At 42.2% G+C, this 121,896-nt stretch overlaps 1 protein-coding gene across 1 annotated transcript; it reads right to left on the reverse strand.

Annotated features, from left to right (window-relative positions):
* Positions 1-53,031: 53,031 nt before the first annotated feature.
* Positions 53,032-120,989, reverse strand: HORMAD2 (HORMA domain containing 2). The gene is given in 12 exon segments (XM_060310997.1): positions 53,032-53,054; positions 53,057-53,135; positions 100,844-101,103; positions 101,283-101,431; positions 102,344-102,352; positions 104,617-104,684; positions 110,491-110,517; positions 111,438-111,458; positions 114,301-114,337; positions 114,869-114,932; positions 116,855-116,996; positions 120,939-120,989. Coding segments are annotated over 12 exon segments (930 nt in total).
* Between the last annotated feature and the right edge of the window lie 907 nt (positions 120,990-121,896).

The following is a 121,896-nucleotide window of genomic DNA, read 5'->3' on the forward strand; positions in this document are numbered from 1 at the left end:
TGTCAGCAGGCTTTCTCCTGGCCCTGCTCACCAAGGCCCCACCTCTCCGACCCCAGCAGGCCAGCTGGAACCCTCCCAGTTCCCCAGAAGGACGGTTCTTTGAAGAGTGTGTCACAGGCAAAGACCAGATGCGGGCAGCCCATGGGCAGAAGTCTTGGCATCCTCCTCTGCCTGCTCTGCTCCCCCACCTTGGAGAGGGGCATAGCCTGCATCGCCCGCTACAGTGGGTTGAATGGTGGCCCCAAGAAGATATATCCGTGTCCTAATCCCTGGAACCTGTGTGATGGTGTCCATATTTGGAAAAAAAGAATCTTTGCAGATGTCATTAAGGATCTTGAGGTGAGATCATCTTGGACTTTTCAAGTGAGCCCTAAATGCAAGGACAAGTGTCCTTATAAGAGGCCCGCAGAGGAGAGAAGAGGAGATGGTCACATGAAGGCAGAGGCAGAAATTGCAAGGATGCAGCCACACGCCAAGGAATGCCTGGGGCCACTAGAAGAGGAAGGGAGAATCCTCCCCTGGAGCCTTCCGAGGGAGTTCGGGCTTGCCAACCCCTTGATTTAGGACTTCCAGCCTCCAGATCTGTGAGAGAATAAATTGCTGTTTTAAGCCACCCAGTTTGTGGGAATGTGTTACAGCTGCCCTAGGACACTAACACATCTGTCTATCCCCTTGAAGGAGCCCTGCATTTTCATTTTGCAATCACATTGCTGGCCCTGCCCAACTTCACCTTCTCGGCTGGCCTCCCCAGTGCCTCCTGACCTCTGGCCATGTGGCTTGGTGGTCTGTTAAATGTCTCATCTTTTCACCGTTCCACAAGTTTGCTCTGGCTCTTGCCTTTTGTCTAGAATGCCCTTCCTCCTTGGTTACATGGGAAATTCTTTGTGGTCCTTCCAGGCCCAGCTCAAATGTCACCTCTTCCATGAAGTCTTCCTTGACTCCTTCAGTTTGACTGTCCTAAGTCCATTTTAGCTCCAATTGTATTTTTGCACAGGGCTCTAGAATTTGCCAAGCTTTTCCTTTATATGATCATGTTTCACAAGGATAATGATACCTGCTGTTTTTTGTGCACCTACGATGCACAGAGCATGTACTAGGTAATAGAAATAATAGCTTCCATGTACTGAAGGCCTATGCCAGGCACTTCACCAGGTTACACTATGTAAAGTGAGTGGAGTACAGACCGCCCGTGTCCACAGCCCTGGGAGCTAAGAAGTACAGAATCTTGGCCCTACCTTGGAGAGGCCCAAATGGAATCTGCATTTCAGTGTGATTCTCAGGGGATTCTGTTCATTCGAGTCTGAGAAGGGCTGACCTACAGCACCCAGCACAGGGACAGGGCTCTGACACCCTGGGTTTGAATCCTGGCTCAGTCCTTTGCAGCTGGGGGAGCTCAGGCAAGTTTCTTCCACTCTCTGGGCCTCATTTTCCCATTTCCCATATCTTCCCTCATTTTCCCATTTTCCCTCCCCTGTCATGTGACTCTCCTACAGCCTTTGAGAGAAGTAGATGCCATAATGCCCGGCACATAGGGTAGGTGGCTTAGGTAGCATCTGAATATCCAAGTCCTAGCTGCCTCCGCCTACCCTGCCCACAAGGGCCATCTGTTCTTGATTCATTTTGAGAACTTTTGAAAGCCCCCCGCCATGATGACCCTGCTAAGGGAAACCTCAGACCTCCTAGAGGCAGCAGAGGAGGTATTGGGATGCAAGGGGGCCTTTTCATCTTCCCCACTCCCACCCCTGGCCTGGGCTGGGGACCCCAATACCCCCGACTCAGTCCAGCCTGCCACATCCTCTAGTTACCGCCCCTCACCCCAGGGACCCCCGGGGAGGTCCTGCTACCCAGCAGCAGTGAACCCCCAAGGGAAGCGCTGGAGGAGGGGTAGCCGGGCGTGAGGTCAGCCCCAGCATCAGCCCCTCTCACTTTCCCTGGAGGAGGCCGCTGTGCGGGTTCCAGCCCTGGGGGAGGTCTGTCCCCGCTCCAGGGCCAGACCACAGGCAGCCACGCTGGGCTGCTGCCAGTCTGGGGGGAGGTGTTCTCAGCCCCCAAGCTCCTCTCCGTCTGGCCCTCAGGACCCCTCCCCGACCCCAGATCCAAGCAACCACCAAGGGCTCTTCCAAGCAGGTGAGGTCATTCTCTCCACCAGACCAGCCTGATGCAAAGAAGTCAGCCACCCGCGTGGCAGGATTCCCACACCCCAAGTCCCTGGTCCAAATCTTCTCCCCCAGCAGCAGCCCTGGGCCCCCCATTCCCTCCACTTCATTCCCTCCAAGGGGTCCTCAGGCGTTGGCCCCAAACACCTGTTGGGGAAACAGACCCCCTGACCACCCTCCAGAGTCTGCGTGGGTCCATGAAGACAGGCCCAGAGTGGGTGGGCCTTTGAACAAGCTCGGGGCGCAGACAGGTGCCAGAACCCCTGGCTCCAGGCATCATTCTCTGCCTCCAGAACTCAGGCCGCACTGACTAAGTTTATTCTGTGCTCACAGCTTTTATCACAGCTTGGCCAAGACAAAGTCTTTCTTCCGCTTTTTAGGGTTTCCCAATCATACCGCTCGGGATGCCCAGAATGTTTTTGCCAAAGGCCTGGGGAGGTTCGTGGGCCTCTGGAGGGTGGGTGAGTACAGGATCCCCCAGGAGACCTTTGAGGAGGTTCAAATCTCAGTCAAAAGAGGTAGATCTCAACGCGGGTGATTTTGTCCCAACTCACACCTCCCCCGGCCCCGGGACATCTGACAACATCTGGAGACATTGCTGGCTGCCACATAGAACTAGTGGATGTGCTCCTTACTGGCATCCAGTGGGTAGAGGCCAGGGGTGCTGCTAAACATCCTGGAAACCACAGGACAGCCCCCCTTGCAAAGAATCATCGGCCCAAATGTCTATGGTGTGGAGGCTAAGCCCAGGTCAAAACGAATCCATCAGTCAACCCATCTTCTCTCAGCATCTAATCTGCTCCCAGAAGATGCAGCCCCCCGAAACTGACTGGATCCGCAGCTTCAGGCCTTGTGTGTGAGCACATGCATATACACACACGTGCACACACACAGGAAGTAATCCGAGAGGTCAACAACAATGCAAGTTCACACACAGACGTGGTGGGCAGCTGTTGGAAAGCTCAGAGGATGGGGAGACAGGAAGCCTACATCCTGGTTCTGGGCAGGCATCCCCATTACTGTGCCCTGGACCTCTCACTTTACCTCTCTGAGCCTCAGTTTTTGCATCATAGAGATTTGTTTAGGAGAGCACAGGCTTGCAGCCAGACTGCCCTGGGATTGGACCCTGGCTCTGGCCCTCACCAGCTATGGGAACCTGGGCTCCTTACTTCCCTCTCTGAGTCCCCATTTCCTTGTATGTAAAATGGGGACCCCATGTCCTACCTCACAGGGCTGCTGGGAAGATGAAAGGAGATAGTACACAGAAGGTGCCTAGCTCAGTGCCACCACCTGGCAGGCGTTGTATGATGGCGCTCTTCCCTGACACTTCCGAGGTTCACACCAACACAGAGTCTCCACCAGGGTTGGCACACAACGACCCACCAGCTTAGGGTTGCAGATGAATCCAGGACGCTACCATTCAAATTTAACTGGATGTCTGGTGTTTTTAGGTGCTAAATCTGGTCCGCTGTCTGCTTTTGTAAATAAAGCTTTATTGCCACACAGCCTTGCCTGTTCATTGACACATTGTCTCGGTCTGCTTTTTGTGCTACAATAGAGTCAGTATCCAACAGAGACCTTATGGTCTGCAAAGCCTAAAATAGTTAGTATCTGACCCTTTACAGAAAAAGTTTGCTGAGCCCCGGGCTAAGTTGGGAAATGATTGCCTCAGGGCTGTGGGGGTGTGTGTCTGGAGCCCACGGAGGAACTGCCCCCCTTTCTGGGCAGTGGGTGGAAAAGGTATGTGCAGAGGATGGTGGGCCCTTCTGATTACCTTGCTGGCTGCAGCCTGCAAGACATCAGAAAGAGCCTTGGCCTCAGGGGACAGGGGCCTGGGTTCTAGACCTGGCCCTCCGCTGACTTTTCATTGACTTTGGCAAAGTCCTTTCCCCTCTCTTGCCCCAGTTCTTACTTCCTTCATTTGTTCAACAGATGTTCATTAAACGCATGCAATGTGGCAGATGCCGCCGTACACGTGTCCCTGCTCTCACGCGGCTTCAGTTCAAGGTGAGAGAAAATGAACAAGCCTACACATCCCCAAGCCGGTGTCAGCAGGTGAGGAAATTATGAGGATGCTGTGGCAGAGCTGGGTTGCAGGAGGTGATGTTTGAGTGGAGACTGTGATAGAGGCGGAGCCTCGATTGCCCCGCCTGCTACCTCCTCAGGGCTGCCCGGGCTGCATAGGGCAGGAACGGGTCAACTCTGGCCAAGAGGCAACATTTTTTTTAAACCCCTTTGTGTAAGACCCCTAAGAGAGGGGCCTTTCATCTCACCTTCTGATTTGGAGAGGAGAGGCCACCGGCCAGTAAGGCTGCCGCCTGGTGGGATGGCGGGGGTTGGGAGGGGGTTGGGTAGTGAAGGAAGGCCCGAATTCTGACCATGGCCAGCAGCTACCTCCCTTCCTGTTTTCCTGCGCCCATTCCCAGGAGTGTCCTGTCCCAAGCCCACAGCTGGCCAAACTGGCCTGATCCCAGTGGCCAGGCCAGGGGCCCAGGAGGGCTGTGCTGCAGGGGCTTCCTGCAGGGCACAGCTCAGACCCCCGGGCCAACCAGCAGCCCTGGGCAAAGTGGGCCAGAGGCTCCTCCCAGCCTTGGCTTGTCCTCCTCCAAGGGCCTGGCCCGGATGTCCTGGGAGGTAAGGAACCCGGCCCAGCCCTGTCTGGATGGGAGCGGTGGTTGACGGGGACTGTGACAGCCGTCAAACCTGGCATATAGGCCCACCCGCGCTCCCTGTGCCCCTAGAACCCCCTGCAACATTGTTTTATTCCCTCTTCCACAGAGGAGCCTCTCAGTTCTGAATTCTTTCCTCTGGACTGTTTTTTTCTGCAGGATTAATCTAATGAACAAATTACCAATGATTATGGCTTGATGCTGTGCCAGGGGTGCTGGTGGCCCAATGGAGACACCACTAGGTCACACATTTACATTTTAATTGGGGTCTTTGGAGCCCTAAGGCAAATGAGTGACTAATGGTGGAATTTTAGACACATGGCAAGTCAGTGGGGGGATAAGACCCTTGGATTATAGTGTATATTAAAAAAGTAGTTCCTTACAGGTGAGCAGGGCTATAAAATTTACTAATGTAAAACTCATCTCATAGGCATTCATTTATTTAATTTCCTAATAACCCGATTGGAGAGGCAGGTCTCATTTGAGGCTTTCATTCACATATTATTCAGTGCCTGGCTCTGTGTCGGCTACTAGAGCCAGGGGTGTGGGTACGTGAAAACACAAGAACCCTTTTACAAGGAGGCCATGTGGTCACTGTAATACAGAAGACAACTGACTCAAAGGAGGCAGTGAGGAGGAAATGGAGGCTCAGAGATGTGTTGCGCATCCCTGCAGGGGATCAGCATGGCCCACTGGGGATGGGGGGGATCCACTGCTCTCCACCCTCAGGGGAAGCTCACTGGTGTTCAGAGAATGAAAGGACTTTGCATTAAAAAAGTTTGGGAAACCCTGGGTTAAACAAAATCAAAAAGATGTCTTCGTTGTGGGACTTCTCAGAGCCTTTAGGACAGTCAGGTGGGAGGGGCGAGTGCAGCATGTCCATAGATCTTTCATAACTGTATTCCGTGGACACGGTCTGGGAAATGCTGATCTGCCCACTTCCTTTAACGTCCTGTTAGGCATCTTTCCCAGAGGCCACCGCCTGCCTGCCCCACACGAATTCTGTCTGCAGACCTTTTGTCTTCCACTTCCCTAGACTTCTGGCACGACCTGGGCTTCCTGAACAAAAAGGGAGACGGAGGGGAGTCAACAAGGCACAGGTCTTTCTGCCCCAAATCTCAGCTTCATCTCACACCTGCTAAGCCAGGGACCGGAGCTAGACTCCAGGGCAGGGCACATGGCACTCTTGTGAGGGGTCCTTGCAGAGATGCCCCCAGCCACACTAGGCATGGCCCCGGGGGTCCTAGTCAAGGCTGGGGCCCGAGTAATCTTTCTAAAACATAAATCGGCCGATGCAGCTTCTGCTTAAAACCCTCAGTGGCTCCCTAGTACCCTCAGGAGCAAGTCCAAAGCCTCACCTTGTGCTCTGCCCACCCCTGAGCCTCATTCCCCATCACTTCCTGCTTTACGCTCCAGCAAAACCAAACTACTTGTGGTCCCCAGGACACGCCATGCTTATTCCTGCTTCCCTGCCTCTGTACATCCAGTCTCCATGTCTACAGCATCCTTCGCATTCTTCTTCCTTTGTATCATTTCATTCCTCCTGAGAAGCCTCCTAATTAGGCCTCTTCTCCTGTGAGAATTCTCCCCGCACCCCCAAGCTGGTGTCTCCCCCATATTCTAAGAAGTGATCTTATATGTGTCTATCTTCCCAGCTAGACCACCCCCTGTTCTATCCCTCTGAGTCCTCAGAGCTGTACAGAGGACCGTTCCACGGCCGGCACTCACAAATGTGTACCAACTCCTAGGTATCAGGAGACACATGGGGTCTCCGGTGGGGAGTGCAGGACCACAGACTGGCTGTGTGGCTTTGGGCAAGTTCCTGGACCTCTCTGTGCCTCTGTCCTCTTCTGTAGGTTGTGGTCACTCTGAGTTGATAGGCGTATAACATAGAACAATGTCTGGCCTGTGCTAAGAAATATGCCTGTTATGCTATGCTTACAATGGTGGCATCAATACCAAGGTCCCTGTGCTACCTCTGTCACTGACTGGCTGGCCGTGGGCAAGAGCCTTTTCCTGGCTGAGACTCAGTGTCCCCAACCTCAAAACAAGGCCATAGGATGGTTGATCCCTGTAGTAGGTTGAATGGTGGTCCCCCCAAAAGGTACATCCACATCCCAGCACATGTCACTGTGACCTCATCTGGAAAAGAGTTCTTGCAGATGTAATAAGTCAGGGATCTCTAAATGAGATTATTCTGGATTATCCAGGTAGGTCCTAAATCCAATGACAAGTGTCCTTATAAGAGAAAGGCAGAGAGGGAATTCCCTGGTGACCTAGGGGTTAGGATTCTGGGCTTTCACTGCTGTGGCCTGGGTTCAGTCCCTGGTCGGGGAACTGAGCTCCTGCAAGCAGCACGACATGGCCGAAGGAAAAAAAAAAAGAGGGAGCGAGAAAGGCAAAGGGAGATTTGAGACACACAGGGAGGAAGGCCATGTGAAGACAGAGACAGAGATTGGAGTGATGCAGCCATAAGCTAAGGAAAGCCTAGAGCCATCTTCTAGAAGCCACCTGGAAGAGCAAGAAAGGATTCTCCCCCTGAGCCTTCAGAGGGAGCATGGCGCTGCCCACACCTTGATTTCAGACTTCTGGGCTCCAGAACTGTGGGAGAATAAATGTCTACAGTTTTAGGTCACCCAGTTTGTGGTCATTTGTTATGGGCAGCCACAGGAAATGAACACAATTCCTAAGAGGTTCACCTAGCTCCTGTGAGAACTGACCCAGAGATTCTCATTATTATCAGATATGTTCTCCATGGGTAGCCCCAGGGTCCCTGAAGCCTGAGAAGGAGAAACCCTATTCCTTCTCTGAGAGATTGATCCTGGGACACCTACCCTTCCTCCCTCATCATCCCTTAATAACCCATCAATACCTGTGATGGTTCGAGCTGGAAGAGTCTTTTGAGATCCTTCCTCATGCCTCTGCACCTTAGCATAGGCTATTCCCTCGGGTGGAAATGCTATTCCCTGCTGCTTCCATCTGCCACTTGACTACTCAGTCTCCCAGTGGGCTCAGACATCCCCTCTCAATGAAAACTTCTTCAAACACTCACCCACCAGCTTCCTGGCAGAGTAAACCCTTAGCCCCTTGTCCTGATGTAGCAGGGGCCATGTCTTTATTCATTTCTCTATCATCAGCATCTAACTCAATCCCCAAGCCCTGAGCAATCACTCAAGCCACTTGTTCTAACGCAAAGGCAGGCTCCCATCAAACACCCGCAGCATCCAGGTTAGGAGACCAAGCCTGGGTTTGCTCAGGGCCACTCAGAGGATGGCCTGGGAGGCTCTTGACAGTGGAGCTGAGAACTCTGGCTTCAGCCACTGCCAAGTGACTCTACCTCTCTGAGCCTCGGTTTCTTAATCAGTTAAGAAAAAAGGAAAAAGAATGTACAGCAAACCTCAAAGGGATGAGAAAGTGCTTGTGCAGCATTTCAGAGTTACAGCTGTTGTCTTGGGGCTGTGGCCACTGCCGTCAGGCTGGGACCAGACCTGTGTGTCTCTGTCATCCAAACACAGCGGGGCCTGCCCGGGTGTGCTTATGTCCTCGGCCTGTAACCCTTTCTGGGGTAATGAGTTCCATACGTTTATCTTTGCTGGGTACTGTGAATTCCTGTTTATCCAGAGACCCACAGAAATAAACACAATACTCAAATGACCAGAATTTTCCATCTCAGCATGTTCAAGGATAACCCCAGTCACAGCTATCCCCTGGGCCTTGCGAGACCCTGAGTGTGCATCACACACACGTCCCCCCAACCCCCGTCCCTGGCATGTTTGGTTGCATTTCAACATTTGTGGGGCCAGTTATAGAACTGCAGACCACAGGAGCTAGAAGGGCCTCAAAGAAACCCCTGTGGGTTTCAAACTGGGCCCCGAGGAGCCCTGGTGGGCGGGGAGGTGACCCAGGGCTATCTGGGGGAGTGGGGAACGAGGCATGCTGAGAAGGCAGAGCTCAGGGTTTTACATTTTGGGCTATCACATGAGATTTTCCTTTAAGGAGGGGGGTTTCTTTTGCTAAAAACAAAATAAAAACACCCGTAAAATGTCAGAAACCACCAACATGGTTCAAATCTTCCTCATTTGACAAAGGAAACCTCTGGAGCCCTGAGCACCTTAGCAAGGATGGCCGATTGTGCACTGGTTGCTGGGTCCTGAGGTCCCGCCTGAGCCCATAAAGGGCAGTGGGCTTCCCACCATCCTGTGCCTAGATTCCTACCAAGTCAGAACACCCTCTGCCCTGCCCATCTCCCTGGCGGAAGTTGACTGGGCTTCCCTCATGTATCCCAGACTGACCTCCTTCCAGCTTTGAGGAAGAGGACCTGCTCAGGGACCAGGGGTTTGGGGTGCGGCTGGGCAGCAGGTGGTTTCCCGAGGAGGGGTTCAGGGGTCCTGCGAGTAGCGCAGGGTGGTCACAGGCAGCCTCACTGACCAGGGTTGGCTTAGTGATGTGCTGAGCTGAATTCTCAGAGCTCGCTCCCTCGGGGTGTGTATGTATGTGTGTGTGTGCGTGCGCACGCGTGCGTGTGTGTGGAGTCCCTACCATGTGGGGTCCCAGAGGTGAGCAAGACCCAGTGACCCTCCAGGAGCCTGCGGCCCAGCGGGAAGACAGACATAGAGGAACTCAGATGCTGTGCTATTTAGGGGGGCGCTGGGAGCTGGAATATAATAAAAAAGGGGGCCGTGAATGAGATGGGGGGGTGGGGTAGGGAGGGACTCCAGGGAGAGTGACATTGAATCTGGGAGGAATTGGAGTAAGTCAGGCAGAGGAGCAGGAAGAATGTGTAAGAAGACAGAATGACGGAGACAGATGATGACATTAGGTGAGATGATGCATGTATGACGCTTAACAATCATGCAGGCCTCAAGGGCTCGAAAAATGACAGTGATTCTTGTAATTCCTTGTCTAGAATGATGGAATCATGGGCTCTCAGGGGATCTAAAAGGTCATCTAAGCCAGTGCTTCTCAACAAGGAAGGGGGGAAATGGGTGTGATTTTGCCCCAGGGGACACTTGGCAATGTCTGGAGACATTTTTGATTGTCACAAAGATTGGGTGGGGAAGCCTGTGCTGCATTAGAGATAAAGGCCAGAGATGTTGCTGAAAATCATACAGGTGCTAAGGGTAGGCCTCAACTCAGAGTGTCAACCACACCAAGGTTGAGAAGCTCGGCTCTAGGCTCACTTCCCTCTCTCTGTGAGCCACCTCCACCAACTGACTGTCAGGTCTGCACTTGAGCACACCCCAGGGACAGGGAGCTCATTACTGCCAGGCAGCCTGTTCCGTCCATAAGTTCAGCATATTCACAATGTTCCTTTTCACCATGATTTGAAATCCCTTCTGCACGTTCCTGTAACCTGCAAGCATTTGTCCTAGTTCTGACCCTGGAACTAGCCTAAATTGAGCATCTGCTTCAGATGCCTTCTAATGTTTGTGACACTTCAAATGTTTGTGAACCTTCAAATGTTTGTGAATCTTCCAATGTCTGCGAATCTCCAAATGTTTATGAACCTTCAAATGTTTGTGAATTTTCAAATATCTGTGAATCTTCAAATTCTTGTGAATCTTCCCTGTTCCAGGCCCCTCCATGTGATCAGGAAGCTTGACCTGGGACGTGGGGTGGTCCGCTGCCTGTATGAAAAGCACAAGGATCTCAGCACCCCTACTTGGGAGCCAGCAGGGCTGGGGCCGAGGAGCCTTGTGTCCCTGGGTTCTCCTGATGCCACTTGACGCTCTTGGTCATGCAGCTTCTCGGAGCCTCAGTTTTGTCTCCTGTCAAATGGGTAGGAAGACAGCCTGGCTTTTCTGCTTGGTGCCATGATGCTCAAAGGAGGTAACAGATAGGAAGATGTGTTAGAAAGGTGAAGACACTGCACAGAACAGTATAAGAGGTTAAGCTTATGGGCCAGGGTTTGTTTTTGTTTTTGTTTTTTTTAAATATTTATTTATTTATTTATTTGGCTGCGTCAGGTCTTAGTTGCGGCACGAGGGATCTTCATTGCTGCGTGCGAGATCTTCGTTGTGGCATGCGGGATCTAGTTCCCTGACCGGGGATTGAACTTGGGTCCCCTCCATTGGGAGCGTGGAGTCTTAACCACTGGACCACCAGGGAAGTCCCTGGGCCAGGTATTTTCATGTATGTGACTGTCTTCCTATTCGCTGATAGCAGAGGCAGAGCAGCAGTGGTGATCCCATTTTACATAGGAGCAAACTGAGGGGGCAGAGACCACAGTTAAGACATGGCAGGAACCGAAGTGTCCATCAACGGATGAACGGATAAAGAAAATGTAGTGTACCCATACAATGGAATACTATCAATACTTAGCCATAAAAAAACCCTGAAAATTTGCCATTTGCAACATGGATGGACTTGGAGGGCATTATGCTAAGTGAAATAAGTCAGACAGAGAAAGATAAATACTGTATGATATCACTTATATGAGGAATCTAAAAAATAAAACAAACTAGTGAATATAACAAAATAAAACTGACTCACAGATATAGAGAACGAACTTGTGGTTACCAGTGGGGACAGAAAAGAGGGGAGCGGCAAGACAGGGGTAGGTAATGAAGAGGTACGAACTATTATGTATAAAATAAGCTACAAGGGTATATTGTACAATACAGGGAATATAACCAATAGTTTATACTAACTATAAGTGCAGTATAACCTTTAAAAATTATGAATCACTGTGTTATACACCTGAAACTTGTATAATATTGTACATCAGCTATATCTCAATTAAAAAAAAACATGGCAGGGCCAAACGCTGAACCCAGATCCTCTGGCTCAAATTCAGGACCACAAATGCCAGAGCCACGGCGGCCAAGGGAGGGAGAGGAACGCATTGGGGTAAGAAGACAGGAGGCTGCCTGGCACCACCCGTGGGAAACACCGCCGTCACGCACGCTTCTGTTGCCCCTTTGAAGCTTCCTGTAGCTGGGTTCACCTGAACACAGGGAGCGGGCCCACACCCAGGACACCTGCCCCTCTTTCATACCCCCCTCCTCTTCCGCTTCCTCTCCAGGCCTGTTTCCTTCCTCACTTCAAAGCTCACAGGTCCTCTCCTTAGAAGCCACTTTCTTTTCTTTCTTGGAATCTGCCCAGGAAGAGACGCCTGCGTTTCTGTTTCGATTTCTCCTCAGGCCCACGTGTTTCCTGGGGAGGTTGGGGCGGGGGTGGGGGGATGTGGCCCATGGGCAGCCACCCATCAGGCTGGGAAGCGTGCCTGCGGGGTCCCGGGCCCTCTGCTTCCAGGCCCTGACACCCAACCACCCCATCTACTTCTGCCTCTCTATCTGTCATCAGTTTGCCCTCTTCAATCTCTGGCTCAGAGACTCACAACTTCAGAGATGGGAGGGTTTTTGTTGGAATCCAGGCTCAGAGAGGGGCAGGGGCTTGCTTGCAGGAACACAGCGAGCAGGGGCAGATGGGAGTCCCCTGCCTTTCCCACTGTGCCAGGCAGGAATCCTCTCTCAGCCTCTCCCCCACTGCCACCCTCAGGACATTTTCTGGGTATGCTTCTGCCTCCTCCACCTGTGACATCTTTTTCTACTCCTCACTTTGTTGTCCACCTCATTCTTTAAGACACAGCCAGTGTCACCTACTCTAGGAAGCCTCCCTGGATTGCCTCCCCCTTTGCCCCAGCTCCCTGGGCTGAGAGATGGTCCTTCTCTCTTCCCATAGCACTATAACTACATGGCCTCAGGTGGAAAACTTGTTACTTTCACACTAGGACTCATGCTCATCCTCACACTGGCCTGTGATTTCTGGTGTCATGAATGGAATTTTGGCTTCTCTGCCCTCCCTCACTTGTGAGCGCCTTAAAGGCTGCACCTTAAATCTTTTCTTTCTTCTTTTTTTTTTAAAAAAAATATTTATTTATTTATTTATTTATTATTTATTTTTGGCTGCACCGGGTCTCAGTTGCGGCATGTGGGATCTTTGTTGCAGCATGTGGGATCTTTAGTTGCAGCATGCGGGCTCTTTAGTTGCAACATGCCAACTCTTATTTGTGGCATGCATGCGGGCTCTAGTTCCTTGACCAGGGATCGAACCTGGGCCCCCTGCATTGGGAGTGTGAAGTCTTAGCCACTGGACCACCAGGGAAGTCTCAAATCTTTTCTTTCTTAAACAGCTTTACTGAGATCAAATTCACACACCATACAATTCACCCATTAAATGGTTTTTAGTGTATTCACAGACAATGGGCAGTCATCAAGATAGTCCATTTTAGAACATTCTAATCACCTCAAAAAGAAAGCCTGTTACTTTTGGCTATTATCACCCACCCCCCATGTTCCCCCTCATCCCCACCCCCAACCCTGAGCAAACACTAACCTCTTTTCTATCTCTGTGGATTTCCCTATTCTAAATATTTCATATGAATTCAATCATACAATATGTGGACTTTTGTGACTAGATTCTTTCACTCAGCATAATGTTTTCAAGGTTCATCCATGTTGTAACATGTATCAGTACTTCATTCCTTTGTATGGCTGAATAATATTCCATTGTATGGACGGAACACATTGTGTTTATCCCTTTGGATTGTTTCCACATTTTGGCTGTTATGAATAGTGCTGCTATGAATATTCCTATACATGTGTTTGTGGGGACATATGTTTTTATTTCTCTTGGGTAGATACCCAGGAGTGGCATTGCTGGGTCCTATGGTAGCTCTATGTTGAATTGTTTGAGGAACCACCAGATTGTTTTCCAAAGTGGCTGCACCATTTTCCATTCCCACCAGCAGAGTATGATGATAGATTTCGCCACATCTTGGCTGTCACTTGTTATTATCTGACTTTTTAATTCTAGCCAACCTAGTAGTTGTGAAGTGGTGAGTCTTACACATCTTTTATGTGCTGGGCAGCAAGGCCTGGCAGGGGGGCCCTGGAGGCAGATCCAGGGCTGGAAGCCCAGCTCTTCACTTCTGCTGGGGGACTTCACCTGGCTGAGCCTCATCCTTTTCGTCTGTGGAATGGAATAATAGTAGGTGGTCTAGAGATCATGAGTGGAAAGCACTTGGCATAAGTGCTGGCATACAAAACGTGCTTGATCAGCGTGAACTACAGTAACAGCTACAGTGATCACTCCAAAGCCTGGCAGTTTCTGGCACACGGTGGGCCCCAGTGGATGTGGGTGGAGTGACCAGCGGCACGTGCGCCCCGGGGAGGTGCCAGCTGAGGACCTGGGCTGGACGCAAGGGAGCCAGGGAAACGCTCCCAGCCTCCCATCCAGGGGCCCCTTGCCTGAGCCCCGCCCCATACAGGCTGCTCTTGTCTGGCACAGGGAGCAGGGGAGCAGGGAGCCGTCTTCTTTCTCAGGCGTTTTGAGACTCAGCACATGTTAACCTCCTCCTGATGGTTTGAATTAGAAAGCAGCTGATGCCTTCTGGAAACCCAGGGAAAAACATTATTGTTGGAGGCCAGTCTCCTCGTTGGCAGAGCTGACTGCCCTGGCCTGGCATTTCAGAGCACAAAAGCCTTCGCTGGCAAAATTGGAGCCTTCCCTTGGGGGCTCCCCTCCCCTCTTTCTCCCCTCTTTCTTCCCTCCCCTCTTTCTCACCCAGCCCCAGCCGGGAGGGGAGTTGGGACAAGAATCCCGGGCTGCATGGGCCCATCCACTCCAGGAGCATGTTGGTGGACTGAGGTCTGACTCAACTCCCTGCCTGGCAAAGGCCCAGGGTCTGGTGCAGTGCAAAGGTGGTGCCCTCGAGGGAGCAGGGAGGGGAGGCTGCAGGGGAGGGAGCAGGGCCAGGAGGGGGTTGGCAACAGGCTGGCCGGACACGGAGCCACGAGCCATGAAAAGGAGAAATGGTGTTGCTGATTTCACTGGACAGATGAGGAAGCTGAAGCTCAGAGAGGTGATGTCCCCTGGCAGGGTCGCAGTGGTGGCCTGAGGCCTGGACCCCAGGTGGCCTCCCAGGCCCCACCTTTCTCTTTCATGCTGAGAATGGCAGTAGAAGTGCTTTGTGAACCAAAAGTACACATAGGAGGGGTTTTAAGTATCCTCCTTACAGCAGTTTTCCTCGTCCGGATATGACCTGTCCGCAGGGTCCCTGGGGAGGTGGTCAGAAGCCCCTGGAGGGGCTTCCCTTCGAGCCGGCCACCAGCTCTGCAGCAGCTTCTGCTTGGCCACCGATGGTTAGAGCCACATGACCAGGGCTGCCTTATCTCTTCCAGGGCGGTAGGCCCAGCTCCAGGAAGCTGGGCTTCAGATGGGCAGTGGTGATTGTCAAGACCTGCAGCACCCCGATAAAGCCTCCGCAGCATGGGACCGGACAGACCCAAGGTCCCATCGCTCCCCTTCCTTCACTGGCCTCGACTGCCCTGGCTCCTAACACTCCTCCCCCTTCCCCACGAGGACAGACCAGTCCCCCCTCCCACAGTCCTTTGTGGCTCCCTGGGCTCGAGACCAAGCCAACCCTGGGTCAGGAACACGGCCACATCTTGGCCAGAGTGTGGGTGCCTCCATTTACTCACCCTAAAATGAGGCTTCTCTTGTCTCCGCCCCACAGGGTGTTGGGAAGATCAAATGAGGTAATGCGTGATATGCATGAGAATAGAGGCTGGCACGAGAGAAAGTGCCAGTCACGTTCTTTATCCATCTCCCCAGACCTGTGCCTTAGCAGTGCTGTCCCCTTGCCTGCAATTCCTCTGGTCTTTCCAGACCCTGCCCCTCCTTGAAGGGCGAGTCTGAATCTCACCTTCTCCCCAAAGCCACTGGACCATTAGGGAAGTCCCAAATCTTCTCTTTCTTAAACAGCTTTAAGAAACGTCTGTCCCCAGGCCCCGTAACCTCCCTGTGCTTCACCCTCACATCAGTTGGCATCGGCCTCTTTGAGGAATAAGCAGAGGCTGGAAGGAGGTACCCTGATGGGCTAACCAGGGCTATCTGGGGTGGTGAGCTGCAAACGATTTGGACATTCCCCCCCCCCGCCGTCCCCGCGTTGTGTGTGTTCGCGTCCCCTCTTTTCTACATTATGCATAATTTACATGTATAATTAGAAAAGAATTCCAAACAAATGCTATTGTCAGAAACATCTGCTCCACTTGGTTGACCACTTCACTGAATGACGCAACTTGTGTCTGTCATGGCTGTGTTGACCGTGATCGTCCAGGCAGTGGTCTTTAGACCTGGTCCCCCATGCACACCCGCTCACTGTCCCTTCCGGTGTGACCCTAACTCTCCAGCCTCAGCTCTGTCGGCTCCAGCCCCGAGGACACCCACCACTAGCCGTCTGAGGTGTCCGCACAGTCCGAACCTGCTCTCCCTTCCCGAGGTCCAAGTACATCTCAGAATCCATCTCCTTTGGGCTTCCCCTGCCACGCCCACCCAGAGCCCATCTAGCACTCCACTGGCTTCCCCAGGCCGCTAGTTAACTCTCTCCCCATTAGGAGTTATTGTCCTTAGGAGCAGGGGACACATACCTCCCCGCCCCCCCGCGCCTGGCACGGTGCCCGGCACACAGCAGAGCAGGTGCTCAGGGAGAAGAGCACTGATGATGGTGATGGTGATGATGGCCGCCACCACTTCCGGAACACTGACCTTGAGCCTTTACCTGCTCAGCTCTTTACCCGGATCCTGTCACCTAACCCTGCCCTCCCTGCAACCCAGGGACTCCGGTGCTATTAAGTGCATCTTACAGAGGAGAAAAGGCCACCGAGAGAGAAAGGCCTGGACCTCAGACCATGTCCCAGAGGCGCAGCCCCTCTTCCTGACTTGATTTCCTCTGCTGTGCGGGGGGTGCCTGACACCTGCTCGCCTTTCCTCCCTCCAGGTGGTCATGAGGGTCAAAGAAGACAGTGAGCATGATGGCCAGTGCAAACAGCTGTACGAACCCCTGGGTAGTGGAGTAAATGCATATGGGAGGACCCATCCAGCCCCGCCAGCTGGGGAGGAAAGGGAACTTTTCACGTTCCCTTTCCCACTTCTCTCTAAGGATAATAGAGAAAGTGAGCCGATTACAGGGGCCCTCTTTGCTATGGGAGGACTCAGGCACGGGCCCCTGCACCCCCCATCCCCCCATCCCTTTCCTTCCCCTTCACCAGCTCCAGCCACATTGGTTTCCGTCCTAGTCAGAGCCAAGCCGCTGCCCAGGCTGTGCTCTTTGCTTGCAAAGCTCTCCCACTCCACTCACCCAATCCTGACCCACCCTTCCAATTTCATCAGAGATGTCAGCCCCACAGGGCAGCCTTCCCCAGGCCCTGGCCCTGCCCTGTGCCCATGAGAGGCTGGCAGTGCCCATACCCTTTCAGTGGTACCCATCTTTGCTCTAATGAGACAATTAACTGTGTAATAAGGACATTGACCTCTCCCACCAGGTCATAGGCTCTGCTAGGGTGGGGAGGGCCTCCGTCCTATTTGGGTCAGGTCCTTGGGACAGACATTCAGATGAGCACACGAGTGTGGCTCGGCAAAGGCTCACTGACAGAATGAATGAAGGCGGAATTCAGCCCCATCTCGCACCAAAGCTCAGCCTGGCTGTGCCGTGGGTCCAACTGAGGATGCTCATCGGTCCTCAGATGTCAGCAGTGTGTGGCTTATGGGCTGGAGCCAGACGGAGTCTGAATCCCAGCTCTGCCGCTTCTGAGCTGTGTGATGTTGAGGAAGTTGCTCAACCTCTCTAGGCCTAATTGTAGCACTGAGATAATATTAGTGCCTCATTGGTGCTATCGATATGGGTTACACGAGTTAAAGATTACAGTGAGTATGACTGCAATTATTATTATTATTACTGCTGGTAATGACTCAAAGGAGTCTTGCTCCCAATTAATATCTTTGTTCTGTAGCAGCAGGGGCCCAGGTCTCAACAAAAAATTTGGAAAGGCCTGGGAAGGGAGCCAGAAGCCCCGGGGGCTCTACCTCAGTGGCCCAGCCCGGCCATGTGACCATCTCGCCCACTGGCCAGATGACTAACACCGGCAGCAATCATATTTCCTAATTTGCTACCTCACAAGGGTGTGGGAGACAATCAAACAGAGACATGAATGAGAACTATTCTCTCTGCAAATATTTGTTGGACACCTACTGTGTTCCAGGGCCTGAGGAGGACCAAACAGTCAATGAGACCACAGGAGCCCTCCCCCTGGGAAGCCAGAAATGAAGGGATTACTAGGAAGTGAGCAAGTAGCCTATCGTTCTGCTCGTGGCCGATCTCTATCTGCAGTACAATCTAACGGTTCAACAGGAAAGGACCTCCCGCTCTGCCTCTTTCTAGCGATGTGATCTGGGCACGTCCCTCAACTCTCAAAGCCTCTGAGTCTTCCTTTATGAAATGGGCTTGGAGGTACGCATGAACTATCCCCCGCCTCACCACACTGGTGGAAGGATGAAGTGAGCTCGTGCGTGTTAGGGCTTCAGCACCACGCTGGACATGGCTAAGCTCTCGCTGGACGGTCGTGATTGTCAATGCCATGACCTCTGCCATGACCTTGCCACCTGGCCCTGAGCTGGCACCTGGGGTTAGTGAGTGAGATGCGCATGTCCTTCAAAGAGAGAGAGAGACCAGGAGCGTGGCTGGCACCCGGGTACTGTGTTCCTTTCCCATCACAGGCTGACTTTTGTTACACACACATACATGATTGTACAGGAACATAAGTAGGTTTGGAATATTCCAGAGAGTGGGGTGAGGACATTTACCAATTACCTTTTATATATTGTTCGAATAACAGATTTTTTGTTTGTTTTTTGTGATAAAATATACAAAATATAAACTTTACTGTTTTAATTTTTTTTTTTTTTTGCCATGCTGCACGGCATGCGGGATCTTAGTTCTCCGACCAGGGATCGAACCTGTGCCCCCTGCCGTGGAAGCACGGAATCTTAACCACTGGACCGCCAGGGAAGTCCCTGTTTTAATCATTTTTAAGAGTACAGTTCAGCGGTATTAGTACATCTGTATTGTTTTGCAACCATCACCACCATCCCTCTCCAGAAGTTTCTACCTCCCCTAACTTAAACTCTGCACCTTTAAGTACAAATTCCCCGCGCCTCCTCCCCGAGCCCCTGGCAACCTCTCTACTCTACTTTCTGTCCTGATGATTTTGACTATCTGGGAACCTCACATAAGTGGACTCAGACAGGATTTGTCCTTTCGTGGCTGGTTTATTCATTCAGCATAGTGCCCTCAAGGTTCACCCATGTTGTAGCCTTGGTCAGAATTTTATTCCTTTTTATGGGTGAATAATATTCAATAGATTACTTTTGCAATTGGAAAAAATAAAGATTGACCCAAGACAGCAACAGAAAGAATGACCGTGTGAATGACCGACGAAGGAATGGTAGATGACTGCTGGGGCCTTGGATGGGGCAGCAGGCTGGTAACGTGGCACAGGAGCCCCGTGAATCAGCCCTGGGTGTCCTCTATCCTAAGAGGAGGGAGTCGGGCCTCCTGCCAGGGCTCTGGCCCCACTGTCCCATGGCTAAGAGGACAATGAAGACACTCAGCCTGCCAGCCAACGGCTGTGACTCACAGGCTGTGAGGCCAGGCAGGCCTCCGACGCCCAGGGCCATTCAACCTGGGCAGTGAGCAGCTCAGAGTTCCCGGTCCCCTTCTGATACCGGCCCTGCTCCCGGTCTCTGGGGACAACGCAACTGGCCTGGTGAGTAAGGAGACTCTGGACAATCCCTCCTTTCATAAACCTCCACTGCTGACTAATGCCTCCCAGTCACGCTGGGCCCTTCCACCCCAGAACCAGTCCGTGTCCTGGAGCTGGCTCTGTGGAGTTTGGAGGGAGGCTCCCCCATCCCCACTGGTGCTGCCCTCATGCCCTGTCCTGCCAGCTTCTGGGCCCCACTAGTCAGCCCTTTCTCTCCCAGGCCATTTCCCTTTCCTCCTGTCAACCCCCAGCCCTCCCAAGCCCTCGCCCCTGGGCCTCAGGTTGGTCCTGCCATGATCAAACCTTTGTATACCCTCCTCCTGCCCGCCTCTGGCCTCTCCTGTTAGAACGGTTGGGGTCACCAGGAGATGACTCCAATGGGGGGATTCTAGGCACTCAGGCAGACCAGTGGGGACTATTTCTGAGCACGAGTGCAACGGTGTCTTGAGATGCCTCCAGCTCCTTCGGGGCCCACGGAGAGGCGTTGTGGAAAGAGATGGCCTTTGGAGTCAGACTCGAGTTCAAATCCTGACTCTGCCCCTCACTAGCTGGGTGACCATGGGCAGGTAACTTAACCTCTCTGAGCCTGGATTTCTACATCTGTTAAAAAGAAAGGGGAATTCCCTGCCGGTCCAGTGGTTAGGACTCTGTGCTTTCACTGCCGAGGGCCCAGTTTCGACCCCTGGTTGGAGAACTAAGATTCCACAAGCCACACGGCGCAGCTAAAAAAAAAAAAAAAAAAAAAAAAAGACTGGGCATGGGAATAACAATTCGTCCCCTCCAGAATGGATGTAAAGCCCCTTCCAGAGGGATTCTGGACTTGGCTTGGGTGGAGGTGACTGGCCGGATAGAGGACTCAGGAAATGGGGTTGGGATGCTTTGGGGAGCACCTGCCATCCCAGGGGAGGCCTCGGCCAAGGAGCACGCAGCCGGTAAGGGCCGAGCGGAGTCCCTCTGATGCCTTGGCCCTCAAGGTGGATTGATTCCCAGCTGAGAAATGGCCTCTTGTTCTCCAGGTTGGCGGGAGGGTGAATTCTTTTATGATACCATGATACCATGTGAGGGCAGGGAGCTGCACCCCTGGAGGGGAGCCTGGCATGGGTAGTCCCGGGCATCAGATGACAAGCAAACCTATCCTTGCTCAGTTGTGGAAGGGAATCTCCTTCCTTTTTCGGCAGGAGGTGGGAGGGGAATGAGAAAGGGCCATGGCCGGCTTCTCTTACTAATGAGGCCTAACTGAGGCAAGCGTGGGAATGACTTGGCGGGATCCGAGAGGCAGCTTGGAGAACTGGGAAAAGCTCTCGCCTGGGAGGTGAGAACTATGGTCCCAGCTGCCCGCCCCACCTCCAGGACGAGTGGCCATGCATGAGTCACAGTCTCTCAAGTGACATGGCTCTTATCTTCGAAATAAGGAGGTGAGATGTGAGGTCTTTCAGGCCCTTTCCAAGCTCTGAGAGTCTCTAACTTTGCAGCCATCTCTTTAAAGATGAGAAGCAGAGAGGCTGAGCTAAAACAGATGTGGCGGATAAAGCCAAGATAATCAGCGGAGCGGTTTCTCTCTCTCCAGTGCCCTGCGTCAGCAAGGCCTGGGGTGACTTCTGGCATTTGTTCATCTCGATAGGTAATCAAGGCAGCATCTGTGGGCCCGAACTTCCGGATGAGAGGCTGATCAAACAGTTTTTACCCTCAACCCTTCCTCTTTCCTAACCGGCGTGTGTGTGATGTGGACTTTCTGAGTCCAATGAGGCTCCAGGCTGGCTCCCGGCGTGGAGTGTTTCCTAAATATGGTTTCTTTGCTCAGAGCCCCTGGTCCTCCTGGCCTTCCACAGTCAGCTGGAGTCTGGGGATGCCCATTCCCTAAAGAAGTATTTTTTATGTGTCTCCCCAGTGCCGGGCATCAAAATCAAAGGTTCCAGGGCACGTGTGTTAGAGGGGATCCCCAGGAGTCTCTGGTGTGTGAGATAACCATGCTTCCTGCCCCCGAAGGGCTCACCAGCCAGGCAGAGAGAGGAGGTGACCCAGTATCCACTGGGCAAAGTGGCAGGAGGGTGAGAAGGGCTCTGGGTGGCTGACATGAGCTAAGGCCTCAGAGGCAGGTGACAAATTTAGGCAGCATGCAGCTCTGAGGGTTGGATTTCATTTTAAAGTAACCCCCGCCCATTTCCATCCTGCACCTGGTTTGCTTCCTTCCTCACCTGATCCCATTCTGTAATTACACGCTCACTCGTTTATTATCCGAACTCTCCTCTAGAAGGAAAGCTCGAGAAGGAAAGTCTGTTGCTGCCTTATCCACCATCTAGACGCAGTGCCCGACAGAGCCCCGCGCAGAGAACGTGCTGGAAAGCCCGTTTCGCCTGCATAAATGCCTGTGAACAGGTAAGCGACAAAATCCAAGTCGTGTTTCAGGGTGGCGGAGTTGCAGAGCCGAGTCAGAGTTGGGCAAAGAGGTTGAACATTCCGTCTTCCTGAGAACCCGGGACATTTTTTACTTTTCGCTTCCTAATCAGTGGTTTCTTGCCCTTCGCTGGAGCCCGGGGCGCTGAGCATCCGGGTTGGAACGCGGACTGCGTGGGAGGGGCGCGAAACTGTGGCGGCAGCCCCGCGAAAAGAATCGGGTTTTGTCCTCATCTTCGCGTGCACCTGTCGTCCCAAAGCCTCGACAAACACTTTGTCATTCACCTTACAAGCCTCTCTGTGGATTCAGCCTGGGGGGTGGGGGCAGGTCAGGGTGGGGACAGGCCGGAGCCCAAGGAGCCGCATTCCGCGCATTCCTGCCTCCTGACTGCTCCTGGTACCACGGCTGTGAGCCCGGGGTGTCCAAAAGTTCCAGCTGACTCATCCGTGAGTGAGCAAGGCCAACACGAGGGGACGGGTGGAATCTCCTGGGGTCTGCCTCTGACGAGGCCCCCAATTCAGATGGGAAAGTGGGGCGGGGGGGGGGGACGGGCGATGGCTGGGATTTAGGCCGTTTCTGCTTGAGTGATGCTTAGGTGTCCCTCGAGGTGCCAGGAGGTGGTGACAGGTGCAGCTCGGTGTCGTGGATGGGAGCCTGGGCCGGGACCTCCGCTACTGGATTTGAGTTCTGGCTCCATCCTTATCACCTTTGGAACCTTATCAAACCTCTCTGGGTCTCAGTGTCCTGGAGTGGAAACGGGGGCAGTATTGGTTCCGACTCCACAGCGCGGTAGTGAGGATGAAGCAAGCACGTGGGTAAGATGCTGAGCACAGTCCCAGCACAGAGGAATTAACAGTGGTGACTTGTGCTAGGACGTCCGTCCGCCTTTTGAGGCAATGACATGAGACATGCTTCCAGGCCACCAGGCAAGTGTCTAATGGGTCCTTGCTTGGTCCTCCAGGACAAAGGCTGCAAAACAGGTGGGGGGGAATGTTCCTGCCCCGCCGTGGGATTGTGGGTAGGGCCACCTCTCTCTGACTCTCGCCTGACCCGACGGAGCCTCTGGGGAGCTGTGAGTGCTCTCACGGATGAGCCCACACTGACTGGGCAGAGGCTTTTCTGGTACTCACGTCGGCCTCCAGATGGCTTATAACCAGATCCCTGCCAAATTCCTCTTACCTCCCCCCAGGACTTATCTGACGCCAGAGCATTTCTCAAAAGGGGGAAACACAGGCATATCGTCACCACCTCATCACCGCATTATTACAGCCCTGGCTCGCCCTGCCTTCCAGCTGTCTTCCCCAGGGAAGTCTCTGAAAGTTTTTCTCCAGCTCAGTCCGGGGGCTGCCGGGGAGAATGAAGTCCGGGAAGGAGGATGGGACACAGGACGAGACCTTGAGCCAGTCCCTGGCCTTTTCCACTTTCCCCATCGTCTGTGAAACGAGGAGGCTGGCTGAGGTCATCCATTTCCGGCAGTTCAGTTCCAGGGGGTTCTGGCTCCCAAGGGCGGGGGAGAGCCGGCTAGATGAACACTTGTTCCTCTTTGGCAGGAGAGCACAAGGCTTAGGTGACAGATGGCTCTGGGTTCAAATCCTCACCCTGTCCCCTTGCCAGCTCTGTGATCTCACACCCTCTCTGAGCAGTTGTCCTGTCTGTAAAATGGGCATGTTAATAGCCACCTCCAGAGCCTCCTTAAGGATTGAGATGATGTGTGTGTAGAACTCGGCATGGTGCCTGGCACCCACAATATTATAATTTTTCCCTAGAAATGTGGGCTTGGTCATTGTCACTGAACTGCTCACCTTAGACAGTAAGAAACCACAGCCAGGTGGTGGTGGTGGTTGGTGGGAAGAGACTTCAGACCATGTTTCTGTGTTTCAGCCACCACACCAGGCCGGCTTCAGAAAGAAGCTGCAGTAACTCAGAGGAAAAGTCCCACAGTGTCTGCTCCGGCTCCCTGGGCAGCTCTCAGTACGCGTGCCAAGAGATGGCTTGGCGCCGCGCTCTGCTCCTCATGCCCGTTAGCGTATTTCCAGATGTTTCAGGCAGCAGCCGTGGAGTTCTTTCAGGTTCTGATCCTTTGGATCTCCTTTTCTGCAGCTTCTCGTTCCTCTGCTTTTCTCCAACTGGGCAGACCTCACAAAGGGAGGGCCGGGACAGCCAGATAGATACCTCATAAAATGCCCCTAATTTTACCAGCAACAACATGAACCGCTTTTAGTACTACGGTTTAATTAGTCCCATCCTGCAGGTACCTGTGGCCTGGGGAGTTCTGGTGACTCAGGTCAGCCAAATGGAATGAGCTCTCTCCTGAACACGTACTCCGCATGGCCTCTTCACCCAACCCCATGAAGTAGGTGATATTAGCCCCCTTTTCTGGATGAGAAGCTAAGACTCAGAGAGGCTGTGTAACTTGCCCAAGGCCACTCAGCTACTGAGAGGACCCTACTGGCCCAACTCCAAAGCCCTAGCTCTTTCCATGACAGACAAATGTCTTCATGGTCTGTGCATGGCCCACGCCCTGGGCCTTTGCTACCAGCCGTCTGTCTACCAATTGGGTCCCAGGCCATGAGCTTCAAAGCGAAACCTGGCCCAGTAAGCAAGTCAAGGAGAAGTCAACTCGCAGGGAAGCAGCAGCAAAAAAAGGGGTGTGTGAGTGTGAGTGTGCCGCCAGGTGTGAGGGCATGTGTTTATGTAAGGATGCATGTGTGTTTATGTCCAGGGATGTGCATGTGCGTGTGAACCTTTGTGTGCTGCATGTGAGGACATGTTGCGGTATGAAAATGTGTACCCACATGTGTGTTTGTGTGTGAAGATGCACTTATGTGTGAGGGTGTGTGTGCGCATACAAGTGGGCGTACATGCGTGAGGATTGAGGGTCTGTGTTTGTGCATGAATGTGTGTGCACAGAGGATGTTTGTGGATGCATGCATGTGTGAAAATATATTGCGTGCATGTGTGAGGACGTGTGCCTTGTGTGAAGATGTGCGTGCACACAAGTTTCTATACGAGGGTGCACAATTGTGTCCTCATGTGAGGGTGGGTGTGTGCACAAACGTGGGAGGGCATGTGTCTGTATGTGTGAAGATATGTGTGAGGATGTGTGTGGAAGGGTGGAACAGTGAACGCATACACGTATGAGGATGTGTGCTCCTGAGTGCGTCTGCGCACACACGTGAGGACGTGTACGCATGCGTCAGAAAGCTGGGCCAGGATGGAGTTGGGGGCGGGAACGATGTGATGGCGACCAGCTGGTTTTTTTGTTTTGCGAGACCTCTTTGGTGTTGAGTACCAGGAGTTTCCCAGCACCGAGGACAGATCTTTTTTTTTTAAATGTATTTATCTCCTCAAGTGGTAAAACGGCAGCAAGCAAAGCTGGGGTTTCTCTTCCTAGAGGGCTGGGCTTGTCCGCCCTGGGCATCACAGACGAAGGTTTACCTTGGCCGCCTGCAGACTCTGCGGGCCCAGCATGTTTAGGCTCGTTAAGGAGGAGCAGCCGCTGAGAGCGCCGGCCTCTCCCTTCCACCCCCGGGGCCTGGTTCTGCTAAAAACACTTGATTTAGAGCTTCTCCCTTTGCTTTCCCTGGCTGGGTGTCGCGGCAGGAGGGGAAGCACCTAGGGCCTGGGCTGCTTTGTCCGCTGAGATTGGGGAGAGGGATTCCGTTTCCCCACTGAGGTGACTCCAGCCCGAGCAGCCCCGGTGGGTCTGGCCTATGAGTGTCTGCTCCTTAGGGTGGGTGGGGTCAGGCTGAGATGGGAAGCGGGAGAGCGGAGCCTCGGGCTTGTGAGATAAAAGTCCCCTTCTGCATAGAGCGTGTGACGGTGTGAGGGAGCTTGCGTCTCTGCGTGTGTCCCGCCGGGAAAGCCCCTCTGTGTTCATTTAAACCCTTTAAAATTTTTTTCTTAAATCATTCCGCCCTCACGCTCCCGCCCCACACCTCCAATTTCCTCTACATTTAGCCTCTTGGGAATCATAAAGACTAGAGTGCCTTGGCTCTGAGGAGACACAGTGGTCCACACCCTCTCAACAGAGAACCTCCTCCATACATCCTAAGCATGCGCCCACCCAGCCTGCCTGCACCCTTTCCGGGCCACTAGATGGGAAGCTTCCTGAGGGCAAGGCCTGTATCTCTCTCTGGAGCCTGTCACTGCTCCATCGTCTGGCCAGGTGCCTGCTGCCTGGCACATACTGGGCCTTGGTACGTATTTATCAGATGCGTGAGGAATGAGGTAACTCATTGCTGCTGCAGGTAGACAGCCCTCGGTAGATGGCCTTCGTCCAAAGATCATTTGGATCTTTGAGTCAAATTATATTGAGCCAAAATGTGTTTCTCTTTGTGACTTCCCTGGTGGTCCAGTGGTTAAGACTTTGCATTCCAGTGCAGGGGGTGCAGGTTCGATTCCTGGTTGGGGAGCTAAGATCCCACATGCCTTGCGGCCAAAAAATATAAAACAGAAGCAATATTGTAACAAATTCAATAAAGACTTTAAAAATGGTCCACATCAAAAAAAATCTTAAAAAGAAAAATGCTTCCCTTTGAAGGCAAATAATACACTTTTTTAAAAAAAAATTGGGGTAGAGTTGATTTACAATGTTGTGTTAGTTTCGGGTGTACAGCAAGGTGAATCAGTTATACATATGCATATATCCACTCTTTTTTAGATTCTTTCCCCATATAGGCCATGAGAGAGTATTGAGTAGAGTTCCATGTGCTATACTGCAGGTTCTTATTAGTTACCTATTTTATATATAGTAGTGTGTATATGTCAATGCCAGTCTTCCAATTTATCCCCCCCTTACCCCTTGGTAACCATAAGTTTGTTTTCTACATCTGCAACTCTACTTCTGTTTTGTAGTTAAGTTCACTTGTACCCTGTTTTAAAATTCCACATACAAGTGATATCATATGATATTTGTCTTTCTCTGTCTTACTTCACTCAGTATGACAATCTCTAGGTCCATCCATGTTGCTGCAAATGGCATATCATTCTTTTTTATGGCTGAGTAATATTCCATTGTGTATATATGTACCACATCTTCTTTATCCATTCCTCTGTTGATGGAAACAGATTCCTCTGTTTAGGTGTCTTCCATGTCCTGGCTATTGTACATAATGCTGCAATGAACATTGGGGTGCATGTATCTTTTCAAATTATGGTTTCCTGAATATATACTCCTCTCAATGCCTCCTGGATCTAAGCTGAATGTAGTTCCCGTAACCGATACTCATATCACACAGATATGAGCAATTTTTTCAGTGGACATCTTGAAATATGGCTCATGAGCTGGACCCCAAATTCTAGACGTAGCCTGGTCAGAGACCAGCACACTGGATGTTGTAGGAGTGTGTCTCCCCTCCCGCCAAAGATATGTTAAAGTCCTAACCCCTGGCACCTGTGAACGTGACCTTGTTTGGAAATAGTGTCTTTACAGATGTAATCAAGTCAAGATGAGAATGTATTGGAGTAGGCTGGGCCCGAAATCCAGTGACTGACATCCTTACGAAGAGAGACATTTGGAGATACACAGACACACTCATAGGGAGGAAGGCCTTGTGAAGACATAAGAGGCTGTTCCTTTCCTGGGCAGAGCTTGGAAGGGGGAGGGGCAGGGAGAGTAAAATATATGCATATCTGCTGATCGCTGCTGCATTTCCTTGGCTAGTTCTGTCATTCACTGTGTTCTCAGAGTGGGGGCTTTGTAATTACCAGGACATCTTTTTCTTAATCCAGTCATTTGAATTTCCAGGCCCAAATTAGGTTGGGGAAGCACCCAGAATTTGTAGACTTTAATAGTCTCAGTTTCATCAGAAGTTTGCTGAGCCTCTATCGGCCCTGTGCCAGGCCCTGGGCGGTTCACTACGGGTGGTTATATGTGCCTTGCACAGGATGGCTTTGCACTGGCTCCTGAGGGATCTGGGATGCAGACTAGCCAAGGAAGGGTGCAGCCAGGCAGTCAAGTGCCACTGAACACAGCTTGGTGTTTCCCACCTCACCATGTAAGAATGACCAGATGTGCTACAAACACAGTCATTTTTATTGAGTGTGAAGGAGTAATTTAGGATGTTAAATTATGTTTGAGGGCATTTTGGGGAGAACTTTTTTTGCCATCATCATGGTCACAGGGGGTGCCAGATTCCAGATGCGGAAGCTTGTGGTAAAGCCAGAGTGAGGACCACAGAGAGAAGTGCCAGTGCCTGAGTAAGAGGGAAGTTGTGCAAGGAGTGTGGCTGACTGTGGGCCAGTGCAGGGAGGCTGCGTGGGGGCTGGCCTAGGTCAGTGGATGGTGACCCTGGAAGCACATTATAATGACCTGGGGAGCTTAAAAAAAAATCTGCCCCCAGATCCCAGCCCCACCTGATTAAATCAGGATCTCTGTGGGGAGACATTTAGGCACCTGTGTGTTGTGGCTAAAGATCTGCAAGTGATGTCAGTGTAAAGCAGGCATGGGACAGAACTTGGCCATCAGTGAGGTTGCTCCTTCTTGCTTAATTGCACTTGACTTGGTACAATGAAAACACACACGCACACAGTGGTACATATATATAGACACATACACACACGTAAAAATCCTGGTCAACACTGTAATTTTAAACAAACAAAATCTAGCATATATGTTGTCAGGTATCATTGTGACTCTTGGGGACACGCTGATTCAGCTGTGTGCAGAAGACAATTGCAATGGTATTGTAACCTTAGGCTAATCTCTAGGGCTTATGCACAGTGCTTGACTTTTTTCTTTTTCTTCCTTCCTTCCTTCCTTCCTTCCTTTCTCCCTCCCTCCCTCCCATTACTGATTTTTTTTTGGATGTATAGGAAAAAAAGATTCTGGAGATACAGAACCAAATAAACTAGGGCTTTGGGTCGGCGTCCCTGTCATTTACCATGTCATCATCTTGATCTGGTTTCCTTTGACTAAAAGTAGTTATCTGTGAACCCTTTCTTTGAGGGCCTCTCTTGGCCAGTCTCTTGGCTGGGGACATCAGCAAAAGGTTGAGAGGGTTCTTCTTATGCCTTTTCAAGAGTCTGCCTACAGATTATGTCATGAAATGGAGGACCCTGAAAGGCTTTTTCTAGAAGTTTCTTTCTCAGGGATTTGCTCCAGTGGAGGGTAGGTCATGGTTCTCAATGAGGCATCTTCTTTTCGATGCCAGAGTCCTAGCCCCATGTTCCCAATGTGAGCTGGTCACTTGAGAGAAAAAGCATGATAAGGTTTGGTGATGGGGCTTCCCTCTCTGTGTGTATAAGAAACAAACAAAAGAAACTGAAAAGAGAAAAATCCAACCCCTTTCAGAAGATCCAACCCTTCCCTGACCCTGGGTGGCCCTTAGCCCATCACCCAGTCACCTCCAGGGAAAACCCTAAGACTCTTGTCCTAAGAAAACCCTACTCTGAGAAGGAACTTGGGTGCAGCTGCTTGCATGGAAGGAGCTAGACTAGGGATGACAAGGCAGGCCTCTGTGAAAATCTTCCAAGGAGCTATGGAGAAAAAAACAGAAAGATTCCTCATTTGCATCAAGAGTAAACTTCCTGTCCTGTTAAACAATGAGGCATTCAAAAATCTGCCTGAGTAAAAGTCCCCTGATGCAATGAGAGGGTGAGCAATTTCATGTCAGACTGTTGTTATGGGATTTATACATGTCCTAGCCGGGCTTGAGGTGAACCTCAGAGCCAAAAACAATAGCCCTAAACCCCACATGCACAGAAAGCTCATTCCAGTGGAGTTTCCTTAAGAGAGAGCACAGCAGACTTTTCACAAACAAAATGACTTCAAAGGCAGGCTTGCATCACCTGCCCCCCCCCCCCACACTTCCCTTTAGGCCAGACCTGGCCCTTCTGTTTCTTGGTTTACTTTATGAGGTTCTCACACACACGCATTGCAAAGCAATTATCTGAGCTCGCAGGCCAACAGGAAAGTAATTGTAATTGAGTACTTCCTTTGTCAATTGCAGACCTGGCCACTGCAGTGGGAATGGGAGAGAAGGCAGCTCAGCACCCAGTGACCTGGCAACTCCTTCCCCCGAGGCACTCAGAGTGAATTCCCCAGGGAGCGGCATGCCAGGGGGATGGGGGAATGGGGGGAATTTTGTTACATCACTTGACTGCGCTTGCTTTCACTCCCCAAATCCTGAGTCATGACTAAAGCCGGATTGCCTTGGGTCTCTGGCTGAAACCAGGGGTTACAGATTTGGAAACCTGACTCCCTCAGCTGACTCTTGTTCAGTTCATCAGAGGAAATGTGTATTATTTTACTTGCCCCTCTTCAAGCTGAAGTGCCTTCTAATTGAGGGGATTACGTGAGGAAAGTGGCTCTGTAGTGGCTTAGTAAGCCGATGCCAGGCTAGTGAACGAGATTTGACGTTGGGTGAGTTTACAAAAAGGGCAGTCTCTCTGTTTGTTTAAATGGAGATTAAGTGAAAGGAAAAGTTTTTCTTTCCCATCCCAAGACAAATGTGAAACACATGTTTTCCCTTTTGACTTTGTAGTACAAGGCTCAAACAGTGCTCCCCAGCACCCCCTCAGCTGTGAGTTTTCAAGCATTGCAGACTGTTTCCTCTCTTTGGTGGCCAAAGCCAATATGAGCCTTTATATTTCCAGACAGTGGAGCTAATGGTGATGACCCAGTTGATTCCAGGTAATTGTGTGTGGGGTGTTCCTGGGCAATTTACCGGTAGGCAGGATGGTAAGATGTAGTACAGGTGATCCCGGGAACTGGGTTCAAGTCATAGCTCTGCCTTTGTCCAGGTGACCTCACTAAACCTCAGTTTCCTCACCTGCAAAATGAAATTGGTTGAACTTGAAATGTCTCAGGTAATTTCCAACTCTGGAAAGACTGTTGGTTTAGGTTGGTTTTTCCTGTATGTGGGAGACATTCCTAGTTGAGGGCACCCTTAGCGTGGGCTCGGGGCAGCGTGGGAGACCTCAGTCGAGGAGCCTGCCCTGCCACTGTGCACGTGACTCACCGTGACCTTGAACAACTCACTGGCCCTCTTTGTGAGTCCTTCTCCTTATCTGAGAGAGGAGGTTTGATGGTCTTGCCCCTGACAGAGCAGTTCAGATATGAGACAAGACTGAATGAGACAAGGGTGTAGTTTGAGTTCCTTGGACTAAATGGATCATTCATCTCAGAAGATAAGTTTTTAAAAAAAAATGCTAGTCCCCAAATATTTTTTGGATTATCTCAAGAATAAAGCAGTGAAAATCTGTATTCTTTACTCTTGGCTTTCCTTAAATGGCTACTGGTTCAGGGAGTGCATGCATCAGATGACCAATAAGGGCTGTGAAAATCAGGATTTCTTCCTCCTGTGTTGGCCAAAGCCATGTTCCTTGTTTTTATCATGTTGCTAATCCGCTCAGAAACCTGTTTCTACTCTGCTCAGAAACCTTCGAGGTTCCCTTTGCTTCCAGGATTCAGTCCAAACCGACATTCAGTTCCCATTATGACCTGGCTTCAGCTTGCATTATCTACCACCTCTTCTACCTAAAATCCTGGAATTCACTAGAATCTCTGCAATGATGCCAAGATCACCCCTGTAAATGTCTCCTCACAAGTGGGCAGCCAGTCTCTGCTTGGACACAGTGGCGGGGAGAAGCCTCTGATCCTGAAAACAATCTGGCCTTTTTCAAATCATTTCTAATCATTAGAAACTTCTCTCCTATGTTGAATCAGAATTTGCCTCGTGGTAAATCCCAACCACCCATCGCTCCTATAGGAGCTACTCCAATTCAGCTTCATTCCTCTTTCTCAATGTTTGAAGACAGCTGTCATGCCACCCCTGAGAAATCTCTTTTCCAGACTTAACAACTGTGGTGTCCTTAACAGATTTTCATTGACTTGGTTTTTGGATTCCTAAATGTTGTTGTCCTTACCTTCCCCTGGGCATGCTTCAAATGGTCAGTGTCTCTTAAAAAAAAAAAAAAAAAGTGACCCTTTGAAGGAAACACAATGTTCTAAATGCGATCTGGTTGGTGGAGCTAGTATCTCCTTTGTTTCTGTAATAGTCAGGTTAGGTGAGAGATACAACAGTAGTTCAGTGGCTTAAAGAATATACAATGTTTTTTCTCTCTCAAGTACCTGCCTGAGGTGATTGATGCAGGTTAGCAAGTGGCCCTGATCTCTGCAGTCATTCAGGGACCCAGGCCCCTTGAGCTGGGGCTCCACTATTCCATGGGGTGTTCTGGTCCAAGCTGGGTGGCTACCAAGTCCCAGATGCAACCAGGAGGAAGAAAGAACAGAGAGTGAGGAGGGGATGTGTCCACCTCTTAAGGGCCCAGCTCCCGACACAGACCACTTGTTAGCCTCTCACTGGTGAGACCTCGGCCCCGTGGCCGTACTCAACTGCGAAGGAGGCTGGGAAACATGATACAGCGTGTCAGCATGCATCACCACGGAGGAAAGCGGGAATGGATCTTGGTGGCCATGAATATAGACAAGGCTCACTGGTCTTTCAATTCTGGGAACACACCAAGCTCCTTCTGTGATCAGGGCCAGTGCACTCCCTGTCCTGCCTGGAATGTTCCATCTCCCTGTCTCCTCTTCCCCTTCATATGGCCTTGGCTTCAATGCTACTTCCCCAGAGAGGCCTGCCCTGACCACCCAGGAAAAGTAAGCACATCCCTCACCACATTCTTTCTCACCTTCATTTGTGTGCTGCTGGGCCCCTGTCACAAGTTTCAGCGATTTTTTTTTTTTTTTTGGTGTTTACTTCTTTCCCCTAGTAAACTACAGCCTGCATGAGGGCAGGGACTCCATCCGTCTTGTCCTCCTGTGTTCACTGCCCATCACAGTAGTGACACATATTGGGGGGCTAAATAAGGATTTGTTGAATCAGAGAATACATAGAGACTAGATGCTTCTTAAATACAGTCTTTTCTTCCAAGTGCGTTGCACTGTTAGGTCACTAGCGGTGAACCAAAAGCCCTATGTCTCTTCTTGCATCAACTGTTGCTGAGACATATTTCTCCATCTGCTTCTTAAGAAGTTGATTTTTTGACGATGGAGGCAGCATTTTACCCTTAATATCTATTGTATTTCTGCTGCTTGTTTTTGACATCATTCTAGTCCCCAAAGACCTTTTTCTGATATATCAACGAATACATTTATTTTCCCCTTCCAGTATTATATTATCTGAAATTCTGATAGATGCAGCCTGTGTGTTTCCTTATGCTGTTGGCAAACATTGATGGAGATGGAAAAAAGGGCCAAACATGGAGCCCCTGTCAGTACCAGAGTCTGTCCTCCATCCTACCATCAATCCATCACCAGCTGCCTTTGGGAATGAATGTTTTCTCATACAAACCATGCTCTTGACTAGCATCTCATTGAGCCCAACTATGTCAGGTGCCTGTTGAAATGCGACACACATTAGAACTCAGGGCCTTCTGTTCCTTTCCTGCACAGGACCATAGAAACTTCCAGCCAATGGCAAGGATCCCTTTGACAACACCCTCTAGTTTACCAGTCTAGTAATCTTATAAGAAACAGGAAATGACTAGTTCTTAGTGAATCCATGCTTAGTGATTCCTAACAATTACTGTTCTCTCATAAGTGTTTACAAACCTTTAATTCTTAATTTCTTCTGAAACGTTTCCAGGATCTAACCTTTCCAGAAACCCTGCCACATCAGTCCATTTTCTGTCCCCAAGTGTACCTCTATCCTCATACCTCTGTAGGAAAGGTTTTTCCTGCCTGACTCTGAGTATCCAGACCTCTACCTCCCCTCAAGAGCTAGCTGGAAGGGAGCCCCCTCCATGGCGCTGTCCCTCCACATTCTAGGCCTCTCTATGCTATGGGTCCTTGCGGAATTCGTTAACCACATCCCTCCTCAGGTCTTGCTGCTGCCACCTGGGCAGACTTTCAGACCTTCCTCTCATGATGCTCAGCCTGGCCTTGTACCAAACCCTCTCCCAATGAGGTGTGTGGATTGAGTTGACCACTGAAACCAGCATCCACTTATGCTCAGAGACTAGCCCATTATTGGAACTTCAGCCTGAGCTGTGATCTAGGGCCGGCTGGTCTTCCAGTGTGTTTGGAAATTTTTTTTTTAGGTTGGTTTTTTTTTTGGTAAAAGAAAAATTTGGTAAAGTATTGATATACTGTAAAGTCCCAAGGAAGCTATAGACTTACTGGATCGTTGACTAAGGGACACCAATCTGGTTGATGTAACATTCTGGGAAATCAAGATAGGTAGTGACAGATGATCAAACTACAACATTTACAACATCTTGAATGTTGCAGCAGCAAAGGAGACAAATCAAAATTCAGAGCAACGTGCAAAATATTTCAGAAGTGTTTAATCACCTTTCAGAAACATATTTAGATTTATGAAAGATTTCCAGTAGGGTTTCTTTCACTACCTTTGTAGATTTATTTTTTTAATTTTTAAAAATTAATTAATTATTTAAAATTAATTAATTTTTGGCTCTGCTGGGTCTTCGTTGGTGCGCATGGGCTTTTCTCTAGTTGCGGTGAGCGGGGGGCTACTCTTCTTGAAGTGCACAGGCTTCTCATTGTGGTGGCTTCTCTTGTTGCGGAGCACAGGCTCTAGATGAGCGGGCTTCAGTAGTTGTGGCACGCGGGCTCAGTAGTTGTGGCTTGCGGGCCCTAGAGCACAGGCTCAGTAGTTGTGGCACATGGGCTTAGCTGCTCCACGGCATGTGGGATCTTCCCGGACCAGGGCTTGTACCCATGTCCCCTGCATTGGCAGGCAGATTCTTAACCACTGTGCCACCAGGGAAGCCCTACCTTTGTAGATTTAAAACAACTTAATTTCCGTATAACTTTGGAAGAAAAAGTCAGTGTTATAAAGTGAAATCCACCTGTTTAACTTCCCCCCGAGCAGCATCAGAATGTGGCTGAGGTGCTGATGCCACATCACACAATATTTGGGGGGAAAAGTTAGCTCTTTTAGATCATTGAGTCCAATTCCTCCCAACTGCAATTGAAAATCTTGTACCCTGCAAGGGAGGGTACTCAGAAGGGAATGATTCTGCCACTCCACTCACAAAAGGAGCCCCCGCTCCCGCCTTCCTAGTCCCCTGGGGGCCTGCCACTTCCTTCAGACCAAAGAGAAACTTTCTTCTCTATCGAAATGCCTGCTGATGACTCTCATTGTAAAAACTCTCTCTGCTGCTTGCTTTCCAAGCCTTAATAAATCTCAGATTAGTGTGAGAACCACCCAGGCACTGACTGTCCACATTTCCCAATGAACTGTCTGGACGTGGCTTCTTCTTCATGAGTAACTTCCCCAAATGTTTGGGAAATTGCCTGACACCGTGAACTTACGACCACCATGTGAACTCAGGGCAGGGAGAGAAAACTCACCCCAGTGTCAGTCCTGACCTCTCCCCTGTTTCTTTTTCCCCTCCTTCCTTGCTCTCCCTTCTTGCTCAAGGCAATTCAGGCCCCTTTTCTCCACTAAGAATGGAATTTGGGTTCCCAGCTGTCGCCAAGGACTTACGTACAACTCTTGGATTTTCAGCTTTGCCCTTTCCTATAACTTCTGAGCAATTGGTTGTTCAGCTTAGGCTGAAGTTCCAGTGAAGGGCTAGTCTCTGGGCATAAGTGGATGCAGGCTTTCAGTGGTCAACTCAATCTGCACACCTTGTTGGGAGAGGGTTTTGCACAAGGTTAGGCTGAGCATCACGAGAGGAAGGTCCGAAAGTCTGCCCAGGCGGCAGGAAGCCTATTTTCCAGTGATCTCTACCCCGTGCTTCACGACCTTCATCCATATTCCTAGGAAGCTGCGATGCTACAGGGGTTCTTGCAAAAGACCACAGAGTTTCCCATCTTAATGCTTTCCCTGGCCTTCACTTCATGTGTGCTCAGGACCACTGTCACCGTTTCCAGAGTTACTTTCCAGCATCCACTTTTCCCTCCCTCGTTTCCCCTGGGGTGAGCCTCCATGACCCGAGGGCCTCTGTCACCCCCTCAGCAGGTGTTAGTTAGACTGAGGCATGAGCAGGTGCTGATGCAGAACTTCACAGCAACATCAAAAGGCAGCACCTTGGGAGTGACTGTGAGAGAGGACCATTCTGGGGGTGGCTGAAGGCACACGATTAAAGCAGTTGGTTGACCTTAACGTCCAGAGCCCCCATCCAGAAGCCAGCTGATTTGTACATGTGTCTTCCCATCCACAAAATGGTAAGTGAAATCTGCTGGAGGACAGAGAAAATTTTGATTCCTTTTTTTTAAATTGTGGTAAAATATACATAACAAACTTTTACTCTCTTGACCATTTTTAAGTGTACAGTTCTGTGGCAGTAAGCACATTCACAATTGTTGTGCGACCATCATCAGCATCCACCTCCAGAACTTTTTCATCTTCTCCAGCTAAAACTGTACCCATTAAACTATGAGTCCCGGGCTTCCCTGGTGGCGCAGTGGTTGAGAGTCTGCCTGCCGATGCAGGGGACGCGGGTTCGTGCCCCGGTCCGGGAAGATCCCACATGCCGCGGAGCGGCTGGGCCCGTGAGCCATGGCCGCTGAGCCTGTGCGTCCGGAGCCTGTGCTCCGCAACGGGAGAGGCCACAACAGTGAGAGGCCCGCGTACCGCAAAAAAACAAAAAAAAATCCCAAAAAACAAAAAAACTATGACTCCCATTCCTCTCTCCCAAAGCCCCTGAAAATTAGCATTTACTTTCTGACTCTGTGATTTTGACTGCTCTAAGTACCTCATATAAGTGGAATCATACAGTAAATGTCCTTTTCTGACTGGCTTAGTTCACTTAGCATAGTGTCCTCAAGGTTCATCCCTGTTGTAGTGTGTGTCAAAATTTCCTTCCTTTTTAAGGCTGAATAATATTCCATTGTATGTGTATGCCACATTTTGTTTATCCATTCATTGTTGTCTGATTCTGGTCTTTCTTAAAATAGTGAAGTTTGTATTTTAACAATTGAAGAGTTGGAGAGTCGGTGGAGTATGGTGGGAAAAGCATTGAACTGGACATCAGGAAACCTGGGTCTCAGTTCTGGCTCAGCAGCTAGTGGCCTAGGAATGATGGCTCCTGCTGAAGTGGGTTGGAGCAGCCCCCCAGTCAGAACTGGCTGGGCTCCCTGGGAGGATTGCAGACTCCTTGGATCTGGTCTCTGGGAGTGGAGTCTGAGAATCTGTATTTCTGAAAAGCTCCCCAGGTGTTTTTCTGTATTCAAGTTTGACAACCACTGCTCTAGGCCTCATTCGTCCATCTGGGCTAGACCACAGATTTTTCGAACAGGGCTGCACCCTTGCTCAGAAGAAAGCCAGGGTTTCATAGAGGGACAGTGGAGGCTCCCAGGTGGATGGGTGCAAGGCGCACAGCTAAGAGGAAATTCAGGGCAGGTTCCCACCTCTACTTGCTTAATCTCTTTTGCTTCTAAGTGTCTACAGAATTCTTAAAAGCAAATTTAAAACCAATAGGATCAATATTAAAAAACCACTTCTACTGAAGTTAAATGAATTAACTAAATGTGTTTTTGAAATTACTGTTGTTTTAAACATGATTGTTTTATAAACTTAATTGGTTTTGAATTCTCTTTGGGTTTTTTTTTTAATTAATTTATTTTATTATTTATTTTTGGCTGCATTGGGTCTTCGTTGCTGCGTGTGGGCTTTCTCTAGTTGCGGTGAGCCGGGACTACTCTTTGTTGCGGTGCGCGGGCTTCTCATTGCGGTGGCTTCTCTTGTTGTGGAGCACGGGCTCTAGGTGCATGGGCTTTAGTAGTTGTGGTACATGGGCTCAGTAGTTGTGGCTCATGGGCTCTAGAGCGCAGGCTCAGTAGTTGTGGTGCATGGACTTAGTTGCTCTGCGGCATGTGGGATCTTCCCGGACCAGGGTTAGAACCCATGTCCCCTGCACTGGCAGGAGGACTCTTAACCACTGTGCCACCAGGGAAGCCTCTTGTTTGGGATTTAACATAAGGTTGTTTTAATTTAATTTTAAGCTCTGGCAAAATGTTTCCATAGAGCTTTGAATGTCCCTCCTGCCATGCTGCTGACAGGCCATTTCTATAAATGGGTGTTTAGTACATATATTTAGTGTCACACGTGCACTGTAGAATGCATATCTTGGTCCGTATGTCATAATTCTGCCTAGTCTCAATATTTCTGATTCTTGATTTTAAAACATGATTGTAGACCTTTAGGCAAAGCCAGTGTCTGACACCTGTTCTCTCATCTTGGCTCCATCTGGGCCTCATTTGCTCTCAGACAAGTCCCTTAACCTCTTCGTAGGGGACCCCTTTCTGTGGGCATTTTCCTCCCCTCCTAGCCCCTCTCCTCACTGCCACAGGGTCGGGAGAATGGGCCTCTGTGTGGTGTGATTCCCACCCCTCCCAGTCGTTGTGGTCCACACTCCCCCCTCCCTGACTCAGCTGGGCCATCAGACCCTCTCCCGGGAGGACCAGTGCCTGGATCCAAGGGGCAGCCTCTCAGCCTCCCTATGTAGCTGGGCCTGTGACTGTTGACCTTGGACCATGGGCAGCCATCTTTGGCCAATGGACTGGGTATCAGAAAGAGCCATTATGAAGAGAGAGAAGAATGGGTTGTATGTGTAGAAAGAAGCAGAAACAAGACCCCAGTAACCTTGGGTTTCTAAAGGTTTTGCAGTTTCTAAATCTAATCCCTTTGCAACGTCTGACTATAAGCCTTGGGTTCCACCCCTGCATGGGTATAGCAAACTCTCCAATTTTTTTTTTTTTTTTTTTTTTTTGCTTAAACTAACTCAGGATGGGTTTTGCCACTTGCAATTGTAGAGTCATAACTAACATATCCTGTAAAATATGAGTCCAATCCATAGGAGTATTATAAGAATAGATTGAGATATTTGTATGAATATGCCATAGAAGGATTATTATAATTACTTTTTTGGCTGCGTTGGGTCTTCGTTGCTGTGTGCGGGCTTTCTCAAGTTGCGGTGAGCGGGGGCTACTCTTCATTGCTATGCGCGGGCTTTCTCTAGTTGCAGAGCGAGCAGGGGCTACTCTTCGTTGCGGTGTGCGGGCTTCTCATTGCGGTGGCTTCTCTTGTTGCAGAGCACGGGCTCTAGGCTCGTGGGTTCAGTAGTTGTGGCTCACAGGCTCTAGATTGCAGGCTCAGTAGTTGTGGCACACGGACTTAGTTGCTCCGCGGCATGTGGGATCTTCCCAGACCAGGGCTCGAACCTGTGTCCCCTGCATTGACAGGCGGATTCTTAACCACTGCGCCACCAGGGAAGCCCCGCCATAGAAGTATTAACACTAATTTATCTTGTAATAATATTATCATATGAGCCCCCCCTTTTTCATTTAGATTAAAAAATACTATATTCACTGGCTAGACTTAATATTCCAAAGTTACTCTTTTATTTGGGATAAGGCATTGAAGGCTGAGTGGATTTTGAGATGCAAAGAAAAGGGTGGGCATTTTGAAATGCAAATATTTTCAAGTAAGAGTAACATACTTAAAATAATTGACCGCCTTATGTATTTCAGGAAAGGTGCCAGGGTGAATATTCACCCCTCTCTTGCTTGCCCAGCCCCAGAGAGTTAGGAGCAAGCAAGGGGTGGGCGGCCAGGCAGTTACAGTGTGTTCTAGGTGCCAGGATGAGAAGAAGGAGAGGACAGGGCCACAGGGGAAGGCATCTGACCCAACTCAGGAAGATTTCCTAGAGGAAATGATGCTTAAACTAAAGAATGAATAGAAATGAGAAAGGCCACTGGGAGAGAGGGTTGTAGGCAAACAGCCTGCTCACCGCCCTGGAGGAAGAGGAGAGCATGGCACATGCCCGCCGGGCACTGAGCACCGGGATGCTGGTGAGGGGGACAAAGGCTGAGCACGCAGGGCACATGGGCTGCGCGGAGGAGTCTGGACTTGACTCTGAGGCCCTGTGGAGCCACTGGAGGTTTTAGGTAGGATAAATCTGTTCATACTGGGCTTCCCTGGTGGCGCAGTGGTTGAGAATCCGCCTGCCGATGCAGGGGACACGGGTTCGTGCCCCGGTCCGGGAGGATCCCACGTGCCGCGGAGTGGCTGGGCCCGTGAGCCATGGCCGCTGAGCCTGCGCGTCCGGAGCCTGTGCTCCGCAACGGGAGAGGCCACAACAGTGAGAGGCCCGCGTACCGCAAACAAACAAACAAACAAACAAACAAAACTCTGTTCATACTCATTCTTGGGAAGGATTCTTTTAGCCAGGGTGGAGGGTGTGTGGTGGGGTCATGTCTGGAGGCAGAGAGACTGGTCAAAGGGCTGCTACTGTAAACTGGGTGAGAGAGGACAGTGCCCTGAGATTTGCTTTAGGAGAGAAAGAAGGGTTGAGGGGAAGAGAAGGAATTCAGTTGATTACATGACATTCTGAATGATTTCACTTGATCCTCACTTGTAAACAACTGTTACGTGCATTTTACAGGTGACATTCGTGGGTGGGTGCTGAGTTACTTGCCCAAACACACACAGCCAGCAAGTGGTCCCCGGGCGGTTTGGGGTGTTAGACTGTTATACCATTGCCAGCGTGTAGTCTCTTAGCACAAATTGCCCCCCTGGTAGGGCTTGGAGAGATGAGATGCAGAGTAAGTGGGTTTAATTGTGGGAGAAAAGGTCTAGGTTCAAGGCCCAAGTGGTTACGCAGGCGGGCAGGCCTGCTGTGGTATTGCCTCAGGGAGTCCTGGGAGAATGGGAGGTGGCCGAGGTCATAGGAGAGAAGCCTTCAGGATGGGGTAGAGGGTCACCAAGACCAGACGTTCACCGTTTAACAGAGTCATTTAACTGATCAGTGTGCCTTAGAGAAAGACAGCCTTTGACTGCAGTGAAGGCCCTATACTGAGCTGAACAAGGTGTGGACCAAGGAGACGGAGGGTGGGGGAGAGCAAGGCCACCATGCACGCCTTGCAACCCTCAGACCCAGGTTCTACGTGAATGTTGTGATCTGGGCAGCCAACACAACCTCTCCGGGCTGTGGGCAGTGGTCGTTACCCACCTCACGAGACAGATATGAAACTTCAAACAAATGATATACGTTAGAGGCACTCTGTAAATCCTACGTAAAGGTGCGTTCTGTGTTGTCCTGCATTGTGGTTATTGTCTGCTCAGGTCCTCTCCAGAGACAGGCTGTTAGTCTGGTCCTCACCACTCACTTCTCCCCAGATCAACCCCTCCCTTGAAGGAGGCTCTATGGGATCTGGGAGAAGTGGTGACCCTCCATCCCTAGTAGGTTGTTGGTTAGAAGAGCTGATTAGTTTAGTCCCAATGCCTTGTCATTCCCCCGGGGTTAGAAGACTCAGACAGAAAGAAGTTTTCAAAACACTTGCAACGGAAAGAAAAACAGATTTGACCTTAGTTTTAGGGTCAAAGAAAAATTTCTTTTGATCCATCTGGCTGCCTGGTATTGAATCTTAAATTTCAGACAGCTCCTGCCTCAACAGCTCCAAGGGGACCTAGGACCAGTGACTATGGGTAAGAGGTAATTTAAAGGGAAGACGGGGCGGGGTGGGGGGTGGATTTAGGGGCTCAAGTTAGTGAGTTCCAGTTTCCAGAAAAAGCCAAGTTTGACTTAGCAGTTGAGATACTCACCTGATTTTCTGGTAGCACAACTCAAGTTAGAACAGTGGGCAGGAAGCTTGGAAGAGTAACTTTGTTGTATGCGAACTCCAGAAGGTACTTATTGTGGAAATTTATGTGCATATGAAAGTAATTCCCAGAGAGGGCCCTCTGAAAAGCTTGGCCCTCGGCCCTGCTCTCCACTGCCTCACCTGCAAATGGGTAAAACAGCTCAAGGAAAGAGTGAGAATTGATGCAACTGTGTTTCTAATGACTGGATGACTGCTTTTTTCAGAAACGGGGGGGGGGGGGGGGGGGGGTGTCATTCTTTGACTTCCCCTTTTGTATATGGTTTTCTGTTTCTGCTGCTTTAATTAGTGCTAGAAATTCAATTAACAAGGAGGAAAAAAAAGAGAAACAGTCTTTTCAAGCCAATTTCCTTGTGCTCCTGAGAGGTTTTGAGGTTAGGTCGGCAGGCACATAGCTGTGCTGTTTACCTCCCTGGCTGTTGACGGGATGGCATGTGACTTGGCCCAAAGCTGTCACCGGTCATAGCTATGACCACTACTGTCTTGGCTTCAGAGACTGTTCTTCAGTGTCTTGGCGTATAACACCAGTTTTTAATAACAGTTTTGTTTACCAGGTAAATGGTTCTTTCGAACATTTATTATTATTTTTGCAACACCTGTCAAAGAGAAAGCAGCCCTGCCAGGGTGTGATTAGTGGCCACTGTGCTGTTTCAGGGACTTCAGGTTTCCTGTTGACTAGCCTACATTTTTCTTTGCACCCAGACTCACTCCCCCTGCCCCGCCCCTAAGGAAACTGAACAATATGAAGTGGACATAACATGAAATGCTTTGAAGGGAAAAGTCACGCTATGTTTCTAGACACAACACATTTTTTCAGGTCACTTAAAAGAAACCATTCTGCGCCCATTTTCAGGGAAGCTCTTTGAGTTTAGGGAAATAAGGCCTCTACTAAATCAGCAGCCCCCTACTCTACCCCACCAATAATAAATAAGTGCTTCCAAACTTGGCTGGGCTGGTATTTACAAAGTAGACTAAGACAATTGTTTGTGCAATCAAAGTAATATCTTTCTATGGGAGAATGTTCCTAAGGTATAGCTAATTGAAAGAGAGAGGGGGGTAGATAAGAAGTTCCACTAAATTAAATGCTTTTGTACACACACACACAAATACACATACACAAAGAAAATACACAAAAATGGGTGGTGGGACTATGGGTAATTTTTTTTCTTCTTTATGTTTTTCTTATTTTTCTAAACTTTTTACCATAAGCAGGTATTTATACTCATTGTACAGCATGGTTATTGAAAGCACAGACTTTGGAGCTAGGCTGCCTGGTTCGAGTCCTGGCCCTACCACTTCCTGTGGTGACATTAAGCAAATGACTTGATTGATTTCTCTGTGCTTCATTTTCCTGATCTGTAAAATGGGGATAAGGATTGTACCTATTTCATAGGGTTGTTATAAGAATTAAAGAGTTTATGTGTGTAAAGTGTTTAGAAAATGTCTAGCACATGGTAAGCACTTTTGTTAAATGAAGAAAACAATAATTTTTAATTAACTCAAATCGTGGTTAATTTTCTCTGGAATGCTCTTGGCCATACTTCTATGGCATTCATATTTTATGATACGTGTTGCTGAAGAGAGGATACATACATCCCTATGCCCATGTTTTGTGCTCAACTAATGCAGTTAGGGTGGACGCATGGCATTTGTTGGGTGGCTAAAATTCTTAATTTGCCAGGTCATGACAAAGAGCAGGGATTTCTCAAGGGTATTCTGTGACCTCCCTCCACCCCCCACCCCCAGTTTGGTCATAGCTGAATTACATACAGCAAGCCTAATTCTCTTCTAAACCACAAGTTATACTATCACAGTTTGGTTGGTGACGTTCACAGAACTGGAAGGATCCTTGACCTTTGGTAAATTATACCCCCTTGCCCAGGTTGAAATGCCCTGGATAAACCTGTGTGCAGTGATGCGTGCTTCACTTCCTCACGTAGGCCCGAGAGGAGGAGGAGAAGAGGGAAATGAGAGCCGGCTTTGTGGTAGATAGTCAAAGAATTGTGAAATTGTTAATGAGTGATAGAAGGTGAAGGATCTAATGATGAGGCCGGATGAGCTCAGAAGGATCTTTTCCCAACACTGTGAGAGTATCTACACAAAAGCAGGTCCGTGAACATATACTTGATATTGTCTTGCAGACCAAAGTACTGAGTGGTGGAGCTCATTTTTCATTCCATAATTTAAAAAAAAATGTATTTGTGAGGTGTAGCCCAATAACTGACAGAAAGAAAGAAATGGAAAAAAAAAAAGCATAAAAGAGGGGATGCCTCCTGCTCGAGGGAGGGAGGACAGGATGGCACTGAAAACCATATAAAACCACACTGATGCTGTTTCCTTTCAGCCAAGGGAAAAATATTCTAGAAAAAGGAAACTCCAAATCTCTTGTTTACCCAGCTGTTTGTACAAAGTGAATTATTCATGATTAAATGTGAATAATAAACCTATGCAAATATTTGTTGTATTCTCAATTTTGAGGAGGTTGGGGGAGCAGCAGGAAATAAAATCACTTTAAAGAGATTTAGTTAACTATTTTCTTTAGAAATATATCAAGAATATAGATTTTGATTGTTATTTATATACAGCCTTCTCCAAAAAAAAAAAAATGTGTTTTTCTTTAGGAGATCATGTCCTGTTGGAAATGACAGTCTAAAACTTTTCTCTTAGTTATTATGACTTTTGTATAATTTCCTTAGAAACTAATTGTGAAAGTTCTTTTTTCTTTCTTCTGACTTTAGAGGCTTAAAAAGCTTACAGCAGAAGTTCTCTAATGGGAAACCTTAACTGACAAGTTTCCAAGTACCTGCTGCTTACTGTAAATTCTTACCTATAAATTTCAGTTATAAGTTTTTGTTAAAGGGAATAATACAATAATACTGATACCTGGCAGTTTTAAGCCGTTTGTCTTTTGGTTGCAGAATTGGTTTAACAGTTTCCATCAGAACTGTTAGAGTTTTAGCTAGAAGTAGGTTAGATTTTATGTCACTTGCCCATTCTAAGAAACACTTAAAATCCAAACAATAGCAGGAGAGTGAAAGGTGTTTAATCATCTCGCAACCTCTGTAACTTTTCAAAGTCAGTTTACATAGTGTATCACCACCATAATCTCCTAAAGGGTTTATAGCATGTAAATGACTGTTCTATGTATACCGTAATTGTAAATGAGTTTCGTTAATAATAATAATTTTAAAAAACCTTTCCCCTGGGCCCCAACCTTAAGGCTGAGTTCATTCCAAGTGAAGCCCATGTTATAGTTGACGGTAGACTAGGTTCAGATAGGTCTCACTTTTGCTCAACAGTAACCTTAATGTCTGGAGGAGGGGCCAGAGGACTGGTATGCTCTCCCCTGGCTCCTGGGGATCAGGCCTTCTCTAGAACCAGTGGCGAATGGGCTGGGCCCCCAAGGGAGCTCTCCTTTCCTCCTCCAAACTACCCCAGAGCCCAGGCAGAGGGATTCCAGGCACAAGGCCAGATTTAGCGTGGGCTGTCACCACCCCTTGCATCTACCTCCTGGCTGTTAAAAACCCTAGGTGGGTCACCATCTGCATTTTGCAGCTAATGAAACAGAAGAAGAGAGGAGATAAATGACTTGTCCAGAAATAAAGGGAGAACCAAGATTAAGATTAAAACCCAGATTCTGCCAAATTGCTAGCCAGTTCTCCACATTACGCTACCCTCCTCAGTCTACCTGGAAACCAACAAATTGGTGGTTTATCAGTAACTAGCACAATCCCTAGCACTACAGTTAATCTTCTGCCATTATTTTTTTCTTCTGCTATTGTCATTTCTGGAGATTTGGATAGTGTACAAGCAGGCCATACAGAGGAATAAGAGACCAGAAAGTCATCTCATCTACTCCCAGGGCTTTAGGCAACACTGCACTGAAACCAATCTAGACTTCCAGAAAGGATAATTCTACCACCTTCTCTTGAATTTGAGTGCCACATAATCCATCCTAACTCCATTACCTTTTATTCTATGTTGACTGGAGAGAACTATTTTCTTATTAAAAAAACATTAAAATTGCATTTTAATGTTAATTGGTAGTATTAATAAGTGGCAAACATAGGTCTCATAAAAGAGGTGGTAATAAAGAACTTGAAATTTTTGGAAAAATATGATCTGCATTTAATACAACCCCATCAGTGAGTGAAAATTGGTTTCATTGTTAACATTTTCACTATCTTGTTTCTCCTAGGGTCTGTAGTTACCTGAGCAAACTTGCCTCTCACTTTATAGGAACTTGTCTCAGGATTTAGATCGGTGGTTTCTTTCTCAGGCTGTTACAGCTGGGGAGCCATTTCATTATGCTGGGAAGTTTTCTGAACCTTCAATGTAATTAATTCCTTTAATAGGCTCCTCTTTAGGGAAGGCCCATTAGTAGACATCACCGTGAATTAACATCTTAGTCCAGGAGGAAAGCTCTTTGGAGGCAACAGCAAAACAGATAAATCTTTGTTGAGAGATGTGACCAGGGGACTTAACCACGTTCCTTGTGGTTTCAGAATGACATGCATATTCTTGGACCCATAGATAGGCAGAGATAGTTGTCTTCTCAGTAATACCCTAACCACACCAGTTCTTTACCATAAAGAGATAGTTCTGAATGTTGTAATTTCTTAGGAGAAAGCGGTGTGGCGGGTGTGCACATCGAAGGCCAGGCCATGAAACTCTGCCTGCTGACTGACTAATGCCCATGAAGAAAGGCTACCAGCCATTTAAAGCACACTTGAAGACTGCTGGACAAATCCATTCTATATTAACCTGCGAAGGATTCTTACCCCGCTCCCTTGCTCTGGTTAAATAGTAATGAAGTCTTTCTGTTGAAGTTTGAGTATTTTCTTGGTTAGTTTCACATTGCTTTGGGTTCAAAATTCTGGCTCTACTAGCTTTGTGACCTTGGGCAAGTGATTTCACTTCTCTGTATCTTAGATGTCTCATCAGAAATCGAGATAACAGCAGGACCTGCCTCCTTTGGTGTGGAAGGGATTAAATGGATGAGCACGAGTGGGTGCTTAGTAGAACGCCCAGCCCAGAGGAAGTGCCACTGATGTTGACTAATACTATGATTAGCTCTGCTGAGTGGAGGTCCCACCACACCACGTAGGCCTGAAACACAGAAGCTGAAAAACTCTGACAAAGCAGAGGAGTGGGTATGTGGGCCCAGGGGGGGGCACAGCTACAAAGGAACATGAAGGAACTTCTGGGGGTGACAGAAACGCTCTATATCTTGATTGTGGTGGCAGTTACCCTGGTGTAAAACTTAAAAAAAAACCCACTCAAACAATTCTTTCCCTGATTACCCTCTTTAATATACTAGCCCAGGCTCTGATCACTTTACATGTGGGTTGATGCAAGAGTTGCCTGGTTGATTTTCTGTCTCTGAGCTTTTTCTTCTCTAATTCCTCCTTAGTGCGCCCATGCTCACCCCCACTTCTGTGACCACATCAGTAAACGTACCTGGAACAGTGTATGTGGCTGTTTGTTTAAAAAGGAGGGAAAGAAACCAACGTGCGTATGCTAGTATGTTTACTTATTTATGCCTAAAATAACTCTAGAAAGACATATGAGAGAGTGGTTACCTTAGTCACCTATGGGGAGGAAAACTGGGGACAGGGTGGGAGGGATGTGTTTCACTCTATAGCCTTTAGTTCCTTTTGAATTTTAAGTCATGTGAATGAAATTACCGAATCAAAAATAAATAAATAAAATGTAGGAAATAATAAGAACCCTGCCAAGTTCATCTATTCATTCAACAAGTATTTACTGGGCATCCACCACTTGCCAGGCATGTGTCAGGGTTAAGGTGTCCACGGCCGTGATTGAGTTTCATCAGCAGGATCCTTCATAAACTGTGCGTCACAGGCTCTGCCTGCTTGTTTAGCTTTAAAGCTTGCCTACAGGAGATAGACAGTGCACTGGTTAATTACAGTGGCCATGGCTGGCATATGATTTAGGAAAAAACAAGGTCAGGGTCAATTATGGTAGAAGGGACTTCCTTCCACATACTGAAAAGACGTAAAAAGCTGCAGAGTAGCAAGGGTATCAGATAATACCTCGTAACTAACGTGTATTGAGCATTAACTCTCTTTGTGCCAGGCATTCTTCAAAGTGCTTTACCTATATTAACTCACTTAGTTCTCACGATAACTCTGTGATAGAGACACTATTATGGACCGCATTTTGCAGATGGGGAAACTGAAGTACAGAGAGAGCAAAAAACTTGCCCAGGGTCACACAGCTAGTAAGTAGGATGACCAGGGTTTGAACCCAGGCAACGTCTAACTCCAGAACCCTCAGCTTTAACAACTTCACTCTATTGCCTTTTGGGAAAAGGATTTATAAAATGTTGCTTTGCTCCCAAAATCTCTCTGTTGAAATTCTACCTTTAATAAGTGTCATAGAATTTTACACCTAGAAGAGACCTCAATATTCATTTGATTCAATTCTTATCCATAGAGCAACATCCTGGACAACTCGGCTTGAACACCTCTAGTGATGGGGAACTCATTACAGTCAGAAGCAGTCACGGATAAAAAAGTCAAAGAATAGTGGTTACTTGTATGGGGAAGAGAGGAGTAGCCCTTTGCTAGAGGTACAAAGGCAATTTCTGGAATGCTGGCAATGATCTTTTTTTTTCGGTTGCGCTGCTCCGCTTGTGGGATCTTAGTTCCCCGACCAGGGATTGAACCCGAGCCACAGCTGAAAGCGCCAAGTCCTAACCACTGGACCTCCAGGGAATTCAATGATCTATTTCTTGAATGAGAGGTAGATACTTAGGTGTTTGCTCTGTGATAAATCATCAAACTGTAAAAATAAAAATAGGACTTCCCTGGTGGCACAGTGGTTGAGAATCTGCCTGCTGATGCAGGGGACACGGGTTCGAGCCCGGGTCTGGGAGGATCCCACATGCCGCAGAGCAACTAGGCCCGTGAGCCACAACTACTGATCCTGCACGTCTGGAGCCTGTGCTCCGCAACAAGAGAGGGCGCGATAGTGAGAGGCCTGCGCACCGCCATGAGGAGTGGCCCCTGCTTGCCACAACTGGAGAAGGCCCTCGCACAGAAGCGAAGACCCAACACAGCAAAAATAAATAAATTAATTAATAAACTCCTACCCCCAACATCTTCTTTAAAAAAACTAAATAAATAAAAATAGAGATTAAAAAGAATTTTAAAAATTTTCCAAAAAAATCAAAATTCCATATAAAACTCATTCACTCATTCAAAACAAAAAAGAAGCAGTCATGGGCAGCTCTAATTGCTAACGAAAACATTAAAATCCGTGTGCCAGGCACCTTGCATGGGGGAGAAAGTCTTCAATATGTTGAGCCCAAACCTTCCTCCCTGCCACTTCTTCCTCCTGGGTCTGTGTGTTCTGTCTTTGGAACAACACAGATTGTATCTGTGGTTCCTGCATTTCCAGACAGCCTCACATATATTTGAAGACAGCTATGAAGTTCTCCTTAGACTTTCTTCTTCCCTGTTTATTCAATCTCTTCTCATATCTCATTCCCTATGTGAGATTCAGTTTTCTTATAAACAAGCTTTTGTTTTAAAGTGCACATGTGGGAGGGCAGCACATTAAGCTTAATCTGATGCTTCCCTTCCATCAAACTGTCTTGAGGGAAAGGAGTGGGGAGGGTGCTGAGAACAGAAGCGGTTGGGAGCATGGTTCAGGTGCCAGCCCAGGCTTGGAGAGGGTGTCCATGCAGGATCTCGGGGTAGGCAAAAAGCAGCACAGGAACTCTGAGCTCCTGAGACTAAGGAAGGGGACGTGCCAAGAGCTAAAAAATAGCAAAAGTGATGAACACCTGTTGAGCACCGACTATATGCACGCTGGGCACTTAGCTTGAATTGCCTGGCTTAATCCTCACAACTGTGTCACTAGGTAGGTACCGCTATTATCCACATGTTATAGATTGAGTAATCCGAGGGCTAGAGCAGGGAAATAACCTGTCTAGAAAACAGCAACCAGGTTCTGCAGCCAGCACCCTAGCCTTTTCCTCAACTACTTTGCTCACAGAAAGATGAAAACCTAAATTTGCCTCCTTACCCTAGAGCCGATTAGTAATTATCCAGATGGAATCCAGATGCCCCAGACTCCTCCAGCCTTCAGGAGTCCTGCGGTACACAAGTAACAAACCCCACTCTTATACCAGATCCCTAAGTATTTGAATCCCCAAGGAATGGTCTGTGCTCCACCAGTCTGTCTTAGATGTTTTTGGCTCTCTGAATCTGCCTGCCTCACCACTCCTGCCACGGGGAGACCCCTGTACTGCTGAACCTCATGGCACAGTTGAGACCAGACGAGACTGTTTAGTGAGACTTGTTCCCAGGGTCCCCTACTGAGCAAATCTCACGGCAACTTCCAGCCAGGTTGCAGTGATCAGTTTACCCTCCACCTTCCCCACTGTGAGCCCACCACCTCCAGAGTCAGTCTCAACAACTTCGACACTCCCAGAAGGTAGACCCTATTTGCAGAGATGTAGTCACCCAAGGGGAAGTGATGTGAGCTGATTAGCACCTCATGTCTCTCCATTTCTGGATAGGATCTTGGCTTTACCATTGCAAAACCAAAGAGCCCATTAATTAAGGCCCTCCTCCTCTACAGAAACTTGCAAACTGCATAGCAAGTCTCAGCCAGGGCCTCATTACACAAACACACAATCACATTGAAAATATTACCTTTTAAAATATATATATATAAACTAATAATTTCTAAAGAGAATACATTTGGGACAAAGGCATTTCTTCGCTTGTTCGGAATCTAGACTCATACCGTGGGAGGACCTTGCTTTAACTCTTAAAAGCACAGTGTGTTAACTCTCATTTTATCACCTGGGTCTTCCTTCTGACCGGTGAAGGAATTCTGACTGAGAATTATTTTTACTATAAGAATCTGTGGAAATCTCTCAAGATCCAGTACTGTTGGGTTTGAAACCATGAATTGACAATTTTAAGACACACTGAAAACTGTCTCTAATGGTTAGTGTTATTTTAAAAAACATATACACAACTTTGAACTTGTGTGAATGTAACTGACACTGATGAACATGTCCAGTGTCTTCCTGGTAGAGGTGAGCTGGAGAATGAAAGAACCCAGATACCATAGGGACCTACAAGAAGGGAAATGAAGGTGTGGTTTTGGTGCCTGGCTTCAAAGGCTAGTGGCAATCATGAACATAATCTGTCTCTTTCCAGCTAGACCAATTTTCTGTAAAGACAGAAAAACCCCAGACAGCCAAACTTCCCCTGCAAAAATGTTAATTTAACAATGTCCCAGTTTCCAAGCTATCTGCAGCTGATTTTTATAAGCACACTGATAACCCAGGCACCAGCAGGGTGAGGGAATGGCTAGTGTGCCAAAGCTTAGGCTCCCCAGCTCGGGGTCTAAGTCCTCCTTCTTTTCCCTGAAGTTCCAGCTCCTTGATGAACTTATGTTTACTCATTCCATTATTATTAAGGACAGAAATGAATAGACTAGAAAAGAGGTTCTTTTTTTTTTTTCCCCATCCCAATAAATCATCCAGTAAATAGCACTGAACAGCCTCCAATCTTGATAGCTGGTTGCACATATGAACTCTGCTGTGTAAAATCAGCTAGTTCACGTTTTCTTGGTTCTCAGATCCTCTTGATAGCGGATCTCTTCCTTTGTGTGCCCAGCCCAGGGCACAGGCCCAGCAACTTCTCTCTGCTGCCTCACACAAACTGCATCAGACATACACATTCCACCTATTAGCATCCATTGTGGGAGGGGGGGGTGTTAATAGTGACGGTAAACTCACTAAAAAAGTATCTAGACAGATTCAGATTCTAGACTTAAAGGACCTGCCACCTTAGGCTAAGTTTATGAAAATTATAAATATCGATTAAGAGCTAAATTCCTCTTTTAAACAAAATGGTTCTTTCTGAGATCCAGATTGACTAATTACCCCCCATAACTAATTTGCTCTGAGAGTCAAAGCCTCCTAGAGTATATATGAAGCTTCTTTGTGTTCAAACGCTTGGGGGGTGGGTAGGATCACTGCCTCACAAGGCAGGCTGTTTCAAATTTTTGACAACCTGTGGAGTTACAAAGTTCCTCCTTATACTGAGTCCAAATGACCTCCTATAGCTTTCACCAATTTGGTCTTGGATCTACGCTCTGGAGAGACACAAAATAAACCTAATCCTTCTACTAGACAGCTAATCTCTTTATATGATTCTCTTAAAAGAAATTGTGGTGACTCAGGCTACAATTCTATCAAGGATATAATAAACCCAGTACCTTCCCCCTCCTCCTCCTTTTAGTGGCAGAGTGAGCTTATGTGAGTATACTTAACATGCTGGGAGAAGGGAAAATGCTCCTCTCTGGCAGGCCCCAGTGCTACAGGCCAATTCAAGATTCCAGTTTGGAGGCTGCCTATGGGCCATCAGAAATGGATGAGAGTCTCACAAAAGGTAGTGCTGGACAGGCAGGATCCCTCAGATTTTTCTCTGTTACAACCCACAGCCTTCTGCTGGCTAAAGTGCATGTCTAGCCCCAGGGATTCTCCTTTTAGCCTGGATCAGGGGTCCTGGGTTCTCAATCTTTTGTGTGCATTAGAACCCAGGGAGTTTTCCATAGGGCCCACCCCTTGAGATTTTGATTAGTAGAAATGAGGCAGGCCTAGTAATCTGTATTTTAACAAGCACTCCAGGTACTGATGTCCTTTCTACACTGATCTGAATGAAGAAAAAAAAGATGAGCCAAAAAATACCTCGTATTTTGGCTTTATTTAACCAGAAAGCACACACACTTATAACATTTAACTTATTGGTCCTATCCATTTAAACAAAATTATTAAATTTCATGTTATATAAATAATAAAAATAATACTTCATCATTTATTATTCATCTGATACTAATCATTAAGTCTATCAAAATTCTTCCAGAATAAGGAGAGGACTAGTAGCATCATCTGCAGGTTACAGACTGATAAACTGAAGTTTTGGGGGAAGCATTTAACATCGGCCTTCAGAAGGGAGCCAGGCTCCTGCACTGCAGCTAGTCCTGTCTCGGGCTGGCCAACAGAACAGGGTGGAGGACCAGCTTTGAGGAACTCTACAGGGAGAGTACGTTTTGGTCCAGCACTTAGCTGATCAACCTCGTGATTGAAGTTAACACAAAAATCACACCTGGATAAACACCACCACACACATGCTATGCAATTTTGTGGGAGTTTTAATAAAGCTAAAGAGGGATTCTAGCACACAGGTTACAACAAGTTAAAATGCTTCACAGTAGTCTAAGTACCTGGGAAGTTTAATTATGCAAAGAAAACCCTCTTTCCTTTGAGAACAACAGCTTATTTCTTTTCAAAATAGCTGCTGTGGTTCTTCTACAAATATAAAGGGTGTCTCATCTCTAACTCAGCCTTGAAGTAATGCTGTCCCAAAGCAGCCCTGGTGACCTTGTTTCCTTGTGGCAAAGTGAACCCATGTCCTACCCAGTAATTTAGCACTTAGTAAACTGACTCAAAAAGTTGAGCAGCAAATTTAGTAAAAGGTTTTGGTGATAGGAACTTACTTTCCTACTAAGACACTTCATGCATATTTGTTGCAAAATAAACTTATTTTAGAATAAAAGTAGCAAAGGCATCTAACTTTCATTTTCTGTCAGGGATGAAGACTTCACTGGTTGGCTGACCTTCCTCTTCTTCCTGGAGCTCTCAGAACTTTGCTGACTGTACACAAAATTCATTCTTTGAATCTGTGAGAATCATCAGAGATAGGCACAGTTCAGCAGAGATTTTGACATCTTCACAAGGCATATACAAGACAGGTAGACCAAGTATTAATCCCTCTTGCTGCATAACCAATCTAAACCTGCTTTCCTGTGGGCTGGTTTAGCCCTGCACAGAGGCCCTGCTGCCAGTATCAGAGTCTGGAATTCAAAGTTTCAGGAGCTGAGGCCCCTGGATGCAGCCAGTTTCAGGGACAATTTCTTGGCTCTCTTTAGTGAATTCAGCACATCCAGCTCTTGAGAGAAGAGTTGTCAAGGTGTGGGGCCAACAAGGGGCAATTAAGGGTCAGGAGAGATCTAGGGCACTGGCTGGTTTAGAGGCAAATAGAATTGAAGTCCCTTTTCAGTTAGCAGAAACATACAGCCTTATTATTTTTTTAATCGTAGGTTCAGATTAATGAATTAGGAAGCACCATGGCCCTTCTTCCTGCTTGATGAGACTTATATGTTATTGATTTAAGACAAGTTGATTAGTGAATCGTCATAGACATATATTTCTCCATTGGACTCAACTTTGGTAAAGATTTTAGAATTTATATTTGCTTAACTGAGTGAACAACCAGATGTCGGACAATCCCTAATGCCTGGAATTCCAAGAAACACATGGAGGGCATTTTTATATTTTCCAGCCACTAGATGGGAGGAAAGGTTTTTCCATGTTCTCTGTTCTTTCTTTGGAGGAAAATGGAATAAGATATATATTTTTAAGCAAGACTTAGAATATCTAGTAGAGGTTCCAACATTATTCTTTTTTTATTTTGTTATAGATACAGGTTATTATTATTGACATGTTTTTACTACAAAATAGTGGAAATGTCATTAAAGCATTTAAGTACCATGTAGAACCAAAGATTGGGTCTACAAATGGCTAATTTAATCACTAACTTTTCGTTTTAGAAAGTAGTTGAATTTCTGATCTCAGAAACCACAAATTCCCTTTGGCTTAAACCAAGACATTGACTATATAGAGCAGTAAAACTCTGAGAATATAAGTAGAGCTGCTTTTCAAGTAACTGGTTTGCTTAGATATGCAAAGTTTGAAATGGTCTGCTCTAAAGGAAAGGAAATAGCAACATAAAAACCCAAAGCACAAAAACCAACTTCTGCATCTAGGAGATGAATTTTTTACAGTGTAGCTGTAAGAAAAAGTACTTGGTAAAATTCAGCTTTTTAAAAAATGTTGCTTGGGCATGCTTTCTATTCAAATGAAATTATCCTCACTTCTATCAAGTCTGGATACACTGGGAAGAAAACAAGATGGGTGTACAAGTTGGTCTGATGGTTTAATAGTGTTTTTCTCTTTTTCTTCTTTGCTCAAAAGTAAACCAGAGTTTTATTACAAGTTTTAGAGCTGTAATTTTATTACAGTGAGTTCATCAGAACATCTTTAATAATGTATACAATCTCAGGGCAACCAGTGAGGTCTGGGAAGTCTCACTGGTTTATAGAAAACTAGTGGGTTCGAAAGCAAGTGCGTGATCAGTCAGGGGATACTTCCTAACATAGATCAATAGTCCATATTCTGAACTATATAAACCAACAAATTTATCCATAGAAAGCAACATGTTTTTGAGAAACATTTTTCAGGTGTGTTCTAACTGGCTGAGTTGGCACCTTTGATGCCAAAGCCACCCAGGCAAGCATTCCCCTGGAGGTGTCCAAGTTAAAAACCTGGGAGTTGAGGGAGACCTTCAAGATGGCGGAGGAGTAAGATGTGGAGATCACCTTCCTCCCCACAAATACATCAGAAATACATCTACATGTGGAACAACTCCTACAGAACACCTACTGAACGCTGGCAGAAGACCTCAGACTTCCCAAAAGGCAAGAAACTCTCCACGTACCTGGCCATGTGGCTGACAGGGTCTTGGTACTCTGGCTGGGTGTCAGGCCTGTGCCTCTGAGGTAGGAGAGCCGAGTTCAGGACATTGGTCCACCAGAGACCTTCCAGCTCCATGTAATATCAAATGGCGAAAGCTCTCCCAGAGATCTCCATCTCAACGTTAAGACCCAGCTCCACTCAACAGCCAGCAAGCTACAGGGCTGGACACCCTATGCCAAACAACTAGCAAGACAGGAACACAACTCCACCCATTAGCAGAGAGGCTCCCTAAAATCATAATAAGGTCACAGACACCCCAAAACACACCACCGGACGCAGTCCTGCCCACCAGAAAGACAAGATCCAGCCTCATCCACCAGAACACAGGCACTAGTCCCCTCCACCAGGAAGCCTACACAACCCACTGAACCAACCTTAGCCACTGGGGGCAGACACCAAAAACAACAGGAACTACAAACCTGCAGCCTGCGAAAAGGAGACCCCAAACACAGTAAGTTAAGCAAAATGATAAGACAGAGAAACACACAGCAGATGAAGGAGCAAGGTAAAACTGCAGAAATACAAAGGATCATGAGAGATTACTACAAGCAACTATATGCCAATAAAATGGACAACCTGTAAGAAATGGACAAATTCTTAGAAAACCACAACCTTCTAAGACTGAACCAGGAAGAAACAAAATATAAACAGACCAATCACAAGCACTGAAATTGAGACTGTGATTAAAAATCTTCCAACAAACAAAAGCCCAGGACTAGATGGCTTCACAGGCGAATTCTGTCAAACATTTAGAGAAGAGCTAACACCTATCCTTCTTAAACTCTTCCAAAATATAGCAGAGGGAGGAACACTCCCAAACTCATTCTATGAGGCCACCATCACCCTGATACGAAAACCAGACAAAGATGTCACAAAGGAAGAAAACTACAGGCCAATATCACTGATGAACATAGATGCAAAAATCCTCAACAAAACACTAGCAAACAGAATCCAACAGCACATTAAAAGGATCATACACCATGATCAAGTGGGATTTATCCCAGGAATCCAAGGATTCTTCAATATATGCAAATCAATCAATGTGATAAACCATATTAACAAATTGAAGGAGAAAAACCATATCATCATCCCAATAGATGCAGAAAAAGCTGTTGACAAAATTCAACACCCATTTATGATAAAAAACCCTCCAGAAAGTAGGCGTAGAGGGAAGTTACCTCAACATAATAAAGGGCATATGTGAGAAACCCACAGCCAACATCATTCTCAATGGTGAAAAACTGAAGCCATTTCCTCTAAGATCAGGAACAAGACAAGGTTGTCCACTCTTACCACAATTACTCAACATAGTTTTGGAAGTTTTAGCCACAGCAATCAGAGAAGAAGAAGAAATAAAAGGAATCCAAATCGGAAAAGAAGCAGTAAAACTGTCACTGTTTGCAGATGACGTGATACTATACATAGAGAATGCTAAAGATGCTACCAGAAAACTACTAGAGCTAATCAATGAATTTGGTAAAGTAGCAGGATACAAAATGAATGCACAGAAATCTCTTGCATTTCTATACACTAATGATGAAAAATCTGAAAGAGGAATTAAGGAAACACTCCCATTTACCATTGCAACAAAAAGAATAAAATACCTAGGAATAAACCTACCTAAGGAGACAAAAGACCTGTATGCAGAAAACTATAAGACACCGATGAAAGAAATTAAAGATGATACAAACAGATGGAGAGATATACCATGTTCTTGGATTGGAAAAATCAACATTGTGAAAATGACTATACTACCCAAAGCAATCTACAGATTCAATGCAATCCCTATCAAACTACCACTGGCATTTTTCACAGAACTAGAACAAAAAATTTCACAATTTGTATGGAAACACAAAAGACCCCGAATAGCCAAAGCAATCTTGAGAAAGAAAAACAGAGCTGGAGGAATCAGACTCCCTGACTTCAGACTATGCTACAAAGCTACAGTAATCAAGACAATATGGTACTGGCACAAAAACATAAATATAGATCAATGGAACAGGATAGAAAGCCCAGAGATAACCCCACGCACATATGGTCACCTTGTCTTTGATAAAGGAGGCAAGAATATACAATGGAGAAAAGACAGCCTCTTCAATAAGTGGTGCTGGGAAAACTGGACAGCTACATGTAAGAGAATGAAATTAGAACACTCCCTAACACCATACACAAAAATAAACTCAAAATGGATTAAAGACCTAAATGTAAGGCCAGACACTATCAAACTCTTAGAGGAAAACATAGGCAGAACACTCTATGACATAAATCACAGCAAGATCCTTTTTGACCCACCTCCTAGAGAAATGGAAATAAAAACAAAATAAACAAATGGGACCTAATGAAACTTCAAAGCTTCCTCACAGCAAAGGAAACTATAAACAACATGAAAAGACAACCCTTAGAATGGGAGAAACTATTTGCAAACGAAGCAATGACAAAGGATTAATCTTCAAAATATACAAGCAGCTCATGCAGCTCAGTATCAAAAAAACAAACAACCCAATCCAAAAATGGGCAGAAGATCTAAACAGACATTTCTCCAAAGAAGATATACAGATTGCCAACAAACACATGAAAGGATGCTCAACATCACTAATCATTAGCGAAATGCAAATGATGTATCACCTCACACTGGTCAGAATAGCTGTCATCAAAAAATCTACAAACAATAAATGCTGGAAAGGGTGTGGAGAAAAGGGAACCCTCTTGCACTGTTGGTGGGAATGTAAATTGATACAGCCATTATGGAGAACAGTATGCAGGTTCCTCAAAAAACTAAAAAATAGAACTACCATATGACCCAGCAGTCCTACTACTGGGCATATACCCTGAGAAAACCATAATTCAAAAAGAGTCATGTACCACAATATTCATTGCAGCTCTATTTCCAATAACCAGGACATGGAAGCAACCTAAGTGTCCATAGACAGATGAATGGATAAAGAAGATGTGGCACATATATACAATGGAATATTACTCAGCCATAAAAAGAAACGAAATTGAGTTATTTGTAGTGAGGTGGATGGACCTAGAGACTGTCATACAGAGCGAAGTAAGCCAGAAAGAGAAAAATAAATACCATATGCTAACACATATATATGGAATCTAAAAAAAAAAAAATGGGGCTTCCCTGGTGGCACAGTGGTTGAGAGTCCGCCTGCCGATGCAGGGGACACGGGTTCGTGCCCCGGTCCGGGAGGATCCCACATGACGTGGAGCGGCTGGGCCCGTGAGCCATGGCCGCTGAGCCTGCGCATCCGGAGGCTGTGCTCCGCAACGGGAGAGGCCACAGCAGTGTGAGGCCCGCGTACAGGGGAAAAAAAAAAAAAAAAAAAAAAAAATCCCTGCCCTGTAGATTTTACAATCTGGCCATGTTACTTTTTCGCTTAATGATTTCCAATGGCATCTCACTACTTTTAGGACAAAGTCCAAAGTTCCTGCCTTGGCTTTTCATACACCATCAGTGGTTCTTTACACTTCTAGGGAAGGAGAGGGGTCACAGATTGGCTATAAAACCCTGATGAAAGCTCTGCAGTCATTCCTTAGAAAATTGCTCCCACTCCCACTCCCACACTCATCCACTGTGATGGGCCGTTTGAGGGGCTCCTACCCCCTGAATACCTCCCAATTAGAGCCACCCCCCCTCAGGGCCTGGCTGTGCCCAGCAGTACCAGCCTCATCTCCTCTACTCTGCCTCTCGCTCTCTGCCCTCTCAGTTTTCTCATACCTTGCTTCGTCTTGATTCTGGACCTTTGCACATGATATTCCTTCTGTTGAAAAAGCTCTTTCCCCTACACCAGCCCTCTTTTTGCCTAATAAATTCCTACTCATTCTTCAGATCTCAGCTGAAAAATTATTTCCTTAAAGAAACTTTCCTTCCCCTATTCCAATTAAGTTAGGTACCCCAGTCATATGCTGTTAATAGAGTTCCAAGACATCAGGGACATGCCTGTATTGGTCACAACTTACATTAGAAGGGGCTTAATACATTTTTTTTAATGGATGAATGAATGAATGAATGAATCTGTCTTCAAAGAGCACTCTGCCTGCTGTATAGAAAGGTATTGGAGGCATCAAATGGATGCAGGGTGATGAGTCATGCTACTGTAGTAGCCAGATAATAACTTGGATACCAGTGCAGATGGAGAGAAGTCAACAGTGAAATATTTAGAAGGTAGAGTCAGAAGGAAGATCAACTGGATACAGTGGTAAAGCTGAGGTAGGTGGGTCAATAATGTCTCTTGGTTTCTGGTTTAGCTAACTTAATGGATGGAGGGACTGTTGTCTCAGGCAGAGAACAATGAGAGTTTTGAACCTGCTGTGTTTGGAGTACCTGAGAAACCCCAAGTAAACGTATTGAATCGGCAGCTATATGTGGAAATCTGGAGCTCAGGACAAAAGTCTGGGTTGGACACGTAAATTTAAGAGTCATCAGCATATGGAGGCTAATTAATGCCATGGGTGTGGAAGAGATTGCTTATTGAGAGATCAGAGCGTGAGAAAGGAAAGGGGCCAGGACATAGCCGTAAGGAACTCCAATAGTTAGAGATCAGGTGGAAGATGAGCCAACCAAGAAGGTTGAGAAAGAGAGAGAGAAAAGAAGTCTAGCAGACTGTCCTACAAAGAAAGCCAAGAGAAGAGAGTTTTAAGAAGGAGTAGAGAAAATAAAAGAGGTGAGGGTGGTGGTCAGTAGTGTCAGGTATTGCTGAGAGGTCAAGATAAGGAGTGAAATATGTCTACTTGATTTAGCCACATGGAGGTTACTAGGGGCATTGGATTGTTCAGGGCAGAAGTCACCTTGAAGTCATTGAAGAATGCATAAAAAATTAAAGAAATTGAGACAGCAAGTATGCAAAGTTTTATCAAAATCAAGAGGGAGTGACCAGCTCAGCCTGGGGAATTTAGAGAAGCCTCCTTAGCAGAAGAGGGATGTTGAGCTGGGTCTTGAAGAACGAGTAGGAGTTCACCGTACTGGAGATGGGGGTGGATAGGAGAGATCCTTCTAGGTGGAAGGTTCATTCAGCATGTTTAAAGACACTAAGGCATAAAAAGACACAGAAGGTATATGGGACAGTGAGAAATGTCCCTTCATTAGATTGGCTCTTAGGGTGAGGTGTTATATATCCGACACACTCCTGTTAAAAATATAAATTCCCCTGGAATTATTACTCAATATGATGTTAGTGTAAATTAACTTATCAAATGTCTCTAAGTGGCAGCCTGCTGAAAGCAGGGCCTCACAGGCTTTGGGAAGAAGATAGATAAGTATCAATATAGAAAAAGCAGTTCAGGGCAGTGTGCTTTGCTTTAGGAGGTAGATCTGTGTGGCGGACCAAGGGGTGGGCAGCCCCAGACACCCAGGAAATATTGTGAGTACTTCTGTGCCTGGGGTGAGAGTGCAGTGAATTTTGCTTACTTCAAAATTGTCAGGTCAGGTATGGCAAAATGTTTTTCTTTAGAAAGAAGTTCCTAGATCAAGGAAATTTATGGTTCAGAGAGGGTCTGTGCCCCTGTAAGTTATAGCAGTGATGTTAGTTTTGAATCCTTTCCCTTAACATTTATCTTTTTTGTACAATGAAAGGTAGATCAACAGCAATTATAAAATAAATGCTATTAGCATAAATGGAGCTCGTGTTAACATTGAGATGAATGAGCAGTAAGAAACCAAATACCTAAAGAGAATGCTTACCTCCAATTCCAGTAGAGCTGTGAACTCTCTGATATGTTGGGAAGTGTCTCATGTTTTACTGAGATTTATGAAGAGTTTGCCCATTAACTTACTTTCTTGATTTTCTGTAGTTTATGCCCAGGGTTCTGGACCATGTTTATCTCTATTTGGGAGGTAAATATGTATTCTCCTTAGCGTCGTAATTACATATTTCCATTAATCTCTAAAAGTTATTATATCGGTTCTGCCTTCCTCTGTATTTTCTAAGGCATCATATGGCTTTAAAGTTCTATAATTAATTCAGTTATTCAACAAATGTTTTTGAGCATCTTCTCTGTGTCCTTCATTGTGCTGAGCACTAAAGACACAAAGCTGATCAAGACATACTTCAAGTCCTTAAAGAGATTATGGTGGGGAAACAAACTGGCTACAGATGAAATGATAGAGTCACGTATAGGGTACAGTAAAGGTTCCAAAAAGATCTTATCAGCTCTTCCTGGGGAGGCCTGGCAAGGCTTCAAAGGGGATGTGAAACTTGAACTAAGTACTGCAAGATGAGCAGACATTCACCAGGCAAATGGCATTAGGGACTGATCTTGCAGAGAGAACATTCTAGACAAAAGCACAGGGACGGAGATATAAAGCAGAATACTCCTGGAGAATTGGGAATTGTTCAGTGGGACTAACAGGAAGGGCATAGGGTGGTGGGCTGGGTTCAGACAATGTCATTCTCCGAAGTTTGGACTTTGTACTATAGTGGAGTGCCGCTGAAGGGTTCTAAGAGCAGATTTGTTTTAGAAAAGTCCCTATGGCAGCATTGTGAGGGGTGAGCTGGGGAGGAGTGTGACAAGAAGCAATGAGGCTACTTCAAGCAAGAACAAGAGCAGCAGTGAGGTTAGACAGGAGAGGGCTAAAGCGGCAGAGGTCCGAAGAGAGAGAGAATGAAGGCCTGAACCTGAACCCTAACATATCTTTGCCATCCATTGTAATGGGCACAGAGGTGGCAAAAGAAAGAAAGGAGTAAAAAATGACAAGAATTACCCAGGTAATGCCATTGACAAAGATGGGAAACAGAGGAAGCTAAGGGGGTAGGTGGTAGAAACAAGGTGGGGAGGATGGATGGAGAAATAACTGACTCTGTTTTCAAGATTCTGAATTGGAGGTGAGATATCCAAATGAAGATGTCCACCAAGGCACTGACTATGTGACCTGGAGCTCAGGATGCAAGACACTGCCTCAGGAGCACGCGTAGAAAGTGTATTCACTTTGGAGAAAAGACGGACTATTACTTGAGGTCTGCAGGAGGGTGGTAAAAGTGGATATAGATACAGGTACATCTTTAAATAGGGGGGCAGGAAGTTGAATGATCTATACCTGATGGCCTTAATTATTTCTATGAAGTAGAGTTTAGGTCATCTGTTTAGAAAGGGAGTGAATTGTCATGGGTGGCACTTAAGACACTTACGTGATAAAAGTATGGACAATGGGAAAGGAGCCAATAATGCACTTTCAAAACTAATAGTTATTGCTTAGAATCCAGATAACTTTAAGATATATCACCTTCAAATTAAAATATTTAAGTTTGACATATTAAAATTTTTGCTCTTCTTTTTACAAACATTTGAAGGCTTACAACAGACTGTGCTAAGAACATCACAAATGTTATGTCATTTATTCCTTGCAATAACTATGTGGACAGGGAGGGGGTTTTTATTCCTCTTCTACAGATTTAGAAACTGAAGCTCAGAGAAGTGAAATGACTTGTCCAGTTCACACATTTAGTAAGTAGAAGTCTTGAACACAGGTCTCCTGACTTCAAATTTAGTGCTCCTTATAATTTGCTTTCAACCCAAAGGGGTAAACAAAGGTAGGAAATTGCAGGAGAGGCTGTCAGGACTCTATGTAGGGTTCTTGGGCTTCTATCTGCGGTTGACCATTATTGGGCATAGCCTACTGCGACCTCAAACTAAAGCCAAAACTGAGTTCATTCATTTTCTTTTGTAACCAATTTTTCCTCATGACTTTTCAATTTCTGTTAATCACCATTTCCCAGTAATCAAAGGTGGAAAACACAGTCACCCTAGATTCCTCTCTCATTTCCTAATGCCTACACAGAGTTCTTGTAATGAGTAAATGAAATAGCACAGATAGAGCACCTGGTACATCTCATATGTGCGAGTCATTTAGTGACTGGTGGCTGTTATCATCTCTACTACCACAGGTATCCCTACTCCAGCCAAACTGGATCCTTGTGGTTTGAAAGGCTGAAAAATGGGCCACCAAAAGATTGTGCATGTCGTAGTCCCTGGAGCCTGTGAATGTTACCTTATTTGGCATAAAAGGCACGGGGTTGGGGGGGCAGTCTTTGCAGATGTGATTAAGGATCTTGAGATGAAGAGATTTTCCTGGATTTTCCAGGCAGACCCTACATATAAGCACATATATTTTTATAAGAGGGAAGCAGAGGGAGATTCAAACACTGACAGAAAAGAAGACAGTGTGACTGCTGAGGCAGAAACTGGAGTGATGTGGCCACAAGCCAAGGAACGCCAGCAGCCACCAGATGCTGGAAAAAGCAAAGAACTGACTCTCCCCTAGAGCTTTAGAGGGGGTGTGGCTTGATTTCAGCCCAGTGACACTGATTTTGGACTTCTGGCCTCTAGTGAGAGAAAACATTCCTGATGTTTTAAGCCAGTAAATTTGTGGTAATTTGTTACAGCAGCCCTAGGAAACTAATACAGTTATTCCCCAAACACACCTCATTCTTTTCCCTCTTCTCTATTTCCTCCACATTTTAGAATACAGAAATCTTCTATTACTTGCTCTCTTAAATTTTGAATAATTCCTTCAAGATCAATCTCTAAAAGTATTTCATCCACAGAGCCTTTCCTGTTTCTTTAATCTAATATGAGCTTTCTTTCTTGAGCGAGTACCCACAGCCCATTTTTTGTAATTAAGTTTTCCTGACAGCATTAATATTTGTAAACAATTTGCCCTTTACCTTGGACAGGGTTTTCTGTTCTTTAGGAATTCATTTGTATTAACATTATGATCTTTAGACTCTCTGCAATGCTTTACGTGTGTCTCACATCAGTAATTCTTTTGCTACCTGCCTCTACTACCTACAAAAGTATTCAATTACATGGTTATTCACATAGCCTAAAGCTGCACTGTCTATTATGGTAGCCATTAGCCATACATGACCATTTAAATTTAAATTAATCAAAATTAAATAAAATTTAGAATTCAGTTTAGTCAGTTGCTTTAGTCACATTTCAAGTGTTCAAAAGTCACATGTGGGTGCTCAGTTCAAGTGCTGAATAAATAACCACATATCAGACATCACAGATATAGAACATTGTCATCGTCACAGAAGTTCTACTGGACAGAACTGCTTTACAGAGGCAATCTATATAATGCAAGCAAACAAGTTTCCTAGGGACCATGGTGATAATAGGAATACAGAAATTAGAAATAAATTTTCCTCAAAATGCAAAGACTTGTTATTGTAAAAATGTCACAATTTTCCCAAGATAATTTTATCAAACCAATGCAATCCCCATCAATATCCCAATAATATGTCTTTTGGAACTTATTAAGATGATTCTAGTAGTTGTCTAGAAGTGAAAATACACAGGAAAATCTCTCAAATACTGAAATAGAGGAACTATGAGGGGAAAAAGAGTTGCCCATCCAGACAGCAAAACATAAATGTAGAGTAATTAAAACACAATAGCAGTAATATAGGAATAGACATATGGATCAATACAGTAAAATAGAATAGCAAGTATAAAAACCTATATATCTATGGGTTTTTAATTTATGATAAAAGTGGCATTCAAATTATCAGGGGAAGGGTAGATGATTCAAGTGGTACCAACACAATGGGAAAACTTTCTCACACCAGGAAAAAAAAAATTCTAGCTAGCTTAGGGAGCCAAAAGTAAAAAGCAAAACTACTTCATTAGGAGAAAATGTAGAAAAACTTATCAGAAGAAAATATGGAAAACTTTGTTTACAGCTTTAGCACTGTAAAAACCTTTTTAAGCAAGTATGAAATGATGAAACCATGGAAAGTTACCCTGTGTTCCTAAATTGGAAGACATAATATTGTTAAGATGTCAATACTACCCAAAGCAATCTACAGATTCAATACAATCCCTGTCAAAATCCTAATGACGTTTTATTTTTGCAGAAATAGAAAAATCCATTCTAAAATTCATATGAAATCTCATGGGACCCTGAATTGCCAAAACAACCTTGGAAGAGAAGAACAAAGTTGAAAGCCTCACACTTCCACATTTCAAAATTTACAACAAAGCTACAGTGATCAAAACATGGTAGTGGCATAAAGACAGACGTGTAGACCAAGGAATAGCATAGAGAGCCCAGAAATAAACCCTCACTTATATGGTCAAATGAGTTTTTTCTTTTTAAAGTTTCTCATAGAGTTTTTTTAAAAATAAATTTATTTTATTTATTTATTTTTGGCTGTGTTGGGTCTTCGTTGCTGCACGTGGGCTTTCTCTAGTTGCGGCGAGTGGGGGCTACTCTTTGTTGCAGTGCGTGGGCTTCTCATTGCGGTGTCTTCTCTTGTTGTGGAGCATGGGCTCTAGGCACGCGGGCTTCAGTAGTTGTGGTGCGTGGGCTCAGTAGTTGTGGCTCACGGGCTGTAGAGCACAGGTTCAGTAGTTGTGGCGCATGGGCTTAATTGCTCCGTGGCATGTGGGATCTTCCCAGACCAGGGCTCGAACCTGTCTCCCCTGCATTGGCATGTGGATTCTTAACCACTGCACCACCAGGGAAGCCCAGCTCAAATGATTTTTTTTTTAAATTTATTTTATTGAAGAATAGTTGATTTACAATGTTATGTTTATTTTCTCCCGTTGCGGAGCACAGGCTCCGGACGCGCAGGCTCAGCGGCCGCGGCTCACGGGCACAGCAGCTCCACAGCATGTGGGATCTTCCCAGACCGGGGCACGAACCCATGCCCCCTGCATCAGCAGGCGGACTCTCAACCACTGCGCCACCAGGGAAGCCCTCAAATGATTTTTGACAAGGATGTCAAGAGGATTCAGTGTGGAAACTAAAGTCTTTTCAAAAAATGGTATTGGGAAACCTGGATATCCACATGCAAAAGAATGAAGATGGACCCTTATACCACCTCAAAATGGATCAAAGACTAAAACATAAGAGCTAAAAACTATAAAACTTGTAGAAGAAAATATAGGGGGGAGCCTCATGACATTGGATTGGGCAAGACTTTCTTGAATATAACACCAAAAACACAAGCAACAAAAGAAAAAATAGATAAATTTGACTTCATCAAAATTAAAAACTTTTGTGCATCAAAGGACACTACAAATGAGATGGAATAGACAATCCATAGAATAAGAGAAAATATTTGCAAATTATATATCTTATAAGAGATTAATATCCATAATATATAAAGTACTACAATTCACCAGCAACAAAACAAACAACCTGATTAAAAAGTGGGCAAAAGACCTCAAGAGGCATTTCTCCAAAGAAGATACAGAAGTGGCCAACAACCAAATGAAAAGATTCTCAACATCACTAATCATTAGGGAAATGCAAGTCAAAACCACAGTGAAATATCACTTCACACCCATTAGGATGGCTATTAGTTAAAACAAACAAACAAACAAACAAAAACTAGAAAATAACAAGTAATGGAGATGACGTAGAGAAACTGGAAACCTTGTGCATTGCTGGTGGGAATGTAAAATGGTGCAGCTGCTATGGAAAACAGTATGGCAGTTCCTCATAAAATTAAAAATAGAATTACCATATGATCCAACAATTTCACTTCTAGGTATATACCCGAAAGAACTGAAAGCATAAATTTGAACAGATACTTCTACACTCATGTTAATAGCAGCATAATTCACAATAGCCAAAAAGTGGAAGCAACCTAAATGTCCATAGATAGATGATTGGGTAAACAAAATGTGGTATATACATACAATGGAATATTATCTAGTCTTAAAAAGGAGGGAAATTCTGACACATGCTACAACATGGATGAACCTTGAAGACATTATGCTAAGTGGAATAAGCCAGTCACAAAAGAACAACTAGTGTATGATTCCACTTATATGAAGCACCTAGAGTAGTCAAATTCACAAAGACAGAAAGTAGAATGGTGGTTGCCAGGGGCTGAGGAGAGAGATGGGGAATTACTGTTTAATTAGTATGGAATTTCAGTTTGGGAAGATGAAAAATGTTCTGGAGATGGTTACACAACAGTGTGAATGCCACTGAACTGTACACTTAAAACACAGTTAAAATGATAAATTTTCTGTTATATATATTTTACCTCAGTTAAAAATAAAAAGTGGCACGTGATTTAAAAAAAGATGAAACTGTAAGGAAAACGTTCTTTGAACAGGACAATCTGGAGGATATACAAAAATTTCAAATGCACATCTATTCTAGTCATCTATTCTAGAGAAAAGTCCCCATATGACACAGTCATGTTCAAGGACACTCCCTGAAACAATGTTCCTAAGGAAAAGTGAAAACAAATGTTCCAGTAATAGCAGGAAATTGAAACAAACTAGAGCACTTTACTACTAAGGAATACTATGCAGTACTTAAAAAGAATGGGGTTAATCTAAATATACCAGTAAGGAAAAATCTCTAAGACATACGTTAAGTGAAAAAAGCAAGTTTCAGGAAAAGATATTATCCCATTTATGCTTTTAAACTACCCACAAATAGGGACTTCCCTGGTGAGGGAATGGTTAAGAATCCGCCTGCCAATGCAGGGGACACAGGTTAAAGCCCTGGTCCGGGAAGATCCCACATGCCGCGGAGCAGCTAAGCCCATGCGCCACAACTACTGAGCCTGCGCTCTAGAGCCTGCGAGCCACAACTACTGAACTCACGTGCCACAACTACTGAAGCCTGTGTGCCTAGAGCCCGAGTTCCGCAGCAAGAGAAGCCTCTGCAATGAGAAGCCCACGCACTGCAAAGAAGAGTAGCCCCCGCTCACTGCAACTAGAGAAAGCCCGCTCACAGCAATGAAGACCCAACGCAGCCAAAAATAAATAAACTTTTAAAAATCCACAAATATATGCATATATGTGTGTATATATATATGCATGTATATATGTATGTATGTATACTATATATACGTACATACCTATACATGTATATAGCGCTGTCCAATAGAAATAGAATGCACAATTATAAAATTTAGAATTTTTTAGTAGGTACATTTTAAAAAGTAAAGGAAACGGATGAAATTAAATTTTAATAATTATTTAATCCAATATATCAAAAATATTATCTCAATATGTAATCAATATGAAAACTGAGATATTTTACATTTTTTATACTATGTCGTTACAATCCAGTATGTAGTTTACACTTGCAGCACATCTCAACTCAAATTAGCCACATTTCAAGTAGTTAATAGCCACATATAGCTAGTGGCTACCATATTGGTCAGCACATCTTGTGTGTGTGTGTGTATGTATGTGTGTTTTAAATACAAAATCAGTGGTATAGAATACCCTTATTGGTAGTGTTTGAATTATCTGTGAGAATGTATTCATGTAAAACTTATATAATTAAATTTATATTAAAAATATAAAGTTCCATATTAGTTTGCTTATTGTTAAAATTATATCTTTTATGAACTGATGTGTTTATAATTAACATGGTTTATCTCTTTGTTTTCCTTTATTTCAATGTGATGAAAGCTTTATTATGAAACTATTTTAATTTGTTAACTGGAAAGTTAATAGAAGAACATTAAAACCTTTAAAGTTTGTTTGGCTTACGTTTTACAGTTATAAAATATTCTAAACTATTATTAGATACTTTTCAGTAGAAAAATGTCAGCTACTTTCCTACCTTCAAATGCCTGAGTAATTAACTATTAACTCTATGGTAGCTCAAGGTAGACATATAAAACACATATAAACACACTCAAGCACATACTTGAAGTAATTATAAAAATGAAAAAGTTGTTTTTGGTTTGTGGTATGTAGGAGGAAACCTACAGGCAATGATATGATGATGTTATTAGATGTACTAAACTTGACATAGGTTTGCTGATTCTTCAAAAAAGAGATGAACAGATAATAGTTACAGAATTGGAAATGTGATACCCTGCTTCTCATAGACTTGCTATGTAGGTCATTTGCTTGAGTCTGAGTCTCTATAAAGTGCTTCAGCAGGTGTTGAAAGGAACATAGTATAACTGTAAGTACAGAAATGACTATAGAGATAGGCCCCATAAAATAGATAGAAAAAGACCACTCTGGTATGAAGACTGTCTGAGATGCAAGATCTCTATGGGTGTGACATCCAGACCTCGGGTCATAACTGCCTACTCTTGCTGGCAGGAAGGAGAGGGCAAAGCAGATGACACTTAAGAACTCTGGCATCCCCTGAACAGTTCTTCCATACAAGGTGGAGGCAGAGTGGCAAAGATACATTCACTAAGAAGTCAGATTTTCACTTTAAACTGGTCCTAAGTTCACTTGAAGAAGAAAAGAGAAAAAACTAAAAAGAAGTAGTTGAGCGTTTAGAGTGAGGATAAGTTTTATATGAGGGACAGACACCTAACCTTAATTTTTATTTTACTTTTTCAGCCAACAGTGAAACATTTTCAAAGTTTTTAACAGAAAATGAAAATAATCATCCCTCTCCTTCTGATCTACTTTTATTTTTTAATATATTTGAATCCTTTCCTATAATTAACAGAACTTTCCTTTCAGTTCACATCTAGTTATTTAATTGCCTGGTTCCCTTTTCTTGATTTTATTTATCTATTTCAATAACTAATACAGTCACATAGTATGAAATTCAAAATGTAAAATAAAGGTATACAGTGAGATTCTCCCTGCCATCCCAGAGCCACTCAATTCCCTGCCTAGAAGGCAACCACTGTTACCAGTTTCTTGTACATCCCTCCAGAAACTTCTGTTTTCATTTTGAAATCAACTGTACCACTAAAAAACTTAAACTGCTATAAAATTCACAATATCATCCTCTTCAAATTGTTTTACTAAAGCTGGATCAGGCCTGGCCTGATGAGGAAGTGGAGGGTTGTGACCAAGTAACCGACCTATCTGCAGGGTCATTCCTGGTCTCATATCAGATGGAGGTGGGCTTTCTTCCCATTGTCTCCAGTTATCTTCCCCATCTGGAGACCACATGTTTTCCTCCTGACTAAAGGAAATGAAAGAGAACCAAACTGTAGAAGGGTAAAAAGGAGGGTCAGGAAGGCAGAGATTCAAGGTACCATGCTAAGTGCTGTGGTGGTGATGGGAACAGCAGGATGACACGGCAGGGATGGGCAGCAGAGTGTCTCAAGGTAGTGAGGAACAAAGATGTAGAAACAGTGAACTCTAACCAACATCTAACACAGGTAAGATGAAGTAAGGGCTAAATAAACATACAAGCAGGATGCTGTAGGAATGTAGAGGGAGAAGGTGAATGGGGGGAGGGACTTCAAAAATTAGCCTGGGGCTGGTTGAGCAAGTCTGATGAGCTTCTTCCCAAAACAGCACATGTTTTTCCCTGACTCATGAAAACCTAGAGCTGGGAGAATGCCAGACCAGTGTGCTGAAGCTCAGTCAGTAGGGAAGTCTTTTAAAACCAATATGGAGGGACTTTCCTGGTGGCACAGTGGTTAAGCATCTGCCTGCCAATGCAGGGGACACGGGTTTGAGCCCTGGTCCAGGAAGATCCCACATGCCACGGAGCAACTAAGCCCATGCGCCACAACTACTGAGCTCGAGTGCCACAACTACTGAAGCCCACGTGCCTAGAGCCCATGCTCCACAACAAGAGAAGCCACCGCAATGAGAAGCCCACGCACTGTAACAAAGAGCAGCCCCTGCTCGCCGCAACTAGAGAGCCCATGTGCAGCAACGAAGACCCAACACAGCCAAAAATAAAATAAATATATTAAAAAAAAAAACAATATGGAGAGGAAGAACTAAGAACTTGCACACACACAAAAACATAAGGATGAATAATAAAAGTCCCACTGCAGCTTACAACTTGTCTTTGTTGTGAATCTGAGAAAAAACATGGATATTTTCCAAAGCTTTACTAATTAATTAAATCGGAATGGCCAGGCATTGCTCACCTCCAGGGGGCGCCATTCACATTGCTATCTATGTTTTAGGTACCCCACTGGGATTGTGCACAATCAATACAACCATGCATGGCAACCCTGGTAGGGCAAACATCACTTTTTTTTTTACTACCACTTTCCAAGTTTCCCCATCACTAAATTTTTACTTGGGATACAGGATATTCCTTTTGGCTAATATTTCCTATGACAAGAAAAAAACAGATATTTAAAATATGAATACATTTTCTTAAAAACCCAAGGTTGTTGAGTATAAACTGCACTATAGCTATGCTACAGAATATGGCTAGATTATATACCTAAAGTATGACATACTGTACATATTTTCCAACCTATAAAGATTTTCCATGATGGGATAGGGCTGCTCAGTCTCAAATTAAATACTATTTATTTAGAAATGTAAGGCTATTTCAAATCAAGCTGGGCCAGAGAGCAGGGTGGAATAGTATTATTGTTGCAGGGCATCTGGCACATTTTTACTCTGAGGCTTTCAGATTTAATGATTAAAAGTTGAAAGTTTCTCCTTGTTTTAGAAGAGTTTTTGTTTTCCCCCAGCATCTCTCTTTTCACTTCCATTATCTAATTCAGCAGCGTAAAGACATCTACCAATTTGGAAAACAATATGACGGTGGGTCACATGAAAGAATAAAAAAATAAGATGTGAAATTGATTTTTGTGTTTAAAATTATGCCACCATAGTTCATAATTCCTGGTTCGAATATTCCTGATTAGGAAGTGTCTAACCAAGTGAAATCAAGAAATACTTGTCTTCATTAGACACTGTTGTGTTTTGTTCTCTGTGCTTTGCATTAATTGGTGAATATGCAGGAACCAATCTTTTAAGGTGTTAGAGTTTTTATTTTGGTGGGTATTGAGCTAATTCCTAGTGGTTTTTAGAATTCACCCACATTTTCCCTTTATGCTGGGGATTTCCACTAAGGCAATTAGAGTTAATTGAGCTCTTTGGTTTGGGGTGTGGGAGGGGAGGTTGGAGGCAGGGACATGGCAGCTGAGGCCATACTTCTATTAGTACCTTTCTTTTTCTTGCCCCACTCTGTATCCATACACATAAGACTTAATCTAACAGGTCCTCATGGGATATCCTATATGTAAAATAAGATCATGTATTTGAAAATGTTTGGCACAGTATCTGGTACATGTTAATCACTCAATACAAATTGGTTGTATCTAGTTGAACATTGCCTAATTTTGGTAAATATGTGGTTGCTGTAAATGAAATGTGCCCTAAACTGGCATAGGGATTTTAAAAAATCTAACTTATCCTGGGGTATGAGAAGTATACGGGATCTCTGAGTGATAAGTGAGATTATACATTTAGTAACGGTCTTCCCTTCAAATTTCAGCTACAGACTTGCACTGAAAACTGAAATGCATACAAACTGAGACATCCTCTCAAATCCCACCCAAGAAGAAATGAATAAGCTTGAAAAATTATTCATCTGGTTATTTTCACAGTATAGTGCAAAGACTGAGAACTAGGGGGCTGGGTTCCATCACTGACTTGCAAGTTTCCATCACAGTAAAAAAAAAAAAAAGGAGGGGGATAGTATTTGCCATGTACCAAACAGCAATGCTTTGAGGATTAATGACATAATGTCTGTAAAGAGGTTTGGAGCTCCTTGGAAAAAAGACACTACATAAATATAAAGTAGTATTAATATTTAGGCTTAGTCCACAATGTGAGACCTGCTTTCTTTGGCTCATGAAGTCATCAGCAGTTTTGTAAGGTGTGCTCAAACACCCACAGAGGAGCCTTGTTAGCTTCCTCGTAAGTGGACTGTAAAGTTACTCTGGACCCACCTGGTGGGAGCAGTCACAGAGGCCGTGTTCCCTTTTCATGGTCTCCAAGAGGGTATGGATGGAGAGTGTTTGACTCCCTGAAGGAATGTGACGTGGCCAAGGAACACTCAACAGCATTTAGGACTTCCCAGGAATGCAGTGGGAGTTTGGGAACGTTTTGGCTTAGAATTAAACAAAAGTCCAGTCTATCATATCTTGATTTAGAAGAAAGGCTAAATTTGCCTTTCTCAGACAAAGAAAGTTGGGAGTAACAGTAGGAATGAGAAAGCTACTTCTTGGAATGGTTAGTTTATATCTTTAAAGGATTTGGAAGCAAACTTGGGTATTTTTGTCCTGGGAAAGTTGTGGTCTCCAGGGGCTGTCTGTAGTCTCTTTGATGGCCACATTCTGACTCCTCATCAGTGCTTCATCTCTGTGAAATGGTTATCAAGGGCAATCTTGCAGAGGTCTGACCGAATGATTATAATATTATTGTGATGAAATATTTGCATTTCTCAGTTTTAAAAGATAAAATTAATTTTGAGCCTCAGGCATCAGAAACCACCATCTTCAAAAATGTAAGGTTCATGAATTTACCATAATCACAAGCACTTGATAGTGATTCTGAGGCTGTGTCCATAATACCAAAATATTTAAACAAAAGATGGAAAAATATGAAGAAATATTTCTTTTTTTATCTGGGTGTTTTGTTTCTACATTGATCTAGGTTGGGTATTCTTTCAGAAATGATTTGGCTTCTTGTCCACTGATTCCTATGGTATTTCAGATTGATATTGACAATATGTGTTTTTTAGGAGAAAGGAAACAAATGTTATCACCTTCTCAACTTGTAGTCAAATCTACACTAGCTAGAAAGCTTTTTCTAAATAAAATATTGACTTTAATTCTTCTTCCTCTTCCTGCCCCTCAATGAGCAGTTCAGTCCTAACATCAGTGTCAGGTGTGGCAGAGCCAGAGAGGTGTGTGCACGGAGGGGAGTCAGAACCTGAGCAGCGTGAGGAAAGCCTCCATGTGGAGGATGGGCCTAGCGTGAGAAGTCAGAGGCTGAATGGAGTGGGGAGGGCCTCACAAGTATGGGTGACTCACAGGGGGTGTCAGAGCTTGAGCAGGGTGAGATAGGTATCTATATGTGTGTGGGGAAGGTGGCAAGGATGGGAGCTTTTTTACATTCGAGGGGACAGATAACATAAGTAAATATGTTAAGTATAATGGGGGCCAGGTTTCTTACTGATGCAGAAAGAAATGACAAATACAGAAAGTGAGAAAACTAGAATGATTTCTGTAGTATTAGATTGGAATTGATGGTATAGGTGTGAATTCATGATAGGAAAATAATAATTGTGTATTGGACAGTGGAGTTAGTGGGAGTGAACACCTGATTAAAGTGGGTCAAAGAGAATAGAGAGCAGGGAAGTGGACACAGCAAGCATAGACAATTCTCTTGCAAGATGGATATGATTTAGGTCAATAGAAAGAAGAAAGGCATTCCAAGCAAGAGAAAGTATATTTGTTAAGATATGAAGGCAGAAACAAACTTGGCTTGTTCTTTTGACAGTGAGAAAACAGACTTAAGGAAGGGGGAACAGGTTGGGTAAGAGTGGGAAGTAAGACAGGTAACATGGAGCCATTTCATGAGTGGCCTGAAAGCCAGGTAGGGGTGTTTAGACTTGATGTAGTAGGAAATAGGAATCATGAGAGATTTTGATTAAGGAAGTGATACAATGAAAGTTGTATTTAAAGAAGATTTGACTGGCAGTGGTATATGGGATAGAGCAGGAGGCTGTGGGAGAGCCTGGAAGCTGTGGCTGCAATTCAAATGCAAGAGGATGAAGGCCTGGACTCCAGTTTTGGCAGTAAGAACAGACTGGAAAAGGAAGGCTTGGAGGAACTTTGATACCTGACTGAATAAATAAGAATGATTTCAAGATTCTGAACTTAAGACATTGAGAGGATAAAGGAAACTGCTGAGAGGCAGGGAAACTGGGCAAGGAAAGTTGTTCTGGGTGTGGAAAGGGGAGGGCAGTGGTGAATAAAAAGATGAGCATACTGGATTTGACATGATAGTGAGATATCAAAGGGGAAATGCCCAACAGAAGATTAAAGATATAGAACTGAAGCTGTTCAGTGCTGATGGTCAGGGCACAAGATAAGACTTTTGGGAGTCAACAGCACACATGTGATGATTAAAGCCCTGAGAATGGATGAATCCTCGAAAGTATGTAGACATTGAAGATTATATAGTCTGGGCCTTGAAGAGGTTGGGCTTTGCCCACAGTTAGAGGTGGGAGAAGGAACAAAAGTAACAGAGAGAAGCGGATGACAGCACAGACAGATGGAAAGAGAATGAGAACAGTATAATGTCATAGAAATAAAAAGGAACATTTAAAAGAGAGTATAGAGTCAACATCATAAAACAGGCCAAGAAGATTGAAAAAAGGAGTAAAGACAGTGAGATCTCTTAATTAAAAGTCATTGTTAGGAAAAGTGAAGGAAAGTGAAGATGACTGAAGAAGCCAGCTTTCTGATTCAAAGAGCAGGTGAGAAGGGGTACAGTAAATGGAAAGCCTCTTATGAAAAATTTGGTAAGGAAACAGCACAGTAACTAGAGGGATAATCAGGATCACGTGAAGGCTTTTTCTTCCTAATGTTTAGAACAACTTCATTCAAATTTTCCTCCTCACCTTCTACTCAGAATTTCAAAGTCTTGCTTTTGAACAAAGTCAGGATTATGACACAAAGCATCCAAAACCAAGTGGAAGAATTTGATCTCTGTGTGTTCTTCTAAGTTAATAGGACAGTATCTTTGTGGACTTTTAAACTATCTTATACTAATATTTTTTTCCTAAATTGAAACTATGGATGTTCTGGCAAGCTCTGAAAAGATAGAGTATGCATGAAAAATTTTAAACATGCAAATATTTTCAGATAATATCATTATTATATCCAGTGGCCTTCTACCCATCTGAGATATTTATTTCCAAGTGGAAGACTCTGAGCTAATATACTCTTCTTGAAACCATTTAGACTTAAATTCTCTCTCTTTTTTTTTTTTTTGCGGTACCCGGGCCTCTCACTGTTGTGGCCTCTCCTGTTGCGGAGCACAGGCTCCAGACGCGCAGGCTCAGCGGCCATGGCTCACGGGCCCAGCCGCTCCGCGGCATGTGGGATCTTCCCGGACCGGGGCACGAACCCGTGTCCCCTGCATTGGCAAGCCGACTCTCAACCACTGCGCCACCAGGGAAGCCCCTAGACTTAAATTCTTTAAATATGATTTTTGTAGTATCTTTATAGTATTATGAAGTGTTTTTTATGTTAAAATTGTTGAGCAATACTTTACCAATTCTCAGAAATCCTGTCTGAAGCAAGTAATAATACCTTTATTCTTCAGACCAAAATGCTTAAAGAAAAAGATGCATTGCTGGTCCTATAAAGTAATTCTTGACATATTTATTTTTTTAGGAGTATATTTACTGACTTCTGGGTAAAGATGGTAGATGCACACACCATCAACATTTATTTAGTTTCCTCCCCAAACCTCTTTAGAATGACAGTAAAGAGATTTATTTAAAGAGTAGAAACCCCAAAGGACAGAAAGAATAAGAGAGAAAGCAGCAGCAATGAAAGTTTGGAAGCTGGAAAGCAGATGGATGAGAGGTAACTAATGTAGTGGTAACTTAAACCAGCAGTGGTGCAAACCAAGAACCATCCAAATGTACAGCAGTCTAAAGAATTTCCAGCATCAGGTACTTGCGAAATAAGGGATAAAGAGGGTGGGTAGAGGAGCTAAAATAAGACCAACTAAAAGACATTTATGAAGCAGTTGGAATCCTCAGACCCCTTCTTCAATTTTGCAAAACCAAACAGTTGCCCCTTGACCACCCAGGCATAAAATTGGAAGTTTATTCTCTGGGGAAGGTGATAGAGGTGTTTGGATAATGGGATCCAAAGCACAGTTGAGGCAGGGTTATGGTACTGGAAATGGGGGAATTAAGTGAAACTATGCATACTGAATGTGGAGACCCTCAGCCTTCTATCTCTATTTGGCTCCCAAAACACTGGTGGCCAGCATAGATTGAAGAAACTGACCACGAGGAATGATTTAAAAAATACAGATATTGAGCATTGCCCCCAAAGGCCTGATCATATCATTCTACAATGAAGGCCACAATCACAATCATCCACAAGCTCAGAGCTTTCTAGTCCTTCCCCTTTTAAGTATAAGCAGACAACCAACGACTACCAGCCATCTTTGGCCTTCTGAGGAGAGAGAGGTAGGAGAGGTGGATGGGGGGTAAAGGAGGAAACAGCAAACAAATAGAAGAAACAAACAAAGACATACAAAGAGAAGAAATGTATCTAGAGATATCAATATCCTCTGAGATAAGAGACAATTCTGTAAGCATTAACGAGAGTAAAAAGGAACACTCAGAGAACAACAACAAAAGGCTCTTGGAAACAAAATACAATAGCACAAATAAAAACTCAACAGAAGAATAGGATTACGTTGAAGAGTTATCCATGAGAGCAGAACAAAAGCACAAGGATATGGAAAATTGTAGAGAAAAGATTTTTAAAAATAGAGTAACTATATACAGGAGGTCTACTATGTAAATATTAGGAGATCCAGAAAGAAAGGATAGAGAGTTTTGAGGGGATATAATTTTTATCAAGGAAATAATTCAAGAAAATTTCCCAGAACTGAAGGATCACCCAAGTTATCAGATTCAAACTGGCCACTGACTGACAAGCATAAATAATTAATGAAAACAGACCTATATCAAGGCACAACATTATGAAATTTCAGAAATCTGAGGAAAAAGCTTCCAGACAGGAAAAAACAGATAATATACAAAAAATCGAAATCAGAATGGCTTGGAAATTCTTAACAGCAACACCAGAAGCTAGAACACAAGGAACAATGCCTCAAAATTCTCATGAAAAATAATTGTCCTCCTAGATTGTTGTTTCCAGCCAGACTCTCAATCAAATATAAGGGTAAAATAATAATATTTTTAGGGCTTGTATGATTTCAAAAACTCACCTCCCATCACTCCTCTTCTCAGGAAGTTATCAGAGGATATGTTCCATGGAAATGAGGGAGAAAACCAAGAATAGCAAACAAAAGGTCTAACACAGGAGAGGCAAAGAATTCCCCAGAAATTGTTGAAGGTAGATTCCAGGATGAGAGCCAGGCACCAGAGAGCAACAGATTTGGTCAAAGGTGAAAAGCTCCAGGAGAAATTTCTCAGTGAGGACAAAATTATTGCTTCTGAGTATCTTAGAGGAGACTTAGGCCAGCACTGTCATTAGATCTTTCTGTGATGATGGAAATGTTCTATATCTGCACTGTCCAATACAGCAGTTGCTAGCCAGAGCACTTGAAATGTGACAAGTGTGACTGAGGAACTAAACTTATCATTTCACTTAATTACAATTAATTTAAATTTTAATAGCCACATGTGGTTAGGGGCTACCATTTTGGATAGTGCAGGTTTAGATAATCAGCAGAAAGTTTGGAATTGAATTAGGAATAAGTAGAGGAAAAACTAAGCAAATGAAGAACAATTATTAACTGCAGAGAAAGCAAAAACTTATGCAAGAAAGGAAAAGCAATCATGACTTACTACATAACTCAGCTCTTTATAGAATTATATAGTTATAAGAATATAATGCAAATTATTGACATAACCCAAATTAAATTATATATTTGGGAAAGTATTAGGTGGCTTGTTTTGTCTTATCTTCATTTACCAAAAAAGTACAAATATTTTCTCCAGATCAATAATTTCACTTCTCTACTGTGTTCTTAATGGCTACATAGTGCCTCATCTTATTGGTCTACCAAAACTTATTGAACCAAACTTTCACTGAGGGATGCTTAGGTTGTTTCCAATTTGTAACAATTACCAATAGGGCTTTAATGAGTAATACCATGGATTACTGCTTTTTAAAATTTAACTGTAATGAGGCAAAGTTTACATACTATTGTACATACTATTGCATCTATTTTAATTATACATTTCTATGAGCTTTGATAAACCTATATATCCACCACCACAATCAAGATAGAGAACGTTTCATCGACTTAAAGTTTCCCTATTCCTCTTTGCACTAAATTCCCATCCAACCCCCACCCCTAGGCAAACATCAGTTTGTTTCCTATCATTTTAGATTAGTTTTGCTTCTAGAATTTCATGTAAATGAAATCATATAGTATATACTCTTGTCTGACTTTTTTTGACTTCTAAAAATTTATTCACAGTTTTGCACAGTTTATTCTTTATTATTATTATTGCTAATACTAATTCGTTGTACAAAGATACCACAGTTTGCTGATCCCAGGACTAGTTGATGGGCATTTGGGTTGTTTCCAATAATAGGAGCTATTATGAATATAGCTGCTATGAACATTTCTGTTCAAGTATTTTTGTGATTATATGTTTTCATTTCTCTTGGATAAATAACTAGGAATGAGATTGCTGTACCATATAGTAAGCATATGTTTAGATTTATAGGAAGTTGATAAAATCTTCTCCAAAGTGGTTGTACCATTTAACATACCCACCAGCAATGTATGAAAATTCCAAAAGATTTACATCCTTGACAACACTTGATATTGTCGATTTTAATTTTAGTCATTCTAGTGAATGTATGCTAGTATCTCATTTTGGTTTTAATTTGTATTTTCCAGATGACTAATAACATGAAGCATCTTTTCATGTGCTTACTTGGCTATGGGTACATATTTTTTGGTGAAGTGTCTGTTCAAATTCTTGGACATTTTTAAAAGTGGGGCTGTTTTCTTGAGTTGAAAATTATCTGTATAAATATCATCTGTACACATAAAAATTATATATCCTGAATACAATTTCTTTGTCAGATGTATGTATTAAGAATATATTCACCCAGTTTTTTTGTTTTGTTTTGTTTTTTTATTCACCCAGTTTTTAGCTTGCCTTTTTCTTAACAATGTCTTTTTGGAAGAGAAGTTTTAAATTTTGATAAAGTCCAATTTATCAATATTTTTCCTTTTATGGTTAGTATTTTTAGGGAACTGCCTGAAAACTTTTTGCTGAACATTTTGTTTCCTTCTAGAAGTTTTATAGTTTTAGCTCTTACGTTTAGGTCCTTAATCTGCCTTCAATTAACCTTGTGTGTGGTATGAGGTAAGGATTAAGGTTCACTTAATATGGATATATGGATATCCAATTGTTCCAGCACCATTTGTCAAAAAGACTATCTTTTACCTTGGTACCTTTGTAAAAACTCAATTGACTATATATGTGTGGGTATATTTCTGAATTCTGTATTCTGTTCCATTGATTTATATGTCTATCTTTACTACAAGGTCACCCTATCTTGTTTACTGTACTTTTAGTACCTTTACAGTGTTGATATCTGATACAGTAAGTTCTACAACTTTTTTCTTTTTCAAAAGTTCTGTCTTTTCTAGGTCCTTTGCATTTCCTTTTAAATTTAGAATCAGCTTATCAATTTCCACAAAAGAGAGGCCTGTGGAGTTTTGATTGGGATTCCACTGAATGTATAGATCAATTTGGAGAGAACTGACATCTTAATCATGTCTTCCAATCCATGAACATGGTAGATCTCTGCATTTATTTTGGTCTTCTTTAATATATCTCAGCAATGTTTTATAGTTTTAATTGTGTACGTTTTGGCAAATGTCTTATTAATTTAGCTTTAAGTATTTCATGAATTTTTATGCCACTGTAAATAGTATTTAAAATTTTCATTTTCCAATTGTTCATTGACAGTATAGAGAAATACAATAGTTTTTTTGTGTGTTGACCCTGTATCCTGTGACCTTGCTAATTTCGTATGTTAATCCTGGTAGTGTCAGGATTTTCTGTGTACACAGTCGTGTCATTTTCAAAGAAATTTAGTTTTACTCCTTCCTTTCCAATCTGTATGCCTTTTATTTTTTATTCTTACTTTAATTCACTGACTAGGACCTCTAGTATAATGTTAAATAGAAGTAGTAAGAGTTGATATCCTATTTTACTCTCTATCTTAGGTACAAAGTGTTTAGTCTTTCACCATTATGTACGATGCTACCTTTAGGTTCTTTGTAAATGTCTTTTTTTTTTTTTTTTTTGTGGTACGCAGGCCTCTCACTGTTGTGGCCTCTCCCGTTGCGGAGCACAGGCTCCGGACGCGCAGGCTCAGCGGCCATGGCTCATAGGCCTAGCCACTCTGCGGCATGTGGGATCCTCCTGGACCGGGGCACGAACCCGTGTCCCCTATATTGGCAGGTGGACTCCCAACCACTGCACCACCAGGGAAGCCCATAAATGTCTTTTTTTTAATTGAAGTATAGTTGATTTATGATACTATATTACTTTCAGGTGTATGGCATAGTGACTCAGTACTTTTACAGATTATACTCCATTAAGAGTTATTACAAGATAATGGCTATAATTCCCTGTGCATATAATATATCCTTGTTGCTTATCTATTTTATACATAGCAGTTCGTATCTCTTAATCCCAAATTTGCTCCTCCCCCTTCCCTCTCCCCTTTGGTAACCACTAGTTTGTTTTCTGTATCTGTGAGTCTGTTTCTATTTTGCCTATATATTCATATGTTTGGGTTTTTTTTTGGATTTCACATATTAGTGATATCATACAGTATTTGTCTTTTTCTAACTTATTTCACTAAGCATAATATTCTCTAGGTACATCCGTGTTGCTGCAAATGGTAGAATTTCATTATTTTCTATGGCTGAGTAATATTCCATTTTATATATATATATATACATATGTATGTATGTATCTCACATCTTCTTTATCCATTCATCTGTTGATGGGCACTTGGGTTGCTTCCATATCTTGGCAATTGTAAATAATGCTGCTATGAACTATGAATAATGCTATGAACATTGGAGTGCATGTATCTTTTTGAATGAGTGTTTTTGTCTTTTCTGAACATACACCCAGGAGAGGAACTGCTGGATCATATGATAGTTCTATTTTTAGTTTTTCAAGGAACCTCCATACAGTTTTCCATAATGGCTGCACCAATTTACATTCCCACCAACAGTGTACAAGGGTTCTCTTTTCTCCACATCCTCTCCAACATTTGCTATTTGTAGACTTTTTAATGATAATCATTCTGACAGGTGTAAGGTGATATCTCGTTGTTTTGATCTGTATTTTTCTAGTAATTAGCAGTGTTGAGCGTCTTTTCATGTGCTTGTTGGCCATCTGCATGCCATCTTTGGGAAAATGTCTATTCAGTTCCTCTGCCCATTTTTTAGGTCAGGTTGTTTGTTTTTCTGATATTGAGTAGTATGTGCTATTTATATATTTTGTATATTAACCCCTTGCCGGTCATATCATTTGCAAACATTTTCTCCCATTCTGTAGGTTGTCTTTTTGTTTTGTCAATGGTTTCCTTTGCTTTGCAAAATCTTTTAAGTTTAATTAGGTCCCATTTGTTTATTTTTGCTTTTATCTATTTTGCCTGAGGAGACAGATCTGAAAAAATATTGCTATAATTTATGTCAAAGAGTGTTCTGCCTATGTTCCCTTCTAGGAGTTTTATGGTTTCAGGTCTTACATATAGGTCTTTAATCCATTTTGAGTTTTTGTATGTCGTGTGAGGTAACATTCTCAATGTTTTACATGTAGCTGTCCAGTTTTCCCAGCACTAGCTGTTGAAGAGACTATCTTTTTAAATTATTTATTTATTTAATTATTTATTTAGTTATTTATTTGGCTGTGCCGGGTCTTAGTTGCAGCACATGGGATCTCCCTTGTGGCATGAGGAATTTTTAGTTGCGGCATGTGGGATCTTTAGTTGCAGCATGCGGGATCTAGTTCCCTGACCAGGGATGTGGGATCTAGTTCCCTGACCAGAGATCGAACCTGGGCCCCCTGCATTGGGAGTGAGGAGTCTTAACCACTGGACCACCAGGGAAGTCCCAAAGAGACCGTCTTTTCTCCATTGTATATTCTTGCTTCCTTTGTCATAGATTAATTGACCAAAGGTGCATGGTGTAAATGTCTTTTATAAGGTTGAGGAAGTTCCCTTCCATTCCTTGTCTTCTAGAAGTTTCTCTTTAAAAAATTACAAATAAATGTTGATTTCATCAAACACTTTTTCTGCATCTATAAAGATGATCATGTGGTTTTTCTCCTTTATTCTGTTAATATGGTGAGTTACATTGATTGATTTTAAAACCTTAAACCAATCTTGCATTTGTGGGATAAACCCCATATAGTCATGATGTATTTTTCTTTCTGTATATTGCTGAATTAGATTTGCTAATATTTTGTTAAAGATACTTGCATCTATAGTCAGTCATGAGAGCTATTGGTATTGTTTGGTTCAGAGTTTTCTTTTCTTATAATGTATTTGTCTGGTTTTAGAATCAGATAATTCCAGCTTCATAAAATGAGTTGTGAAGTCTTCAATATTTTCTTAAAGAGTTTGTTTAAGATCAGCATTATTTCTTTCTTAATTGTTTGAAAGAATTCACCAGTGAAACCATCTAAACTGGAGTTTCCTTTATGCGAAGAGTTTCAGTTACAAATTCAACTCCTTTATACAATATAAGATTATTAAGTTTATCTATTTCTATATGTGTCAGTTTGGTAATCTGTGTCTTTCAAGGAATATGACTATTTCATCTAAGTTGTCCAATTTATCAGAATACAGTTTTTACAATATTTCTTTATTTTGCTTTTGATATCTGTGAGATTTGTGGAAATATCGATCTTTCATGCCTGTTATTGGAAATTTGTGTCTTCTCTATTTTTTAATCAGTTTAGCTTATAGGTTTATCAATTTTATTGATATTTTCAGTATTTTCCAAATTTTTATATATTTCCCAGATATATTGTTATTGATTTCTAATACAGGCATACCTCATTTTATTGTGCTTTGCAAATATTACGTTTTTTACAAATTGAAGGTGTGTGGCAACGCTGTGTGGAGCAAGTCTGTCAGTGCCATTTTTTTAATAGCATTTGCTCACTTCATGTCTCTGTGTCACATTTGATAATTCTCAAAATATTTCAAATTTTTTCATTATTGTTATATTTGTTATGGTGATCTGTTATCAGTGATCTTTTGATTGTTACCATTGTAACTCTTTTGGGGGCACCATGAACTGCACTCATATAAGACAATGAACTTAATCAATAAAAGTTTTGGGGGTATTTTTTGTTTTTTTTTTTTTGCGGTACGCGGGCCTCTCACTGTTGTGGCCTCTCCCGTTGCGGAGCACAGGCTCCGGACGTGCAGGCTCAGCGGCCATGGCTCACGGGCCCAGCCACTCCACAGCATGTGGGATCTTCCCGGACCGGGGCACGAATCCGTGTCCCCTGCATCGGCAGGTGGACTCTCAACCACTGCGCCACCAGGGAAGCCCGTTTTGTGAGTTCTGACTGCACCACCGCCTGGCCGTTCCCCATCTCTCTCCCTCTCCTCCGGACTCTCTATTCTCTGAACACAACAATATTGAAATTAGGCCAATTAAAAACCCTACAATGGCCTCTAAGTGTTCAGGTGAGAGGAAGAGTTGAATGTCTTTCACTTTAAATCAAAACGTTTTTTGGTTTTTTTTAAGATTAAATAAAGGAAGGCATGTCAAAAGCCATACTAGGCCCAAATCTAGGCCTCTTGTGGCAAACAGTTAGCCAAGCTGTGAGAGCAAAGGAAAAATTTTTGAAGGAAATTAAAAATGCTACTCCAATGAACACATGAATGATAAGAAAGCAAAACAGGCTTGCTGATATAGAGAAAGTTTCAGTGGTCTGGATAGAAGATCAAACCAGCCACAGTATTGCCTTACACCAAAGCCTAATCCAGAGCAAGGTCCTAATTCTCTTCAATTTTATGAAGGTTTAGAGAGGTGAAGAAGCTCTCAGAAGCTCAGAGAAGCTTTTCTCAGAAGAAAAGTTTGAGGCTAGCAGAGGTTGGTTCATGACGTTTAAGGAAAGAAGCCATCTCCATAACATGAAAGTGGATAAAGCAGCAAGTTCTGATGTAGAAGCTGCAGCAAGTTATCCAGAAGTTCTAGCTAAGATAATTAATGAAGGTAGCTACACTAAATAACAGATTTTCAGTGTAAATGAAACAGCCTTATGTTGGAAGAAGATGCCATCTAGGACTTTCATAGCTACAGAGGAAACACCAATGCCTGACCTCAAAGCTTCAAAGGACAGGCTGTCTCTCTTGTTAGGGGCCAATACTGCTGGTGACTTGAAGTTGAAGCCAGTGTTTACTTACCATTCTGAAAATCCTGGGGCCCTTAAGAATTATTCTAAATCTACTCTGCCTGTGCTCTATAAATGGAATAACAGAGCCTGGATGACAGTATGTCTATTGATAACACTGTTGAGACCTGCTACTCAGGAAAAAAAAATTCCTTTCAAAATATTATTGCTCATTGACAATGTACCTGGTCACTCAAGAGCTCTGACGGAGATGTACAATGAGATTAATGTTGTTTTCATGCCTGCTAATACAACATCCATTCTGCAGCCCACCAATCAAGGACTAATTTTGACATTCAAGTCTTATTATTTAAGAAATAAATTTCACTACAACAAAGGAGGCAAGAAAATATACAATGGAGAAAAGACAGTCTCTTCAATAAGTGGTACTGGGAAAACTGGACAGCTACCTGTAAAAGAATGAAATTAGAACATTCTCTAACACCATCTACAAAAGTAAACTCAAAATGGATTAAAGACCTAAATGTAAGACTGGATACTATAAAACTCCTAGAGGAAAACAAAGACAGAACACTCTTTGACATAAATCACAGCAATAATTTTTTGGATCCGTCTCCTAAAAGTAAAGGAAATAAAAGCAAAAATAAACAAATGAGGGCTAATTAAACTTAAAAGCTTTTGCACAGCAAAGGAAACCATTGACAAAATGAAAAGACAACCTACAGAATGGGAGAAAATATTTGCAAATGACATGACCGATAAGGGATTAATATCCAACATATATAAACAGCTTATATAACTCAACATCAAAAAAACCAAACAACCCGATTAAAAAAATGGGCAGAAGTAGACATTTTTCCAAAGAGGAAATGCAGATGACCAACAGGCACATGAAAAGATGCTCATCAGGGAAATGCAAATCAAAACCACAATGAGATATCACCTCAGACCTGTTAGAAGAGACTCCTGGAGAAATTCAATAATGTGTATTTAATGTATTGTTCAATCTATAACATAAGGAAGTGTAATATATGTGCCAATATAAGCACAAAGGACTTGAGTAGGAACAAAGCTGCATTGGGCTAAGAAAATGACTACAGATGGCAGAGTAATAATTATGACAATGTATTGCTGGGTGTGTAACATTATAGGTGTAATATTAATAGCAATAATAACCACAGAAAAGGGGAAAAGGGAATGGAGCTATATAGGAGTAACACTGCTAAATCTCCCTGGAATTAAATTAGCATAAACCTGAAGCTAATTCTGATGAGTTAAGATGTATATGATAGAGTAACCAATTAAAAAACCAAAAAATTTAGTGAAAAAATGTTTAATTTTAAATGCTTCATTAAAAATATTCACTCAATACAAAAGAAAGCAGTAAAGGAGACTAGAGGAACAAAAAAAACAAACACATAGAAAATGAAAAGTTAAATGATAGTCATAAATCCTACTTTATCAATAATAACATTAGGGACTTCCCTGGCAGTCCAGTGGTTGAGGCTTCACCTTCCAGTGTAGGGGGTGCAGGTTCGATCCCTGGTCGGGGAGCTGGGATCACGCATGCCTCACAGCCAAAAAACCAAGATGTAAAACAGAAGCAATATTGTAATGAATTCAATAAAGACTTTAAAATAATAATAACATTAGTGTGAATGGATTAAACAATCCCATCAAAAGGAAGCGATTGTTACTGGAGATAATGAGGGACATTTTATGATGATAAAAGGGCCAATCCATCAAGAAGATGAAATAATTATAAACATATATACATATATACACACCTAACAATAGAACACAAAATTACATGAAGCAAAAACTGACAGAAGTGAAGGGAGAAACAGGCAATTCAACAATAACAGTTGGGGACTTCAATACCCCAATTTTAGTAATGAGTAGAACAGCTAGACAGAAGATTAATAAGGAAATAAAAGGACTGAAAAATAGTATAAACCAACTAGACCTAACAGACATCTATAAAACACTATATCCAATAACAGCAGAATATACATTCTTCCCAAGTGCATGTGGAACATTCCCCAGCAAAGACCATATGTTAAATCATAAAACAAATATCAAATAAATTTAAAAGGATAAAAATAATTAAAAGTATGTTCTCTGACTACAGTGGAATAAAGTTAGAAATCAAGAACAGAATAAAATCGAGGAAACACACAAATACATGAAAATTAAATGACACACTCCTAAATAAACAATGTGTTCAAAAAGAAATCGAAAGAGAAGTCAGAAAATCATTTGAGATTAATAAAAAAGAAGATACAACAGAACAAAACATAACACTGCTAAAACAGCAGTGCTTAGAGGGAATTTAATAGGTGTAAATGCCTATATTAAGAAAGAAGAAAGATCTCAAAGAACCTAAACTTCCTCCTTAAGACGATGGAAAAGTGCAAACTAAATCTAAAACAAGCAGAAGAAAGGTAATAAAGACTGTATTGGAAATTTATGAAATGGAGAATACAAAAAACAATAGAGAAAACTGATGAATCCATAAGCTGGTTCTTTGAAAGATTGACAGAATTGACAAACCTGTAGCCAAGAAAACAAGAGAAAAGACTCAAATTACTAGAATCAGAAATAAAACAGCAGGGCTTCCCTGGTGGCACAGTGGTTAAGAATCCGCCTGCCAATGCAGGGGACATGGGTTTGAGCCCTGGTCCGGGAAGATCCCACATGCCTGGAAGCAACTAAGCCCGTGCACCACAACTACTGAGCCTGTGCTCTAGAGCCCACGAGCCACAACTGCTGAGCCCACGTGCCACAACTACTGAAGCCCGTGTGCCTAGAGCCCGTGCTCCACAACAAGAGACGCCACCACAATGAGAAGCCCGTGCACCACAATGAAGAGTAGCCCCCCACTCACCACAACTAGAGAAAGCCCACATGCAGCCAAAAATAAATAAATAAATAAAAATAAATAAATAAAACAGCAAACATTACTACTGACTTTACAAAAATATAAGAAAGCAGTATAAATGAGTACTACAACCAGTTATATGTCAATAGAGATAACATAGCTGAAATAATAAATTCCTAGAAAGACACAAACTACTAAAACTGACTCAAGAAGAAATATCAATAGAAAATCTAAATAGATCTATAACAAATGAAGAGACTGAATTAATAATAAGTTTAAAACTACCCAGAAAGAAAAACCCAGACCCAGCTATCTTATTTTAATTCAAAGAAAAACTAATGCAAACTCTCCACAAACTATAGAAAAGGAGTGAACACTTCCCAACTCATTTTATGAGGCCAATGTTATCCTGATACCAAACCAGACAAAGACATCACAAGAAGAGAAAACTATAGATTAATATCTCTTATATATGTGGACATAAAAATCCTTAACAAAATTTTAGCAAACTGAATTCAGGAAAAAATATATCTATATAATCTCCCATGACCAAATGGAATTTATCCCAGAAATACAAGCTTGGTTTAATATGTAAAAATCAATTAATGTAATACATCATATCAAAATCACTTGATCATCTTAATAGAAAAAAAGCATTTGACAAAATCCAACAGCCTTTCATGATTAGAAAAAAAAAACACTGAAGAAACTAGGAATAGAAGGAAACTTATTGAACATGTTAGAAGGCACTTACCCAAAAACCATAGTCAATAACATACCTAATGGTGAAACACTGGATGCTTTCCTCCTAAGATCAGGAAGAAGACAAGGCTGTCCACTCTCATCGCTTCTATTCAACATTGTAATGGAAGTTCTAGCCAGGGCAGTTACAAAAGGAAAAGAAATAAAATGCATCCAGATTGGAAAGGAAGAAGTAAAAATGTATCTATTTGCAGATGACATGATCTTGTATGTGGAAAATCCTAAAGAATCCACTAAAAAACTATTAGAACTAACAAGTTCAGCAAGTGTATTATCTAGGGTTCTGCAGAGAAACAGAACTAACAGGATTTGTGCAACTAACATTGCTGAAAGAAATTAAAGAAAATCTAAATAAATGGATAAATATCCCATGTTCATGGATCAAAACGCTTAATATTATTAAGATGTCATTAATCCCCAAACTGATCTTGAGATTCAATGCAATCCCTATGTGAATCCTAGCAGACTTCTTTATAGAAATTGACAAGCTGATTCTCAAATTCATATGAAATTGCAAAGAACTCAGAATAGCCAAAACAATCCTGAGAAAAAAGAAGGAAGTAGGAGGACTCATACTTGATTCAAAACTTATTACAAAACAATGGTAATCAAGACAGTGTGGTACTGGCATAAGGATAGACACATAGACTAATGGAATAGAATTGAGAGTCCTGAAATAAAACCACCTGTCTATGGTCAACTGATTTTGACAAGAGCACTAGGACCATTTCAGGGAGAAAGAACAGTCTTTTGAAAAAATGGTGTTGGAATATCCATATGCAAAAGCATGCTGTCAGATTCTTACCTCACACCATATACTAAAATTGACTCTCAAACTGTATCAAAGATCTAAATGTAAGAGCTAAAACTATAAAACTCCTAGAAGGAAACAAAGGAGTAAATCTTCATGACCTTGGATTTGGCAAAGGATTCTTGGATATCACATACACACATCACACAAAGCATAAGCAACAAGAGCAAAAATGGATAATTTGGACTTGATCAAAATTAAAAACCAATTGTGCTTCAAAGGACACCATCACAAAAATGAAAAGACAACTCATAGAATGGGAGAAAATATTTCCAAGTCATACATCTGTTAAGAGACTGTACCCAGGAAATAAAGAATTTTTACACCTCAACAGTTTTTATTGTTGTTTACAAATAACCGAACTTAAAAATGGGCAAAATATCTGAATAAACATTTCTCCGTGAAAGACATATAAATGGACAATAAACAATGATATCACTAGTTGCTACAGATATAGAAATCATAACAACGAGATACCAGTTATTTCATACCTACTAGGATGGCTAGAATCAAAAAGTGACATAAGTCTTTTTGTGGATGTGAAGAAAATTAGAACTTGCATACACTGCAGGGGGAAATATAAAATGGTGCAGCCACTTTAGAAGACAGTTTTGGAGTTCTTCAAATGATTAAACAGAGTTAATAGGACCCAGCAATGCCACTCCTAGGTATATACCCAAGAGAATTAAAAATAGGTGTTCCAAAAAACTTGTACATGAATGTTTTTTCATTTTGTTGTTGTTGTTGTTGTTGTTGGCATGATGCAGGATCTTAGTTCCCTGACCAGGGATCGAACCCCTTGCAGTGGAAGCACGGAGTCTTAACCACTGGACCGCCAGGGAAGTCCCCCATGAATGTTTATAGTAGCATTATTCATAATAGCCAAAAGGTAGAAACAACCTAATTGTCCATCACTGATGAATAGATAAACATGTGGTCTACCCATACAATGGAATATTATTCAGCCATAAAAAGGAATGAAGCACCAATACATGCCACCACATGGGTGAAACTTGAAAACATAATGCTAAGTGAAAGAAGCCAGTCACAAAACACAATATATTGTGTGACTTCACTTATATGAAATATTCAGAATAAGAAAATCTATAGAGACAGAAAATAGATTAATGGTTGCTTAAGACTTGGGGGAGAGATGGAAAGAGGAAATAGGGAGGTGATAGTTAAAGGGTATGGGGTTCCTTTCTGGGGTGATGAAAATGTTCTAAGATTGACTGTGATGATAGTTACACAACTCTTTGAACATATTAAAAACCATTGAATTGTATACTTTAAGTGGGCAATTTGTATGGTATATGAATTATATCTCAATAAAGCTGTTCAAGAAAAAAATGTTGTATAAATAGAATCATACAGTATGTAGTCTTTTGATGCTGGCTTCTTTCACTTAGCATGATGTATTTGCAACTGATCCATGATGTTGCAGATACCAGTAGTTTGTTCTTTTTTATTTTAAATTTATCCATTCTCCCATTAAAGAACATCTTGGTTGTTTCCAGTTTTGGGAGATTACAAATAATGTCACTATAAACATTTGTATACATGTTTTTGTGTAAACATAGGTTATTATTGCCCTTGGTATAATAGTTGTTTTAAAGTCCTTATCTACTAATTTTATCATTGCTGGCATTTCTGGGTCTCCTTCTATTGACTAATTTTCCTTGGTTATAGGTCAGTTTTTCTGCTGCTTTACATGTGAATGAATTGTTATCGGATTCTAGACAATAAGAATTTTACATAGTTGAGTGTTTGGACTTTGTTTTCCTCTAAAAAGTGTTGAATGTTATTTTGGCAGGCAAATAAGCTTGATCCTTTCAAGGCTTGTTTTTAAGCTGTTAGAATTCAGTTTGGAGGCCTTCACTAAAGGATTGGTTTAGCCTTCATGCTAAGGTGTAACCCTTCTGGAGTCTCTATTGAATGTTCCAGGTGTTCAACAAGGTCTCTCCACATAACTGATTGTTATGTGAATGTCTGTCAGTCTTGTGAGAGTTCTAAGACTCTTTTACAGTTCCCCCAATAGTTTTCTGTGTCCAACCTTGTAGAATTTCAACCCATACTTGAGAAGCTGAATATTCAACAAAAGACTCAAGGGATGCCAGTGATGATTTCTGGAGCTCTTTCTCTCTGTAGATCCCTCCCTTCTGATACTCTGTCCCCAGGTGCTTCAGCTTCCTCAAACTCCAGTCTATTTCTTCAACCCAGCAATATGCCATGCTCTGCTTGGGTTCCCCCTTCCCACACCGGTGGTCCAGAAAGAACCCCCTGATGGAAGGTGCAGTTTTAAGGCTCACCTTGTTTTTCTTCTCTCAGGGATCACAGTTTTGCCCTTCCTGTTATCTAATGTCTGAAAACAGTTGCTTCATATATTTTACCCAGTTTCCTAATTTTTTATAACAGGAGAGCAAGTCTGTTACATTATTCCTTCATGAATAAAAGTGGAATTTAATCATTCTATAGGATTTTTGCTCTCTTGTGGGATTTTTAACATTCTCTCCTACATGAATGAATGTAAGGTTTAATGGACTGAGGATGAGCTTTGGAGCCAGAGAGACCTAGGTTCTCTGATACTGACTCTGATGCTTTCTAGTTGGGCAACCTTGGATATGCTACTTAATGTCTATGAACTTCTGTTCCTTCAGCTATAAAATGTTATGCAAAGTTGTTGGGATCAATTGAAGCCATGTGTATATAAAGCCCTTTGTAGGCACTTAATAAACGCTGATTATTATTATTATTTATATAACAGCTACTTGTTCCATTTCTCTTGAGCGATTCTGAATCAGGGATTTGACGTGTTTATCTTTGTACAGTGAGTCAAGCATGACAGGCTTCAATATAAATTTGCTGACTGAATAAATGTTGATACCTTATGGTTGATTAGAATATTTTAGAATATTATTTTAAACTTTCTTCACAATGAGCTAAGTGTAGACTTGTTTTAATGTCAGACCAGTGCTATTAGCTATAAGGTTTCTGTTTGTTCTGAATTTGGTTATCAAAGCAGGAGGAGCCCTCCATCATACAGGAAGAAGCAAATTTGAGGTGGTGGCTCCATAGAGGATATATATATACTTCAGTTTCTAGCTCCTCTTTATCACTGTCTGAAGGACTGATCTTCTGAAGTCTTAAATCTCAATTTTGAGATCCTAATATAAATACCAAAAGAATTACTCTCCTTACAATGCCTGGGTTTGTTACAAACCATAATCTCATCTGTTTACCAACAGGCAATGTAACTTCAGATGGAAAACTAGCAGCACACATATAACAAGTATTAGAAAAATTGGCCAACTGTATATAGTTCTATATAATTAAGTAACATTATCATTATATTTTTTCCAATATGTAATTGACTAAATCTCAATAAAGTCTTTATTTTTTAAAAAACTCTAAATAGAGCCTAATATTACACTGGTTTTAGTATAATGATAAAATTGTATTATTTCAGATTATTACAGGCATTTTTTTTAAACCAAAAAGAACATTCTCAGTCTTACTCCTTTTTTAAAAAAACAAAACTTACTTCTTTTAATGCTAGGGTTTAATAATAGTAACATCCAAAGTGTTATTACCTAAGATTACTCACTATGCTTTTCTTCTGTTGTAATATATATATATATATCAATATACTCTTTTTTTCTTTATGTAAATGAAACATACACAGATCATCAGAGTGGCCCTTCCCACTCACAAAAGAAGGAGATAATTCTCTGGTATGTTATAGAGTGATTCATTTAAAAAAAGAGATGACTTATATGACTGATGGAAAAGTCAACCAACTTTCATTCCTCTTTTCATGGTTAACAGAGGATAATAATTATATTCTGTAATGCAGAACAGAAAAATTAATTGAAAAAATTTCCTATTTGACAAAAAGAAACTTTGTGAAAAGGACTATAGCCCCATGACAAAGAGAGAATGATGTGTGGTTTTTAAGTCTGAATATTTTCTGTAGATAATGTGCCTCTTCCAACGTTTTCAATAATCAACTCTATTTCCAAGAATCTAAGATATTCTTGCCAATACTACATTGTATCAAACAAGGCATATATGCTTCAAGAGATGTAACACTGTGAAAATCATCAGACTATACCTCAAAAATGCAAAACTTCAGTTCAGAGTTTAGTGGGAGAAAACAGATTCTGAATGAAAAGGCTCTTGTTTTCATCCACTGACTAGAATACAAAGCAATTCTAAGAAATTACAGAAAATATCTTTCTAGTCCACACTTAAATGGTTCCATTTACTTTGGCACCAATGTACTTTACATTCTAATTTCTCAAAAACAAATCATTTACACTTTAATCAAATGTGTTAGCGCAAAAGGTAAGAAATGGCCTTCACACAGGGAAAAAAATGGCCTTCACACAGGGAAAAAAAGGCATATATTGTTATATGTATTATTTTGTGGACTTCATCAAAAAGAAAAAGCAACCCTTTCTGAAGGTACAAAAACTCATAAAAAGCTCAGAAAATTAGAAAATTACGGCCTATGGATCCCCACTTAAAAATTGATAAAAATACGAATTCCCAAAGAGCTGTAATGTCTTAATAAACTAGGACCATCAGTCTCTACAATAGACATGTGCAACATTAGCTCTCCATCTTTTTATAGCTGTCTGGATGTATCAGTAATTACTAGTCCTTTAAGGAGCCTGGGTTAAGTACCTCTATTAGAAAGAAGTACTTTTCCCTCAGCATTTAAACTTAGCATAAAATTTAAATAAGATTCTACAACCAATTCCAGAACATGTGGTTATTGTCACCACATAGGTGAATTCTTTAAAGAAGCCTGTCCAGGGCTTCCCTGGTGGCGCAGTGGTTGAGAGTCCGCCTGCTGATGCAGGGGACACGGGTTTGTGCCCCGGTCCGGGAAGATCCCACATGCCGCGGAGCAGCTGGACCCGTGAGCCATGGCCGCTGAGCCTGCGCGTCCGGAGCCTGTGCTCCGCAACGGGAGAGGCCACAACAGTGAGAGGCCGGCATACCGCAAAAAAAAAAAAAAAGAAACCTGTCCAAGAGCCTCTCTCTAGTGTATATTTCTATTGCTATCCGTCCAGCTGACTGAAACAGAGAAAACAGGTCCAACTTCACAGAGTACTGTGAAGTGCCACTGTGTTTGTGTGTCCTTACTACCTAAGGCCTTAAGCTTAAACCACCCCTACAAGGAAGTAAGACCTGTCCTGAAGATGTCGCAGAGGTAGATAAAGTAAGGACACATTTGGGACAGGGTTTTTCAGACAGTTCTACATAACCCTGTTTTGTCCTGGGATTCCTTGGTCTCTTTACTTGGGTTCTGTGTCCTATTTTCCAAGTGGAGTTAGGTTTTAAGAGTTCTTGGGGACTTCCCTGGTGGCGCAGTTGTTAAGAACTTGCCTGCCAATGCAGGGGACACAGGTTCGAACCCTGGTCTGGGAAGATCCCACGTGCCGCGGAGCAACTAGGCCCGTGAGCCACAACTGCTGAGCCTGCGCATCTGGAGCCTGTGCTCCACAACAGGAGAGGCCGCAATAGTGAGAGGCCCGCGCACCGCGATGAAGAGTGGCCCCCGCTCACCGCAACTAGAGAAAGCCCTTGCACAGAAACGAAGACCCAACACAGCCAAAAATAATAAATAAATAAATTTTGAAAAAAAAAAAAAAAGAGTTCTTGGGCTTCCCTGGTGGCACAGTGGTTGAGAGTACGCCTGCCGATGCAGGGGACACGGGTTCGTGCCCCGGTCCGGGAAGATCCCACATGCCGTGGAGCGGCTGGGCCCGTGAGCCATGGCCGCTGAGCCTGCGCGTCCAGAGCCTGTGCTCCGCAACGGGAGAGGACACAACAGTGAGAGGCCTGCGTACCGCAAAAAAGTAAAAAAGAAAAAAAAAAAGTTCTTATCATCTAAGAAATTTTAAATTTCAAGTTTATCTCCTTTAATCATTTCTGAATCCATTGCCAAACTATGATCTCAGTTTTACATTGTTCTTCAGATCTTAAGGATCACACCAGAAAATGAAAAGTACAAATATTGAATAATTTCAACTACTGGTAGAAATCTTTTATATTTGTCTTTCTGTGACTGAGATAAGAAATAACCTGAAAAAGAAAATTGTATTAAAATATTTTTTTCAATTTTACAATAACCTCACAAGATGATTATGTTAAATTACTTCTTTACTATGGATCACTGGTGAAAAAGCAGTATAAGCTGTTTTGATCAAGATTTTGTAAACTTTATATTTTAATAGAAAAATTTTATGATTTAAAAAAGCTTTTAAAAATCTTTGAGTTAAAGTTTATGAAAAGTAGAGATTTCAGCAAAGCCAGGTAGGATACAGGAAAAGATGTGGAAGGTTCAGAATTGGAATTCCAAATTATAGAGACAGAAGTTCTGATGCTACCACACTGTACTTTCCAACTTGCCTGGAACGTCCTCTGCCTTAATCTCTGCCAATCAAACTGATGTATCCATAAAATCAACTCAATGAAACCTTCCCACACAGTGCCAGTTTACCTTTATTTCTGTATCCTAAGGGCACAGGCTTTGGAGTCCAACTGCCTTGATTTGAATTCTGGCACTGCTACTTATTCACTGTATCTGTAGCCTTGGGCTAATTTCTCTAAGTTTCAGTTTTCTCCTTTGTAAAATCAGGATAATAATAGAATCTACCTCATAAAATAGCTGGGAAGATTTAAAGTGATAATACATGTGAAGCCCTGAGTATCATGCTCAGTATTGTTAGTTAATATTATTTCTATCATTCATATACTCTCCAGTATTATTTTTCTTTATATCATGTAGATATTGTCTCTTCAGCTAGAGTTCTCAAAGGTAGAAACTATATTTTATATGTCTTAATTTTCCTCACAGTGCTTAGTAGGGCATTATTCTCTTAATAGGAATTCAAAATATAACCCAGGGAATCTTAGCATGGAAAGGACCTCAGAGGTCAGTCTAGTTCAACCTTCCCCTAAATCATGATTTTCTCTTGCAACACCCTAGAGACAATCATCTATACTCTATCTTGAACATAGTATATACCTGTACTTGAACACAGCTGTCGACAAAGCGTTCACCCTTCTCAAGACAGTCAGTTTTATCAAGTAGTTGTCTTTTTTAGAAAATCCATCCTGAGGAGGTAGAGAAGCTGGAAGCTTCTGGAAAATGAGAATACTCATTTGAGAGCTATACAAATTTTCAGGCTCTGTAAATTTCACTCCTGATACTATACCCTTAGAAAATAAGGGAATATTCTGCCATACATACAAAGGTATTTATTACAACACGATTTACAGTAGTAAAATCAGGAATTAACTTAAATATTTAATGTAGGAAAATGGTATAATACCTAAATGGAAAAAAAAGTTCATTAAAATTAAAAATATGAAGAGTAAGGTAGGACATAGTTATAAAATTAATATTAAGTATAAAATTATCAATAAAACAAATTTTATACCATGATTAAAATTATGTATAAATATGTATATCTGTGGAAAAAGACTAGATGGGACGGAAAATATAAAAATGAAAACAGGGATTTCCCTGGCAGTCCAGCGGTTAAGACTCTGTGCTTCCACTGCAGGGGGCACAGATTTGATCCCTGGCTGGGGAACTAAGATCCCACATGCCATGGTGTGGCAAAAAAAAAAAAAAAAAAAAAAGGAAAGAAAACAGTAGTGATGGGATGGGATGGTAGGACAGCTGGAAGATTTGCACTGCTTTTTAAATTACTTTAATATCATTATGATATTGCTTTAAAATTTTTTTTAAGAGAAAGTTCTTCCTTCTCTTGAGCCAAAATCAACCTCTGCACACCTCACCCAGCCAATGTAATTTTCATTTTCTGGTTCTCATTCTGACCTTTGAAATTACACAAAATAAATCAACTTGAAATATTTGAAAATGATCATCATAGTTTTAGTACCCTCACTCTCTGGCACTCTGGAAGACAAATTAGAGGGGCAATGCTGACATCAGGGAGACTCAGTTAGGAGGCTCAGCTGTCCTTCACCAAGAAAGCAATGATGACAGCCTGAATCAGTACAATGGCAATAGGGCCAGACTGGAGAAGTATTTCAGACACAAAACAGACAGAAATGGCAACCAAAAGGCTGTGAAAAGTGAGAAGAAAATAGGAGTTGAACACATTCCTGGTCAGGCTGCTTGGTAAAGTTTTAATGAAATACAAAGATAAGGAACCTGGGAGGAAGAAGAGCATGTTTGGTAAGAAGTTGAAATTCCATTTGATACCGAATTCGAGGTACTCGTAGAATATATATGTCTATATATTGATGGAGAGATCAGTTTGGAATAAGGGAGACAAAACCAAACCAGAGAAATAGAAGAAGGCAAAGATAAAAACAAAACATGAGCAAAATAGAAAAACAAAGCAACAGAAGAGATCAGTACAACTAAAAGATGACTTTGAGGGCTTCCCTGGTGGCGCAGTGGTTGAGAGTCCGCCTGCCGATGCAGGGTACACGGGTTCTTGCCCCGGTACAGGAGGATCCCACATGCCGCGGAGTGGCTGGGCCCGTGAGCCATGGCTGCTGGGCCTGCGCGTCCGGAGCCTGTGCTCCGCAACGGGAGAGGCCACAACAGTGAGAGGCCCGCGTACCGCAAAAAAAAAAAAAAAAAAAAAAGATGACTTTGAAAAGAGTAATAAAAAATACTGATTTGGGGCCAATCTAACCAAGAAAAATGAATGGGGCACAAATAAATACCAGATATAAAAACAGGAAAATAACTACAGAAGCAGAAGCAATTTTTAAAATTATGAGACCTCCATGAATAACGTCACACCAAAATATATAAATACTTGAAGATAGGGGAGAGAAAGGTCAGTTATTTATATTTTTGGTATGATGTTATTCATGGAAGTATCTTATAATTTTAAAAATCACTTCTGTTTCTGCAGCTATTTCTCCTTGTTAGAGAAAAACAGAGTACATCTCTGTAAACTTTAGAGTGGATAAATATTTTTAAATAAAAACTGCCGAAGATAGCCGAAAAGATTGATAAGTTGAACTATATTAAAATTAATATTCTGTTCATCACAATACACCGTTAAGAGAGTAAAAAGGCAAGTTAGAAAGTTGAAGAGATATTCACAATACATGTATCTGACAAAGGACTTATATGTGGAATATATATTCAGAACTCCTACAAATCCATAAGAATGAAAGACAAACCCAATAGAACCCAATAGAAAAATGACAAATGACTTGAAAAGACATTTCACGAAAGAGGACATCCAACATGGCCAATAAACATGTGAAAAGGTGCTCATCTTCATTAGTCATCAGGAAACTACAAATTAAAACCACAATGACCTACCACTACACACCCACCAGAATGGCTAAAATTAAAAAGATGGAAAATGCCAACATTTGGTGAGGATGTGGAGCAACCAAAACTTGCTGATGGAAGTGTAAATTGGCACAAGCACTTTGGAAATTGTTTTGTAGTATCTGTTGAAGCTAAATGTACTCATATCCTGTGACCCAGCAATTCTACTCCTAGTAAATCTATTCCCTCCAGAAATGTGTATATATTTCACTAAAAAACATGTTTGGAATGTTCAAAGCAGTGAAAAAATGTTTCATACTCCATGATTCCACATCTATAAAATAAAAAACAAGAGAAACTAATCTATGCTAATAGAAGCCAGGATAGAGATACTCCTGTTGAGTAGAACAGTGACTGCAAAGTAAGACTGAGTTTTCTCAAGGTGCTGGTAGTATTTTGTTTCTTGATCTGGGTGCTGATTTCACATGTGTATTCATTAGGGCTGGAATGGGGTGAGGCAAACAAGATACCTAGGAAGTAATATTTAAGGTGGTACTCACTCTTACCTTGTTTGCCTCACTCTCATCCCAGCCCTGGTGTTCAGTTTGTGAATATTTATTGAGCTGTATCACTATGATATATGTATTTTTCTGTATGTATATTATACTTGGATTTTAAAATGTAAAAGGGGTCTGGTCTACCTTACCCCACAAATAAAAATAAACTCCAAGTGGAATAAAAATGTAAAAAGAAAAACCTTAAATTTTTTATAACAAAATAGAGGAGAATATTAAAAATGAACTCAGATAAGGAAGAATTTCTTAATATCCAAAAGCACATATTAGAGGAAAAGAGTTGACTACATTAAAATTAAGAACTTCTCTTTAGCAAAAAACATCTTAAAGAAAGTGAAGAGACAAGCCACAAACCTGAAAAAAAATTGCAACATAAATAATGAAAAATAATTACTATTCAGAACATATTTTTAAATCAATGAGGAAAAGATAAATAATCCAATAGAAAAATGCATGAAAGACTTGAACAGTTACTTTATACATAAGAAAACCAGAACAGCCAATATACATGAAAAGATGCTTAAACTCATTAATAATCAGGGAAATGCAAATCAAAATCAAATCATGAAGCATTACCATTTACATCCAGGAGTTAGGCAGAAAACATAAACTTGGGTAAAATTAAGTATTGACAAGGGGACTTCCCTGGTGGCGCAGTGGTTAAGAATCTGCCTGCCAATGCAGGGGACATGGGTTTGAGCCCTGGTCCACGAAGATCCCACATGCCGCAGAGCAACTAAGCCCATGCGCCACAACTACTAAGCCTGCGCTCTAGAGCTCGCAAGTCATAACTACTGAACCCGCGTGTCTATAGCCTGTGCTCCACAACAAGAGAAGCCACCGCAATGAGAAGCCCGCGCACCAGCAAAAAGTAGCCCCGCTCGCTGCAACTAGAGAAAGCCCGCACGCAGCAACGAAGACCCAATGCAGCCATAAATAACTAAATAAATAAAATTTAAAGTATTACTTAAAAAAAAAAGTATTGACAATAATGTACAGCACTCCCTCCACTTTTGGTGGAGCATAAATTGGTACAACCATTTTAGAGAACAGTTTTTCATTACCTAATAAAGTTGAAAATGTGCAAGCCCTAGAACTCTTTGGTATATTCCCTGGAGACACTCTTGCATATGTGTACGAGGAGGTGTATACATGAATGTTTATAACAATTGCAGAGGAAGAAAGAATGTCTGTCAAGAGTAGAATAATCTACAGCAGTGAAAATGAATGCACTCTGACTTAGGTTTATCCATAACACTTTTCTACCCCAGTAATCAAGAACTTACTTATACTTGCAGTGAGTATGAATAAACACCTATAATATTTTAAAATATGTTTAATATGCTCTTATAAGTTATAGAAAATCCAAAATTTCCTAAATTCATGGGTACCTTTTATAAAAAGAAGTATATTAGAAAGTCTTTTTTTCTCCTAGCCATGGACCACTTCATCTAACAGAGTATATTTCCTTCTCGAAGATAGTGCTTTTTTAGAATAAAGACTCGAGGTTAGGGGCTAGTTTTGTTTCAGTTTTTACACCCGGCACACTCCATTGGATCCTGTTACTATGATATGACCTGTGTGTGAACTGAAAAATGTCAACTGGGTTTAACTGAAGCAATGGAGGGTCGCTACAGCTTTGCCTTACGTGATTGTTGCATTCCTCTTCCTCTTCCTCTTCATCACAGTCTAGACCCTGATGGGCGATCTCTGTAGTGCTGCTCTCCTGAAAGACTCTGTCCTCCAAATCAGACACTCTGGTGGCCTCAGTTGTGACTTTTAATTTCATGCTGTGAAAGCCAGTGGAGACCAATCCCGCTTGCAGGTTTACAGGGTTCCCCTCGAACAGCAGGAAGTGTGAGTTTACCCCTTCTTTAAAACCAGGGGGATGGTAGTTATGTGGGGTCACTGCAAAATTAAAAGGGCAGAAAACCGAGAAAACTGTTGAGTTTCAGGAGAACAAGTCAGCATAATCTTTCATGTGTAACAACAGACATCTCTTTCAAATGCTTGCCAAAATCCTTCTATTTATCCAAAACATTTACTTCACCACTGAAGAAGGAATTTGACTAGAGGTCTCCACCTACCTGCATTATAGTAGTGGAGGTTCATAGTAAGTATAACATCATTAGGAAGGGGTCCAAGGTTCTGCATCATCATGTACAATTTACGCATCAGTAGAACACTGGCTTTCTTAACATCTTCACTGTTTGTCCCACTTTCGAAGGTTGTGCTACTGCTATCACCACATAGAAAAACAGCATACTTTTCAATCACATATAATACTGAAAATCTATTTTAAAAAGAACAAAACTTTTTACTATATGATCAGATAAATATAAACTCAGGACACTCTTGAGACTATTTTAGAACGTAAATTAGAGGAGTTATTGTACTTTTTGCAATGTATATACAAAGGATTTCTTAAGTAGCAAGTTCCCTTTAAGACATTTTCAATGTGACCTGATTTTTTAAAAATCTGATTTACAAATAACTGCATACTATAATAGTGAGAGCAATGGACTTGACATTTAATATTGGCTCTGCTGCTAACTGGCTGAATGACCCCGGTCAAGTCACTTAGACACTCTATGTCAGTTAGCTCCTATGTGAGATAAGCTTACACACATTTCTATACCTCTCCAAGTTAAATCAATCATCAGCTCTGGGCCTTTGTACCATCTGGTTATCTCTCAGAGGCATCCCCTTCTCACTCTTACATGGATTATGACAATGACTGACTATTCTTCCTGCTTTTCTTCTTGCCCACACTGCAAAACATTCTCCACACTACTACCAAAATAATATCCAAATAGGAAAATCCACTCATGTCATTCTCTTGCTTAAGTTTCTTCTATTATATCCATCAACTTTCAATCAAATTTGAGAACAGTGTGTGTACAATGCCTTTCACAACCAACCACACACTCACCTCCACCTTCATCTGCAACTACTACCCAGTTCCTTCTTACTCCTGTGCATTTGTATGTGCTGTTCACTTTGCTTGTACTGTGCTTTTCCCACTTCTTTTCCTGACTCTACCGAATTTATCCTTTAATACCCATCTCATGTGTCATCTCTTCAGGGAAGTCTTCCCTGGTAATCCCTATACCTCACCCCTGTTTGTAACTGTATGTTCCCTCCAGACTATGAATGGCTATATTTTTCATCTCCACTGTACTAAGTTTAGTGCCCAACTATATTAAGTACTCAATAAACATTTGTTGTATTAATGAATGAATGGACAAGTTGGACTAAATTACCTTCCAACTCTAAACATTTTTTATTTCTTTCCAAAATTTTTTCCCCAATTAGTCTCACATTTGAGTAGTTTCCAAGGACTATGACTGCAATATATTTTTACAATGCCTTTCTCAATACTGAAAAATAATCCTTAGTAATTGAACTACTAGAGATAGTGTGAATTCATAAAACAAACATTAAGGAATCACATTTGCTCCTTTTTCAGTTTTGAAAAACTTAAAGTTTTGTCTACCAGGATTTAACCAACTTGAAATAGGTAATGAGAGGGAGGGGCTATTGCCATGTAGCACATGGGATCCTTCAGTATACACCATATTCATAAAATCATACTCATGTAAAATCATTTTCAAGACTCCCTTGTACTCTTTTAAAAGGAAAATTTTCTTTACTATAGAAGAGGTGATAAGGTAATTTTGTATGAACAATCACTTGAACAAATGCCCACCTTTGGTCACGTATGCATTACCTTCTCTTCTCCTTAGTAAAAGATTTGACCATTTCTTCTTTTTTCTTTTTTAAAATATTTATTTATTTATTTGGCTCTGCCGGGCCTTAGTTGCAGCACGCGGGATCTTTGTTGCGGTGTGAGAGAACTTTTAGTTGCGGCATGTGGGATCTAGTTCCCTGACCAGGGATCGAACCCGGTTCCCCTGCATTGGGAGCACGGAGTCTTAACCACTGGACCACCAGGGAAGTCCCAGATTCGGCCATTTATGTTTTACTGTTCACCTCTAGACATATGTGCCTTCGTAACAAAAGAGATTAATCTGCTTGTCAGTTGTACAGAGAGTAAAAAGCAGCTGTTTTATGTGAGAGAATATGTGTGAAAAGTGCTGAACAATCTGTAAAGTGTTATACAGATGTTAGCTAATGATGGTTAGTACCTTAATTCTTGTTTCTAGAACTTACTTCCACTTCACATCCTAATGCTGTCCGTATATTTTACAAATGAGAAGATAATTAAGGGTGTGGATCTTGGAGAGAAATCATTAAACTTGTAATAATAAATGATGAGACAGAGCTAATAGTATGGAAAATTGAGAATTAGGCCACATTTCTCTTCAGTGTTATTCCTTTCAGAGAAACTCATCCCCCTGAGGTGCAGCTTTCTACCACCCAAGGCTTTTCTCCATCATCCACCCTCCCCACTTCTGTTCCGTCTCATCAGCAATACTTAGCTCTATCTGAATCCAAAAGCTACTGGGAGGGGAATAAATGTTGCTCCTCAACAAAACATCTCCATCTTTACTAAGGACCTTCTGAAGTAAATGTCCTTGTCCTTGCTATTTAACCCATTAGTATATCTAAAACTTGGAATTTCAGACTTGATAGGAAAATGCAGTGCTTTCCAGTCTTTTCCATACAGGAACACATAGATAATTATATTTGTATGACATACTGGGGTAAACAGATGAGAATATTTGTGTCTATAGGTAAATAGCACAGGGGTTTCATCTACCCCAGTCCTGATCTGGCTATATTGAGGGTAGAAAGGGTTAATATCTTGGCATAGCAATTGAGAAACTTTGAATTAGTGGCTAGATAGAGCCTCATGGAGTTCTTCAATCAACACCACATAGACAGCCTCATTAATATAATTTCTACTGCTGTGCCACCCACCAACCACCATTGCCTCCAAAGACCACCACCATCCCCACCACTAGGTACAAATTACTGTGTGTTTATTATGTGCCAGGCATGGGTAAAGCTTTGTATATGCATTATAATTTAATAATCACAGCAACCATATGAAGTAGATATTATTAATTCCACTCTGCAGATGAGAATACTAATATTTAGGGAGGTTTATTATTCTGTCCAAAGTTAAATGACCAGTAATAGTCAGAGCTGGGGTTCCAAGCTAGATCTTTCTGCCTTAGGAATTAGAACTCTTAACCACTAAATTGCCTTTAGACCCTACTAATATCACCTATAGGAGAAGAAGGAAAGAAGCAAAGGAAGCCTCTTCTGCTACTGGCTTCATCTATGGATTTCAGAAATTTAAACAATTTTTACAGTCCCTTTTCATAATAGTGGTTTTTGTGAGATTGTTGGGGAAGTTACAAAGGAAGTATAAGACCTATCTCTGGCCTCAAGAAGCTTATGTTTACCTCAATCCTACATATTTCTCATGTTCATTAAACAATTAGATTCTACCTGTCAAAATCCATAGTGGCTCCTTCTTTTGTATATTTGAATTTGAACTGGTATATCTCAGTCACTTTCTAGAAATAGCAAAGGGAATAGAGAAAGAAATTATTTTTAAAAAATCCAGAATCTTATCTGATAATAGGTAAGGAACACTTTCATTGTATACCTACTATACCTCCTATATACTTGTTTTATAGCATTACATTATTCAGGAGTAATATTTCCAGATATAAAGATAACACTTTTTCTCCTCCATGCTGAAAATGAGTTAGATGGCATAATCTCTTGTTACCATCTTAAAGCTGGAGAAGCTAAAGCACAGAGTCAAGTGTCTGACCCAGCTTAGGTAAATAACGGTGGAACTAGTTAAGAAACCATTCATTCATGATAAGGATATTTATTGAATGTCTACTTTGTGTCAGGCAGTGGAGTCACTATGGTGAACATGACAGAAAAGGTTCCTGTTTTTCTGGAAAACACAGACTGGTGGGAGAAATGGTCGATAAACAAGTAAACAAATAAAATAATTTCAGGTAGTAATAAGAGCTGTGAACAATATGAAGCAGATGCTGTGACAGAGTACAGAAGGGAGAGGTGGTGATTTGGTTTGGAAGGAACAAGGAAGGCCTCACTAAAGAGGTGATGTTTGAGCTGAGCCTCATTGATGAGAGAGGTCAGCCATGTGCAGAGCTAGGGGAGAGCAGGGCACCCCAGCAGAAGAAACATCAATGCAAAGGCTCTACAGTAGGAAAGGAAGCCTCTTCTAGGATCACAGAGGAGGCCAAATGGCTGACGATGAGTGAGCAAGGGGGAGAGTGTAGGAGATGAGGTTGTAGAGAAAGTTGTGGGGCCTTGTTAACTAAGGGGTTTGGACTTTATTCCAAGTAAACCAGAAGTCCACTGAAGGGTTTTAAGCATGGGAGTGATCTGCATTTTTTAAGATCACCTTGGCTATTTTAAGAGTGCAGAGAAGTGGGAACCATGAGAACAATTAAGAGACTCCTGAAAAAAAAAAGAGAGAGAGAGAACGCAAGAGGGAAGAGATATGGGGATATATGTATATGTATAGCTGATTCACTTTGTTATAAAGCAGAAACTAACACACCATTGTAAAGCAATTATACTCCAATAAAGATGTTAAAAAAAAGAAAGAGAGAGAGAGAGAGAGAGAGAATTCTGTAGTAATTCAGGGAAGAGTAGAATGGCAACAGGAAAGCTAGAAAAAATCAGAAAGGAACCAGGGTCTATGGTATCAGGTGTTTTTTTATTTTTGTTCTTTTGATCCTGCACTAAAAACTAGACACCACTGCTGTCTGCTAGCTGTAAATATAGACAAATATAAACAGATATAAATAAGCTAGAAATAAAGGACAGATTTCCTCATGAGAGATGTACTCCATTTAAAATAAGGTGATTGCCTAATAGTTGAAGCTAACAGTTGACCCAGATACATGTACAGTTGACTGTTGAACAACATGGGTTTGAACCATGCAGGCCCACTTACACGCAGATTTTTTTCCAATAGTAAATACTACAGTTGTACATGATTCATGGTTGTTGAATCTGAAAATGAGGAACCAAGGATACAGAGGAACCGTGTATATGGAGGACCTACCATAAATTATACATGGATTTTCCACTGCTTGGGGGTCACCACCCCTAACCCTTGTGTTGTTCAAGGGTCAACAGTAGTCTGTACACAGAGCTGGAGAAGGTGCTAAAGACAGACAAGGGTATGAATTTGAGTCTGAACACAAAAAATACCCTTCATTCATCTATTTCAGTGTTTGTTTCTTGACAATGTGGGAATGGAATGTTAGACTGATCAGAAAAAATCACGGTGTTCTTGTTACTTTTGTCTATTCTGAGATTTGGTATCCCATGAATTATAGGTGAGCAGGTCCTAGGGAAACTGGCTCATGGTGCTTATACTCTAAAAAGACTGACTTGTAATGGAGTTATTTTTAAGAGAAAAAGATTTTTTCTAGCAAGACAGTCTTCTTGAGAAATCAAACCAAGTTCAGAATGTTGCTTTGTGAGTACGAGAGATATGTGAGAATAGAGGTGCCTACAGCAACAGGTTCACTCCAGACAGGCTAGATACACAATATCCTCTCTTCCGTTGATGCGTTGATGCATTGATGCGGTATAGTTGCCCTGTCAAGTAAACAATGCCTGTTCTTCCTGACCGCCCATGTTTCTCAACCAGCTCTACCTTTTTGATGCTCTGAGCTATCTTTTATTTTTTTTAAATGTATCAAGAGTGGATCCTTTAGTGGCTGATAATTTTATTAACATTTTATCATTTGGTCCCTAGTGCAACTACTAATAAAAGAGTTATGTTTGTAATTGTTTTATAGAAGATGATAATCCTTAATAACTTCCATCCGAGTCTGATTGATCAAGGAAGGTATATTTACAGCAGGCACTAGTCTCTTCTTAACACCTCATAAAACATTCTCCTGCTTTTCAGATTAATGTGTTGCCTAATAAGTATGAGTCTTTAAACTGCTCACCAATGGTTTCTATTAATCATACTGAATGCATCCACATGGTCCAAAGCAACAGCAACATACACAGCTTTTCATTCTCCCTCCACACTCCAATCCATCGGCAAGACTTTTCAGGTCTATCTCCAAAGCACATCCCAAGTCCATCTGGTTCTCTTCACCTTCATTCTCTTCACCCTATCCAAGCCAACACCGTCTCTTTCCATCTGATCTGCTTGCTTCCGAACTACTTCTCCTCCTCCAAATTCATTCTCTGTTCTACAGCCAAAAAAAGTTTTGAAAATGCAAATCAGACCATGTCACTCCTTTGTTAATGGTTTCCCATTGCCCTTAGAATAAAATCCAGAATTTACCTTGGTCCATGGGCCTTACTCATCTGTCCCCTGCCTACCTCTCTGACCTTATCTCCTGCCTCTTTCCCTCCCACTCACTCAGCTCCAGGCTCAGGGCACCTTCTTTGTCCATGAACACACAAGATGCCTTCCTGCCTTTGGGCCTTTACACAACTGTACTCTGGAAAATGTTGTCTCCAGTTGATGATAATAATCATGATATCTGGGCACTCCCCTAAATGCTCTACATCTATTCATTCTTACATAGCCACACTCAGAGTAGGTATTACATCATTATAGATGAAGCTGGTAAGTAGTAGAGCTGGGATTTGACTCCAGCGCCTGCAATGTTAACTACTGTGTTGTTCTGCAGTCACATGCTATTACCTCTCACAGGCCTGCATGGGGTGACTCTTCTTCAGTTTCAGCTCAAACAGTGGCCCCTCAGGGAGGCTTTCCAGGGACTGCCCTCCAATCTTTCTTCCTCCATTCCCACCTTAGCACTCTCCAGCATATCAACTTTTATTTTCTTCATAGCATTACGATCTATCTGAAACTGTTTTGCTAAGTTTTGTTTACTTGTTTATTGTTTATCCTCCCTCATAAGAACGTAAGCTTCCAGACAGCAGGCACCTTGTCTACCCATTAACTCCTGTGTTTCAGGCACATAAGGGGAACCCAATTAATACTTGCTGAATGAATAAATATTCAGCCAGGATAGAGTTCACATTCAATTAGGATTTCATCCTACAGGATTTTTTAAAAACAAAGTATCTAAAAGTATATTGTGGCTAGAAGCAGGGACCATCTATAGTTCAGTTCCTGAAGCAGTCTATTAAAAGTGGTGTTGACCACCTCTAACAGGCAATAAGAAAAACAGATGGTGAAATAGTAGGATTTGAATCCTCACAATATTCAAATATAGTAATTCTTTATGGGTCTATCATGCATTAAACTGTGTAAAAATTTCCTTAACATATTTACATTTCGGCTTACACATCTTATTAATACCTTGCACCCATTCTGTAGTGTGTATCTGCAGAAAAGACACACTAGCCCTCTTCACTACTTTAGTTACTTTCGTCAGTTCATCTCTTTCTTAAGATGGAGCAACCAGAACAAAGCCTCAAGTGCAGAAGCTGTGTTTGTGCAATGCCCAAAACTCTGTTGGTGTCTGGACTGGATAAGCAAACTTATTTAAGACAGAGGTTCTCAACTGGTGTACCATGACAGACTCTTCACAAGAGTGCTGCAAATTTTAGTCCATGTGTAAAATGCATTTTTGCTTCAGGTAAATATTAATGTTGTTACTGTTTGTGCAGTTTTGCTTAGGGGACAATATATACTTCTACCAGTATGAGTCAAGAAACATGGTACCATATCAGATAAATGCCAAAGAAAGATTTTATGTGAGAATGCTGTTTTGCGAGTACATAGAAGAAAGAGATCAAAGAGGTAAATAGTTCTATCAGTGACTTGGTGCTAAAGAGCAACCATAAAACAGTGTAACCCCATGGATACTTTCAGGCGCTATGAACATTGCTGTGCCATAGTTATACCATAATTATTGCTGACACATTTGGTGTCCTTTTAAGTCTTTTAATACCCTTAAACATGCCACCAAATTTTCTAGTAATCAAGAGTGTGCCATGAACACAGAGGTTAGGGATCACTGCTGTAGGAAATAATATGTAAGAGTTCAAAATATTTTTTTCTGGGTCATAAATGATAGCTCAGAACTTATAATAAGCTTTTGCTTTCTAACTTTATTATTATGTACATTGCCTGCATCAAAACTCATTTAACAGTTTTCTTCCCACTCTGTAATATTTTTCTGTAGATAGCCCAATTTCCTCAGCATTTCACTACCTCAAAACCATTAGTTTCAGATGAGTTTTACATGCATAAGAAAACGTAACAATTTATTGCACTAAGGAAATGACCAATTTATTAACAATTTATCAGGAGATCTTACTTTGGGAAACCTCCCCTCAAACATACTGAAAACAAAAAAAATTGAAACTAAACTAGAGACAAAGATAAAAATAGGTTTAGCTTGGGCATTGAGGAATTGTTACCCACCTCATGCACCAGTTTTCTTCTGCCTTGCTCAAACAGCTGTTTATAATCTTGCCAAAGAAGAAAGGATATTAAAGGCTAAAAAACACTTAACTTAGTTGTGAAGGTTACCAGTTAGGCTAAATCCATAGGTTTAGGGAAGGAAAATTGAAAGCAAGCAAAAGGGAAAGAGAAGAGGAAAGAAAGCTGGGAGGAAAATAGAGGATAGAATGAGAAGAAAGAACGAAGGGCTTCTCCCTCCATTTGTGCCACTGCCACAGCTGTCATTCAAAGTAGCACAAGTTACTATTACATATCCAGGACTATGAATTCACACTGGGAGATCGAAAAGAAGACAAGATTTGTCCTCAGGAATCACAATCTGGTTAGGGAGATAAAGTAATCTTTATGAATTAATTAAGAGTGTTAAATTGTGAGGTCCTGCTGGAGAAAGGAATTTAGAGAAAGGAGAAATTAGTGTGAACAAAACAGCCAAAGAGGCTTTCATGAAAACTTTAAACATAAGTTGGTGTTGAGGATGAGTAGAATTCAATAAGCAGAGGGGAGAAATTTAGAGAGAGAAGTAAAGAGGTAAAGCTTAAAAAATCTATGAAAATGTCAGAAGGGAGAGAATTAAGTTAGCCATAAAAAAAAAAGTTTAGCATTATGCCACAAAGGTCAGAAATAGAAAGGATTCAGCATCATTTAAAATAAAAATAAAAGGTAGTTTTCATACAGATTCTTACTGTTAACGTGTTACGGAATACTCTCAGTTCTACTCAATGTTTTTTTCCCAATACCCTTAGGTAGTTTTTTAAATCTCATAATAAAGAATTGGTGACATTTATAATAAAACACACTGAAAAAGCTCACTACAAGTTACTTTGTTCATATGGTAGTCTAGTGATATAATTTATGGCCTCAACTCAGGTAAACATATTTAAATATAATATACTGCCCATCTCTTTATGTGTTCTTACCTCAGGTTCCTTCGGATTTGTGTAAAGCTATTTAAGGAAAAATAAACAGCATTTAATTTCTGAAACTAGATTACTCCCCACAGAATACATTTTCTATGTGAAGAGTTCAATTTGTGCTATATTAATTGAGTACTGAAATATATATATATATGTATCTTGAGATATATATTTCAAGCTAGAGATAGAATAAGCTCTTATTTTGTGAACATAGAGAGTCTTTAGAGCATTCTGTGAACCCTGATTATAAGGAAATTGATAACCAGATATTTATGATTACTGCGACTGCACTACAGTCACAGTAATTTGTTATGGTTTAAAAATTTTAAAATAACTCATATATCTAAGACTCTCAATAGTATCTTTTCAGGCTTCCCTGGTGGTGCAGTGGTTGAGAGTCCACCTGACGATGCAGGGGACACGGGTTCGTGTCCCGGTCGGGGAGGATCCCACATGCCGCGGGGCGGCTAGGCCTGTGAGCCATGGCCGCTGAGCCTGTGTTCCGCAACGGGGGAGGCCGCGGCGGTGAGAGGCCCGTGTACCGCAAAAAAAAAAAAAAAAAAATAGTATCTTCTCATTTTCCTTCTATTCTTAACTACATATACCGTGTTATATACCAAGAAGTATACAAAGCTTCAAAAAAGTCTGTAAAACTTCAAAAACAAAGAGCTTTGAGTCTGTAAATTAACTCAGAAAATGAAATTCTAATAGCCAATAGATGAAGCAGATAGTATAGCCTATATATTTCCTCATGTATTGTAATATGCCAAAGAAATATGTAGATTGTGATCTTTTATTAAAACTTCTGATAGAGTTTTTTTTTTTCTTCCAAAATGCATAGGACAGACAATGAAATTCAGGGAGGATGGGGGAGAGTACTGTTTTACTATTTCACTTGCCAAAAGACAATGAAGCAGAGACAGAGGCTTGGTCTTTAAATGTGCACTTACTGTAAGTACTGCCATGTGTAGCTTCAAGAGAAAAGAAAACTATTGTTACTATACACTTGCACCTATATTATTATTATTTTCAATAAAGTCTAATTAAAATATGACTTTCAAATTAAAAGATCTGGGTAGGAAAAAAATACTATTCAGAAGGTCAGAGAAATGGATACTAATTTTTCATCCATTCATGTGAGTCTCTATTACATACCCAAGGTTCTGCTGGGGAGGGGGAGATGGAAAAAAAAAAAAAGAAGAAGATAACTATCCTTAGTCTCTATAAGTTACATTCTAGTTTGGGAGGCAAAAGATATACAAAATAATTCATTATTACTAAAAGTTAATTATGCCATAAGCATCTCTAAAACAGTTTGTGTTTTGAAAGTAATTAAAAATTTTAAGTCTGATGTAAGTCTACAAAATCTCTGCCCTCCCTACAACTACATTACTATAAACAGATTCTGCTTGGAAGAATAATGGAATATATAGATACAGAGATAGAGATATAAGCAAGCCTATTAAAAACTAGGATACAAATGAGAAAATTTCAGGACCATAATTTTGTATCAAATTATTCACCTATTTCACCCAAAAGACTAAAACTTTAGTGACACTGTGTGGCCGTTTTGGTTACTGCATACAATTGATTTTCAGACTACACAGTAAAACTCTAATTTATATTAATTATTTAATTAATAGTTCATTCATTCATTCAAAAATAGAAATGGCCCCTGATCTCAGGGAACGTGCAGACCAGCAGGAGAGAACAAAAAAAGCACACAGATAGGTACATCATTACAATTGTGTTAATTGCTATGAAGCAGCAGCACTGAGTGCTAGTGACCATTAAACAGGTGGACAGTCTAGGCTGGGAGAGGGGTGGCGGGGGTGGGGGGGTGGTTGTCAGGGAAGGCCTCCCCGAGGAAGTAAATATTTAGGCTGGGACCTGAAGGATAAATTGGAATTAGCCAGATAAAGGGTGTGGGGTAGGGAAGAAAATTTTGCAGGCAAAAGTAACAATATGTACAAGGGTAAAAGACACTTGGCATGTTCTCGAATGCTTGTGTGCTTGAACATGGTGAGCAATGGTGAGAGTGATGCCTTGGAAAGTATGGTCCCTAGACCAGCAGTCTCAGCATCACTTGGAATTTGTCTGAAATGAAAATTCTTACACCAGAAATTTTGGGGTGGAACCTGGCAATGTGTGTTTTAACAGGCCCTCCAGGTGATTCTGATGCAAGCTAATGTTTGAAAACTACTGCTTTAGATTATTAACTCATTTAATTCTCAAACAACCGTAAGAGGTTCGTTCTATTATTATTGTAAAGAAACTAAGTTACCAAGAGGGAGGTTATGTGCCAAGAGCACACAGGTATTAAGTGGCAGAACTAGGATTCACTTCAGACTTACTTCTTCTAAACCTTGAGCTCTTAACTATATTTCACTGCCCCTCAAAGATGGGCACTCAAGAAATGTTGCTAAATGAATGGACAAAGGAGAATGAATGAGTGCTGTTCGGTGTACTGGTGAGGACCTTCTTCCCCTCTCAACCTGTCTAAATACTAAGGGCCTTCAAAGTCATTTTCTCCCAAAGATTTCCCTCATGTCCCTCACTGGATATAACCCCTCCTTTTCCATACTTCCTTTGCACATGATCAATATCTTGCCTTTGGTATGCATCACTTTCTAATGAAATATCAAACTGATATGAAAAAATCAAAATTTAACAGCCCAACATGGCACAGGTACTGACCAATCAGAAAAGATGCCAACTTAGCCCTGGTGCTGGGTTCCTGGAAGCTCCCCCCTGGGCCAGGTGTCAACCCTTTAGTTGCTAGATTGTGGAACAGTCTAGGGACATCCCAGAAGAGACACTGGTGGGGTGAAGGGGTGGACATGGTGGGAGTCATTTGGGATCTCAGAGAAGCAACCATTTACCACTGGATATAGAGTACTTCAACATTTTAACAACAGGTACAGCTATGCCAGTGTGCAATAGCTGATCATCAGCCGTGCATATGGTGTCATCTATCTTCTGCCATGGACTATAAGCTCTTTGTGTGCACAATCTCATATCTGTTTTATCTTTGTATCCCTCAACCCCCCAGTCAGTGTTGAATAAATCATAAGTAATAACTATTCAATGAAAAAGGAAATATATCGGTGCAACTAAATAATCCAATGTAAGGCTTACTCACCTTAAGGTTTTTTAAAGGAATAGGAATTGAGAAGTAAAAAGAAGACAGAGATGGGGAAAGGAGAAAGCAGTGGTGGAAAGTTCATTTATATATTATCTCTTCAACTAGGACTAGAGCCTCTAATTTTTACACGCTTCATAGCTGTCTTGGGCAGCAAGAAAAATCTAATGCACTTAAAATTCAAGCTGCATTTAAAAAAATTCAAGCTACAATGCTAGCTATTTTGAGGGAACAGGTTATATACATGTGCCAAACATAGCTAACAAAATAACTAACATAGAATAAAAACCGATTATTCAAGTCCATTTTTTCCTTTCATATCTGCAAATTGAATCGCCACTATTTTGAACATGTTCAATGTGCTAAATGCCAGATTCTTGTCTGCCCTTTCCCACATCCTGTGGATCTCTTCCAGTGACTTCAGAGGAAATTCTGTGGTCAAAAAGATACGAGTATGTAAAAGAGAAAAATGAGGGTTTCATTTCTAATTGATGTAAACGAGACATCAACAGGACAACAAAGACACAAAATAAAAAGAAACTGGTTCATGAATGCAAATGTAGGAACTGGTATACTGTTAAAACACAACAACAAAATAAAGGCTAAATTTTTCTTTTAAAGGGATAAAGGATGAGTCTTTGATCCTGGTGTAAATTTAAAAACATTCTTACGTATCTCTTTTCCAAAGCATCAAAACAACCTCGAATCCTGTCAAGAAATAAATGTTTGGTGTCAATTTGGACCAGATGCAAAGCCAGAAAGAATCCCAAGTACAAAACTGATTTGTTTCTTGCTTTGAAATACATTAAATTGATAACCATTTCACCTTTCCCATTTAATCATTTTTTAGAAATTCCTATATCTTTTAATATGTTGATAGTACTTTATAAATAATATGTAAGCAATTTTGAGGTAGGGAATCACATCTTATTTTTCTTTTGGCCTCCCATAATGTTTAGGACACTGACATGCATATGATGAGTAATCAAATTTTGATTGATATTTTTCTTTCTTATATAAAGTCCACTTTCTTCAAAAACAAAACTAAATCAGTATCTTAAAATAATATTGAATAATTGTTACACATTTCTAGGAAATTAAAAAAAAAGAAGATGAAAAGAAAGAAAGGAAGAAGGCAATAGTTTTAAGGAAATGATCTTACCAAATAAAGTCTTATGGGTAATTTCAGCTATGATAAAAATAATGTTGTTCAACTTTGGTGGAATTTCAATTACTTACCACCTGATAATATGCAGTGACCCAGGACATTTTTTATCTTCTCGGAGGATTTTTAAACTGAGGTCTACAAAAATAGAAACAGTCTGTTGCACTAAAATTGTCCATACTAAATAAGGGTATTTCCTTTCATGATTTTATTTTTATAACTTACTTAGTTTATAGCTTATAAAAACATTTTGAATCACAAAATATCTAATTTAAAAATAAATCCTATGTTGATAATTGACTTAGTTCCCATTTTTATTATAGATTAGCAGTCTTCCCTTCTACAATGTAGCACAACTGATTTGGTTGCAAAATCAATTTGTGTCACTTCTTTGCTTCTGCTGAATGCTAAGTTATCATAAGGTAGTACTGAGACCATCTCCATCAACCAATTTAAAACGTACACCTCAGTCTCAAATCACTTCTCTGGTATTTCTCTCTCTCTCAATGAAAGACAAAAAGGATGAAAAATGTTTCCATGGATTATTCTCAAATATTAATTTCCATCTGAAATTCGACTACCTTACTATAGGAAGGAAGAATAAGAAAGTCACATTAAAAGTTTTGGTTTAAAAAAAAAAAAAAGTTTTGGTTTAGATCAGTCTAAAATCAATTACTGATTCATGTATGACTTTATATAAATCACTTCACCTTTTCAGATTGTTTTCCTATCCTAAAATTGATGTTACCTCTATTGCTATTGAGAGATATGAAAATTATTCCATATTGGTATAACATTTAGAGATTGCCAAAAAGAGAGCAACTTAGGAGTACTGGGCATTTTTATGATATATGCTACTTTAAGTACAAACACTGGGAGGGAGATATATAACTTCCATTAAAACTGTCACAAAAAATAAAGCTATAAACAATGGTATTGCCCTCCATGCACAGGTTAGTGATTGGCACACAGTAAGCGCTTAATTACTCCAAATATGTCTTTTTCCAATTCTATATTCCAAACAAGAGGAGAAACTGCAACTATATGCTACATATAAACATTTTCACTATTACAGATTTATATCCTGTAGACCAAAAGAGGACATAACACAAATGAGGCTGTCACAGTTGCAAATATAATGCCTTTGTGTTTATAGCACACATGCATTTCATTGATGCTCATGTAGAGAATCAAATGTTTAAGAAAATTAAATTGGAATGAGGCCTAAGTATATCATTAAATACAGATGTGAGAAATTTAAAGTAAAGTTAGATTTTGAAAAATAACATCTTACAAGGAAACTTGTAGCCCTCTATATTTATTTTCCAAATGATACTTTCCCACTTTCATGACAAATCAGCAAAATTTTCTGAATTGTTATCATAATCCATCTTTTTAAACAAAAAGATATTTGAAAAATTGAAGAGTCCTAGGTACATTCTTTTTAATACAAGAGAAGGAAAGGAGACAGAAACAGCTTGTAATACAAGGAAATGAGATCATGAGTTTAAGGACATAAGAAATAAAAGGAAGAAAAGTAGAAAAGACAGAAAATTAAGAAAAAACCAGAGCTGATTAGAATAATAATTGTCTACATATCCATGTTAATCAACAAATGGGTTTGGCATGGGTATGCATATTTTCCACATATTTGTATATGTTAACAGAAAGAATTAAACTTCTCAATTAAAATTCCTCAAGGCCAAAGTCTACCTCAAAGAAAAAAATTCAGTTGAGACACAAAATAGTGCAAATGTACAGCCCCCAAGTAGATTTCGATCTGGTTGCTGCTTTTGTAGGTACAGTTTAGAATTACTGGGCTTGTCCATACATATTTCTTTTCTCTTCATTCCGTGATTTGGTATTAGCCAGGAACTAATGGTTCCTATAAGTAAAACCACTAAACATAGTGAAATTAAAATGGAAAATGAATTAGCAAATTGATCTTAAAGAACCCATGACTTGGAATTAGCACACTCTGTGAGAAAGTAAAGTTTTACTCCTGCCAAATAGAGGAAAAGGGCTCCACCAGCCAAAGTAACCATTTAGTTAAACTTTACCATCCAAATGGCTTTCTTCGTAAGAGCTCTCTGGAAACAGGCCCCTTAGATATGTTACACATGAGATAGAAGTAGCAAAAAGTTTCTTCACCATTATCAATGACTCATGCTCCTTAGTTATTTGACATGGGAAAACTGTTTGCTGGGAGGGGGGGAAAATGAAAAAGATTAGTATTCTTTAATATATTCAGCCCATCATGCCATTATCACAAGTAAAATGGAAAGATTTTTCAAGACCTCAAATCTGATACCTTTATAGATAATCAAAAGGAAACTGGGCTTTGAATATTGCGTCAGATTAGATCTTCACTGGCAAGGCAAAGAAGAAAGGCAGAGACGGTTATCCAAGTAATTCAAGACTGACATAATTTATTTTACAATGACCCATGGATTTAAGCAAAATGGGGAGTTTTACTATGGTTATATAATTTTCCCTTTCATACACTCCTCAGAACCCACTGCAATCTGTCTTCCACCCGCTCTGTTCTATACTATTCTCTCCAAAGTCACCAAGTACATCCTATCATTGACCTCATCTCGGTCCTCGTACTATGTAAACTGCTCTGCAGTGCTTAACACTTTTGCCTACACTCTCCTCTCTCTGTTGCCATAACATCCTCAAACTCAGTTTATCTCTATCACCCTGACTGAAACCTGATCCCAAGTTTCATTCTCAGACAAATGGATCAGCAGTCACTCCAATCATCCAAGCTAGAAGTACAGTCATCTTCGGCTTCTCTCTCTCCTCCATTCCCCATATCCAATCACAAAGTCCTATTAATCCTCTCTAGGAGAGTTCTCAAATCTGTTTTCTCCTTTCTCTTCTCACTGCCACTGCCTTGGCTCAGGACATGGTCACTTCTCCCCTTTATTACTGTAGTTGCCTCTGACCTCCCTGCTAACAGTTCCTTTCATTCAATCTGTCCTTCATACTGCCAACATTATTAACTTTAAAGAATACAAATCTTATCATGACACTCCCAGTGTTCATACAGGATAGAGTTCAAGTGTAGCGTTTGAGAACTGTCAAAATCTTATCTTTGCCTAGCTTTCCTGTCTCATCTCCCACCCCTCCCTCTGCCCCTCCTCCCTTATCCCCTCCTATGCACCCTACTCCCTAGCCATGTGGAACTACTATTCATCTACTATTCTACTACCATGTATTTCCACATCTTTGTGCTTTGCTTAAGCAAAAGTTCTGCAGTATAAGTGACTCTCACAGATAAAGCTGAGTGCAAAGAAACCTGATACAATTGAGTACTAAAGTATGATTTCATTTATATAAAGTACAAAAGCAGGTGAAACTAATTTATGATATTAGAAGTCAGAATGGTAAATCTCTGATTACCTCATGCAAATTCAGAGGTCTTTTTTACTATACCGCACAGTTTCAACTGTTGAAGTTTTAATAACTCTGTTACTTAGAGGCAGGTACTACCCACAAATATGCATTTAGATGAAAGAGAACGCCCCAAAATCTTTATCTATATCTGGTTCTAGAATGTCTTCAGGACATTCTAGACATGATTTTGCAATGTAAGCTTGCTTCCTCTTTGGTACACTACATAGCGAAAATGAATTATCAGTTCATCATTTTGTCAAACCATATTATATTCAGTTGTTAAAAAGATACATAAAATTATTCTTGCATGTATGATAGGAACTTTGGGGACAAATTATTATGGATCTTAAAAGTCAGGCTAAGGGCTTCCCTGGTGGCGCAGTGGTTGAGAGTCCGCCTGCCGATGCAGGGGACACGGGTTCGTGCCCCGGTCCGGGAAGATCCCACATGCCGCGGAGCGGCTGGACCCGTGAGCCATGGCCGCTGAGCCTGTGTGTCCGGAGCCTGTGCTCCGTAACGGGAGAGGCCACAGCAGTGAGAGGCCCGTGTACCACAAAAAAAAAAAAAAAAAAGTCAGGCTAAGGAATTTATGCTTTATTCTGTAACCAGTGGAAAAGCAGCAGGTTTGATTAGGAGAGTGAGCAGAATAATTGTTTTACGAATATTAAGCTATAGCAGAAGTAGGAAAGATTAACGTTGAAGGAGAATATGTAATATGCATGTGTGTCTATGTGTATGTGTGTAAAATTTTACAGAAAATTGCTTTTGGTACCCATAGATCCTGAGAAATTAAGGTTCTGTGGGGGTAATTGGGTAATAGCCGGCATGGCATACATGTATAATAACTTATTGAAAACATGCCAAAATTTAGAGGCAATACTTGAGTAATAACCACTTGTTAAATTAAATAACCTAAAAATATAAAGATGTTTACTTTAAATATAGAATCTAAAAGGCCATTTGTAATAATGAAGATCAATGATTGGAAAAGCCCTCTAGAATTGTTACTTTTCTATACTCCAGGGATTTTTTTCTCAGCTCAGTTGATCTAATACTTTAAGGGTTATCATTCATGTTTTTATAAATGTCTAATACATGAAAATACTGTGGCTTGATAATATAAAACACTATTATAAATTATTTTAATAAGAAATTGTGCTAATGATATAAGTAATGTTTGACAGCTCAGCTGTCAAGCTACATGACCTACGGCAAGTTACTTTACTTCTCTGAGCTTCAGTTTTCCCCTTATTTCAAGGTTTAAGTGAAATAATAATATAAAGCCCTTGGCACAGTGCCCAGCACATGGTAAGTGCTGAATAAATGTTAGCTTCTATAGTTATTATTATTGTTGTTTTAAGTATTAAATAGCAAAATCATACAGTCACTTAAAATTTACTGGGAGAAGTAGCTCATGCAGTTCAAACTACAAAGATCTGTTTATATCAAAAGGTCAATTTGTTAATTTACAGTGAGAAAAATAACTGCCAAGCTGATTGCAATTCATATACCCAGCTCAGCATTTTCACCCCAGGAAGGGTTTCCTAAGTGGAAACGCAATGAGATCAGAAGTTGGCTTGGTGAGTATATTGAATTTGAGCCAGAAAGATGACTGCTTTCTCTCTGCCCTAATTCTCTTTCAACTTCAATCTTCCCTGCCTCTGCTACAGCTTAATATTCCTAAAACATTATTTTACTCACTGTCCTGGTGAAACCACTGACTTTCCATTGATTACAGAATAAAGCATAAATTCCTTAGCCTGGCTTTTAAGATCCACATTAATTTGTCCCCAAAGTTCCTATTCAATTTTATTTCCTACTTCTGTCCAACATGATGACACTCCACTACAGTAAGGATGGATTCTTTGTTATTCTCTGAAACATGCCATGCTCATTTCTTACTCTGAGCCAAGGCATATGCTAGTTTTTCCTCATGGAATTCTCTTCTCTCACCTCTCTCCTAATCCTTTTCATTAATTAAGGTCCACCTTAAGTCCTATCTCCTTCGTGAGGAATATACAAACCATTCCAGTCTATATAAAATCTCTGAATTCCTATAATTGTATTGCTTTACTCTTTTCACATATATTTAATGCATATACTGCTTTGTATATTGACTTACCTCCTGTAAATCTTATTTCCCTAACCAGATTATAAACTTCTAGAATGTGAAGATTCTTTTTTTTTAATTCTCTCAGAGAATAACACAGCATTACACATATATTATATAATATTAAGCTCTCAATGAATCAATGAATGTTCATTAATGAATGTCATGGGACAAGATAAATTTGCCCAGGTGAACCCAGCAAGGTTGCCTGGCCCTGGCATGCTTCCCCATGGCCCCAGGATCCTAGTTTCTCTAAGTGCTCTCTCCTCCAGTTATTATAATTACATCATAGTGTGCATTAGAAGTGTCCTAATTGTGTCAGGAAGTGAATGTCTAACAAAGAGCCATTCTCTTTAAACATCTTTTTTTTGTTTCTGATTTCTTTTCCTCTACAAAGTCTAAATATATAAACATGAAACAAGCACCCAATAAGTTACTTTGTAGAAATCTATTCTGATTTCCTGAACATCCTCAGTCCATTAGCCAGTTAAAATGTAGACATACTCTGCCAGAATATTATGTGCCAATTAACTGATAAAACTGCTGTTTAAAAAAACACCAAAGATTAAAGTCATGATTCTGAACTAACTCACTAAATAGTCATTGATTTTCTTTTAATTCTTAATAAATACCTTAGGTGCCTTGTGAATTCTGATAGAATGAGAGAGCTGAGCAGTGGCCATTATAGCAATCTATCAAGGATTCTTTTAACAAGTCTAACCTGTAAAAAAAAAAAAAAATTAGAGACCTTGCCTAATGTAATCCTTATTGTGAATTTTCCGAAGAACTATATAATTAGCATTTGATTGTATTCTTTTGAAAATTAGTTTAATAAACATTTTTATCTCCACTACCAATTTTCTATAAAGATCGATCTCTGGATTAGTTTTTCCAACCACCCAATAAAAATTTAAGTTGACTTACTTGTTCCCAAATACATTTGGAGGGGAAAAATAAATTGTAAATCCCCTAAAGATTCAACAGTATATTTTACTCATCCTTGTTATTCCCTCAGAGTGTAACAGTGCTCTCTATATAACAGGGGCTCAAAAATACTTCTTGAATTAACTTCATGTGTAACTGATTTTCAAAGTAAACTCAAAAGTTAAAGTTTACACTTCATACTCATTAGGATGGCTATTCAAAAAAGTGGAAAATAACAACAAGTGGAGGTGAAGATGTGAAAAATCAGAATCCTTGTACACTGCTGGTAGGAATGTAAAATGGTGCAGCTGCTGTGGAAAACAGTATGGCAGTTCTTCAAAAAGTTCAATAGATTTACCATATTACCCAGCAATTCCACTTCTAGGTCTAAACTCAAAAGAATTGAAAGGAGGGATTCAAACAGATTACACACCAATGTTCACAGCAATATTATTTACAATAGCCAAAAGGTGGAAACAACCCAAATGTCCAACAACAGTTGAATGGATTTTTAAAATGTGGTATATACAATGGAATATTATTCAGCCTTAGAAAGGAATGAAATTCTGATACATGTTGCAACACGGATAAACTTGAAAACATTATGTTAAGTGAAATAAACCAGACACAAAAGGACACATATTGCACGATTCCACTTATATGAGG

This window comes from Globicephala melas, chromosome 13 (assembly GCF_963455315.2).
Source record: "Globicephala melas chromosome 13, mGloMel1.2, whole genome shotgun sequence".
NCBI lineage: Eukaryota > Metazoa > Chordata > Mammalia > Artiodactyla > Delphinidae > Globicephala > Globicephala melas.